Genomic DNA, 112,993 nt, shown 5'->3' on the forward strand with positions numbered 1-112,993 from the left:
GCTGCGCCGCTGGGGAAACCAGCATCTGCGCCACCGTCACAACGCAAACAGCGGGAACCTTCACCTCAACCAACCTGAAACAGCACCAAGTTAGTGACATGAGGACTATCCGCTTGGGTTGGCGTTTCTGGGTCAAACCTGGATGGAAATACTGCGTGTCTGTAAGGGTGAGGAGTCCCCTCTCTGCCCGCCCGCTCCTCCAGCCCAGCGTGCCCGTTTGGCTCCTGTGAAGTCTTAACCCAGTAAGTCGTTAGTGTAATTCTTCAGCACTCATTACAAAGGTGAAGGAAAATACCGTAGCGCAAGGAGAGGTGGAGAACTTGCTGTAAAGTGAAGGTTCACCAGCTCTTTGTATCCTCAAACCCCTGGACAGCCCTTTGCCTCCCGCTGAAGCTTGTTTCTAGCTGCTCTTGCACATTTTTTCCAGAGAGAAATATTTTTAGTAATAAAATATACCAAAAAAAGTCAATGGAGAGGATGTTCTTTACCTTAAACAAGACATTCCTGATTTACTTTGCCCCAAGAAATTCTAAACCAGGCAACAATAGCCTGAAATAAAAAGAAAATACCCTCATTTTTCAAAGCTATCCAGGGACAACATAAAGAGGAGTTTGAATTTAAGGGCAGTAAGACTTAGAAACTTAAATACTTCACTTAGAAGCTTTCATCTATTTTGACATCAAATGCTGGTCAAAATAAGCCTATTTATCAACAATATTTTAATTTTTTCAAGTGACACATGGTCAGTTTTAAAAAACGAGGCATTAAGAGTTTCTTTTAGGAAATCAGAGCTAAAGCACTTGATTGTTCTTCCTTTCTTCAACTGTTTCTTATTGAAATGAAGGTAAAATGAGAGATAAATGACGTACCCTGACACATACAGACTGAATCCCAGGCTCCCGCTCCAGGAGTGGAACCTTGGCTTCCATCCTTCCCTAAGGATCATATTTAAACAGGACATTGGAGAAACTGATTCTTCGATTAAATCTATTGGTCAGTCACCTGTATTTGTCATCCGTGGAGTTCAGCCAAGACAAAACACTCCTGCCTAAGGAAACAGGTTCACAGAAGATAAAACACCGAGATGGTTCAGTTAAATACCTTGATGGTCCATCAGTAGATGCTGCTGAACAATCAGTACTGTAAAATAAACATATTGTAAAGAATGTGAGGGGGAACCTCTGGGTTATCATATCAAGTGTGTTTTTACTTGAGCTGCTATTATCTATCCCAGTGATGTTTTAAAATCTATTCAGAATGTCATTTTCTGAGTTTTTCAAATCCAGATGTACATGTTAGAAAAATGGATGACTGCATTAAATGATGACATTGAATCTTACACCTAAAATTTAATTTATTTTATTAAAATAAGATAATCAGAGGAACCTTGGCTTACAATAAATGCATTTTTTCAGGAGCAATAAAAACAAAATTAAAACCCAAATCAGCAAGAAAAACTGTATACACTCAGTTTCCTCTGGCTAGTGCATCTCTCGGACGACAGCTTCCGGTGGGGCGAAGACTCCGCTCGTTCTTGCACGAGTATCCGGATCACGTTCACTCGCCTCGGCCCCAGGAGCCCGTGGTTCGCAGCTCCCGCCGCTCTGGGCCGCAAGGAACAAGTCACTAGTACCAAAATAAGCTGCTGAAGTTACTGCGGGTGGCCGTAGCGAGCCTGGCGTAGCTTCCTTCTCCGAGCAGTACAGCTCCAAACACACTCCTTTCTTTTGCAAGAGTTTTTCTTCTATGTGCAAAACTATTGCAAAACTATTTTGTGTTGAATTAGCATTTTAACTTATTTCATTGGCTTGATGAAAGCTCTTAGGCAGGAGCTGATTTCCAGAAAGTTGGGTTTTGTTTGTTTTTCCTCTTCCCTCAGTCGTGTTTGCGGTTCCCCACGTCAGGGCAAACTCTCCCACAACCATCATCTTGCCTCGACCACCTAGGCAAGTAAAAAACACCAATTCATCGCCAGATTCCAATCCAGAAACGCTGCCGAAGAACCATCCATCGCTTCTGTGTATGGGGAAAAATAAGGCTCAAGTGCATCTATTAAAAAAATAGTAATAGATCTCTTGAATTACGGTCTGTTAACTACCCCAGTAAAAGAGACGGTAGAAAAAGGCAAGGTGGAGCTGTGGCCCTGCAGGAGGAGAACTGCAGGAACCCTTAGCAGCTTGTTCAGCATGGGCCGCAGCTGATCTGCGGGCACTGATCCTGGACACGGAGGCATCACACGCACAACTTCTGTCCTGCTGCTCCTTCCCCGTCGCTGGCGAGAACAAGGGAAGGGATCGCCAGCCTAAAACACGGGCAGTCTCGTGGACGTTAACGTGCAGGAGTTGATGTCCTCTGTGTGGGCGGCGCGGTGCAGGGAGGGCTCCGAAGCACTCCGGTTGATTTTGGGTAAAGAATGTTGCAACAGTTCAATGGACGACAGTATCTGAGGGAAACGCACAAAGGGAAAAAGGTGGCTCGTTAGAGCTGCTTGTCTTTTTCAGTCTTAAACCTTCATTTATTCTGACATAGAATCCCAGAATGTCAGGGATGGGAAGGGCCCTGGAAAGCTCATCCAGTGCAATCCCCCCATGGAGCAGGAACACCCAGATGAGGTTACACAGGAAGGTGTCCAGGCGGGTTGGAATGTCTGCACAGAAGGAGACTCCACAACCCCCCTGGGCAGCCTGGGCCAGGCTCTGCCACCCTCACCAGAAAGATGTTTCTTCTCAAATTTAAGTGGAACCTCCTGTGTTCCAGTTTGCACCCATTGCCCCTTGTCCTGTCACTGGTTGTCACCAGAAGAGCCTGGCTCCATCCTCCTGACACTCCCCCTTTCCATCTTGATCCCCAGGAATGAGTCACAGAATCACACAGAATCACAGAATCGACGGGGTTGGAAAAGCCCTCAGAGATCATCAAGGCCAACCCTTGGTCCAACTCCAGTCCATTTATTAGATCATGGCACTAAGTGCCATGTCCAATCTGAGTTTAAAAACCTCCAGGGCCGGTGAGTCCAGCACCTCCCTGGGCAGCCATTCCAATGCCTGACCACTCTCTCTGTAAAGAATTTCTTTCTAATATCCAGCCTAAATTTCCCCTGGCAGAGTTGAAGCCCATGCCCCCTTGTCCTATTGCTGATGCCTGGGAGAAGAGACCAATCCCCACCTGGCTATAACTTGCCTTCAGGTAGTTACAGAGAGTGATGAGGTCACCTCTAAGCCTCCTCTTCTCTAGACTAAGCAACCCCAGCTCCCTCAGCCTCTCCCCATAGGTCTTATGTTCAAGTCCCTTCACCAGTCGTGTTGCTCTTCTCTGGACCCGCTCCAGCACTTCAATGTCTTTCCTGAACTGAGGGACCCAGAACTGAACACACCTCAGTGTCCTCTTGTCCAGCTCCAGAGCCCCAGCTCCCTCAGCCTTTCCTCACACGGGAGATGCTCCACTCCCTCCAGCATCTTGGTGGCTGCGCTGGACTCTCTCCAGCAGTTCCCTGTCCTGCTGGAACTGAGGGGCCACAACTGGACACAAGATTCCAGGTGTGGTCTCCCCAGGGCAGAGCAGAGGGGCAGGAGAACCTCTCTGACCTACTGACCACCCCCTTCTAACCCACCCCAGGTCCCATTGGCTTCCTGGCCACAAGGGCCCAGTGCTGGCTCATGGTCACCCTGCTGTCCCCAGGACCCCCAGGTCCCTTTCCCCTACACTGCTCTCCAACAGCTCGTTCCCCAACTTATACTGGAACCTGGGCTTGTTCCTGCCCAGAATCAAGACTCTTAAAAGCTCTTAAAAGCACTGAAGTACCGTTTGGAGGCTCTGAGAACAGCGCTCCAGAATATGCCAGGCAGTGCCACTGCTATAGGAGTCCGAGTTCCAGGGGATGGGGAGATACTTGTCCTTAGCTCACAATGAATTAACAAACATCTACGCAATTCTCCAACAGAGTAACCCAGCAAGAATTACATCTTCTAACAGTCCGTTTAGAAGCCATTTAGAAAACCTTCTAAACAACAGAAGTTGTACTTGATTCTAACTGCAAGAAGTTATTTTTCCGAAAGCTGCTGATATTTAATTCCAGCTATTTAGTGAATCCAAAAAAGCACCTTCACCATCCTCAAAGTGACAGGAAAAGGTAAAGCATCCTTTGTAAAAACACCAGAACCCGCTACATGAATTTGAATCCCCCGGTGGTTTTGTGTGATTGTTTGTAGTTGTGGGGAAGGTAAGAACAGCCTCTCACTTCCCCCAAACCTACACTCACATAAAATACCAATACAAAGATTTTATTGTGTTGGGGCTTTTTTTGCTTATCTCTAAAAATTGGTCAGCTGTTGAAAGCAAATTGCTCTAGTGTTGGTGTAAAAGTGCTTCAATCTGTGTGTGCATAAATTCTTTCGTGACCTTCACAGAACTACATACAGTCAGAACTCCAAAAGATGAGCATGTGAATAAAGACAAAAAGAGGAAGGCTCCACTTTACATAAACCAACACTTGTACCTGTGTGGAATGTTTGTGTGCTAATGGCTACTTATGAAATACTCTGAAACACCGCTTACTTGTGGAAACAGAGGTCGTTCTTCCCTGACTTTCTTCAAACAATCTGCTACGAGCCGCTTCATGGCCTTGGGGCAGTTCTTGTAGAGCTTGCTGAGGTCTGGGGACGCATACCCTCGGCCCACCATGAAAATGATCTGCAAAAAACCCAAGTTGGAAAAGCTGTTTCACCAGCCGACGGCTTCAGTAGCATTAAGGCGAGTACCAAAGGCACAGGCACCAGCACGGCCCTGGAGATTTGTCCAGATGAGTTCATGGAAACAACGGTGCTGCTTTTGGATTAAACCAGTGACGCTGGCCTGCACGGCTGAGCCCCTTCCTTCAATTGAAGGCTATAGCGACTAACGAGCCGCAACTTGGGCCGTTAGAGCAGCGGCCAATTTGGCAGCACAGCTCAGTCCGTCAGTAGCAATGAGGAGAGGTTAGTCGGTGTTCTTTTGTTATTTTGTTTTCTTTAGGGCAAAGAAAACAGGACCGTAATTACACACCTGAAATCAGACTGCATGCAACTGAACCCCCTTTTTTCACTCTGTCCTGCGTGTGTGTTTCACTTGCAATGTATACCGGGTTTCAAAAGACAGATAAGGATGATTTTTTAATGCATACTTGTGATTTTGAGAACGTATTTTCTAGACGTTTGAGCTCAGATTTTGCATGTACTTAAGCATGAGCTTAATTTATGCACATGAGTAGTCCCACTGAAATTAATACTGCAGACAACTGAGCATATGGGTAAGATAGGGTGGTATTTTTAAGCTAATTAGCTGCAGCTGTACTCCCAAAAAGTGACTATGAAATGGCACATTGAGATCCCACAGTTTAAAAGCCCTTAAAGGTTAAAATAAGTAAATCCATTTTGGAAGCTCATAACAGGATCTGAAAAGTCAGCTTAGGTTCTGTAACCAAGATTTTTGTCATAAAACCTAAAATAAGGAGAAGTTTCTTTACTTTGAGGAGAAACTTCTTTACTCGGAGGGTGACAGCACTGGAGCAGGCTGCCCAGGTCAACAGAACCGCTCACAGCTAATGCAGCAAAGAAAGACATGGGGTTGGTTTTGTTTCCAGACAAACAATAACATATTATTAGTGTCGGTAAATACATTTTCTGGTTTAGTCCAAGTCATCATTTTGGATTTTCATCAGACTTCAGTAACCTTAACAGTTGACTCTATCATGTTGGTAGGACTGTTACCTGGGCAAATGGTGGTTGGCTTGGTTGGGTGACAGGAGTTTGGTTGTTTGAGGGTTTTACTGGGGGCGGGAGGGGCAAAGAGAACTAATGGTGCTACTGGTTCAACTAGTGTTGTCTCAGAAAAAAGAACAGCTCAATATAATGTTGCTAAAATAAGGTCTTGGTGCTGTTCTCCAGGAAATATTCCATCCCTTCCTGGAAAACTTAGTTGAGAGGCAAGTGTCACGTGTTTTGCAACAGTGATGATTATTAAAGCCTGCATATCATTTCAATGTTCTGAACTGAACCACAGGCCAATATCCCAGTTTGTAAAGAAACTTAAAAATAAGAAAAAATCCGCCTTACCAGAGCTGGCCTGTCCTATTTGCAATACAGATTATATAACATAATAGACACTAAAATCTAGTAGTTTGTCCCCATACACTCATACTGTCCATTATAAGATCTTAATTAAAAACAACAACAAAGCCAAAAAAACCACCAAACCACAACTAAGGATCAGCAAAACAGAGATGGAAAAGATGCGAGAGTCTGAAGTTCATGCAAATACATAAGCCAAGATTTTCATGATGTAGCTCTAACAGGCCACTTAAAATGTTTATAAAAGAGATTTTTGTCTTTCCTTTTGACTGTCGCTATTTATTTAAGTAAACACACAATTACACAGACTTACCGCTGAAACAAATCGTGTTGTAAACAACATTTCAATTCTTGTTTTGCAAATATTTTACATTTCTGGAGGACGACACAACGCACTATGCCCAGAAACCAAACGCAGTGTTCAAAGGATCTCTCTTACCTGATCTCGGTTGTTAATGTGGGAGTACGGCAGCTCGCCCGTCATAAGTTCATATAATACTATTCCATAGGAGTAGACATCTGACTGGAAACTAAACGGGTTACTGTCCTGCATCCGAATCACTTCCGGTGCCTGGAAGAGGCAAAAAGAAACAAATTAGAAGCAATTTTAATAGAATTTAAAGACAGAAATGACAAGAGAAGGGGAAAATATTTGGAAAGCAGAGAGTGAGCGCAACTGAAAATTAGTGCACGAAGGACACCTCAAGCCTTCCATGAGCTGCACCTGAGGCTCTGGAAAATTTCAGGCAGTACTACTGGACATCTTATTAAAAAAAAAATAAATACAATTGTAAGTAAACAAAAAAGCAAGATTTTAATTCAACAAACATCTTACCATTAGCAAAATAATTACTCTGATTCACGGTATTTATTGACTTCTGTTGCATCTCATGTACAGCTCAGTCTGAGCCTCTCCCCGTCGGTTCTTAAACAAGTATTGATATTAAAGGGGAAAAATACAAAATTCTAATACAGGCTTAATCTCTTGTAAAACTGACACCAAAACACTTACATGAAATGTGAAAGCCAAATTCAAACCAGCATATATTGAAGATAGGGGAAGAAATGCAAGAACATCCTTGCATCTTTGCAAAAGAAAGCAAAATTATGAAGCTGAAGAACTTCAAAGAAACAACATAAAACAAGATATAAGCCATCAAAATATCTTTCCTGTTGACCAAAATATTTTTTCCCCCTCAGAATTAAGGAGCAAAGTACTAGTTAAAGTACAACAGCAAAAACTAAAGAGATGATATCAGCCTCCAAGGAAACAGAATGAACCTCCGCTTCTCCGTAATGACAACTCGGCAAAGATGGTCTAGAAATTATTACAATGAGAAAAACCGCAAAGAGCAAAAATGCAGGTGTTTTTCTAAGGTGTGTTTCATGTTTCCACACACACACTGTTAGGTAAGCTGGGTTTAAATCCGTCAGGGGAAGCTGTAAAAAGCCTTGGCTTGTAGTTTCGGGTTTGTAACTTTGTTTCAGGTGATTTGTGTATTTTATAGGTCACAAACAAACCTTGGCCAAGCATCCTGATGTTCCTAACCAACACTCTCTGGCTTTTCTCAAAATACAAATACCTCCATACCAGTGAAGGCTGCAAGACTAGTAATAATGATTTCTGAAAAGGAAAACCTGTTTCCAGTAACACTTTGAGGTCATTCAGTGATAAATATCAGAAGATTTAAAATGTACTAATATGCAGCATTCAGCATGTCACTTTTATTTGGTTCCACTCCCCTGAAGTACACACATCAAATGCCACGTGTGCTGCCCTGGAAAATATTGCTGCTCAGTGCCCGTGCTGAATGTAAATCTAATGCACAGCACGAGCAAAAATGGGTCGAGTGAAACTTCAACGAAGTATTTCCTTTGAGCGCCAAATAAGACATTCTTGCATCACTTTAATGATGTGGTAACAGGCACTGCTCCACTTTTTCCATTTACTTTATTGAAGCCCCACACTGAAAAGTTCCTAACTAGATTTTCTTCAGGTGATTTTTTCGTGGGAATATTGTGGAGCTGCCTTGCAAGTTCTGGCAGCAGTGAACCCTCAAGCCACTGTGGGGAATGTCCTCCGGGACAAGGAGGTGGCAAGAAGAGGACGCGGGGCGGCTGTCTGAGGGCTGTTCGCTCACCATCCACAGGATCGAGCCGGTTGGCTGCTCCACCTGCTGAGATCCGCTCCACCGCGACTTCACCGTCGCCAGCCCAAAGTCTCCTATTTTCACTGTGAGGCCTTCATGAAGAAATATATCTAAACGTTCATTAAGGAAATTCTGTAGAAAGCTTGAGTAAACAACTCGGAATTTTCTGACACGATCACAAAAAGACTGGTTAGGTTATCACAAATCCAAGCCAGCTGTCCAAGAATAATGCTGATTTGTTTTTTTAAAGCAGCTATGAGATGTGTGTTAAACAGAAGAAAAGTAATTTTATGGCATCCATATTTACAGAGTTAACATTTAAGACTAAACAAGCTGTGCTGCCATCCAGAGACCTGGACAGGCTGGAGAGCTGGCAAGGGAAAAATTTAATGAAATAGAACAAGGGCAAGTGTAGAGTCTTGAATCTGGGCAGGAACAACCCCAGGTTCCAGTATAAGTTGGGGAATGACCTATTAGAGAGCAGCGTAGGGGAAAGGGACCTGGGGGTCCTGGGGACAGCAGGGTGACCATGAGCCAGCACTGGGCCCTTGTGGCCAGGAAGCCAATGGTACCTGGGGTGGGTTAGAAGGGGGTGGTCAGTAGGTCAGAGAGGTTCTCCTGCCCCTCTGCTCTGCCCTGGGGAGACCACACCTGGAATCTTGTGTCCAGTTGTGGCCCCTCAGTTCCAGCAGGACAGGGAACTGCTGCAGAGAGTCCAGCGCAGCCACCAAGATGCTGAAGGGAGTGGAGCATCTCCCGTGTGAGGAAAGGCTGAGGGAGCTGGGGCTCTGGAGCTGGACAAGGGGAGACTGAGGGGGGACTCATTCCTGGGGATCAATATGGAAAGGGGGAGTGTCAGGAGGATGGAGCCAGGCTCTTCTGGTGACAACCAGTGACAGGACAAGGGGCAATGGGTGCAAACTGGAACACAGGAGGTTCCACTGAAAGAGGAGAAGAAACTTGTTCATGGTGAGGGTGGCAGAGCCTGGCCCAGGCTGCCCAGGGGGGTTGTGGAGTCTCCTTCTGTGCAGACATTCCAACCCGCCTGGACACCTTCCTGTGTAACCTCATCTGGGTGTTCCTGCTCCATGGGGGGATTGCACTGGAGGAGCTTCCCAGGGCCCTTCCCATCCCTGACACTCTGGGATTGTGCGATTCTGTGAAGAACAGATGTTTTATTATTATTGATGCATTTATCTTCAATGTGAGTTAGGATAGAAATCAACCATGTTAATTAACATCCATGACTGCAGGTATGTAAATAACTGGTGTCAAGAGACACATGGGGAAACAGCGTAGAAGTCATCACAACTCAAAAAAAAAAAAAGAAAACTAAGAGAAAACAATTACAAGCAGAAACAAGTATCACAATAAAATCTGTTTCCATGAAGTTCTCTGGCAGATCTCCTGAGATTTAACTAGGATTTAACTATTTCAACTGGAAATACAAATGTCTGTACTAATTGTAATCTATCTACTTAATTGACTTGTGTGTTCAGATTGATAGGTAACACTTTCTTTGTTGGGCTTATTTTAAGATATTTTACAATTTCATTTAAGAATGTTTCAAGTTGAAAAAGATGCTTCAGAAATACAAACATGACAGACTCCCTTCTCATTTCCATGTCAGGTGAAGAGTTCACTTATTCACAGAGCAGTTGTAATTACAAGGAACCACAAACTCCTGACGTCCTATACACTAAAACTCTTCTTTTTCTAGCTTAACTGAAAATGGGAATCCCCTTACATTATGAACTACTGGATTTGGTGTGGGTTTTATGATGACATTTGCAAAACACTCTGTGCACATTTTATGGAAGAAGTTACAATTTGCATTGCTAGCTCAATGGGCAATTCCAAAAACAGGCACTTGCAAAGGCCAAGGACAGCAGTTCAAAACATTTTAACCCCAAATGCATTACTAAATCTCTGCTTTTCCAAGAAATACAGCAGGGTAAAAGGTTGTCCTGTCTCGAGCTGAAAGTAAGATTTTTGGGTTAGTTTCTGCCAGTCATGTGAAGGTGTTTGACATTTATTAAAAATATATAAGAAACAGTAAAATAAAGCCCGTGTGTGCTCACACATCACTCAGCATGCACACGCACCCATCTTCTGTCAAGTAAAGAGTGCAGCTTCTCACCAGGACACTGTTTGGATAACAGAGAATGACAGAAACACATTTTCAGTAAAATAAGACACTTTTGGAGCACAACCGTTGCACATCCTTTTTCATCTTTATCACAATGCACATATGTTCTCTGAAAGTCTTTGCTAAAAAGTAACTTCTTACTCATAGGAACGACTCGTTATTAGTTATATACACTGGAAACTGAAGTTAGGAAAGGATACTATTGGATTTCATGTCTCTGTGGATGATGTTCTTTGCATGTAAATAGCTGTGAAAGCAAAAGAAAATCGCTGTTATGAGGGGTGTTCACAGAAACAGAGCCGTGCAATTTACTGATAGCAGCGCAAAAAATACATCTCAAGAAGAGAAAGAGGAGCGTCAGGGCTGGGGAACTGCACCATGCCCTAGAAAACCAGTGCTGTACTCATACACTTGAAGTTTGTATGCTATCTAAGGTTTACATTTTACAAACTGCTTTATTTTGCAGTCACAATATATGTTCCTTGTTTTCTGGGTGGGTGACTGGAAACATGGGTCTTGATCTGCAAAATGGGTGAGCACTGACAGCACCAGCATCTTCTGCGCTGTGAACATTGTACCATGTTCTGAAAAGCGGTGAGGTGGTTCCTGATCAAGTGGGACACCTGGAGAAAGGTTCCAAAATACAGCAGCTGTAGGAGAGGAACAATCATCCTCCCATCTCCCCAGAGCACCGTGAGTATGACTGAGTGTTTGCCAAACACTACGGTGTCAGAGTAACATAAGGAGGAAAAAAAAGGCAAAAGTAATTCTGTGTTTAGAAGAGGATCTCACCTAGAGCATTACAGTAAGATCTCCAGCTACAAAAGAGCAGAAAACGTTCAGTGACTACTGGTTTAACGTGAACTAAAGCAAGAATCCATGGAAAAAGAAGCACCAAATGAAAGTAAGAATGTATACAACAGTGCTGAATTAAGGCTGCACAAACACACTTGGTGTATTTTTGACCCGTTTTTCACCCAGTAACTCCACGTGAGTTTGGGGAGGAGAAGGAAAACATCCACCATCGCATCTCCTACTCACTCCATGCCCTGTGCCGTCTGCCGAGCGATGTCAATGAGCTGGAACATCTGGAACTTGGTCTCCTGGACGTGCAGGTGTTTATACAAACTGCTTCCTTCGCACCACTGCGTGACGATGGCCAGGTTGTCTTTAGTCATGTAGCCCATGAAAAGCAAAATATTAACATGCCGAGTCTTCCTAATAGAAAGCAGAAGAGAGAGAAATTAGTATCTTAACAAAAAAAGTTTTCGAGTTCTTTTACTCAAGGCTCAAGGAACATATTTGAGCTTTTGAGTCCAAAAACACGTTTCCTGCAAAATTTTTGCTAAGTGGGTGTGATTGTACAGTTTGTCTTTAAAAATAATAATCATATGCCACAGTTGCCAATTTATTATTTGTAAATAAAATCAGCCATTTTTCTGCTTTTTAGTTAAAATACTCCCTTTTAGTTCCAAAGAAGGTATTTAAAATCGACCTTCAAGAAAAAGGTGTCGTGACAATGCAAGCGTTTTGAAATTAGTGGCCAACATTCTCGCTTGCAAGTGGCATTAGATAAAGTTATTGGAATACAGAAATCACCCTGGAAGCTGTGAAAGAGCGACAGCTTTAGATAGAAGCCTGAATCCCAACAGGGAAATAAAGGGTCGTCATGAACTGTGAGGAATTAACAGCTGGGAGGATAGTCATGATGTACTCAAACCGCTTCAGTTACAGGATTAATATTACAGACAGTTAATTGGATGCTACAGAAACAGTATTTGAAAGTAAAAAACATGTAGATCAGAGCATACATTTGAAAAAACAAAGAAAAAAGGAATGATGCTGCAATTGTAAAAGGTACAGTTCAAGTGTTCTGTCCAGTGGTGAAAATTATGGCAGAATTGGTTAATCCTCACCTTTTATTGTATGTCAACCGTGACCTGAACAATTATGGCTGTTAGTATTATTTATCTGAAGAGGTGACTTTCAGAAACAGTGAAGAAGCACGGGGACCTATGTCTGTACGTGCTCTTCCTCTTCCATATAGAAGCACTTCCTTCCATCACTTTGCCTGCCTGTGTGTCCAGGGAGTGTGATGGACTTTCTAGTGGAGCTGTTCTGGAGGAGCTAAAACAGGCACCAATGTCCCTGGACTCTTGCAGGTTGGGGTAAGACATCAGATTTTGTAAACCAAACCGGACCTTACCGGAGATTCAGAATTTGCATACTTTTCAGTAGGTTTCTTCCATGGAAGAAACATACTTTGACTGTTGTCATCAGCAGGTATGTGGTTTCTCAGCTCCTTTAGCTTTATTGGGGACTATTCACAAAGGGAGGGGGCTCTTTCAAATCAGAGAGACAACTTCCCTGGCAGCCAGCATGGAGGCCAGCAAGGACTAAGCACCATTGCAAGACTTTCCACAAAGAGCAAAGCTTGCATCTTTACCCTGACACAAAGAGCATCATGTACAGGAAGAAAACAAAAACACTTCTTCCCTTCTAAAAACTGTGATAGAATCCCTTACAACAGATGTGAACAGACCGGCATGATACAAGACAGTCTACTGCACATACTTCTTGAAAAAAAGATGAGATGAGGGAATGCCCTGAAGTACAACAATATTTACAAGTATCACTATACAGTCTGGTTTTACTCTTTTTCTCCAGAGAGCTGCTTTTTATCTATCAAACATGGGATACTGAGCAAGACAGCTTAAAGGAGGGGGGAGCAGCAAAATGCAGTGCCCTGGAATAACAGAACTTAGCGACAAAACTCCCAACTCACCTTAATACAGCCACTTCATTTCTGAAAGCCTGGAACTGTTCTGGGGTTGGATCGACAACCTTTAGTATCTTCACTGCTACATCCCCTGAAAATACATTTACCATAAAAAGTTACTAAAAATGCAGCTTTTTTTTTCAAAATATCATTAATATACAGTATACTTAGAATTCCTAATTTGTGCACAGTTTGCCTCTACTAATTCATACATGGGTCAAGACTTTTCTGTAGACGTACAAACTTTCATACCATCAAGCAATTAATTTATCTGAACTTCAGTCTAACAAACCTTCTATTTTTTGAACAGACATGGCTGGCTAGAATTACATGTATACATGTAGGATATGAACTATTAAAATCACCACTAGTTGTTGCAAATGAAGGCATTCTAGTGTAGCTGCATTCTCAGCACGTTATTTCAAGCGCACTCACATCAAAGTCTCTCCAAACAGTATCCAATTTCATCATTTTCCTTCTTCTATCCAGCTTCAGCACGCTTATTATATACACCTTTGTATTTTTATATAATTAAGTTTATACACTAAAGTTTATACAGATACATAAAACATACGTATGCATACACAGCCTTTATAATATAAAGCTTATTTAAAAAAAAAAAAACAAAACCTTTCTATATTTAAATACTACTTTTTCAGGAATGGGAGGGATAAATCTGTCCAGGAATAGGAGAAAAATCATGACTGATACAACTGGTTTTAATATTTCAATAACAAATTTGGGGACTATAGAAAGCAGAATATCTTACTGCTCTTTAAGCTGACACATTATAAAATTTGACTTAAAGCTTCATTTGAATTGTTTTTAGTGTCAGCACTTGCTTTAAATTTCAGTATCTGTTAAAGGGCAATACAGAGAGGAATAAATGATGATCCAGTGCTATCTGTTTAGAGACTGTTTCCAGAGAATAAAGCTGTAAAAACCTTTACAGTGTACATCTAGAAAACAGTAGAACAGAACTGATTCTAAAAAGGTACAATAGTGGAACCGTTCTAACAAAAGGAAAAGCACCAACAGCAAGACCCACCGACTTCTCCACGAACGAAGTAAACACCATGTTCATTTGAACTACCGATGGACAGCACTTTAGAATTCAAGAGGGGGATCAATTTGCTCTGAGACTGTCACAGGAAGGAAAAAACAGCTCAGGAAAACTGAAACTTCCACCTCAGTCCACATGCAGTAAAAAGATTTGAGAGATACTATACTCAAACTTATCCCAAGGTTTAAAGGGCTGCCGCCACTTCACATCACTTAAAAAATATCCCTAGAGTGAAAGATGGCTCTGCTGCCACAATCACTAATTATTTTCTTCTTAATACAGCCTCTTTTTCAAGATATATTTGAAAAATACGTTAGCATGTCTCTAGACATGTCAACAAAGTAGGAGAAGGATTTGGATTTGCAAACTGGTACTTGAAAGTTTCGGAGCACCCTGAGTGAACTCCGGGATCTCCCGCTGCAGTCACCAGGTGCTTAGTTTGCCATGTGATTTGAAGTCACAAAGACACACACATATTGAACATATTATTATATGTGTGTATATTCTTTGTTTAACTTCAGTAAATGCAACATGCTTCCTATTTCATCCTCTAGCATCTTCAGAAAGAGAACCATCTCGATTTGTAGCCTGCCTGGTGTTCTAGAACTTAGAGATCTCTCTGCTTGCAGAGCAGAAGAGAAGATAACTAGTAGAAAAAGGGCATTTTCACAGGACCACCAAAAACACAGGCTTTGAAACAGCCAGTTCCCACTGCAAGTCCTGCTGATGTACAACGCCAGACCAACACCTGCAGTATATCGCTATGAGCTACACCAAGACAAGGCGAGGATGCGGCAGGTCAAACAATTTCAGATCATTTTTCAGTTATGATCCTTGCTCCGTGGATGAAAAGATGCTTTTAACCTTACGCTGTTCTTACTGAATCAGGTGCCACACTTTTTTTAGGCTCAATGGCATTTCCTGAGCGGTTTTCTCTACAGAAACAAATACACAACAGCACTTGAGTTTTTTCAGCAGCAACCTGAAGACAAATCGGCTTCTGCCACCCCCCAACCCCCAACCCCCTAGAACTGATTACCAGGGTCAAAGGGAAATGTGTTTATGACAGGTAGTCTTCCAACCCATTTAAACTGCCTTGCTTCTCTTTCCGCCTTTTAAATTTAGAAGCATGCTACAGGACACTATGGATCCACATGGGGTCTGTAACAGAAGTGGTGCAAAGGCGAAAATTAGTACTTAACCATCAGAACAAGCTGGAAAAATACGGAAGTGCTGTTCAACGAGACACACACTCCTCAGAGCAAGACTCCTTTATTTTTACTTTGGAAGACTAAATCAGGGGAGCTTGTTGGGAACCTACTATGGTGCAGAGTCTTCCATGGGTGATCTCCAGAAGTACACTGCAAGCAGCTCTTCGTAGTTGAGCATGGTAGGAAACCCCCTAATTCAACCTGGAATTTCTACGTAAGCTTGCAGCAACCTGCCCACTTCAATTCATTTCCTTCAGCTTCACCAAGACATTTTTATTGCTGCATTTGCACTATTAGAATAGGTTACAACAAAAAAAGTCTGCAGTTTCACTCATTTGTGCATTGTGAGCTCCCAGTTCCTTAAACTCCAAACAGAAAGGACTTGCAAGAAATAGAAATCCTTTAAGACCACACCGCGAATGACGGTGTACTTTAACTTTGAATTTCCTGAAAATCAGGACAACTATAAACTGTTACCACAAATAAGATATTGAATCTGATCAATATCAAGTTGGGTGACAGCGACACAACCATCTTGTGCACACAGCTGAAGGCTCTTCCTAAATATGTAGCTCAATGTATTTCCTGTTTAGCGCAGGAAGAACCAAAGTTCCCAATACACAAAGAATATTTATTAACATAAAATTCAAATATAACGACAAGGAATTCACCTTTATTACCCTTAGGGAAATCTTACTTTTTCTTTTTTCCTTAGAAAAACACAACTGTAAATATAATTTATGAGTTTTCCTTTCTCTGCCACACTGGCTATCAGTATGCTAATTAAACCACAGAGGTATTTAAAAAGAAAGGTAAATGTAATTTAACATCAGGCTGTGAAATTTCCCAGCTGATTCTAATTCCATCCTGCTAATGGAAAGCAAAACCTTTTCAGAAAACAAGCTGGTGTAGAACATGGTAGCAAAGAAAACAACGTTCGCTCCAATATAACGAACACGTAAGATTCAGATTTTGACGCCTCTTCTTTGCCTTAATTCCCCCACTGCTAATATCAGGAAATCAGTATTCCTCACCTAGTGCCTTTGGTGGTAGATAAGGACATGGCACCACTACAAGGATTTTACCTTTTCCTGGCTTGCCGTCCTACAGCATCAACATTTTGAGAAGACACTAACAATGGGCAAGACCTTACCATGCCATTTGCCTTTGTAAACCGTTCCGAAGGAACCCGACCCTATTCTGGTGGAGAGCATAACTTCACTTGCTTCTATTTCCCAGTAATAACTGGAATCTCTCTGTCCACGAGGCCTCTGGAACAAAAATGGATATGGTTTTACCCCAAGTATTTAATCACATATATTATATATACACAAGAATGAAAGAGCTTCCTTCGTACAAATTTAGGGTGCGCTGAAACATTGAGGGTTTTGTCCTGCATTATGGACTTCTGTTTTTCTCCTCAATTTGTCAGAGTTGGTGGGTTTTGTTACCCCCCCCAAAAAAGAGTACATTAGATCTTAAGAGGAACAAGTATTTTATCATCAACTGTTTAAAGACTCACTGACTTTTACAAAATTACAATACTAAAATTCAGGAATTCATTTGCATATTTAGAAGGAATAAACCAAAAAGGTGAGAGCAGAATTCTCATATGTTTAAGTGGTTAACAAGTGTAATGCAAGGCAATAGTGCTACCTTCCCCAGATTAGTCAGAATTATATCGTTACTACGTACACACAGGGCAGGGAAATCCAAGATTACCATCATCTTGTACTGGTTTTTGTGTATAGAAATTTATCCCAACACACCACTGTCCCAGCCTAGTTTAATATCTATAAAAAAAATACATTTAAAAAATATTACCATACTTACGATTTTGTTTTTTTCTTGTGTATTGGATCCAGGGGCTCTCTCTCTTTGGGCTGGGACCGGGGTTTTGGGCTGAGACCAGCCAGTGGGGCTCATATTGTTAGGACTTCCAGACAGAGCAGAGGGTGAAGCTTAAATATAAAAAGAAATAATCATTTAAAAAAATTAACAACTAGAAAATAAACACAAAATAATATTATATATTATTTCATTTTTTAAAACCATACCTGATTCACTATGGCTTCGAATTGCATCCTAAAACAGAGGAGACAGATAAAGTTAATAAATATATGAGAGCATACAAAGGAACAAGCAGGAATAGCATTGACATAGTTCCTGGCAGTTTTGGTCAAGTGTGCTACAATATTGACCAACCCCCTCCAAAAGATGACAGCTTGGTTATTTTCTAGTTACAAGAATCCTATATGCTAAAAACCATGCAATTTGTGAATACTTACAAAACATTACAAATATTCACAACATATTAAATGGCATTACTACCAAAAAAAAAAAAGAGAAAAAAAGAAAAGAAGACATGGAACAAGATGAAACACTAGAAATACTGTCTGCATTCCCACCGCTGGAGTTTTGTACATGCTTGTGTATCAGATGTGAACACAGCTCCTGTATCTCTAGAGTACACGTTCTCAAAAAGATTTTGGCTTACAAGCAGGAAACTTTTTAAAGCCCCTAAAATACCCCAAGTCAATGTACATTTTTTGAAATATCTCTACTGTACTATTTCAACCCCCCCCAAAAAAGGCTACATCTAGTGGCCTAATGCAAACACAGCTAATTTCCCCAGCGTTTTTCCACGGATTAAAGTGTGATGTTCATACACGGTTCACTAGTTGGCACAGTGCGACAACTCTCACCTCATGCCACAGGCACGTTACGACACAATTCTACAGCCATGCACAAGATCAACTAAGCTCTGACAAACAGGACTCCACGGCTTTTCTCACCTGCTATGTATTATCCCAAAGTACATACGGGAAAGGTAAAATATCCAGGTACTGTATAAGTACAAAGCAAGAACATGCACTACAGAAATGTTAAACACCGTCAAAGTTAATAGAAGGCAATTCAAACTTTTGAACTAGTTAGTAGCATCATAAATGTAAGATTTCATAGGAGGACAGAACAGGCCTGCATTCCACCAGTTTTCAAATTAACTCAGATAATCCTTAGTAGAGAGTCATTTATAAAATACATGGGTTTAGCTAGTTAGTTGCATTCTCCCAGGCTTGACTCTATACCCCGTGTTCTTGCAGAGAATCTCTACGGCTGAGTGGATTAAAATCTGCATTCACTGCCCATTAAGAACTCTCGCAAGTTGCTACTTTTGTCTGTTTTGAGGACAATACAAATCTTTAAGAACCTGAATTAATAATGAGTGATGGGTTTGTACATCAGCCTGAGAATGTAACTGCTTTCAAGTAAGCTGGCAAAGGATGACTAAATCATTTAAAATTGTTCTCATACTTATGTATATACAATTCTTATTTAAGAAAAAAGTATTTTTGAACTTCAGTCCTGATGTATTTTCTTTTTTACTTATGAATCCTACAGCAAATGAACCAAAGCCGGTGTTCCTTGGAGTTGTTCTTACAACATAAATAATACCATACACAGTGCTGTAGTCTGTCACCTTTACTTCGATGTGAAATACAAGCAGCACATCATGTTCTTAATCTAAGGGGTTTGTAGAGCTCTATTCAACAAAATAGTTCCAGAGCAAAACAGCCACACAATAGGTGTGTATGAGAGGGTTTTACTTTAAAAACTGTGTGACCAAATGCATCTCTAATCCAAGACTATAGAAATTCATGCCAAATTTAACAGTGGTGTGGATTCACCCAACTAAACTAAAAATGAAGCCCTTCTATCAATTTGCCTCTTCCAGTTAGCATCCTCAATATTTAAGTATAAACATGCTATGAAGGTTTTCATCAAATCAGCTCCAGATTAAACATTTCATGTGAATACTGCCATGGCTTGCAAGTTATAGCAATCCTGTTAATCACGAGAAAACAAAAGGCACCAAGAAAATACCTACTCTTCCCCTCAAACAAAATCGTCTGCACCAGGAACTGGGAGAAGCATTCAGGCTGTTATTCTAGGCCAACACGGTAAGAGATAAAAGAACAGAGGAAGTATAAAAAATATATATTAAATGTTAGGATAAATGAAAGAAAAAGTAACCTAATTTGTTTGCTCTATGATAATTAAGTGCAGTAAAACTTTGAAGAAAGTATTCCTGTTCAAATGCAAAAGTCAGTAGCATCCATCCTTTGCTAAACACTTTATAAAGGTGATCTGCCTCATGTCATATTAGAAGGTCTCTACTACGGGATTTTGTGGTGTGGGGTTTTTTTAAACATTTTTTAAAGCTATTGCCTGTAAGATATGACAGCTACTTTTCTTCAGTCCCTATGATATTATGAAGAGCCAGACTAGAAATCATTTCTGTCTTTACTGCTGTGCATAAAGGTTAAAGAAAGCAACGTCAATGAAAAGGCTCATCACGCTACAAAGTTCAATAATTCATCCTCTCTTTCTTGAGCGCTTCATTATCTTTCATGCCATAAAAGATGGTCAGCCAGGCTTCTGACGCAGTAAAAAAGGCTGTAAGCCTAAGAAACCCAAAGAGAAAGGTGACGTATGTTTCCCCATAAAACCCAGCTGACACAAAGCTTCAAACCATAAAAGCTTCATGGGACTGCTGGGCACTACTCTTCAGTTCCACCAAAGGCCCAGAGAACTTCTTGGGCATTTTCAGAGGCTTCATGTTTCATATAAGCCTATAAACTACCAGCTGAAGATGCAAGTAAACTCGATAGTCAAAGGCTTCTGCTTAGCCTGAAGAGTTTTTAAACCATTACAGAGAAAACAAACAAAATTAACATAAACCAAAAAAAGAAGAAAACACCCAAACCCACCGCACCATAGTGCTCTCTCTAAAGCCCTGCAGTTCCTTCTGCAAGCCTTTGCTTCACACCACTCCTTTATTTTGCTAAGGTTATCACAAAACAAACAAAAAACCCCACTTTAGGCCTGAGTTCAATGAGTTGTCTCTCACTACTGCCAGTCTAAGGTAGGGAAAATAAAAGAAGGTGCTTGAAAGGAAGTAACAGCAGAAATATTCTCAGATACAGACGGCTTTAGTGCACAAGCCCAGAATTGCTGTTAATTCTGTACAGGTGTAACACAAAATCTATTGCCAGTAAGCTTTGAGTAGTCCAAAAACTACCTCCAGATTAACAGTACCTGAAGTCTGACTCCAGCCCCTCCAACAAATCTGGATTTGTAAGTTTAAAAGAACATTTTTAGACATGCCTAATAACTCTTTCTTCAGCAAAAATGAGCTTCTTTTCTTTTCAGATCTGCAAAACTTGATAGTTAAACTCTTCCACATGTTTACAGACACCAAGAACCTATCTAGAGCTTCAGCAAAGTCGACAGGCTGCAAGAACGAGCTATAACTTTCTGTGCAAATGTGTCCCCTATATTCTTCATCGCTCAGCCAGCTGAGGCAAACAGCAAGCAAATGACAGAAAGCAAAGAAGAAAAACCAACCAGCGACTATTAGGTAGCCAGTCCCACTTTTAATTTAACTTTACGCTATTCCCTCCCTTCCCCATGTTACCTCGATTATCCGGTTGTCTACAGGCATCGTAGTGCTGACCATGTGGACATTTGGTGTGGACGTAGATCGCTGTCTTTGGGAAAGGGAGCCCTCAGAGGAAGGGTTTGATGTGTTGAATGTGAAGGCATGAGGTGTGGAATACCTGTGCTGGGAACTGAGAAGGAAGAGAGAGAAAGGGAAAGTTACGGATATTTTTTTCTCCTCTAGCAGTTGAAAAATACTCTGCAATGTAACCTGTTCAAAAGCAATTCACACATAACTCCAAACAGAAAAAGTTGGGACTTATATGCTAACTAGTTGAGTCAGTTGAATCATTACCAGTTTAACTTGGGAAATAAATTTAAAACTTCAAGTATGATATTACCAGTTCACACACTTATTGAGCGTGTTTAATGCAAGTCTGTTTCTGCCATTACAAAATTTACCTCAATCCTCATCAAATCACATTTAATATACTGATAAAATCCTGGCTCTGCTGGATTAATTCAGGTCTGTGAAATGTAAACAAAGCGATCATTTCAAGCCTGTGATGCAGAGCTTAAAAGCTGCTTTCACTGCTAAGCTCTGAATTTGTAAAAGTTTGCAAGACTGTTCAATGGGTGGCACAGAACAGCCAGCAAGGAAGTCATGAAACCCAATACCAGTTAAAAGGAGGCCAACCCTAAACTCCAATTGAACAAAGACTTATAAATCACAGCCAAGGCCACTCAAACCCTATTTATCCCAAATCACACAAGAATCTTAACTGAAATCAGTCCACCTTAACAAAAAACTTGGAAAAACCTGTCAAGTTAATGCGTCATTGTTCAACCACGCTGGAAATAAGAGGGCAAAGAGAACATACGGTCAATTCCTGACGCAGTTCCTACTAAAATCAATCAATTGATAGATACACAGAACCATTTGCAAGTCAGCTATGTGCTCTGTGCCTCACTCCTCAATAGGCCAACAATTTTCAAAGGGATGCAGAAAAACCAAAAGATGGCCTGCCCTCCTCAGCCTCTCGAGTTTCAGGCATGAATGCGGCTCAGAAAACAGGCCTCTTTGAAAGTAAAGCCATTTTTATTCCAGCATTTAAAACTACAGGAGTGTTCTCTTTAGGTCACAGAATTTTCTTTAAGAGGAACATATTTTCAGTTTCCACTGTTCTCTCTTTAAACTCTTACCTGTCATCATAACATTAGAACATTACTTTAGTTTCTGTATGCAAGTCATGCAAAACAAGTCATGAACCCTTACAAGTACACTACCTGATCAGGTGAAACCAAATTAATTCACAAAAATACCAAAGGGAGCCATGAATTTTCTTAAGCAGGTGAATAAAGGTCTCCAGAAAACCTTTAATACCCTCCCTTAAAATCTTAAGACTAAGAATTAAAAATATAAAATCCCAAATAAAACTTTTGCTTGAATCTAAGAACAAGAAAGGACACTATATATTATCTGTGATGAGGTGGTGTTGCCTTCTTGCACATTTATCCCAACCTTCTATACGATTGTTTAATTTTTGACAAGTTGGGGTAGTTTCGTTTTTGTTTGTCGATTTTTTTTCTTTTCTTTTGTTTTGTTTTTGTTTGTTTAAACAACTGTATTTCCCAAAATAGAAATGACAGGAAATACCAGCTTACCTAACAGGTATCCGGGAGACAGACTCCCGCATCCGTCTCATTGTCAAGGGAGGTAGTGCAGGGACACCACTGTCACTGATATTTGAATTTGGGAACAATCTGAAATATCAACAAAAACAATTACAAATTCAACTGCTACACTACCTCCTGTACAATGCTCTTGAAAGCTGAAAATTGAAAGGGCTGTTTCTTTTCAGCATAATTACCTTCATGAATGCATTCCTATCTTTACATAATCATTTTCCTCTGTGTATGATACAACTAAAAACGTCTTCAGACTCCCAAAAAAAATTCTCATGAGTTCTCTCATGAGATACAAATCTCTCAAAAGATACAAATCTTTTTACATCAGACTTCAGATCTTCCTCAAAGAGTATCTGAGCCCAGATTTTTAAAGTTCTATTAAATCCAGGTAAGCACCAAGTGGCACTAGACACTCTACACTCTAACGACTTGTCAGTATAAGAAAATGCATAACTGTATGACCCAGTTTAGTTATAAAAACATACAATCGCTACGTAAGACACGTAAGATCAGTTACAGGTTTTAACACTTCTACATAAAAGGACTACTCCTAACATAATGATTTGCAACTTTTTCTAATCAATATTAGGAAAGCCTTATCCCCTATCAGTTTTCTCACCCTTCCATGCATTTTCAACAGGGTGACAGATTTGTGGTAGTTCTGAACACTCACGCATCCAACAGCTAAAACACAACTAAATCGTGACCTGCCTTCCTTCTAACAAAGTGCTATATGAGAAGAATTACTGTGCCTTCCCACGTTGAAGCAGAGGGCATTATAGCACCTGCCTGGTCATTCACGATCTCTGTTTGCTTGTCCCAGAATATTAAAATATACAGCAAGAACAAAATGCATTTAATGGAAATGGCCTTCACCTGGGAACAGACAATCTTTGCTGGCTGTTTTATGAAATCAACACACACATTCCGTATATTGATCAAAGTTATGACACTTCCCAACAATCCACATTTATCTATACCACAAGAGATTAAAAAAAGATGCTCGTCTGTCACAAAGAATCACTGTTGCTATTGAAAAGGAACAATCCTTACAAGAGTTGCCTGATATTGCTCCAGTCGACACACATGGTTGGAACTTTGGTGCTGCAGTGTTCGTGGAATTTATAACCGCATGTCTGACACCGAAACCCATTTAGCAGGAACTTCTGACAGATGTCACAGAAAGCAAGCTTTAGAAACGTCTTCCGAGCCTAGAAAACACATTAAATTATTAATCCAAGCAACTAGCTTCTCTTCACTAGCTCAGACGAACATCTCCAGAGCCTGACATAAAGAAATACCAGGTTAAAATGTTATCAGTGCCCCCAAAGTGCTGCTGAACTTAAAACCACACTTGGCTATTCCTGCATATATTTCCAGTTTGGCTGGAAACCTGGAAAGCTGACAAACATTTAGGACTTTGTGCACCTGATTATTAGAAAGAAAGAAAGGAAAAATGTTTTGTCAAATTCAAAAGCACTGTTTTGTGTTCAGTAAGGTGACAAGAGTTGGGTGAGCCAAGAATTGGGGGTTTTGTTTGATTTTAGTATCATCAAAACTCAAGAAGGATCAGATTGTAAGAACTACCTCATTATTTTTATTAGTCAAAATGTTTGTTTTGTGTTTGAATAACCAACACCCCTTATGCAAGAAATAAATTCCTTAGTAAACGAAATAGTTCAAGGAATTTCTACTTTATTTAAATGGTATCTAACATTTTTTTACAGCTTCTCAAATACCAAAGAAAAGATTAAAATGAACCAAAGGGTTCCTTCCTCCAGAACACATTGTGGAGGAAGCTCAAAGTCTGAGCTTCTTCCAGATCTGGAGAAAAACACTTGAAACACTTGTTTTCTGCTGACCGAATGTAGAAAATTTTATTTCTGGTTTTCTAAAAATGTAAAGTAGAAGCAAAGCTATTGTCATGGGTTTTTTTATATTAATCCTAACCTTTCTGACGGATATAAATGATAATCCCTTGCTTTTGTTACTTGGTACAATATATTTCTAGGACAAAATAGAGGGAGCAGGGGTGAAGGAATCAAATCATCACTTCTAAAATGCACCCCCTCTGTTTAGAAAGCCAAAAGGTAATTAATGCCTAAAACATTCTTTGACTGAATATGTCAAAATCCAGCTGAGGACAAGCTTACAAAATTGTGTGTGGTGAGCGGAACATGATCAAGAAAATCCACTTGCAGTTCCTCTCCAATCAAGGAGGCAGCATCTGTATTCCAATCCAAACGCACTTTTTTTCTGAAAAAGAGAGAAAATGGGGACAACAACATTACTTAGGAGGTAAGAAGTCTGGCCTAATCAATGAACTATGTTTTGTGAGTTTTCTTGAGTAAACTGAAAACATACCAAAAAGTGTGGCTAACCTCTCATAGTGAGCTACATTTCAGTGCCTTTCACTTAAGCAACTTTGAAACCACAGCAATTCACCTCTTTTTCTGTTTATTTTTTAACATGTAAGTCATTTAGATACATAGATTATTTGAAGTAAGATACCTAGAAGCTGTAATGGAGTCAAAGAAACACCCTGATAAACAAACCAGAAGAAATTATGAATGGCAGACTTAGTGACATGAAAGTCATATTACGTGCTTCAGCACTGAAGTTACTGGTGACCCCAGAATGGACTCAGTTACACGGAGACGTAAACCCACAAATGGCTGCCTCATGACTGAAGCTTAAAAGAGCATTAAGTCCAAGCCTTATGAGGTGTGAAGTTAAATGTATTAACTCCATGAGATACCTTCACTCCCTCAGCTTGTAAAAGAATCATTTGGTATTTAATAGCAGCATCCCCGGTCCTACAAAAAATAAGGAATATCTGAAGTGAGATTTCAATCCAAACATTGAAAAGTTGTAGAGGAAAGTAGAGCCTTAAAACTGAGTGCACAGAGGAGACGTTCATTTAAGTTGGCTAAGAATCACTAGTGCTGAAGTTTACCAACTACAAATTGTGAATAGAAACGCACCTCAAATATGAAGGCATATCACATCATTTCATCTCGAGTATGACAAAAACCTCTGTAAGATACTACACGTGCTTGAGTGTACCACTTAATTTTGAGCATTTTTTATACTTAGCTTTAAAACAATAAAATTTTTAATACCCAGGAAGCAACAAGACTGGTGAAGGGGCTTGAAGACAAAACCTATAGGGAGAGGCTGAGGGAGCTGGGGTTGTTTAGTCTGGAGAAGAGGAGGCTTAGAGCTGAGCTCAGCACTCTCTAGAACTACCTGAAGGGCAGTTCTAGCCAGGGGGGGATTGGTCTCTTCTCCCAGGCATCAGCAATAGGACAAGGGGCCATGGGCTTCAACTCTGCCAGGGGAAATTGAGGCTGGAGATTAGAAAGCAATTCTGTGCAGAGAGAGTGGTCAGGATTGGAATGGCTGCCCAGGGAGGTGCTGGACTCACCAGCCCTGGAGGTTTTTAAACTGAGATTGGACATGGCACTTAGTGCCATGATCTAGTCAGTGGACTGGAGTTGGACTAAGGGTTGGCCTTGATGATCTCTGAGGGCTTTTCCAACCCAGTCAACTCTGTGGATTCTGTGAAGGAGTTGACCTAGAGGAGAGTAAAGAAGGCAACGCGGAAGCCTTCGCAACCAAACCGCCCTTTTAAAAGAAACTAGCCAGGGAGAGAGGAAGAAAGTATTATTGCCGCTAATCTAAACCCAAGATGTTTACATTCTCTAGTTGAAAGTTTCACATATAACATCACAGGCTCTTACCCTTTTGGTTCCGTAAGAAGTCGAAAAACCGCACAGCATTCTGGCTGCAGACCTCTTACTTTAAGTGCCTTCATAAGACAGTCATGTAAGGTCATCCCATTCCGCACATTCACCTGCGGCCAAAGGAAAAAAAATGAGTCAGTAATTGCCATTTTTTCCTCTCTTTTTCTTTAGAAGTTCAAGTAAAAGTAAACAGCTGTTCCCTTTTGAAGTTAATAAATAGGTAAATAAAAATTATTTGTGTGAAGTAACAACAGACTGCTGTGTCTTCCGATTTAACCCACTGCCCAAGCGATCAGGCAGGCGTGTTTTCTGCCATATACATTAACTATTTTGTACTTATGCAAAGGAAGCTTTGAAGTTGTTTTATAACTTTTTAATTTCTTACAATTACTAAGTTTCTGTGCAACAGGATTTCATACAGCACTCACACAAGTAGGTAGCTTGTAAAGTAACAGAAACGGAGACAAATGCAGTTAACTTAGGTACAGAAAAAGGCTTAATTTAGGTTTCAGGGAACTTTGCTTGAGACTATTATTAGTAAGCTCAGCTCCAAGAAATCTAATAAAAGTGATCCCTCAAGTTTCACTTCAGCTTTAACCACCATGCTTCACTGTGGGTGCCCAAGTGAAGAAAATGGTGACAGAAATGACTACACGTTTTGTTTCATGCAGGCATCATTGCTTAGGTGGGTCAACTGGAGTCTTTTAATGTTAAATTTGTAAGAAAAGCATCTTGCTCATGTGTATTGGAAAAATACAGCACTGAGGTAAATACGGGTTCTCAAAATACAGATGTGTTGTTTTCAAAATATGTCCTCTAGAATTACCAAACTGATGACAACACACTTAACCACAATCAGACCTTTTGTGAAGCCTGGCATTTCTCTTGGCAGATCCACGTCCCAGTGTTAGCACTGGGAACAGCGTGACATTTCTTACAGAAGCTGATCTAGACTTACCACCGTGCGCTGCTTGTTGGGCAAGAAAACACGAATAGTGTTACTAGTTTTGGAAGTATCTGATATTTTGCCATCATCAGATGCTCGGCGTTGGTAACCAAACTGCTGGACGATAGTAGGTGAGATACAGTTTGGGCCATCAAAGACAGAATCCTTGAGTCCAAAACCATTACTGATAGTCTTCCAAGCTCCCTGAATGTGCTCCATTGACGCGGTCTACGAAACAAAAATTGAGAGAGTCAGGGAAAATTACAGTATCCTTCCTTATAAAGCGGTATTCTCTCTTCCTGACACAACAGACCTCACAGCCTCTTTTGAGAGCCTTTGAGAACTGCCGCCTCTTCCTTTTGACATGATCAACCTACACGAACATGGCAGTTCACCCACCTCTGCAAAACCAGCCTAAGTCCTGAAAGCATTTGACTTGCGACACATGCACAGATTGTGGCTAATGTACGTATAACCCCTCTCACTGCATCTCTGGTGTCACAGGAGCGTCACCATCATGTACATAACAGTGCCCGAGGGGCCTGCAGAGAGGTGGCGAGATGCTGGCTGCGGGCCAGAGGAACAGTCCTGCAAGCATTAGAACAGCCTATGCTGTTGAGAAAAAGCAGCAAGACAGGAATTATAATAAAAGACATTAATTGAAGAAATTCTACTTTTTATCAGTGATTTTGGGGAAGGGATTTTTTTTCTGTTGGTTGCTTTTTTTAAAGAGTAACAAGTTTAGTACTGTTAGTATCCAAATAACCACATAGCATTTAATAGTATCACAATTTATGTAGTACGAAACAGAAAAAACAAACAAACCACACTATGCTGTTACATTTCAATATAAACCTCTCGCAGCACAGGGACATGAGCAACCCCCTGCATACTCCCAAATCAGCACACAGTATTATTTTTGTACACTCATGGACAAAGATGAAGGTATCTGTGTATTTTTTCCCCAGCTATCACAACTCCAATGCAGCTTGAAGTCCAAATTATACTCCAAAGCAGAAACGAAGCTTGAAACAGTTTGAACAGTGAAATGTATTCCTTGTTAAATTTCGGAGCACCCAGATTCATTCCCAAGCTTTCAAAATGAACAGAAATAATCAAAAAGGAACAGTGAAAATAAGCACAGTAGTTTACTTCCCCCATAAAACAACATCCTTCTTTAAAAATCTGAGAAACTGATGTTCAATAGTACAGGGTGCGAGTGCAATTCTTTTGCCACCAGTCTGCAGTGGCTGTGCACACCACCGATACTCCCGATCACCTCTACAAAAGGGAAAGAAAGTCATCTTGAAGCTGCAACGTCAAAAAGCAGCCAGGAAATGCCAAAACAAAGGGCTTCCAAGCAATCCTAATTTCACCCCTTTACGGTAGAGGAAAGACTTACATTGAAAGACCTACATTGTTCCCCTGAAACCACTAACAACTTAATTCAGTATATAATACCAAACACTCCTTTACTGAACATCTATGAGTATCTCTTAACGTTTTATTCCATACATGGTCCCATGCCTCCTTTGTTGCAAATATTCAGCCATCCGATTCATTTTTTCCTGCTCTTTTGTGCAGCACCCAGAGCGAGCGTGAGCACTTCCCTTATCCCAAACACACGCTTCTGTCAGAGAAAAGACATCTCCACTACTGTACAGTGTCCATTTGGGGAGGCCCAGAAGGATAAACTTCGAATTTCAGAGCACAACACCAAAAAGCCTCGGCTAGATCCCTCAGTACTCACCATGGCTACAGACCCCAACCCAGATCTGACTGCTATAACATCTAGAAAGGAAACATGTAACAATGAAATCAAGGAAAAGGTTTGGTTTATATGAAGGACCCACTTTTACACACAAACTCTACAAATAAAGAGCTCCAGGCCTCTTATACTCTCTGCTACAAAGGGATCTTCTCAGTCAGTTCACAGCCATTTCTTTCACTGACACCAATATACAATGACAACATACACATCCTCTCCTTTCCTGATCATTCATGCATCCAGTTGTTCAAGGGTTCAAAATATTTAAATGTCATTAAGATTTCAAACTCAACACCCAACTGAAATCTAATGAGGTTGAGATACTTGGTATTATTTTCTTTTTTAAATCCACAGCACATAAACGACAACAGTCGTACGCTTGATTTAAAAAGGGAACATGGAAGACACAAAGACATTCTGAAAGGAAGGGGCAGGAGCAAAGATAAAACTGAGGAACAGAATCAAGTTCAGCACGCACAAGCATCTACAAGTATGACAATCTCACAATTCATATGCACTACCCTACTGTCAGCAACCAAAAAGGTGGAAAAAAAAAAGTTACATACAGTTGCAACAACCTTATTATGCACATAGACAGCTAAAAGAGTAGCTAGTTATATGGTAACAATAAAAAGAGTGGAGATAAACTGTTAAATAAGAGAAATAAGATGAAACCCAACCAGTTTATACGTTTTCCTCCTGCCCCACTGCGGGGAACGCTCCTTTACTTCACCCCTCTAGGGAACACACGAGATAACACAAGAAGCTCAACTGGGTTTCTCTACTGAGCAAGCTGAGATAAGGAATAGCAGGGCAACCATCAAAACCTCCTTGTTGTCACTGCTCACGTAACTGGACAACACCCTAACGTTACAGTATTTGTATTTATTATTTTGACAGGCTGATGTTTCCTGAAAAAAATCAAGAAAAAACAGGAAATGACCAAAAAGTCAAACTTGCCAAAAGCTAAGTTTCATACCAAAAAAAAGGTACTTCTCTGCTCTAGAGGTGCTCTTTTCTTCAAATCTGAAAGGCCAGCTGCATATTGCAGAAAAGCTGTCTAGAGGTGGTGGTACGCACAGTCAGAAGAACACAAACACAGCAACCGCTATCAGGCTCTGTACCGTACAGATGTCAGCTGTGTCTCTGATGATGCATTTGGATCCTTCCCTTTCCCAGGATCTTCACCTCAAGTCAGTGCTGGATATTCTCAGGACCGTGTAGGTTTGGCACAATCCTCTCGTCCAGAGATGCCCTGCTCTCTCTTGCCATCACGCTTCACCAGTGCTGCTTTTTTCCCATCTTTTTGGCTGCAGCGGATGACTGCGTCCCTGGCAGCTTGGGTTCACTCTGGGTTCTTCTTTTTCTAGAAAAATTAAAGTACTTGCTTCCTCACCTCAGCAGGCAAATTTAAACCATGCCATCTTTGGCTCTACCTCCTGCCTAAACTGAAGGCTACGGCTCCTACTCACACGCCTCAAGAAGCCACCAGTGAAGGGAGATGAGAACCTGGCTCAGGTCTGGCCTGCAGTGGACAAAAACCTGCGAGTGGCCCGAGGGTGGAGGAGCAGGAGAGAAGAAAGAGAGGTTTAAAAGATATTTGCAGTCTCCTGGGGAGAGACAGGGAATCGATCATGAGAAGTTGCTAAACCTGCTCTTGGCTCCCGTGACACAAGGACATGCAGTTGGGAAGGTGGAGCTTGCTAACGAAACAGCAGTAACCCATTGTCCTGCTGCTGACCTCTCCAACTCCTGAGGTGACCCTCGTGTGGGATGACAGGAGGCTCCAGGTCCTCAGAAATAGTTCTCAGCTCAGGCCAAGAACAGTCTAATCAAGAGCACCTCAACTGTGATCCCGCATGGGTAGCTGCTGGACACATTCACTCCTCAAACCTAGTCACTATTCTTATTCCAAATCATTACCATGGAAGAATGGAGACAGTCATAAAAGCCGCTTCTTAAGAAGTCATTTTACAGATGAATTACACTCCTCCCCTGCCCTCTAGCGTAAGGAAAGCTAGCTTAAAAAAATTATATGAATATATACAAACACATCCAAACAGCTCACTGTATTCATAGATATGGGGTAAGAGAATTAGCCCAGCAACTACTTGACCAGCTTTGAACTGACAAAGAAAATATATATATAAACAACACAGCATAATATTGCACATACACACATGATTTCTAGCTGGTACACTGAACCCAGGACTGAACACGGCAGCAGAAGCCAACAGATGTGCTGGTTCCCAGGACAGCGTGTCCCCCTTCTGGCCACCTTACCAGATACGACACGTGCACAGCACAGTTCACCTTTCTATTCATTTGGGGTCTTTTGCTCCAACCAGTAATTGATGGAAGCCCTTTTTACTGAAATTCATTTTCTCCAGCTCTCCCAAGATCCACATCAATCCATTCCAGTGAAAAGATGTCCAATATGTTTGAAAGAGAAACTTGAAGTAAAAAATGAAAGGTTTTACAATAATGACTTCATAAATATATAATTCTTAGTTTGCCTATTCCAGAAAAATTAGCTTTTCTCCTTTAAATGAGTTATGTTTCCGAAACATAACCATTACCAGATACCAGACTTATATTTATGCCATGCTCAAATAATCCATTGCCAACTGAATGTTTTCACACATCTAAAATTTTTCTTTGTGCAAATCTTCATTTTCATGAAAATGACTTCAAACAGCTTGTCTACAACTTATAAACAACAACAGCAGCACAGAATATTTTAAGCTACTAAAGTATATCAGTCCCCTTGTGGATCCAGTACTGCCAGGAAACTGATACTGATTCATTTCATATTAACCATCCAATCTGAACGGAAAAAAAAAAAAAAAAAAAAAAAATCACACTATCCCTCCACCTGCCACAAGTAAACTGTACACTGGGACCAAGATTGCACTTTTTCATTAGTCCTTTTTGCATAATTACAGATTTTGATAGTCATTTGAACACGCATTCAAACGAGATGCACACAATGTCTAGGCAATGTGCACATCTAACAGTAACGAATTTCTGGAGATCATTCGCTCACATCCGCTCAGATTGTACACTTGTATCACTGATTCATATCCAAAAGACACTTTAAGTTGCTTTAACTTTTTCTATGACTAGCAAAAAGTGTTTAGTCTGAACTGCTAAGAATTTCAGTCTGCCTCCCTAAAGAATGCTGGAACTGGTGATGAAGCAGCCTCGGAGTTCACGGGATACAAAGCTGAACTCGTCTGGGTATCGAGTTTAGGTGCCTCACCTTCTTTATTTCTGAAACAAACACCAAAAGCTTTCAAAGCAAATGTAAATACAGTTGCCCCTCCCAACACACACATGCTACCATTTCTAACCACACAAACCATCAGAAGTCACACTCATGTTTAATGAAATGCATATACAAAAGCAAAACGCCACAGAACAAAACCCAGAATCCATTTCAAAACAAACACTTCTGTTAGAAAATATAAGCTTTAAAAGTTGCTTACAAGAAAAGTTTTCATCTCTGACACAAAAAAGATCAAGAATACTCTTAACTGCGGTCTTTTCTCAGTTCCCTTGCCATGCAATAATTCTCAATTGATTGATATTGCATGAGTGACCATCTGTCTGGTGAAAAAAAGAAACATTAAACAAGTATCTATTGTGATGTACAGCAGTGTTTTTTAAAAGCAGATTTTCATAGCAGTAGAAGATAAATATGGATGCACTTCCATATTAATAAATAAAGCTGTGATCCACGTAAACATAAATGCAGGGCAAGAGTTAGGATCAGTCTAACAACCCGAGCAGATCTCTTACACACCTACAGGGTTGGCATTTTTTCTTCAAATGTCCTTCATTTTAAGAGATTGACACCAAAAAGCAAGCGCCCCCCTAATAGAAGTGACCAAAAAAATATTAAAAATTAACAGGAGGAAGTGTCATTATTCAGGAGAAAAACAAACAAACCCCAACCAATACTGAAAAATTACACGTCATTTCTGCCTCAGATGTTGTGATCTTGGAAGTATCTTGTCTCATCTTTTTCTCCATTTCTCTGAACACTGCATTTCTTAGTCACTACTTCAGCCATTATGCTGCTAATGTAACTTTGAAATATTTAAGAAAAAAAATAACATTGGTCTTCCAACAACGGGGCTCTACAATAAGGTGGGCACAAGCAATGCAACTCTCAGGATGATGTGCTTCCAGATCCATTAATCCTTTGCAAGACTAACACCTTTCAGTATATAAGAGTAACTTCCAGAGTAAAACTTAGGTTAGTAAGCATCAAACAAGTCATACAATAATAGTTGGCTGTAGCAGGCTGTACTTTGGGCTTTGGTTAGTAGGGATTTGTCACCCAAACCACCTGCACCTTTGGCTGCTTTGTTGACTGCGACAGCTCCAGGCTACTTTTCCGAAACAATTTTTATGAAGACCTGTCATTCCCATGTCAGTCACCCATTTCTTCCCACGTTCAATTTGTATTAAGTTCAAATGCGGGGCTCTATTAAGTTGCCCTACAAAACCTGACTGACTTCATTAAAGAAACAGGAGCACTGAACACTCCGCTTGTGTCTAAAAGAGCACCAAGGGCTATCAAATCCAAATACTTCCCTTTTCCAAATGAAAAAAGGCATCCCAGGTAAAAAGAAAAAAGCAGCATGTGTTTCCAAGCACTCAACCAGAACTTTTTAAAAGTTTTAGTTAAGTACTGCTGCTGAGTCTATAAAGATTGACAAAAAAGCTCATAAAATCACTATTAAAACAGCTACAAAAGGAAGGCAAGTGAAGTACACAAATTTTGCATATATGTTTTGTACAAGTCTTGCTAAAAAAGCACTGGAACTCTATGTCACGGAGTAAAACCTCCACTTTTTTTAGTATGATAATTTATCATTTTTATCTTATAATAAAAATTGCTAATTATTGAGAGGTGGTCACTCCATGTTTTAACTGTGTTAACATTATAAAGACTATGAAAGCTGAAGGGATGTTTCAGACATTCTCCTTTTTTAACTTGGTAAATTTGAATGCATTACTAGAAATCAAAGCATACTGAACACTGCTTTCTTATATCTGATTGTATCACCATCACATTATATCACATTCCTCTCACGCCTAGACTTCTTGTTTCTTCACCATAATGTTAAATTCTTCACAGCAGAATCCTCCAAAGAAAGATTTTGAAAGACAGCACTTTAAAGCAGACCTTGCATTGCAGGACTGTGAATTTACATGTGTGTTGGCATTACACAGACAAGTAATTTTTCCCCCAAGTCCTTCAATCAACTGTTCATACATTCTCAGACACGTGCCTATTTGCATTCTGAACTTGCTCACACTTGAATTGTTTCAAGTAGGGATGAAAGCCCCAAACTGTGTTTACAGTTGCCTGGAACTCATCCACTTTACAGCAAGGATGAAAAAGTTACTCACATGTCAGCAATCCACCAAATACCCTTCCCACACAAGTTCTCAAGGATTAAACAAAAGCGACTGAGAATCTCAGCGCAAAGAATTCCTGGCTCGGTCCTCCCTCAGTTGCACGCAATGCTGAGGACATACCAGTCTTCAAACCCACCTCAGTTTTGCTGAGAAGGAGCGCAGCCTGAGATGAGGTTATTCAAGGAGCTGCTAGCGATGCAGGTGAACTGTACAGCACAGACATACCCCAGGTACTGTTCAAATACTGCTGCAAAATACCAGACACGCGTGATTATCTGTACTAGGATGCAGTGATCCAGCTAATTCAAGAGTGAGGTGATCTCTGCATTCACTCAGGGGAGCTTTAAAGTAATAAACTGAGTTTATCAAATGTCATCTTTGTGCAGGCAGTTGTGCCACCAGGTCACTGCTACAGTTCTAAAAGCCGGGGCAGGGGGGAGTGCGTGCAGGGAACAGGGACAATAGCACCAAGGTCTGCAATGGGCCTTGAGTTATTTTTCTGTGAGAAGACAGGGCAAATGTTTCTCCCTTACATTTTATAATTAAGTGTTCCTAGAAATAGCTGAACATACCCTTCTGCAATATGAACTACATCTAACATGATACTACTTGAGCATTTCAGTTACAAACTGCCTGGAGTGCTCTCCTAACTTTATTTTATTGTCTCCTACACACCACTATTTGCACAGAAGACTGCACGAAATGGTAAATAAAGACTGAACGTAATTAGAAATTACGGATTGTATACAATCAAAATTACTTAGACTATGTCAGACATTTACTGGTCTGAGTGCCTCCAGAAAGAAATTATGCTCCATTTTAACTCTATCTTATGTTATTTTACTAAATATATCCATTAAATTACAGTTCTGGTTTGGGTGGGTTTTTATTTATTTAACAAAGTGCCATAACAGACTTTTTATTTCAGAGGTACAATCTCAGAATAAAAATAAAATAAAATATAAGAGCACCAGTTGTAAGATAACTTCACAGACATGATTTACATTATGTCTGGATTATTCACAAGAGATCTGCTGTAGCTGTGTGGAAAGGCAAATGCTACCTGGAAAAGACAGGCAAATATCAAGATATAAGGTTCTAAACTGAGGAAGGGCTTTCCCCCTGCAAAGTAAATATCCATGGAGACTTACTAAAGTAAGAGTTTAAGTTAAACATACAGGATAAAGCAAACACTGTATCACACCAAAAATAAAGCCCAACTCTAGCAGCAGTGAAGAAATAGAAGCACAGAGCTTGGTTGTGGTAGGGTCCCCTTCCCCCAGGAAAGACCCAGGGACCTCAGAAGAAGGAATGGGGCAGAGTAAGGAGGAGAGGAAAGATAACCAGAGAAAGTTATTTATACCTTTAGTTTTTCTTTAAGCAGATGAAGTCCTACGACAAAAGGATGAAGTACATCATCTGTGGAAGGTAACATAAAACCAGAAGATATTTACTATTTTAATAGACAAACTTATACATAAGCACAACATAGCGAATTAATAACAAAATAATACTCTGTGAATTACATTGACAGTAGAGTTAACTTACCACCCTTCAACTCTTAAGAGTTTTTGGGCCTTCTAGCTTTTCCTTATTTTAGGCAACATTTTGGTATAATGAGATGCACTGTGTAAGGCCACACTGCATGACAATGCTACCCCAGTTCAATATTATGTCATTCGGAAACATCATACAAATCTTTTACAGCTAAAAACACACTAAAGTAAAAACTAAGCAGAAGTTGGATACTTTCTTCTCAAGACACCAGTTCCTCAGTCATACACAAAAACACCTTGCTGACTCACAAACATTATGACAAATCTTGGATCCAAAACAAACCAAAAAGTAATAAGCTAGGCCTCTGAAGGCTACCTGTATCTTGCCTATAAACATCAGCTGCAAGAGGAAGAATTTCTATGGAAGCTGAAGAAGTCTTGATTAAAAGACTGGAAGCTCAGATCAGTTAAAGAAAGAAGCATAAATCAAACATACAAAAATATTCACTGGACAGTAAAGGGTAAAATGCTTTCTTAGTCAAAGTTCCCATTCTAATTAGCAATTCCTAAAACAATGCTATGCAGAGATGACTAGAGAGGACAAGGATGCAACCCCGTCATGGAGCCATTGAGGCTGGAAGCCCCTGGGCTTTGAGCAGCTCCACAAATACACACTCCACAGCGCGATTTGCTGCAGTGTTTGACCACCCTCAAAGTAAAAGAAGGTTTTTCTCATGTTCAGATGGAGATTCATGTGTTTTAATTTGTGCTCATTGCACATTGTGCTGTCACTGGGCACTCGTGAGAAGAGCCCGGTGTCCTCTTCGTTCCCTCCCAGCAGTGTATTGATACACATTGATATCATCCTCCACAAAGCTTTCTCTTCTCCAGGTTGAACAGCCCCGTCCTTCTTTAGATGAAATACAAGAAAATACACATAAAAAAATCTAGAAGAGATCTTATACTGCAAGCTTGCATTTGGTCAGAAGAATCATCTCTCCTGGGCAGCGCACATACATGAAAAAAACCAGCTGCAATCACTGTACCCAAGACAGCAAACTTGCAAAGACTACACCAAGAAACCAGAAGAATGCTCCGCGATCTCCACCTTGAGTTGCTTAGTAATTTTAAAATTAAAACCTATTTACAGTCTGAACTTTACATTTACCCAGCTTACTAACTTGCATGCCTCTCTACAGCAAATGTTTAGGAACATGACCTACAAAATATTGTGAATACGGTTTCTGTCGTGGAAAATGATAAGCAGGAGGACTGGGGAGAAGGGAGGAAGGAATTCTTTCACACACCTGAGGAAAAGCTGAGATCTTTAGTTCTACCAGAAGACAACCAGTCAGCAATATGATATATTTAGGAAATAATCCACAGTGAATCAAGGGGGAGGAGGAGTTTGTTTGTTTATTTTTAACAGATTACTGAGGAATAAGGTGTGGGAAGTGATGGGACCAGAAAGTATGTGGGGGCCAGAAGCAGAGAGAAACGGCGAAGATCAAAAACACCTCAAGAATCATAAGAATAAGCAGAGGACCAGAAAAAGACACAGGAACCAGTACAGGCATAGGGGGAGAAGGGGGAAGCGTTGTTTTTTTGTTTTTTAAAAGTAGCTTGGTTGACAACTAGCAAACTGATCAAAACAAGGATACAGTTGTGATCCTCACATTCAGCTCAGAGGTCAAGAGATTTGCGATGAATGGTTCCTCGGGAAAACAAGAGCTAAAAACTGAGCTGAAAACAGTCCGGGACAAACTTTGAGAAAACTAATCCAGTCAGTATGATGGATAATGCTGGATGAAAAAGAGGAGAGAAAACTGATGGAGAGTGGTAGAGGTTTTACAGATTGAAAACCCAAAGCATTTCTATCAAAGAATATATACACCAATCAAGAAGGGAAGGCATAGCATAAAATGTGATTGATAGGTTAAAGAAGGAGCAGGTACAATATTTCTACCTGCAACCAAAGTAACAGCTGTAAGGGAGTAAAAATCATATCTTCTCCTTGACAGATACGTTGTACATAAAAACCAAAAATCAGCAAGAACATTTGCTAACAGAACTGGCAACAACGAGGATTTACAAAGCAAAAGAGTTGACAAAATACCAGCTGTTATTGCAGATGTAGACTCAATTAAACACGAGAAGTAGAATTGTTCACCTAAGACAATGGCAAAGCCAAGGGAGAAGAAAATGACTCTGTACCGGAGGAAGTTTGCCAGTTTGCAGGATTTCCACCCGGGATACCCCACAGCGCAAGAGAAGGAGCAAGGGAAGCAGGTGTTCTGCAAGGGGAACGCTCAACTTGCACGAGCTGATCGCTGATCATACGTAACTGTCAAACCATTGCTTCGGAAAAATTCAAAATTCTGCTGCAAATATACACCTAATTGCACAAACAGCCAGAGCAAGAGTTTGAAACGAACAGTTTTAAAATCACAGGTTAGTGTTTCAGTCTTGTCAAGTTACTTCTGAACTAGACGCTGACAGTTTTAGAAAATATACCTGGACAATATTGTATTTAAGATTAGGTAATCACAAATGTTAGCCACTTCAGCGCTGTGATTCGGATGGTCATACACCTGCATGTGTGACATCCTATACGTGCTATTTCTCCAACCGCACCCCAGCATTACCCTCTTCTTGCAGTTTCCTCCACTTTTCACTGCAACCAGTTTGGTAGATACAGCGCTTGGTCACTGGCAGCACTGAAAATCTATTCCCAGATAAACATCAATTTCATTTTCTATTGTGCGAGAGAACCATCAACTTAAAATTTAAGCAAAATCAGATAGACTTTTAGGAGTAATGACAAAAACCTCCTACTAATTCCTGGGCTACACTGTTAATTCCCTGTCTCTAAAATTCATATTGCCTATTTAAAGTCTCCACACAAGAACCTGAGAAAGACAAAATGCTCAATATAAAAAGGAAATCAAAATTTTTAAAAAGCCAGACATAAAATATGCAAGCAAAAGGGAAAGAATCTCTTACAGTTACAGCAGCAGTATTATTTGTGGTGACAGAAGAAAAACTATTTTCCAATGTAAGACAATTTTAGTCTCAATCTGCCTGACAACTTTATTGATATCTTTCTTCAGAGCATACAGCACTTCTGTAAAACAAAATAATTCCAGGTACTGTCCTGTAATTTAACATTACACAGGCAGATCTTACTGGAATAGGTAAAAATAGCACTAGTGAACATGCCAAAGGAGAGTCTTTCCACTATATGGCCAGTGCTTAGATTGCAACATCAGCTGGCTCTCTTTTTATAACCTCTTGATTGTCAGTGAACAAGTTACACAGTCAACTTAAAAGCTTTGAGAAATCCAAGAGTAAGCTCTGGAACTCACTTTCAGCTGAAATCAATCCACTATATCACTCTGACACGACCACTTTGTTTCAGTTGCCATTATTGCCTGCGTAAGCTTTATCCTTGCTTCTAAAGCATTTAACACAGATGAATGACGTAATTCAGAACATGGTTTATTTTTTTGTTAAATGTCAGCATAAAATTAGAGGCTTGCACACTTTGTTGTTTCTTTTGGCTGCAACACACTCTGGAAGCTGCTTCACTCACAGGCGCTCTTGCAGCCGTGCATGCCATCCTGCAATGAACCCGTTTGGGCTCGGTTCTGCAAAGGCAGCCCCTCAACCCCAACCACCCCTTGCACCTCAACTCCACATGGGTTTTCTGCCATGTTTTCTCAGAATGATAACAACTGTCACCATAGGAATGTTTAAAACTGTTAGAATGGTGATCAGATGGAGACAGAAATGTTGCTCTGCTGGAAGAAATTCATGTTTCTCAGCCAGCAGCTTGGCTTAGAGATGACTGAGATTGCTCCGCTTTCTAATGAGGTACAAGGGAAACCAGGATCCTCCCACCTCCAACACCACCGGGTTTCTGCCCACTCGTGACCGTGGATCGGTATTGTTTGCACACAGCTTTCAGAAGTTGTCAGAGAGGGACATAGGGAGGGAAAAGGCAGACAGAAAAATCAGGATGCCACCTAGCTTGCATAGTTACTAGTATAATTTTTCCCTTGTTCTAGGAAACACTGAGTGATCACAAACATCTGTAAGTCTCCTTAAGTCTGAAAACACTGCCAAGATCAAAAATGTTTCATATTTACACACAATGGCACCAGTAGTATCATGGGTATATATGAAGAAATACACATATGTTTCATGCAAATTCAAAAGCAGAAAGAGCTTAGACACATTTGCCATACTCAATGTGTGTGGTTTACAATACAGGTTTTACAAAAATCCCCATAAAATTGCCACAAGAAGGGCACAAAGAAAGAACTGATTAAACTAATTCTTTCAGTGGGCTCATGAAACAGATTAGATCTGAAGGAATTCAAATTCTATCCCAAATTATCAAAATAAGGAAAATATTTACCTGAGAGTAATATTGGAATTAATGGTTGCTAGATAAATTCTGAACTTCTGGAATTCTAAGAAAATGGGTATATAGAATCTGAAGCTGAAGTCACATCCTTTGTCATAAATATGATCACCTTTCAGTGAAACTTAGAACACAGTTTCTAAAACAAAGTTAAAAAAACCTAAGTGTCATATATCAAAATGCACCTTTTCAACTGGAAGCTAGAGAGGTAATTATAGGATCTTTCATCTCCATATTAAGTGGAATTAAAATAAACTTATAAAAATATTCTACTGTCTATGATAATCCTTTGGGAATAACATAACTAGCACTTTTTGGGTAGCAATAAATTAGGAATTAAAAAAAAAGTTAAAATATTATTAACTAGTATTTCTTCTTCCCAGCAGCATTGCCACCACTGGAGCTCCAGTCTAATGGTCCTCCCCCCATTTTTATTACTTTGAGGACTATTCCTCTGTGTTCCTACATTTCTATAACAATTCCATGCGAAGACGAGGGAGTACACGTTTCTCCACGTTTCACTATGCTTCCTCCAATTGCACCAAGAAACTCTGAGGTAAAATCTCATAGTTTCTTCTACACTGGAAAAAAATAGAAGAAAGCAAAAAAGACGATAATTTACTTGTTCGTCCAACAAGGAGTCACAGTGGGGGGGCAGTGCCTTTTATGGTATACCAACAGACTTTAAAGACCATGCTAGGAAGCACTGAAAGTATGATGAGACTTTGAGCGAACACTGTTAGATGTTTGAGAATGGAACAAGAAAGTGGAATACGCAAAAATTAGCACAGACTACTGACAAATTTGAGAAGGATATATACTGGAAGCAAATGACTAGCAAAATAAGACATTACAGAAAAATAAAAAGGAAGATTAGTTGCATATTAAAGTTTCTCAATATATACCTAAATGTTAGCCCTGCAGAGGTACAAAGGCATTAAAGACACCTTTCTTCTAGCCGCGCACTACCTTGCATTCCCTCTTCTCTTGCTAGTCTTCTCCAGCTTGGGGCTCCTCAAACTCTCATTTTCAAATCTCTAGCTCGCTCTACAGTGAAAAGAATTATCTAACAGCAGACTATAATGGGGGCTCTGAGCCATTTTTTAAAAAACCTCTGAGCCAGGTTTAATTAATATGGTTAACCCCACGACACACCCAGCTGCGAGTTAGTGAAGCAACCTCCCTCTAGCTTGTGAACTAAAAATATACACGGTGTCTCAACTGCTCTTAACCGATACTACGTATTTCAATTGGAATGCAATATTAATTAACAGCCTTTTGTCAGCTGTTTGTCAGAAATGAAATATTCTAGGGTCGAACCAATAGCAAGTATGCGACGTAAGCTGAAACCTGAAATGAAGCCATGTAGTGCAGCACTAAGAGAAAACTGGCAGCACCATCGCAATCAACATCTGCAGGGAGCCACAACACAGCAAGTGAAACGATTCCACGGAGCAACGAAACTGAGAACAACAACAACATAAAAAGGGGCTCATATCAGAAGAGCTGGAGATACAGGTCCCGTGTGCAGATCTTCAGATGAGTGTAAAGAAAACAAGACAGAGTCGCTTACATATTCACCACGGGCACAGATGATTTGCAAGGCAATGCAAAAAACTCTTTTGCCTGAAGTTAAAACCAATCGGCTTTGATGTAACTGTGCTCCTGCTCCGCTCCGTTTCTGCAAGCGTGCAGGATCCATTTGGAACATGCAGGAGAAACAGCAGAACAGACACACCTGCAACTGCAAACCAACGCAGCGACCTGCATTTGCCACCCTGGCGTCCTACACAAATCCAGTTCTTCTGCACTCCAATCTTAGCTCGAAAAAGCCTGTTGTTCCCCATAAGCAAGCAAAAGCCTCTGTAAAATATATAATTCAACCATACTGACTCTGTCACTAAAAACCCTGAAAAAGGGATACTCACTTATGTAAACATTCTGTTCCTTAATGATCAGTTATAATTCTTAGCTCTGAAGTCTACCAAGAAAATGCTTTACTCGTTTACAAATGACTCAAGAAGAGTGCTTTGTTTATCCTCATCTACTGCATGCACTGCAGAATTTCAGTACACAAGATGACCATATTCTATCAAACTGCAAAAGGTCAGTACACACTGCTGCAATAAAATCAGCTCCGTGTGAAACAGATGACATTTATTGTACAAACACAATATTGAAGTCACTAAAGGAATAAACGTGCACCAGCTGCTTTTCAAAGCAAAATTGTTTTTTTACAAAAAAATAGTGTACACAGCGAGAGGCAACAGAGCACTGAGAATTATTCACAGAACTTTGTCCAAAACAGACTTTCTTTTCAGAAAAACTAGGAACATCACTAAATATATATTTGGATTACCCACACACAATACCATACAGGGTAAGTTGTACCTGCTGGATGCTGTCTCAAAACCCATGCACTAATGCATCCGCATTGCTAAAATACCTCGTTCATTTGTCAGAAAGTATTTTTACCTGATCTCCTAGTGCTGCATCAACTCATCTTTCCATTAATTTCTAGAGCTGACAAAATATTTCCACCACTTTATTCAATGCATAGTGGATCTATTTCATACTAGAAAATACTGAAGGCTTTTGCATAAGCAGTTATGCAAAACCAATCAAAATTAGTACAATGCAGATGTAAACATGTCAGCTCACTCACAAATTAAACTTATGTAAAACTTACTGAAATTGTGTTTCTACTACCGTGCTTGAAATTATAGATAGATCACAAGTTCTAATCTTGCTTTGACTACTTTTGCCACTTCCTCAAATAAACAGAATTTTGACTTATGCAATTTGATGTTTTTATGAGAAACAGAACATTCACTCCTATTTCTCTTCACAGCTACACAGTCTATCGTTACTGCATCTTTAAGTTAAAAGATGGTCCAGGAACTTCCTTCTTAGAATACAATAATCCTTATCAATTATTCACCTGTTTCAATATGAATTAGCATTTTGGAAATTCAATTGCACAAATCAATAAAATAAGTTACCCTTGTTTCTTAGGCAACTGGTCTTATGTGATCCTGCCACCCAGCTGTCCTGCTGCTGCTCCTCCAGCAACTCTCATTTCAACTAAACAGTTCAGGAGGGGCATCGAGGATACAAATTTCCCACAAGCTATGGCAATATGGAAATAGGGAGGCAGAATAGGGAAGAATCCTTCGCTCTGCTCATCCTCCTCACTGGAACCGCAGCAGAAACCTCTGGTGTGAGGCTAAAGCCCCTCTTGCCTGGCTGAGAGGCCAAGAGGCAGACAATCAACACACAAATGGAGGGAGAGGAGAAAAAGAAAACAATTGGAAGGTGTTTAAGTATGACAACATCAAAATGAGGAAGCAGGAGGTGCTGGAGGTATCGCAAAAGGGTGGCAAAGGGAACGGCTGAAGGTGAGAACGACAGTATATTTGCAGCAGAGATGATCGGAGATCAACACAAATCTGTGTTGAACTAGACTTGGTTAGTTCATGTGCTCTTATAACTTTCTTTGGAATACAAAAATAATTTAAACCTTCTGCATCCATAACAGAAAAGTGAATTTGTCAGCACCACTTCAGCACTTCAAACTAACTGATTTTTAGACTTAGTCATACATAGCTATTTGAACTGACAGCTTTTGGTTCCCATCTCCTCAAAAAGTTTTAGAATCAACTGCTCTCAGCATCTCCACTTAATTTGCTTTCAGGGGCAAACAGAATCTGTTTTTTCCTCAACTCCTGGTTTCCCAGCAGTGAAGGAGCCAAATAAACTGGGGGGAGGAGGGGATTACACATCCCAGAAGAAACTAGTGCTGATTTAGCATACCAAGAAGTGCTGACCAATGATTTTTGTGGGTCATGTTTGTGGTTTATAAAGTATGCGTTATTTTAATAAGCTCCAGTAACTTCAACCCCTGATACAGCAGTAACTTCATATGTAATTTGAATAGACTTTGTTGTTGTTAAGGAAAAAAAAAAAAAAAAGGAAAATTTTATGTACACACCAAAGGCATTCAACTGAAAAAAATAAGGTTTATATCTTCTTTGGAAAAAAATATCCAGATTTTCATTCAAAGCAGGTTAGTCAGCAGTGTTGCACAATAAGTTGTCCAGTCCTGAAGATATTAAATATGGCAACAAACCATATGAAAAACACATTCCAGATTTCTGAAAGCACCACTGCTCCAACCCAAATAAGCTAGTTCACATCTGATTTAATAATCTGAGATTAAATTGCTTACCATATTAATCAGTCATCCATTGCATGAATATACATACAGCTCCATACCGTTTTTATGATTAATTGTAGCCTTAGGGTTTACCTACAGAAAATATTCATGAAGACAAACTAAATTAAAGCCACTTCCATTCTGAATAAGTGTCCACAGAACAGATTTGACTGAACTGTCTGAAATTAACTCTCACATTCACCAACTCTGTCTTTTCTTCTGCACCAACACTGTAGACATGTCCTAAAGGATAAGCACGTGTGTTCAAATTACATCCTAGTTTTAGCTAATGCAGTGATCCTTTAGGCAACATACGGAGCTGAGTTTTTCAGAAGCATTAAAATAAAAGACATTTTAAAAGTCTTTCATACAAAACTATTTTCAGATATGTTAAGCTGGCTTCAGTGTTTGAAGAATATTAGTTTTACTCCATTACAGACCCTTCTCATCTTGCATTCCTATGACAACCTACAATTGCATCTGGAATGCACACTGTGCTGCAGCAATTCCACTACAACTGGTTTTGAGGCCTCACTGTCCCAGGTAAGGTCCCTGTATTTATGGATGTCACTGAAAGGCTAAGAAGGAAAATAAATTCTATACCGATAATTTAGCCTGACGTAGGCCAGATGAACAATGGGCAAGAGCCGTGCTGCTGTTAGCACAGGCAGGTTATTTGTGTGTACATTTAAAGTGTAGATAAAAAGAGCCCAGAAACAGCAATCTTCGAGCCCTGGCTCTGGAGTAACACCATTCATACATGTAAAAGCTGAAACAAGTTAGAACAACTTGGGAAATGAAACCATCTTACTCCAGTTTTCAAATGTCTTTTTTTCAAACTGAATCTAGGCCAACAAAAAAAAAAAAGCAGCTCAAACTGAAGAATGCCCAAGCAGAGTGCATTCAGTTATGCTAATACAACTTAAACGCGTATTCCGTTCTGGGTTCGGCCAACAGGGCTTTCAGAAAGGTGCGGGAGCCCCCACTGGAAGGGGACACGGAGCCGCCAGCCCCGAGCAGGCCGGGCCAGCGGAGCCACCGCGGGGCACCCCCCTCCGCGGCCGGGGCCCGCGCCAGCGGCTGCTCCGGGGCGGCCGCGGCCCCGGGGGTGCGGAGCCCCAGCCCGGACACCCCCGCACCCCCGGGCTCCGCGCTGGCACTGACAGGCGGCCACGGACACCTGCCCTCGCCTCCCCTGAGCCGCCGCGGCCGCCACGGGCCCCAGACCCCCTCACAGCCCCCGCGCCGGGGCTGCGGCACCTTCCCCAGGCCCGGCGCACGGGGCGGCCCGCGGCTGGGACGCCGGCCCAGCGCTACACACCATCCGACCGCAAAGAGCTCGGCGATGAGCCGCGACCCGCAGGGACGGAGGCGGCCGATCGCACCTCCCGCCTCCCCCGGGCCCGTCAGGGGCGAGCGGCCGCCCCCCCGCGCTGCCTCCCCTCAGGGCCGCGGCGGCGGCCGGTCAGCGCGCCCGGGGCTGAGCCCCGCGGGGAGCAGCCGGCGCCGCTCCAGGCGCCAGCAGCGAGGAAGGGAGCGCCGAGCTTGTCTCCCCCGTTCCCTGCCTTGTCCTCTGCCGCTCCTCAGCCCACCGCCGCTCCTACCGATGTCACTCCCTCCCGGCGGCTCCCCCCAGGCTCTTGTGCCACTCGGCGCCGTTCCTTTCGTTCCTCATCTAAAATGGCGGCCTCACACTCAGCGAGACATTTATCCTCCGCCCATCGACCCGTCGGCACTCGGCTCCTTCTCTTTCGCCTGCCTCGCCTCCTCTTCCCGTCCCGCTCCGCCCCGCCTCTCGGCCTGAGCGCGGAGCGCCGAGCTGCCGATGGAGCCTCCTCCTCCCCGCGCCCCCCGGGCCGCCATTCGGGAGCGGCGGCAGCGGCCGAGGTGCTGCGGGGGGACCGGAGCCTCTCTCCTCCTCCAGCCCCTCGGGAACCGAGCTGGGTGTGAGGGATGAGCTCTGCCGCTGCGCCGGGGCAGCTGGAGCGGGGCCTGGCGGGGCGACCCCGCCGCCGCCCCTCCTCCCCTCAGCGGCGCCCTCAGCCCGGCGGTCCCGCCGCTCCCGCCCAGCTCCCTCCCGCTTGCTGGACAGTTAAGCTGTGTAGCTGGGCAGATAGAATATTCAGCTGCTGTCAAGTACCTTGTTATTTTCTGGGGCTTGAAATATCTGGCCTGTTTGACTCTGTGGAATCTGAGTCAGGAGCAGTCTCTTGAGCCCTCAAACATTTAGAACATCTAGTCAGGTAAGAAGGGATCACTGCTGAGGTCTGTCTGCAGCATACTGCCACAGCATGCTACCAGCACTCTTCTGTAGAGGATTAGTATTTTGAAATTCATTAAATCTCTTACTTCTTGGGAAAAAAAACCACATATGCCTTAAATCGTATGATATCTGTGATACACAGAGAGGAGAATGTGCTGGAGCACATGATGCTGAGGCATTTGAAACAACTTTCAGCACCTGCTAAATAATTCAAGTTACTTGGATTAATACAGTTTTGGTTTTGAAACTGATCATCTTATTAATTCTACCTCACCTACTGTCTTTAAACATGAATTAAATTTTAAGAGGCTCATCGGCTCCAGGCATGTTGAACTTGGAGGGTCTGTTTTGCGCTGCATGCTCAACTTTAGCATTATTCTGCCTGCTAGCAATTGCTTCAGATCAACATAAACTGTTTTTCTACCTCTGAAATAATTTTTGAAACAGTTTTTGAAGTGGAACACACCATTGGGTGGTTCCTGGTACTTCTGTGGCAGAATAGAATAGGTGATGGGCTGTTGTGTATAGAGAACTAGGGAACAGTATAGGGATATTCTGAGGTCGTTCAAGTTACATGATAATATCTGTTCCAAAGGGTCTTTTAAAAGAAAAGCTTTTATAACTACACTTCAGTTACACAGGCAGAGGATCTCTGAGGTGAAAAAAAAAGTCCTTTAAAGTGCTTTCACTTGCTTCATCGTAACATTAACTATTTTGACTTCGTTATTGAATGAACCCAAGGATTTTCTTCTATAATGCCTTTTGTTACCACTTTGATATTGGGTACTTCCACATATGAAAGTTGTACAACATACTATTTTTTCCCAAACAATCAATGTTATGCAAGACACTTCAGCAGAATGGATATTTTAGGCTGGGATGTAAGTTTTAGGAAATGGTGATGTCTATGATTAAAAAACTTAAGTCTGCGAGTCTGTCCCTCCCCGGCCCCACTGCAGGACCGGCCGTGAGTTCCACCTGCTCCACAGCAACCCCGGGCTGGGCACCGGGCAGGAATCCCTAAGGGACGGTACATGCTGAGCGGGGTGGGCTGTGAACTGAGAGGTATTTGGGGAGAAAGTATTAAAAAAAATAATAAATAAAAAAAAAAATATATATATATAGCATGCAACCTCTTTTGCTGGAGGAGAAAGGGAGCAGCTGTCAGCCAGCAGCCCCTGTGTGAACTCAGCCTCCCACAGACACTGAGGGACTCAAAGCACCACAAACTAGCCGGGTTTAGGTCAGGCTTCAAAAACGTGCAGCACTGCGCATTCGACGGTAAACAATTCATTTATCGCCCCAAACCAAAACTTCTAAGGATAGCCATTGCAAAGTAGAACACTTCTCCTGGCTTAAAGAGCATACACGTTTACAGTTGCAGTCATGTTACATTAATTGTTAATTAAAGAAGCACTCCTCTAAAAAGAGCCTCCAGCAAAATTATCTCAGCCTTATGTGGGATTTCTCTACAGAAGGTTTATTCTGATATAAACCAAGGCTTCAGTTCAGCTGAAGTCACATTAACCTCCGAGGCAGAGCAAGGGCAAGAAAGAGCAGCACTGTTGGGCTTGGCCCTCCTAAGGCAAAGTAAAAAGGACCAAAAAACCACCATACAAAGTCTTTAGCTACTGGTGCCTCTAGGAAGAAGTGTGGTTGCCAAGTAATGGGAGATTGAAATGGGGATGGCAACCAGAGCTCTAGAAGGCTGCAGTAGAAATGTCCATGCCTAGAACACTGTGGTTCAGTACCTTATTGCCATGTTTCTAGAAGTTACCTGCATGCCAGTGTAATAATGCCTTCAATTTAGAGGACATTGCTAAAACAAAGATTTAACTAAACTTTTGCAGCACCAGACAAACCACATGGATATATCAGCCTTCTGTTAGGAAAAGTGCTTATTTTCTTCCCCATTACCATGGGCTCAGACATACAAAAAAAAAATAGAAAAACAAATCCAGACCAACAAGGTATCTGCTTAAGACAAAATTTATGAATCTGAATTGTTCTTTTCAAATTCTTATACAGTAACTTTTCTCTTAAGTGTCACATTTGAACTGCAGGAGTCCTCTGATGCACATACACAGTGTGCCTGACTTTAACAAGAGTCATATCCATGTATCTGACTGCGGGAGTTGGCCCAGAAGAAACAAATAAACTCAAAGCAGTGCGTAAAATAAATATTCACATGGCTTAAGACTAAGCATATCCATGTAAATGGTAGACAGTAGTACAGATTTTGGCAAAACATGCAAAAGGAGCTTGAAATATTGTAATATAAAATATGATTAAAAATATGCCATAAGAAGCTTAAAAAAAAAAAAAGGAAAGAAAAGAGGGGTAACCACAAGAACTGATGTTTTTTAGAGAAGACCATTCATAAAGTCTCAAACTTCTTTTAAAAGAGTAGGAGGATCAAGGATTGTAGTCATGGAACAAATGAACACAGATATGGAGGAAGCCAAGCCAGATTTCAGATAGTTAAACAATGTAGCACATGTAAAGAAACACAATAATTACAAGAAAGAACAACAAAAGCAAACAAGGAAACCCAGCAAAGAAACTCAAACATTACAGCATTAAAGTAGAAGGGAAACAAAAATTGAATGAACTTTCCAAAATAAACTGAATGTTATTAGCATTCTTACTGAGGCTGATCTGGTTTGTGTTTAGTGGTTGGGTTTGCAATATGTTTAACATGTGAGTGTCCAGGGGTTGGACTTTTTGTTTGTCCAGGCATAGAATAAAATCTTGTGTTGTCATCATCTGAAGTACTTTCTACATCTCTAGAAAGCAGCGTGAGAAGTGATGAGGAAGGGGATGAGAACCAGTGCTGCTGGGTTACGAGCGGGCTGGTGCCTGTAACTTAACTCTGATTATCTGGGGAGTCTCAAAATTGTATATTAAATGTTTTAAGTGGCATTGTATCTTTAGTACATAAAACGGAGGCTCAGAAGAATGAGTAGCAATAATGAAGAGTGTTATTCAGCCTGAGCCACACTCAAAGCATCATGCTTCTGCACGTTCTTTTGATATATGCTATAAATAATCCTCTTATTGCCCCATAAGATTTTTTCTGAGTAAGAGAAAAATTTGAGTCAAGTTAGATACAAAAGAAGTCCAATGTACAGAGGGCATGAAAGTGGCCTTGAACAAATCAAGCAATAGCAACCCAAAGGAGCGGTACTCCAAATAAGGAATATCTTATTTGTATGATGGTGCATAAACCATTTATATTTTATAGTTCAGCTGAAAGACTTTATTTCTCCATGTTACTGAAGTGACCAAAGGAGAGGTGTGGGAACATAATTCATGGTTTGTTTGGGTTTTTTTCATGCCTGGTAGAATTTAAATTGCAGACATTACAACAATAGGACACCTTATACATGAAGCTGTTAACTAGGCAGTAAACTTGTTTGGCTGGAATGGAAACCGTAGCACAGTCTGTTCACATTATTTGTGTTGTTTTATCCTGAACAAACTCTCCTTATTTTATCCATGTCCAGCTAACTGTGGTTGATATTGTGCTGGCTACAGTGTGTGTGTTTCTCCACTCTGCTCAGCAACTCTTCAGCCAAACAGTGAGGCTGAATCCCAGGAGTTTTTCTTTTCCTTCTGAAAATAGCACCTGATTTCCCATGGGTGCAATGCAAAAAGACATCTCCTTCTGAAAGCTTCAGTCTTTAGCATCATAGATAAAGTGGGGACTTCACTGCTTCCCTGGAAGGGCTGGATTGTGGGAGCAGATCCATTTGCCTGTGCTTGGAGAACTCGGGGGAGTCACTTGGGCTGTGAAACGGACTCACAGAGGCTTGTGGCTCTGCAGGGTTTAACCCCCGAGGATTCCTGCAGTAAATCTTCATCTCACTGTCAAGTCATGTACCTTATGATACAGAATGGACTGTCTGATACAAGCCTCCTCTACACTTCATGGTCAGTAGCTTATTTTTAACTTCACTTCAGTTTATTTGCTTGCAGGGTCAATATAAGTGCTTTAGGACAGTTACAAAGAGCTGTCATGCAAAGTTTCTTTTGTTGTGTGACACACATGGGGACACACACGTGCACACCCCGTGAGACACTGCCTGGGGGAAGTACATTGTGCCATAGTTGCCTCCACAGTACTGCAAACAAATTTTGCCTTATCTGTTGACCGCGTAGTTCTGTATATAAATTTAAGTTATTCTTTATTTTTTCCTTCCTTCCTTTCTTTTTTTTTTTACTGCTTTAACACTTCCATTTAAGAAACAGGTTTATCTAAAAAACGTGCTATTGCTTGTAATGTCAACGACTGTGATCCTCTACAGATTTGTATATTCTTCCAGAATCCATCCTATCTCAAACACTAGAATTCACCTATTAGGTAGTCATCTTTATATGGTTCTTGGGTTGTCCTTGTATAAATTTAACAATAAAAATATTTGATGAAAATGTCAATTGCAATAGCTTTTCAGTACAAGTTTGTGAGGGAATGCTTCAGAGTAAAATTGAAACAGATTTGCATTAAGCCTTACAGTAATAAATAAGTTATTCTGAGAGCAACTCTATAAACAGAAAGCTGTATTCTCTTACTGAAGAAAAAAGTAATATATTACCCTTTCTTCACTGATACTCTTACATGAAGCATTCTTAAAATTTTCAACAAACTCTCTACCAGTTTTCAGTCCTCCATATGCTCCTACTGTAATTTATGGTATTATAGATATCCAGTGTCTCTGGGCTTGTTCTCTGCAGTGCAGCGGGGAATTTCTGCTTCTCCTATTTCAGTGCAATGCTGTTTGCTTCTAGGAAAAGTCAGAGGCGCTGCACCACCCCAGCCAGGTCCCTCACACCTTCTCCACACAGGAGCAGCTCAGTTGCTCTCCTGAATTTCAGATTCTCATTTGCAGTACTTATTACCAAGATTTCACTTTCTTCCAGCGTGAACAGAAGTCGTGACACAGAAGAACACTGGTCATAGCTTTGAAACCTGAGCTGTACATCGCGGGTCCTGCTTACAGGCAATTGTCCCCGCTGCACAGTGTTGACTCATTAGCTGTTGTGGACCTTGGCTGCCCATTTGTTTGCAAATGCCGTATAAGCTGACTGAAAAAAATAAGAAAACAAAAAATACTAAAGCCACATTGTTTCAAAATGAACTCTTAAATTGTGTCTGCTGGGTATATCTGTTTTATCAGGGGTGTTTTTGCCCTGTCTCTGGGAGTGCGGTGCAGGGACAGCAGTCAGGCTCCCAACAGCAGGATGGAGAACCTGGGTAACGTGCCTTTTGTCACAGACAGAGCCTAGGAAGCTCCAAAGAGGAGCGTAAGACAAACACGGCAAGTGAATTGGTATATCACCTCTACTGAGAATATCAAAGCGTGAAAATAATTTTAGAATAATGTTTTATGAAATTAATCTGCTGAACTGATGGGTGACACCTGCACAGTGAATAAATACTCAGTCTGAATAAACATTATTGGATCTCTAAGAGCAGGAAAAATAATCTAGGCTTTAATTTGTTGCTATTTGAACAGTCATTCCTACTTCAGAGACAATAAATAGAGCACTTTGATTTATACATGCGTTCTATTTTTGAAACCTTACCAGACTGGTTTATTTGGTTTATTTTGAATTTCTGAAGAAGTCTAACCACAATAAAATCTATTCAGAGCTAGGTACTGCATAAAAAAACATGAAAGCATAAATAGCTCTTTCCTGACAACCATCCTTAAAACCTAGCCTGAATATATAATTGCTCAGCTGCAGAATATTTTGTATTATACCTGATACAGAGCTACATAAAGAGACTGATCATCTGGTTTGGCATGACCTCAAGCTATGCATTATTTTTTTGTGGCATGGACAATTTCTAGTGTGTGGTCACTGAACTGTATTCAATACTTAGTTTCTCTACAAGTTATTCATTGTAATAATGTACATTAGGATGACAGGAATATTTCAGGGGTTGATGAAGAATCACAAGTATTGAATCAGGAGTGATATGGTAAAATAGGAGGATATGTATACATGCATATATGTTTAACTATATATGTTCAAAACATGTGGAGAGATGCTAGGCAACAAAAAGAAAAACAGTAAACTTCCCTTTATCTTTTAATAAATCCTAATTATTGTGATTCTTCATTTTAAAAAGCCAAACTTTTTTCTTAATAATTTTGAGGAGGAACCTGTTCTTGGTGTGGTGTTTGTGTTGTGTACAGAAACACTCACTTCTGTTCTTTTTGATGTCACACGCTGCTTTTATCAAAGGGAGATTCTAAGAGACAAGGAACTCTGAAGCAGCCGAGCCAGCGCTTCTATCCAAGCTGCTCTCCCGCTGCTGTTCCAGAGAAAGCCAGACTCATTAGAATATAGCTACACAGTTACAAATGCTGAAGTTTGATATATCTAGAAAGAACACACATTAAAAGTCCATTTTAGCCATGTGCATATGTCCATATACTAGAAGAAACTGAACTCTCATTTACGAGATTCTGTTCTGAAGAGCTATGAAAAGTAATGAAAAATAAAGTATTTGGCTTTCAGTACAAGCCTATTTATCCGTTGTCTTTCAAGTTCATCTCCAAGATTCAGATAACCAAAGATAGCTGATCAAAGGCGTACATTCCCTCCGGCAGCCGTACCCATGCTTCAGCTGGCCTTTGATAATTTGTGCCTCAATGTCGTGTACAGCAAATTGTGCTTAGAAGGGTATGACAATTAAAAATTACATTGTAAGCACATAACTTGAGAAACAGTATACTAGTGAAAATATGACAGTGGTGAAAGATCTTTATGATGAAGCTGTTTCAGCTTGGTAGCTGTGCAAGTCTAAGTTCGTAAGGGATCTGTGTGAAGCGTGTTGCTGTGTGGCATTGCACACTAAGGTGCGTTGGTGAAAATGTCGCTGTATGCTCACGGCCCACGTCTCCGTTACAGGTACCAGCGTCGTGCTTGTCAGCAGCAGAATGCAGCACTTTTCCCCACGTGAAGCTCCGGAAGGGTGATACACCGGTGTGGGTATGCTATTTTCTTTGAAAAAATTGCATGTGTATATGGCTAATTTAGTCTCCAATTATAAAGATGGAAAATGTTTTTGTCAGATAGTTCATGTCATTTGTTAAGGCTTTTTTTGTTGTTAAGAATTCATTTCTCTTAGACTGGACAGTGGTAATCAGATTGATCTCGTGCATCAGAATATGCTTTTTCTCCAATGGAAACGTCAATTTAATTTTATTTCAAGCGGTTCCACTTAAATTTGAGAAGAAACTTCTTCTCAGTAAGGGTATCAGAACACTAGAACAGGCTGCCCAGGGGGGTTGTAGAGTCTTCTCTGCAGACATTCCAACCCGCCTGGACACCTTCCTGTGTAACCTCATCTGGGTGTTCCTGCTCCATGGGGGGATTGCACTGGATGAGCTTTCCAGGGCCCTTCCAACCCCTGACATTCTGGGATTCTAATACAAGATAATGTTCATTTTGGGCTTATTTTTGTAAGAGCTTTTTTTCTTTTTGCAAGATTAAAAAAAACAAAACAAAACAAAACAATGCTGTGAGCAAAACAACTAAATTACCCAAACGCTAATTAGCAAAGACATCAGGTCAAAGGAATGCAAACATACAAGTCTATTGCTATGCCGCACTGCACAGCTCTGGTGTGCTGCGTTAGTAGGTTTGTTAAATCTTTCAGCAACTGCAGAGAAATGAGTATCGACATGTCTGGTTTTACCTGAGTATTTTTAATACTTTTGAGATGTATATCTAATACTCAAATGTATTCAGATTAATTGATTCAGACATTCCTTAACCTCAAACTTATTTCTGGTGGAGACAGAAGCTTTGCATTAGCAACAAATTATGTAAGCCTCTCTTCTGCATTGCACCTGAGCAGAGCAGTGACATAAGAACTTAAGTAACTACTAAAAGATTCTTGCTGAGACATCAGTTTATTTGATACTAAAGCCAAATAATAAAAGGCAAAATCTTTTCAGGAGACTAAAGACCTGTTTTCCATAAAGTAAGTGTTGCTGACATCTTTGTGAGTTGGAGTAACCTGTTTCTATATTCACATGCTATCCTTCAGACATTAAATGAAAAAAGTATTGGTTTTTTCCTCTAGTGTATGTAAAGTTGACAGAGGGAAAGGAACAGCAAATTCTTGTTGCCAGTATATAATGTATATTTTCTTACAATTCCAGCTTGGGGTTTGATTTCAACACACCACCATTTTAATTCTTCTGTATATGCCATGCTATTATCTTCATCCTAAGCAGAGGATTACTTGCAGTATTATAGGGTCAGTGGTGCTTTATGGTTCTGTAATTGAAGTGAAGTTAAATCTTTCCTGAGGCAACAGGGCAAAACTCAAAAGCATTATTTCTATCTGAGGAGAACTGATTGCTGAGACATCTCCCCAGGACATATTTGACAGATACACTTCTCTTACGACTGTCTTTGGAAAATAAACTCAGGTGAATTTTTTCCTCCTCTTGGGAAGGCCACACAGTGAATAAGAAAGAGCATGACCTAAGATACCTTCTGTTGGTGCATTCAGTCTTCAGCTATTTTCACCCAGCATTCTGGGTAAATTATCTGACTTTTTGTAGCTTTCAGGACCACAGACTTCAAAATCGGCAATTTTAACTAAAGATTTGGGGGAAACATTTGGTACAAAGCAACTAAGTTATTTCCCCAAGTAATGGATTTTGATTTATCAAGTTTTCAAGTTGGGTCATGCTCTTAGCTGACAAGAATGCAAGCAAGATTATTTGCCTTGCCTCCCGGCTCCGGCTTTGTTTAGCATTTGGTAACACACAGTCAACTACACTTATTCTTAAATATGTATGGGTTTGGTTTTTTGTTCAAAATAAATATTGCATATTTTTATAAGCATGTTTCCAGAATATTTGAAATATAGGATACCTTATGTATACTATTATAAATTAAATATATTCTAAATTAATATTTCACACCTGCTTTGCTTATATCTAGGAGAGTTCCGGATATTTCAGATTTTCAGTGCTGTCAGAGTAGAGCTTATTATGGAGATTGTTTGCTTTTGTAACCTTGTGCATAATCACTGTACTTCACTCTAACTTTTACCGTAGTGCTTTCTTACCCATCTTCACATAGTTCAGCGAGATATAGGAAGGCAAGATTTAACATAGAATTTTGAGATGGAGGTTAAAAAAGTAAATAACCAAACCACGCAACAAAACACCAAATGCAAACCAAACACAACCTTAGAACACATAAGGATTGAAAAAAGTCATTACCTGTCGGTATCAGAGGACAGGATTTACTAAATTTAGTAAATTCACTATTAGTGTTAAATATAGACTATAATAAAGAAAAATCTCTTCCAGATGTACCTGGCATTCTGCTTTGCTTCCAGATTCTCTCCAAGGTGGGCCATTACTTTTAAACACACAAACACGTAACGGTGTATGGCAAGCATTAGTGCAAATACTTGTTCATTTGAACACACCTTGGAGCAGTCCAGAGTATTTAAACATCACCAAGGCGAAGCTTCAGCATCATGTGCTACTCTAAGTGCAAGAGTTTGTCCTCCCAGTATTCGAAGTGGTGAAATCTGGTATTAGAATAGATCCCAGTTCCTCTGGATTCTGAAGGAGAGTGGTGAGCATTACTACAGCAAACTAAGTTAAAGACATTGAGTTATTGCACACATGTGTTACCCAGTGTTTTATATTTAAAACACTGGATTTAAGAAGCTTCCATTTATCAAAAAGAGTGAGAGATGGCAGCTAGTTCAGACGTTTGAAAAACACAATGAAATCTCACATCTAAATGGTGAAAAGATCAAACGGATCTATTCAAGAAGAATTTCTGTTTCTGTAGCAGTCCTAGGACATCTTTGGGTATGGGCAAGAAATAGCATCTGTTCTCATATTTAACACAATATAGTTCATAAAAAATAATAGATCATAGATTTATCTCGTTTATTACAGGCCATGTAATTCACTTGAGTATTTAACTTAACCATGTGGAAAGTCCTAATTTCTCTTAGGGATAGGAAAGAGACTCAAGTGATTAAAAATCTCCTGGTTACTTTTCCTGGTAGCTTTTTGTCACTTGTTTTTGTAGGAAGTTAAGAATTCTCCGAGGAAAGCTCCAAGAGCTTTGTGTGGCTTTGTGAGTAATGGAAAGAATTTACAACAAAATATGCTACTGCTGCATGGTGATACGGAACAATAACTAATAAAATAGACGCAAAGTAAGGATCGCTAAGACTCCCTTTCTATAAAATAGCTTTTCCTAGAGGAAAGTAAAACTGCTGTAGAAAAACTTATATGAAACATTGGGGCTGATGCTTGCCAAGGAAGCCTATTGTGGAATGTGGCAAAAAGCCAATATGTTCTAATTACCTTTACTTTGCAGTTGAAGTTCTTGGTAAGAAAGCACTGCTTGGATGTAGCTAATACTGTAGATTTTTATAATCCTGAGTCAGTTAAATTGCTCTGCTGGGCCAGAAACCTAAGCAGTCTTTCAAAACAACCAAGAATGTACTGAAAATAATGTTTTATAAAAGATGACAGGGATTTACAATGCTAGGTAACCAAAGCTAAGCAGTATTATAAATAATCATCTAGGTAGGTTATTAAAAATAACAGTCATTTTCTTATGAAAATAGATAGTTTTCACCTTGAATACTGCATTCCTCATTCAAGAAAAAGAAAGAAGTTTCAGGATAACTTATTACAGAAGGAGAGAATATAGAATTATTCTTTCATGATGACTTAATGCAGTAGAAAACTTTCAAAGCAATAAGCCATATAAATACTGTTCTTACCTCAACTATTTACTACAAGGCATAACACCCTTGGTTGTCATTAGCGTGTCAGAATAAATGAATGTCATTATGTCATCCTGAGGCAGCTGTTGATACACTATACAGTTGCTTTCAGTTAATTAGCAACTATCTTCAAGCTATCTAAACTGTTTTATTTTTAAGCTTAACCTGAACTTCTTATTCTGATTTCCTGCTGATATCACAAGAGCCTTTATTGCTCTCTGCCTTCACAGGTTTCTCTCTCCCCTACTCCACCATTGCCCCCGGTTCCAAAGCTTCTGCACCGCCTGCGCTGTGTTAGATGTGTGCCACCCAGCGTGCTTTCCCACCTGAATGCCAGCGGCATGGATCTATTTATACTTAAAGAGATTGCTTTTTGATTCATAGAAGTTAGGCTACAAAAGTCTTGTAAGTTACTCTTACTAGAATTAGACACTGTCAGATTTAACCAAGTCAGGCTTTCTATTTCATTGGAGAACTTTTCATTTTTTTGGCTTAATCTCCTGACACCAGCTTTCATGTGCAGCATAAACAGTATGAGTGGTAACCTGAGGAACAATGACAGATGGACTCAAAGCAAGTCACGGGTCTGATCACATGGACAGCAGTTCCACGGGTTTTGTCTAGGGCTAAAGCATCACACCACGTCAGAGTGTTTGGGCTACGTTCCTGCTGCCGCATGGAGAGAAACTGTGGGTTTGGTTCAGTTCTCCTCTAAAGCAAAAGTGGGAACACTGCTGTGCTTTAAGGCTTGGGTGCAATGTCCCAATCCATGTCCTGACTATATACTGCTGCCCAAGGGACGGTCCTTTTTCCCCTCTCGGCCCCAGCCAAACGTTTATGCCCCTTCTCTCACCTTACATCTAGCAGTCATGACGCTGCCTGGCGAGTCAGATTTTGTATGTTTTCATGACTAATCTCACAATCCCAGCACTTCTTGATCAAAGCACGGGAAGGAATGAAGGCCCAGCTGGTGGGTGAGGGGTGCAGAGACTGGAGTTGCCCCATTTGGCAACAGCCCACAGATCCAATTATTTGGTTTGTGAAACCGCAGCCTAAGTAGTCAGAAACTCTGTGATCCCAGAAAAAGTAGCTTTGTGCATATGCAAAGTGTATCTCAAAGGCTCTACCTTCTTACTCATCTGTTTATCACACTGACATAAGCAGCAATATTATTATATACACTCAGAGCTGAAGTTGCTAAGTTAGTCTATTGTTCAGAAGATCCACATGTTATAATTAATTTGCCTCTTACACTATAGGTATTGTCTGGTTTGAAAAAAGCCCATATGACTTCTTCAAAAGGTTATTTAGAAAAAAGAACAATAGGAATAACTAGAAAGGCAAGAAAGTTTGCTGATAAAGATAATTTTTCAATATAGTTGAGACTAAAACACAAACATTGAAAGAGCACAATATTAGATTATGAAATAGTAGATTAAATCTTGTGCAAGTGAATGCAAAGCAACAGTCTAGGAAAAGGCAGCCTGCATCGTATGTGAACCGCAAGGGGTTCTGGTTTAGCTCTTGTCAACCAGATAAAGAGATGTGGGATTTACTGTGAAGAGCTCTCTAAAAACGCCAGCTCTGCACCCAGCAATGGTCAAAATGAGATACAATGTGAGGAATCTGGGATGAGAAGAGAAGATTTATCGCACTGTATAACTCAAAGGTGCACCCACATATTGAAATACAGCGTGGAGATGTGTTCCTGTGCCACAATAGATGTTTAACTAAATTAAATGAAGAGCAAAAAAGGGCAGCAGCAATTTTTAGAAATATAAATCAGTTTCTGTGTGATAAGCAACTGACTAGATTAGGACTCTTCAGCTGGGAAAATAGAAGGATGACACAGAAAAAGTAAAGTTATTTTTATAAGAAAAGTACCTCTCACATGCCTATGCAGTCATCTCATAGGGTCTAAAGAGATTTGAATAAGACTTAGGCTAACTCAGAAAGCAGGTGCTCTGGTGTGTGTTCGTAGACATTTCCTACCCAGGTTCTCACAGCGCTTCACAAACCACAGTGAATACAGTGATAGATTATTAGGAAGAGTGCTGGAAACATACAAAAATGAAAGATTTTCCTCTGTTGGGTCCTCCCGTGTTCTAGCAATCAATGTCAGAAAATCAGCCTCTAATTCAGGAATTCTGTGCATTTGAAAGTCTTTGATAGTTTTATACTTTCTGCAAGTTGCCTTTTGGGTTTTGTGTTCACCTTACTATGATTTTATATTTAAGATACCAGAGCCAAGGGCTTTTAAATTCTCGTTTAGAAACAACTTAGACTTTTGGACAAATTACTTCTTGAAGCTCATAGTGCTCTCTTGTTCTGCGGTTTAGCCTTCTCAGGTTAGGAGGGAAAGATCCTTTCAGCCTTTTTTATTGGTAAATAATTAAAGTCAGGAGATTGTGTTGAGTCTCTAGAATAGCATCTTTAAACTCTGAACCACCTGCAGGTGTTTTATTCTTTTAGCTGTTACTTCAAAATGAAAACAAGGATTGATTTGCCTAAGGGCACATGGTAATGAGGGAGATGGGGAACAAAATTGAGGAGCAAAGGCTGGCAATCTGTTGTTTGAATATCCAACTATACAACTTTCCCCCAAAATTCTTATTGTATAACAAAAATGTTCACTCCTTAGCAACAGTTATCCTGTTTCACTAAACTGCCAAACACAGCTACAGGAGATACATGAGACCGCTAGAGCTGAACAGTATTGAAATATTCTTACACATCGAGATTTTGGGGTTGTTTTCTCTCAGGACAGACCACAATTACAGCAGAACATGTATTGACAGGGCACAACTGGGCAGTTCTAGAACCAATTCCGCATTTCCAGATTTCACCTTACATGTATCTCTGAAGTCATGATACACAGATCTTCATGTTTGCCTACATGTAGCAAGTGCATGAAGTGTGATAAAATTGCACAATTTCCCAACAAAAGGTGTGCATACGGCTGTTTTGAAATTAATTTCTACTGTTGCAAAATGCAGCCAATATTATAAAATTATCACAGCTTGTCACCTTTAAGTGACAGCATCTCAGTTAAGTAATTGGAAGACATTTTCATCCCTTTCCTATTTGTGAGCTGTGCTGATGTGATTTTGCTGGATTTCCATCCTGAATGGCTAGTCGGTTACTTTTGTCATAGTCCAATTACTGAAATACCAAATAGGCAGATTTTCTTTGTCTCCAAAATGTGCCTGAAGCACGGGGCTCTGATTAATCCCAGTTTGACCCACGGGAATAAGCGATCTATCTATTGATATTTAGTTTAAATCATGCACATATCCTAATTCAAAAAGAATTTAGGCCATGAGATTTAGATGTAGATCTGTTCACCAAACACTCTGTAGTTGTTGAAATCTTGATCATCCAGGACTGCCTAAGCTTTTTAGGAAAACTATGGCTCAGACTTATTGATGCTTTTGTTCCTCCACAAAACCCTCACAAAATTCTGGAGAGTTCGTGTTTTGCCTTGCTTGACCTTTGTTTAATTAAATAGAATAAATACACTGTTCTTTCCCCAACACCTAGAAACTGCAGGGAAAAAAATAGCACCATGACATAAAAATACTTAGAAAAATTTTTGCAGTTAAGCAGAAATATCATCTAGTTTAATTTTAAGGGTTAAAAAACTGTTTGCTGTTCACAAAAATTTTGCAAATAACCTGAAAATCCTTGACAGGTGTATCCTAAGGAAATATCTGGGGTGTTAGCCTCTGGAATACAGACACACAGAGCATATGAAAAGATGGTGGGCTCAGAGATTTTGTTTGTATGTAGCACTTTTCGTGGCAACACTAAGCAGCATTAAAGCGTGCAGCGTGTTTTTGACAAGTAAGTAAGAAGCACACAGGATTGTCATCCCAGACGGCTCGCAAAAGGAGACAAAAAAGACAAAAAGGGGTGGGAAGAAGAAAGAGGACATGCAGGTATTCTGGAAAGTATAGCAGACTCCACCCAACATAGTAAACGGACACTTTACAGAAAAGCCGGGCTAAAAAGAGAAGTAAAATGAGGAACCCTGCAGTCAGAAAATACAGAAGTTCGCTAACTAAATAGACGTTCGGTGTTAAAATTTATCATCCTGATTCTAGGAACTAAGTGATATGAACACAGGCTACAAAAATAGCCACAGGAGGAGTCACATGGAGTGATGTAATGTGAACATGGAATAAATCCTTGCTTTTTTTAAACTGAAAGATTTATATTCAGCGAAACTCTAGGAAAAACACAAACCAACAGAAAGGTTATTCCTAGTGCACTGAATCAGGTCAAGGGCAGCATGCGTATGTACGCATTTGATGCTTACATCAGTGTCCCATGGCAGAAAAATCTTATATTAACGTTGGCGTAACAGTGCCAAGCACTGCACAGAAGTAATGGATGAGACCTTCATTTCTGGAAGAGTTACTCTGCATTTAAATCCAACATCATATAGCGCTTCACTTCTGCTGTCCAAGGACAGAAATAGATACAGGAGCACTGAGCAGCCCCATTGTGAGGATCCGTCCTCATGAAGGAGGTTCATGACTTTTTGAACATGAAGGATTTTTGGTGTGTTGCTTTTCTCACATGTTCTTTTATATAAAGGTACCCAGGAAATCTGAGACATAGCAGACAGTAGTGGATTGCATTTCAGTTTTACCAGCCTGCACTCCTACTCCTGTAGGAATATGCTCCAGGATAAGGATTTCCAGAGTCTGAAGCATTTTGAAGAGACCTTCTTAAAAATGTAATACTAAAACATTTCTAAGGAAGCCAGAAAAAGAAAATAAAACAGCTTTCAAAATTTCCGTGAGAGTATATTGGAAAACACACACCACAGTGCTGAGCTGTGAACGGTTAAAGAAAATTACTAGCTGGACGCAGCGCACTAATACAGTAATGCAAGCAAAGAGCATCATTCTGTATGCCCTGGTGCACGAGATCATTGGCCAAGTGGCTGGATATTTCAAACCACGTGAGAGGAGCATTGCTCCTTCCAGCATGGAATATGGCCAGGAATAAAAAGCTTTAGAATCTCCTTTAAGAAAAAAAACAAACCAAAAACATGGCCCTGCTGTGGAGCTGCACATGGCTTGCCAGGTCTGTCTCTTAGAACTGCTCCTGATTTCAGGTTAGCTCATAAATACACTCTGTGTTATCTTCTCTTTCTACCACATCATTGAGTAGTTTTGCAACATGCTCCTTTGGCTTTGGAGCCCGCCACAGCTCCTGGTTATTGAAGTTACTCTTATTATCCAGCTCCATTAATTCCAGTTTTCTTCTAGAGTACTTGAATATTCAAGAGTGATGCTTTATGCCATTTAATTCTCTTCATAGAAGTAGGTGTTAATGAGGAAATAATGTGGGTTTAAGATAAAATACACAATGAAAACGTATAAAACCATATTACAGCAAATTTTGGATTGTAATGAGCAACAGCTACAAAGGCATTGGATTTCAAGCAGTGAAATGCTCAAATTATGGCTCTATGAGAAACTACTTAGTCAAGTCACCTAGGTGAGTAATTTAAATGTGCTTAAGCTGGTGTTAAATGCTTTACTGGCTCCGAGACCAAGTTAAATGCAAGAGAGAGATTTTTCAAGAATGCCAAAATTACTTTCTTCGTGCAAGTGCATCAGTTGGGAAAAATTGTACAGTAGCAAGGCAGTAACAGGGAATATCTATCTATAGCCACACCTGCAGCTTCCAAGTAATTGAATCAAAACTCATATTACACACACACACACAAATCCTGTTTAAGGACTGGATCTGACCCTTGGGGAGGGTGGTTTGTTTCTATTCCCTCAGCTGTCCCCATAAGATAAGGGGATAGCACATGTGATATTATTGCCATCATTCTCAGGTTTACTTGACCTCGAATTGAAAAGCTCTTTCACACCCCCACAAGTGGGTTAGTTCTGCTTCCTCTCCCAGCCTGACTGTTGCCGCTGCTTCTAGCGGTACCAAAAGAAGGAAAGCAGCTTTTCAGAAGAGCTGTGTCCCGTGGGGCGCTGAAATCCACAGCGGGGCTGGAACGTCTCACATCCTCACAAGACTGACACCAGTCCTCACCAGACTCGCATGATTCAGAGGAGTCACAGGACATGACAACACTCAACTAGAAAGACTGAGGTGAAACATCAGCCCTGCTGCGAGTTTTGCACATGTCCGTGTACTTGGGCTTTGTCTAAAGGGCTCTGAAAGAGGCATCTCCAGAGCAGCTCTAAGCACAAAGCACCTGAGCACCTGTACCTACTGAACGTTGACCAGAACCTGCGCCAGCTACACCCAAAGCTGTTCCACGAGGTTTGGATGAGTCGCACTGCAAAGTCAAGCTCAGAGCTTGGCTCTGGGAGTCGTCAGAGACAGTTTTAGTCTCCAGTTTTCAGTCTTGCTCTTTGTTCATACTTTACACATCCATACCTGAGCGAGGAAGGATGAAGCAAAGAGAAGCTAACCATCACAAGACTCCTGGGTATTGCTGTAGCAAGGACTCAGTTCTAATGTTACGGAAGGTATTTGGAAAATGTTTTGTAAGTAAGGGTCCATAGCCTCCTGATGCCTCAATTTTTTTAATCCTTGAAATGGAAACAGGAATACTTCCCTTGTTCTTTCAACACTTTCAACTGTTTATGAGGCATCAACATTGGTTATATGAGGGGCATACTCATTCTTAAGCCAGAATTCCTTCCAGCGTTGGACATAACTGGAATATCGACAAGAAAAATAGCTCCAGTGCCTACTAACACTGGAAAGGCACAAAAACCAAACCAAAGCAAACTGTATTAATGAAGAGTGAGGCACTGGGAAACAACAACAAAACCTTTAGCACTTAGAAGAGGGGGCATTAAAGAGCATACTAGACTAGAAATCAGAACCATTTACTACATAAAGTTCCCACTTCAGCCGTGAATCAGCTAAGCGTTATTTCATTTCGTACCATGGAAGTCAGGCAGGAGTAAACCTCACTGACCTTCCTGGGCCAAGCACATGTAGGTGTCCATGCCTGGTAAACTTCACACCTCTGAGAGAAAGTCCCACCTGCAAATACCATCCTCATTCTCCTCCTTCATGAGGCGCCTGCCTCCCTTCTTTGCCATGGGGAACACAGAGAAAAGGGCTCTCAGTAACCAGCAGAAAAGCTCATAGAAGCGCATGCTTTCCAAAAGCGGATCCTTTCCCACTTGGAAAAACTGGTTCTGATTTCATTTTTTTTTTCATTCTCACCACTTACAGCATTTGTATATTTGTTCCAGACATCTGCAAAATCTCATATGTCTACCTAGGAAGAGTTCTGCCAGCATCCTTGCAGCACAAACAGTCTGCTTTTGCTGTCCAAAACATAAACAGAATCAAAATTAAGAGTTACTCACTTCTCAGCATACTGAGATTACATTATAATATTAAGAACATGGCACTTTTCTGGCTAGCAACCCTGTTTGCCCTACCTCCTGTGAAAGAAGGAAGAAAATTAACACTCAGCTCACATCGTGGTAGTTGCAGAGATCATCATTTGCTCCTCTGATGTTATTTTATAGATGTTATTGTGTCCAAAATTGTGTCTGAGAAGTATCAAATGCAAATGCTGTCATAAATCAGCAAGTTTCCTAAAGAATAAAGCTGATTACCACTTTGTTTCCAAGCTGGCTTGTGAGATGCGGTTCTCTTACTTTGACTCATCTTTAATGGGAAGGACAATTAAACACTGTTGAGATATGAGATTCCAGGAGTTCTGGGGAATAGCAAGTAGTGTTGCTTACAAACCTCGTTTGAAATGTACGCAGACTCCCAGTGCGAAGTTTAAAATAAAAAGTTACGTGGCAACAACTTATCTGGAATTCTCTGGCCACATACAAGTTCTTGTTTGCGTTAAGCTCTGATCTGCTGAAGTCGGTCGTGTAACAACAACTCAGTGTTTAATCCTGCAAAGGGGAATTCTTACACGTATCATTAGTAGTATGGCTCATCCGTGATATAATCATAGGAACAGACCGGAGTCCCTGACCAGTTCCTTTGAACTTGGAGAGTACAGCGTTATTAATTCTCATGTTTCTTCCAAGAGCAGAAAGATTCTGTCCTGTGAACCAGCCAGTCTGCTGGAAACGCAGCGACTCCAGCTCCCACCGCATCTCCAGCCCTGTCCGTGGAAACCTCCTTTGCCTGTCTGCTACTCCCACCTCCTGGGGTCCAGCATCCAGGTCATTCCCTCACAGGACAGATGGACCTTTCTTTTTCTCCTTCAGTATCCAATATGATTTTTTGCAGCTGAGGTTAAATGAGAAGCAGAATCATTAATGCAGCCCTCATAGGGAGAAGCAGAAAGTGTCCAGAGGTCCAAGCCAGCCCTCATTCCTTCTCCTGCCGTTCCTGCAAGCAAAGCTGGGCTTTGCTGTCCCTCTCATTGTGGAGGTGGCCTGAACAACACCGGCCTTTCCTCAGTTTGACTTGAACACCCCAGTCTAGAAGCTGTCTCAAGCCTGTGGTCAAAGCAAGAGCACACCGCAAGCCACAAGGAAGAGAAATGTCATTAAGGGCATCATCTAAACAAGGGCAACAAAACTGATTAAATACAAGCTGGCTGCCGTAAGTATTGATTGATGAGGGATGTTGTTGTCAGGGAGATCACTAACTGATGTCAGCAGAGAGGATAGTGGAACAGAATGTGGGGCGTTACTGGCAGCCTTTATCAAGCAGTTTAAACCATTCCTGGATCCCAAAGGCAAATCACATTCTATATATTTTGGAGAACTGGCAACATTACGGAGTCAAGTTCAGAGTGCTTGGGATAATCAGATAAATAACTATAAACACACACTCTCTCTATATGCTTTTCTTGGTCTATATGCTTTTTCTTGTTGCTGTTGCAGGAATTTTCTTCCTCGGGATATTTTGGCATCCATCCTATGCTTTTTGAGGTTAATTCTGCAATACCAGCACTAAACGTATAGCTGAAGATATTCTCCAGCCATTCGACACCAAGAGCCTCTGCACAGCCAGTCCAAAGAGTGCTAGCTGAAGATTACGTAATTGAAATACAGAAAGTGGTATGAAGTCATAGACATAGAACTCGGTCATTAAGATATAACAAAATAATTCAGGAAACTATATACATGTTTGGTTTGGTTTTTCTTCTTTCCCTGCATCCCCAAAAAAGAAAGGTTTAATCTCTCCTTTATAGTGATGTTTCCAAGACTAGACCATGAGGGGAAAAGAGAAAATTAGTTACAATCCATTTGTTTTCCCATCACAAAGCATACCACAGAGGGGGGAATCTGGTCTTTTAGATTCCACTTGGTGTGAACGGGGATGGTGCTGGGGAGAAAGAGTTAACTGGAAACCCTTGAAAAATGAGGATTGCTGTGATACTCTGTACAAAAGGCACAAGTAGGATGCTTCTGCTTTAAAGAAAATTCTCAGCTACTCACTGAATAAATCAACTACATAAACCTACTTAAATTTTGAGCTGCAAGTTCCACAGATGCGTATATTGGCTTTCTTCAGATTTCACTTTTAAAAAACTTTTATCTGAAGGGAGGAATCCAGGCTTATTTAAGCTGTAATGATTGCAGATCTATTTTCCAGCTTGTGTCCCATGACAGTGCAACTGTATTTGGAACTGCAGAACAATTCTCCCTGGATTAGGAGTTACTTAACCACGGGGTGGAAGTCTTCCAGGAAGAGCCCCCTAAGAAGTTTTAGGGGGTAAAGCCAAGACTATTTTTGAAGCTTGTCAATAAAACAAAACAAACATTAAGGGGGAAGTCTCTTGTTTACATGCTAGGTCATCAGATTCTGCCATAACCAAGTCGGATGTCCAAACCCAGCACTGGCGGCCGGTTTTTAGTAAGTCTTCCAGTCTCTCCTGATGGAACTGGTTTATTTTGTATAGGCACACATGAAGAGGAGCAAAATCTAGGAACTCACTTTGTCCCAAGCAATTGGCCTACATTATTTGATAATTTGGAATGATGTCTCATCTAAACCAGAAATTTTGTCCTGGAACACCGAAACCTCACCTAAGAAAAGCTTCACCAAAATAAATTCATGTCCATGCAAAACTTTTGGGCTTTGAATCTCATTTTCCAGTGAAAAAGCATTTTGTTGAAAGACTCTTGATGACTGAACAGAAGCGTTTTGAGTAATCAGTGTGTAAGACAAGGAAATGTTTGAAAATCATGAGCTTCATCAGTGTCATCCAACAGATGGATTTTTGCATAAGTAATTAACCTGAAAGATACGTACATAAGCATTCTGTACCGGTTTGCAGTTATTTTCAGGGTATAGCGAGTAAGCTAACACTGCATCTGACAGCAGCTGCAATTTATAGATGAGTAATCTTCGCATATGAATAGATTTTGATCTGTGTATGACTAATTTCTGCTGCTTCTGAAACAGATTAAACATGTTTTGCTTCCTGCTAGAAAGAAATTACAATTTATGTGGACAATTGCCTTTTTTTTTTTTCTTTAAAGAAATATTGCCTTTGTCAGTATTGAACACTACAGTTAAGATTGGAAGCTGTATTTCATTCTTAACTTGTTCAGACGCTTTCGATATCACCCAGCAAATTCCACTGGAGCAGAATCTGAAGGCACATCAAGTGATAATTTATGGGACTCTAAGCAGTTACATTATATGAATGCAAGAGAATCCGAATGTTTTAAATTATCTTTGTACTTCAAACCAGATACATAATAAGTCTTTTTTCAGTCAAGTACTTACAATATATGCTACATTGCAAGAACAGCTCACAATGTATCCATGCCCATTTTAGTATAGGTAGAACAAGCGAAAATAACAGTGAAGATAAGTTATTATGGATGTCAACCTAGAAAGCAACTTTAATATATACATATTCCCTGGGGGCTACTGTGAGTATTTATGCTTAAGATTACTCCAGTCAGTTTTATTGACCTTTAGACATGTAACAATCTTAAAGAAAGAAATGCCTACGAGTGTCAGTACACCCTCTGTAGGGAACTCAAGTGCAACATCTGGAGAGGTTTGATGATAAAGAAACGGTTCAATAAGTTACTGCTAAGAGAATTTATTGGATATTTCAATATCTGAGCACAGTTACTGGCACTAAAATTTCTGAAATACGTTTTTCCTGGATACAAAAGTTCCTGTAAACAAGACAAGCATCACTCAATACCCAGTTTCTCAATACATTTTCCCTCTCCTAGTGGAAGACTGACTTGAATATTCTACATCTGATTACTACAGCATAGAAGAGGAACCTCCAGAGCTTTGCTAATGTGGCCAGTATGTTTTTGTTTCCTGTCTGGCCTTTTTAAAAAACAGCACAACATCACTATAAAAGCTACCAATATTGTATGAAGATTTCTGCAGCTGTGTTGAAAAGAGCTGTGAAATCCTGCGTTTTGCTTGTTGAGCAAGAAAAATCATGTTGATCTGCTCATAGTTGGAGACACAAGCAATGAGATCATGTCTTTTTAGAATCTGAGGATTTAGTGTGTAGTTGAAACCAGGAGAATAAAAACCTGTCTTTTGAAGGCAAAATGTTTCTATTGAGTATACAGCAACTCACATTTGGAGGTACAGGATATAGAAAGGTGGGACTTGGTGCAGTTTGTCACTATAAAAGGGGCACAGCGCAATATCATGTGATATTTTGCATATAAATCGATTGTTAATAATATAAAGGTGTGGTGGGTGTGGAAAATAGAAAGAAAGACAAGCACTGAGTAAGAAGTATTAGCATGAAGGCTACACAGGTGGCACAAAGCATTCCCCAAACTCTGTGTCAAAGAATGACGGTCCTACCGACTCCACGGTTCATCTCTAGTATCTTTGTCCGTAAGCAAACAAATCCCTTGCATTTACAGTGATCCTGATCAGAATATGCATGCTTATGATGTCCCATGGCATCTATTCAGACTTCAAAGTGGTATAACAACCAAATTTGAATCTAGACAATTACATCAACAAATTGCACAAGTTTCTGGGTAAGACCTAAATGTGTGAAACTTGACTCTGGTTTCTGTAACAGTTCTTCCTCATTGACCCTCACTCAACAGTTTGAGTAATTCTTTCATGAAGTAATAAATTTTCCACAAGCCCTGGTTAGCAAATGAACTTTGACTACAAGTAGCATATGCTCATGTGAGTTAGAAATCCACAGATTCATCAGCTCTTTAAACAATATTAATTGCTTGCATGCTGCTGAAGGGAATGAGGTTGTCAGAGCATTCTTTTAGCTTTGTGTCTGTAGGGAGAATTGCATCCAAGAAAGAATCAGAAAAAGGTAAGCAAAGCATTTCCCTTGGGATTTGAGACTTTGAGGAAAGCACTGCGAGCTTTTGGCAATACGTGAAGGAATCTGAATGTAACGCCTGGGAGAGAAACCAGATTCAGAAAGGTGCTGGAGAACCCTTTGTGGGAGGCACTCGCTCGCGGGATCCAGACAGCAATGAAATCCAGGACCTGGCAGGGAGGAATTGAATCAGCTTTGGGTTGTTTTTCACAGCATCACACAGAGCTTGTTCTTACAGCTTCATTCTGGCCAGTGGATATGTCATTAATCAGCAAGACAGGGTGCTATGAACTTGATTTTGAAGTGAAGGGCTGCCTATCTGCGAAGAGGTGGCAGCTGTCATCCCTCACTGCTGCAGCCGGAGGAAACGGCTCCTTCACGTTGCAGCCACGTTCTACAACAGGTGCTCAAGTCACATCTCACTCAGCTGCGCTCGTACATCCCTCGGCTACTCTTCTGTACCAGAGAAAGTAGCAGCAGCGTGGAAAACAACATAGGGGCAGGATACTTTTAATGAACCTAATGCGATCTCAGGGATTTGTGGATTAGAACGTGCTCAGAGAAAGATTTGTATTGATAGAATAGAGAAGCGATAGGGAAGTGATTTCCCTTGCGTTCACTCACATACACAAAACTACACTAATCTGGGTTCTAGACAGATTTGAACTCCTCTTAAGTAATCTAATCTCGTGTAAATCTAAAAATAATAATGATAAAGTAGCATATAATTAATCTGAGTGTTCTTACTAGTCTTTCAGATACAGGTTTCTTCAATTACATCAGGAGAAAGGCATGACTATCAAATCTGTATTCCTTTTCATCGCAGTCCATAGGACCATTTAGTTCTGTAAGGAAATCTAGTAGTATTTTCTCAGGAATACAATTCCTACACGAATCCCCTCCTCCACATGCCCACACACCCCGAAGCATCACCTCCTGTTCACAGCACAGGGCTGGGAACTTCCACAGGAGCAGAGGAAGATAAAATACCCAGTTGGGCTGCACATCCACTGTTTTGTAAAGTAACTGCAGAGATTGTGTAAATGCCTGAGTTCTGGTTGCCATGTAGGCTTCAAGATCTGCATAACCATAAAGTATTTCTAAACAGTACTTATTTGATGTATAAGCTGAATATATTCAAACGGGGCACAAAGCTGTCACAAAGGACCTTCTGGAAACAAAAAATTAAAGCTGTCTCCAGTCCACCTATAAAATTAGTTACACTATTTAAATGCTTTTCACAACTAACATAGTACCAATTTTTCATACATTAAATGCATAGTTTTCTCAGGATAGTAAACATGTATTTTTGTACTTAGTGAGCAATATATGATACACTTTTCAAAGCAAAACCATATCCACAATTTGAAACCCTTGCTCACGACAACACAAGATTTAGATACGTATAGCCAACTTTAATATACAATTTGAAGACCAGAGCTGCTTCTGCACCTTCAAAACATTATCTTTGATTAAATAGTGATTGCAATCTTCCCTCAGATAAAAAAAAATAATATATATGTGTATATATATTTATGTATATAATTTCAAAATCAAAGCCTTGTACTTACTGCATCTTCTTCTGCATGTCATCTGATGGCACTGGGAACGGATCCCAGCATCCCAGAATGCAGCTTGGCAGGTATTTAGTCTCCTGCTTATAATTGGCTCTCTAATTGCAATGCATTTTTTTCCCTTTTGAACTAGCTAACTAACCTGTAATTTTTCTTGGTATCTGCCCAAAGGTAAATGAAGTATCTGATACACCCAAGGAATTCCTCATCTGCTACAGGTGACTTCAGATGGGGAGCTGCCATCACCAAATAAGAATGAATCTACATGTAACCAGGTTTCAATAATATCCCCAGGCAAGACAGATCGCTCATGCTTCCATTTTTATACTGTTTATTAGTTCTTATAAGAAGAAGCCCACATGCAAGTCTCCTCCCCTGAGCTCCTGCACAAGATTGAAGCTGAGAGAGATTCTGATCATTGAGCAAGTATTGACTTGATTTAATAAGGCAAGAAGAACCTCAACGAGCAATTACAATTGCTGCTGCTACCCACTAGCTTCAGGTGCTTAGCAATTCAGCAGATCAGCAATGAGTATGCTTAAGTTTGACCCACTTTTTCTTCTTCATTTTGCAAAATCAGGGTTACTCTTGTTATTTTGCATGTGGCACTTTGCACTTAGGCAAACACATCACAGTAAAGTATCTTGCACTGTCACAATTTGAAAAGATTCTGTTGTTATTATGTCGAGCTGTTAAAAGTCGATGCATATGTGAAAGTGGGGAGGAGGCTGCAGAATTAAATGCAAATTAGCATGAAATGATAATGGGCCTGCAGCAAGAAAAAAACATAAAGGAGCAGGTGCTTTAACTAAAATACTAAGTCTTCCCTTTTCTTCATTTTGAGAAGCACTGAATTTGTCCTGCTTTCTGTTCCTTCACTCTGCCTGTAGCCTCTTCTTCCTGCTGGTGTCCGAGTAGCAGCCGAGGGACGTTCTGTCCTTACCAGCTGTCTCTGTTGTCCAGGTGAAGCTGGTGGGTGCTGGTGCCCTGCTCGTCTGTCAGGGGCCAAAGTCTGTCCTCTCCCTCAGAGCATAAACAAGGAGCGGAGCTGCTCCCAGCAGGAGTGCGCTTGTTCTCCAGCTCTTTCCTCTCTTGCAGATCTATGTTCTGCAGTGCAGCAACTTGCTGGACTTTGCCTTTCTGCAAGAATGTATTATTCTCATGCCCATTCTTTCCTTGTGGCCTCTGCCTCATTGCATGTGAAGGAAAGTAGATGAGAATCCAGAAAATAGTATAGGACAAAGACTACTAGGCTTTTCACTCAACATACATGAGCTTTGGGTAAAAAGAAAGTCAATTCTCTTCTGGGAAGATGAAATGTTTTCCTAAAATATTGCCTTTCTGGTCTATTGGACAAGAAATGCACAGCCTTCCCCAGTAAAGCATTTCCGTCTGTTTGTAGTCAGTCACTGCCGGAATGGCCATGGACAATCCTTTTGTTGTGCTCCTAGCCAGTCTCCGTTTCTCACTGCAGGTGTATATCCATGCACATTCAAATTACAAATAACACATTGCACGGCAACCAGATGCAAAACCCCGCAGCAAAGAAAGTAGACTCAGAAATCAGGCGCACGGTCTATACGATGCAGAAGGAATGTTGTAAATCATGCTAAGACAGCAGCTGCTGATAACACTCGCTGCCTTTCTCCAACGCACAAAGCCATTTCAGTGCACAGGGAAATAGGGAATAGTTATAGCCAGGTAGGGATTGGTCTCTTCTTCCCAGGCAGTCAGCAATAGGACAAGGGGCCATGGGCTTCAACTCTGCCAGGGGAAATTGAGGCTGGAGATTAGAAAGCAATTCTGTGCAGAGAGAGTGGTCAGGCATTGGAATGGCTGCCCAGGGAGGTGCTGGACTCACCGGCCCTGGAGGTTTTTAAACTGAGATTAGACATGGCACTTAGTGCCATGATCTAGTCAATGGACTGGAGTTGGACCAGCAAAATTATCAATCCCAAGTACTTGAAGTTTGGCTTTTGAAGGCACAGAGAGTACAGGATTTAGAACAGAAAGCCTGGGATAGCGTTTACTCCAGATAGCAGCGCTGCTTTCTCCGCCTGGAAGTTGAAGCTTCTGTGTCCAAAACTGTCTCGTATCATTTAGTTTTCATGATAAGGTTTGTTTCAAATCCACTCCAGATTTCCTAACAAAAAAAGGTTGGATAATTTTGTGTATGAAAGTTGGAGAAAGATACTCAGTTTTAGGCAGCTTTTTTAGGTGGCACTGAATTGGTAGGCAAACAGATTAAATTCTGGTGTCCTAGGAAAAATAGTTAAATTTTTCCCATGTATGTGATGATGAGAAGTGAAGTAACCCAAGTAAAAGTAAGAAAAAATAAGCTACTGGTTGGAAGACTTAATTTTGAAATAAAATATTGTCCTGGTATCCATAAATTCATGCTTTTAGTTCAAGCAATTTTTCTCCATTTCCGTTCCCACTGATTATAAATGATAAAGCACGCGCGAGCGGCGGGAAGCAGATGTGCTCAGTGAGTCTCTGAATAACAGGCTGGGCTCAGAAGAGCTTTCAGCACTCATTGACATGTTTGGGACTCTGCTTAGGAACAGCTTAAGTCCAGCATTGTCCACTTGCAGGTTCCCTGTTTTTCAAAAGAGGAAAGTACATTGGAAATCCTGTGGATGTTGCAAAGCAGAATCTCGTGTTGCAGCTAGCTTGTTGGCAAGGATCTCTGTGAGATGGTTCTTTATGTGTCTGCTGCTGCTCTGATCGGTGTGTAGATGCAGTGGGCAAGTTTAAAAGATTGGTAGGTATGTGTGTAGATATTTTACAAAAGCAAAACCTGTCTACAGGTGTAGCTGAAAACACCTCTGAATAAAATTCAGGCAGCTAGTTCAAAATGCTGGTAAAATCCCAGTGTCAGAGGGTGTGAATGTCATCATTTAGCAAAATGATTTGTCCTATATTTTCCTTGAATGCAATTACTTTAAACTAATCGCTATTTCAGTAATGTCATACTGTACAAGATGGAGATTTGGGGCTCAGCTTCTGTAGTGTGGTTCAACTTTTAGGTTCTTTTTCTCCAGACTTCTGTGTGCACAGTTTTATTTGTATCCAAACAATATTTGTGCAGGTGTCTACCTGGTGTTTGGGGCGTGCAAAAGCAGGGCTTGCCAAAACTTTGATATACATTTATGTATTTATGTATTTATTTATTTATTCCTACCCAAACAATGATTGCATACCAGAGTGTCTGGGCAACAGAGATATGTGTTCTTCCATTTCAATGAAAGTCCACATTCTTTATGGAATTATTTATGCTTTCTTCTTGTACTGCAAATGAATAAGGGTACAAGACAGAGTAGAAGAAAACCTTGAGACAGAATTCTGGAATCTTTCTCTGCTGCTTCCAAAGTAAGAAGGTTTCTGATTTAACCCACTGACACTCACTGCTACCTGATACATTCCAGGGTAATAAAAGCTGATTCTCACCAAATTTGAGGCAGCAGAAAAGAGTGATCCCTGACTGGCAATATTCTAAGGAGGGAACAAGCTAAAAATCCACAGACATGAGGTTCTTTGAGCACTTCTGCACACCTTGTGGAGTCAGAATGAGCAAGTATTAAATTTGAGCATCAAAGTGAATCTTCTTGTATTCGATTGATTGCAAAAGTTAATGTAATTCTGAAATTAGCAGATATTCAATTAAAGTTCTAGTGCGGTATGATTAAAAATGGAATAAAGCCGAACACATCTTTTGTGGGAGAACTGCATAAATATAATAGGGTTCTGTGCACGGATCAGTTGAGTGGCAAAGGGAACACTGTTCATTTTGTTGCACATGCTGGTCCATCCTTCGGCTTTGCATGCGGCCGCTGCTCCTGTTTGTAGGTACGGCACCACTACCTATGTCTGGCTTTCCCAGTAAGAGTGATATAGTATCTTTGCTCTTAGGAGGGAAAATACAGTCAATATTCTCATGTTCCCCCACCTAGACAGAGGTACTGGAAGGAGCACAGGGCACGCCAGCAAATGGCTCCATCCATACTATGGGAATATGCAAAAAAACAGAAAAAAAGATAGCACTTGGGCTAACCACAACTATGACAGCAGAATCCAGACTCGCTGCCGATGAGGGAGGGCTGATGGAATCGTGGGATGCAGATTAGGGAGCCAACTGTTTGTCTAACATACTATGGATGCCCAGAATACTCATCCCAATCTTTTTACTTCAGATTTTGAAGAAGTACGGCATATCTGCCAATGAAATGACGTACAGTATAGCTTTGGAGCTTAGAGGGTAAAAGTCCGGTGACCTAGCACTCTGGAAAAAAATCTGACTACATTTCCATTTTGTTATTCTTCTCCAGCCTGATTAATGGTAATTATCAACAATTTGGATTCAACTGAATTGAAGCTGGGAGTATAACTAGACATCACTACTATTAACTTGTGAACTCTTCTTCAAAGCAGCTGACAAACAATCTGTGTTTCGTTGTCAAACCCAAGCGTGCGTCACTGCCAAGAGCAAGGAGGCTGCGCACAGGGCTTTGAATGGCTCACCGTCTGACCGGGCACCCTTTACCTACAGCCGAATTAGCCACACTATGGCGGTAACACTGAAATGAGAAACACCGTTACGATATCCTTTTTATTATAGTGGGGAGCAAAGGTGCCTGAGGGATGAGACCTTATAAATCTGTAGTGAAACTGCTTTAGTTTTGCTGCTCGTAGAGCAATGTTGTTGCTTTTTATTCTTGAAATGCACTCAAACATTCAAAACCCAATAAGCATGGTCTTTTCATTCCGAAAGCAGTGTGGTCCCATACTCAGCAAACCGTGCCCTAGCTGAGGCACCAAATCAGTAAAATACTGGGTGGAAGTATACACAACATTTTTGTCCTTGGCTAGACGACCATAGGTTATTTCACCTATGAATGGGAAAGCGTAGGTAATAACTTCTGATCTGTCCCTCTAAGATCATTTGGATTTACCCAGTTTGCCAGAGAATGAGAATCTGAATGGTGGCAGCATGTTGACTCAGATTTTTCTAAGGAATAAAAGCAATGCGGTCATATAACTGTGCGGGAAACTTTGCCCAAAATCGTAAAATGCTTAGCTCTTTTTCCTTATAGCACAGCCCTATCTGTGTCATTCCTTTTTCATTTGTTGTTCTCAGCCTGAATTCCTTAGATAATAGAGTCTTGACTTTTATTGTAGATATGGAAAACGGCCCAGACGTTTTGCTCCTTGGTTGTTCTGGCTGCTTTCCTGCCTCAGTAATACCCGCAGCACATTCAACTTGCTCCTGCAATCATTCTTCAAAATCAGGCAAAAAAATAAAGGACACCATTAAAGATTAACTCGCTGCTACCTTAGTTAATGACTTCAGAAACCAGCAAAAGTGAGTTGTGAGCTGGATTTTTGGAGAGCTAGTCCTGACTCCGCTATACTGGTTACGTGCGCCTAAAATATAGCAAGAGGTAGAGGTGGCGGGGTTAGTGTAGAGGTCAATAAACACTATTCAGCGCTGCAGGTCTTGAATTACTAATGTTTCTATGACCGCACAACAACCAAGGAATTTTGGGAGCACATTGCAGCCTGCGCACATGTTTCAATTGTTCTCAGTGCCAGTCCAGCTTGCACCTGCCGCTGACAATAGGGAACATGCACGCGGAGACACCTGCCTTGTATTAGAAACCCTGTCAACACAAACTTCGCTGACTTCTGCGAAACTTTTCTGGCTACAGGCAACCAGAAGGAAAAGTATGGAATAACAGATGGAGTTACATGAAGCATATAAAGACAGTAAGCTAGATTTTAAAGCTGAGAACATGACACATAATATACACCATACATCCAAGTGGTATAGATAACCCTGCCCACTTGACATTTCCAAACATAAAATCCTGATTTCTGTTGCTTAGTAGATTGCCAGCATACTATTCGGGCTGTAAATTTTCATGCTGGGTCTCTGCCCTAAGGTCATATTTTGTGTGTGTCCGTATGGATAAAACAGCAACGACCAGTTCCTCAAGCAGGAAAAATAGTAAGCTTTGCTCTGTTAAGCATTTTACAACTATTTCTTTGAATCTGTAGTGTGCCCAGGCTCTGGCGAGTGAATTGCTTTGGTTAAGGATGTGTCTGTCGGCATCCTGTAGACTGAAAGAGTTTGCATTTCCCCGCAGCGAGCCCTGTGATCCCTCTTTGTGCCTTCAGAGATGCACAATAAAGGCAGAACATGACACACAGACTTTGCGTGAGACTTGTAACACATTTACCCTTCACTTGGAAGGTACTTCATGTATTTGATGTCCCCTACCTATCGTGTTGCCCCCTGTTTCAGTTATAAGACAAGGTAGGGTCTCATACAACACACATAGTAACTTATTTGTATTGAGCGGTGAGAGAAGGGATTTCACAAGAACGTGGACGCACAGAGGAGAGAACCAGAGAACCTGGATATCCACAAGACTGAGGGAATTAAAGAGAAGTTACGATTCTGAGGCAGCTGAAGAATTTAAGAGTCGGGCAGAAACTCCAGAGCTTCCTGTGTGCTGAACGTCCTGGCTGACACAGGCTTTGATAAAGGAGGATATTATTGCTTTTCTTGCAACTGCTGACCAGCTGCCAGATATTGTTCAGCTGAGGACAGCCATCAAAAAGCTTGTGGGTTTTTCTTCTATCAGAGGATATGAATGACTGTTATTTCCTTCAAATGAATTCCAAATAAATAGCTGAAATGTATTAAACCTCAGACCATCTAGGAAAAAATGTAAAACCTGAATCTTAAGGGGTGAGATTGACAGTTCTAATGAGGAATTCAGTTTGTTCACTCATCTTTATTAAATCAAGGGTTCAAAGGCAGTATTCTCTGGGTGAAGCTACAGTCAGACGAGGTGTCAGGGGAGAAGACAAGATCACAGAATGGCAGAATCACACAGAACCCCAGAATGTCAGGGGTTGGAAGGGCCCTGGAAAGCTCATCCAGTGCAATCCCCCCACGGAGCAGGAACACCCAGATGAGGTTAGAAAGATGAACCTCTGCTGTACGGGTGTCCTGGCGCAGCGGGACCAGGTCCTCCAGGGCTGAGAGTCCTCACGCCAGCTCCGCCTGGAGCTGCGCTAAAGCCGACCCAGCGAGCTGGTGAGTTGTGTAGGACAACAGAGCAATGTGTTCAGTTCCTTCGTACTCCTAGAACCTCTCCCTGTGATCTGCACTTAATCAGCTGTGAAGTTGCACACCTGATGTGCTGCAAAACTATAAAGGCACCTGCCACATTAATATACATAAGTAACGAGCATTTTGCATATATATTTTTAGGTGTTTTTTTGTTTTGAACACATGCACACCTGAAACATGGTGATACATCTTCAAATGCTTGCCTGATGATTCCGTTAGCTTCTTCCCTGCTGTAAATTAAAATACGTGGGTCCAAATTTCTTCTATGGAGTTAATGAGGAAATGAAGAAATGTAATTTAGCAGTATAGTTTTAAAAATATTTAGATTATGTCTCTTAAATTGTTATATCTTATTGTAACATTTCGTTTTACCTGTACTATTAAAAAACAATTAGCTTGCATGAAATGCTGCATGTGAAGTACTTTCAAGGTCACACCCTTGGGACAACAGAGGTTTGGTCTTAGAGTATTAGAAGGAACCCCAACAGAAATACCCACGCAGTTTTAAACACCCACGTAATGCCCATTCTAGGTTTCTTTGGAAAGCACCATGCGAACCACTGTACTGAAGATCAAGAACCAAAGCAAATCTCAGAATTGCATAACACAGACGGCCCGGGAGATATCGAGCCCTATTGCCTCATCCACTGCAACAGACCCCGTTGCAGCAACGCATTAAGAAACTGAAGTCGGGGGTAAGATGAGACGTCGCAATATCTCAGCATTGTGACACGGGGCCGGGGCAGGTCCACAGACCCGGACTGACCGTGGAGCGAGGAGCAGAACTTCACAGCTCTCACGAATGCTCACGAGTCCCGTGCCTAACCTATAGCACACTTGGAAAATGCAATCCAGAATACACATCATCGCAATCATCGTTTGGAAACTTCCGACCTACATGCAGGCTCGCTACCCCTGCAGATACACTATCGCTGCAATTACAGGTAGCCATGGAGCTCCGGGATTGTGTGTATATAATACATTGTTATGCAAACACACATCGACTTTTAACCTCAGTTTCACAGTCATCGTGGTTTTCATTTCAAAGGAGGAAAAAGGAGGCAGAAATAAAGTCTCCTGCAAATAGACCTTGATTAAATCTAGAAAGAATTTTTGCAAACAACTCAAACGCAGGCAGGCTGAAACCCTAAAATGGCACCGTGCTGGCCAGAAAAGGACAGTTACAAGAAACATTGCACTTGAAAATTCAACTTTGTACTTGGTAAGACTTCTTTCTTGTCCTGGTTTAATATTTAAATAGGGAAAGACGATTTCAAAGATTATTAGAGTTTCCCTCAGAAAATGAGGACATTCCCACCAAATTCTTTATAGGAGATCCATAAAATGCCCTTTAGAAATAGCACTTGGGCTTTTCTATCTGATCTCAGACTAATAAATTTAACCTTGAGCAGCAGTCCCAAGGAAGTACTTAATCCTGACCATTTAGCCTGGATTCCCAGATTCACTGACCTGCCGTATGTCACTGACCATTAAAAGTGCCACAAAAGCTGTGAAAATCATATTGCCCCCCACCTGTCCCCCCAAGACTCACCAGAGCCGGGGGCTGCTCCCCACGCCTGGCCAGCCCGCGGGCACCATGGGGAGTGCGCTGGATCCGAAGGAGAAATCCAAATGCTGATCCAGAGGAGAAATCCAGCGGCTGGGTTGGGGTCTGGCTGGGAAGATGCAGCAGATATCCCGGGGTTAACGGCTCTCAGGGAGAGCAAAGGCAAGAAGCCGAGCCAGTCCGGACGATTCGCCTTTCCATGGGGCTCTGGGGCGTTTTTGCATTTGCAGAAATACCTGGACCACAGGCTGAGCTTTGGAGCGTCACATGGGTGACAGAGCTAAAAAAGGTGAACCCACAGGCTTGATTTCAACCCACCCAGTAAATCAGTGTTTTCCCCCGAGACTGCTTATGTGCCCCTTCCAAACTTCTCTCCAGTCCTCCTGGAATTTCAATATCCTGCTCTCTTTGGTTTCGTACTTTTTCACTCTTTTATTTTTAGATTCAGTATCTCACAGTGGTCTGCAGAGTCTGCTTGACGCCAGCAAATGTAACTGGATCCCGGGTCCCCGCGAGCCAGGAATTGCAGCCATGATCAGCCTGCTGCCGAGAGCGCAGACCTTGGCACTGCTCGAAACCAAGTAGTCTGAATCCTCTATTTATCTTATGGCAGGGCTTGGGAAAGGAGGCTCGAAGAGTTCATCAAAATGTAAAGGATAGCTGGGAAAGGTTAGGGGTAAGTAAACAGAAATCAAAGGTGCAAATGGGTCTGTTCTACAACAGATCTCTGTGACCAGATTTCCAAAAGCGAGAGCAGGGATTTACTAAAAAACAGCGATATTTCATTCTCTAGTAACCTAGTAACGCAACAGGCATGCACAGAGCAGATTGCCTTTTAAAAAGGCTTGTGTCAGCAAGGTTGACTTCAGTGGAATAAATAAGAATAGGCTGCTTGGCAGCAGGTCAGTGCTGACAATAATCTCACAGGTCAGATTTTCCGAGTTACGATGGCTCGTTTAGCACACACGTAACTGCAGCTACCAGTTCTGTTTAGGATTAATTGGGCTGCCATCTTCCACCCATTCTTTGGTGCGCAGGTGTCAGGTTTTCACCCGGTCTCTGATACTAAGGAGCTGAATCACCTCGCTTGAACTTACTTTTCTGTTTTCTATCACTTCTGGCCTTTTCTTCCTGTAGCAGAGAACAAAATGACAGATTGCCAGTTTGTCTGGTTGAGAAATTGTTCATCCTAACTGTTCTAGGATCTGTAACTATGGTAACTAGTGTCTACAACGGAGTGTGACCACTTCACGGAAGGAAAACCAAGCGTATCACAGCAGTTATTTCCCAGAGGTGACGTGGTGAGTCAGCAGAGCACGGATTAGAATTCAGCGTTCAGCCTGCCCGTCCCAGCCACCGCTCCTCCTCCAGCCTCCAGGGAACAAAGTTCATTTAGGTGGTAAATGCTCAGCTCCTGCCCTCACGCTTCACCTTGTTATTTATCGAAGTTTTGGCAGCCTGGATTGTTTGTTGCCAAGAAGGAGGACAAATCAAGAAAAACAGAGAAAGCTTTGGTCTTATCATGGGGCAAAGGGCACCTTGACACCAGAACTGCACTTGGAGGGAAGAGGAGCACTTGTCTGCCAACACACTAAATGTATAGATTGTGTGTAACACTGAAATTGCTTGAAAAGGAATGTTTTGCAAGGCAGCTTCTCTGTCTCTTCGTAAGTAACAAATGCAGAGTAAAAGAACTGTAAAGCAGAGATCTTGAGCAGAGCAGCTAATGTTACCGGTCAGTTTTCTATCTATTTTTTAAATTTATTTTTATTCCTGGCATATTTAAAACTGGTTTAGGCAAATTCTGTAACATGAGCATGTTTCCTTGGCACAGATGGTATTTGATATTCGTGTTTCCTCAACCATATTTGCTGGTATCATTTACCTCTGACACTGAATATCACGGTATAGGAGCTGCCATTGCCACTGTGATGCTTCAGTGTCTCATCATGTCAAGCACAGCTGAAGTGCAAAACCTTCTAGTCTCCCTTATTGATGCAACTTTTCTGTAGAGTTGTTCTTCTCAGGGAGATTTTTCCTTAAATGACCCAAAGCCTCAGCTTTCTCGTCCTGGTGCTGGCAGCCTGAGACACCGACATGAAAGTGCTTCAGATCATGGATTCGTGAGGCATCAAAGATTGGGATGAGTCAAACACTCATCTGTTGCAATTTGCCCACTGGCAATTTGCCTGTTGACTTTTTTTTTCTTATATTGGTAAAACAGTAATATTGATTTATTAAGGGAGTTCCTGATCTGCTAATTATTTTTGTTCTGTTTTCTAACATTTAGGATGTAGACAGCTGATGTCAGATGGTGTGAGGTGACACAACAGTTGTCAGGAGCTCAGAATTCAGACTGTCTCTCTCTGCTTGGTCCACAGGGCTCGGAGAAGGTGCCCAGGGCAGAAATCATGGAATCCCAGAATCCCAGGATGTCAGGGGTTGAAGGGCCCTGGAAAGCTCATCCAGTGCAATCCCCCCATGGAGCAGGAACACCCAGATGAGGTTACACAGGAAGGTGTCCAGGCGGGTTGGAATGTCTGCAGAGAAGGAGACTCCACAACCCCCCTGGGCAGCCTGGGCCAGGCTCTGCCACCCTCACCGGGAACAAGTTTCTTCTCAAATTTAAGTGGAACCTCCTGTGTCCCAGTTTGCACCCATTGCCCCTTGTCCTGTCACTGGTTGTCACCAGAAGAGCCTGGCTCCATCCTCCTGACACTCCCCCTTTCCATATTGATCCCCAGGAATGAGTCCCCCCTCAGTCTCCTCTTGTCCAGCTCCAGAGCCCCAGCTCCCTCAGCCTTTCCTCACACGGGAGATGCTCCACTCCCTTCAGCATCTTGGTGGCTGCGCTGGACTCTCTCCAGCAGTTCCCTGTCCTGCTGGAACTGAGGGGCCACAACTGGACACAATATTCCAGGTGTGGTCTCCCCAGGGCAGAGCAGAGGGGCAGGAGAACCTCTCTGACCTACTGACCACCCCCTTCTAACCCACCCCAGGTCCCATTGGCTTCCTGGCCACAAGGGCCCAGTGCTGGCTCATGGTCACCCTGCTGTCCCCAGGACCCCCAGGTCCCTTTCTCCTACACTGCTCGCCAACAGCTCGTTCCCCAACTTACACTGGAACCTGGGGTTGTTCCTGCCCAGATTCAAGACTCTACACTTGCCCTTGTTATATTTCATTACAACTCTCAGCCTGTCCAGGTCTCTGATGGCAGCACAGCTTCCAGTGTCAGCCACTCCTCCCAGCTTGGTGTCATCAGCAAACTTGCTGACAGTCACTCTGTTCCCAAGCTGGTCTCTGGGGAACTGGAAGCAGCCATGGACTGTCTGCCACCAAGGAGCCACAACCCACAAGGTAATTAGTGTTAAAAAGCAGGTGTGGCCACCAGGACAGAAAATGTGACACCACACTGGGCTCTGCCCTGCTGGGGAAGCATCCTCCATGAGAAAGCATGGATGGCCACAGTACAAGCCCTTACAGTGTTGAGACCCAAAGCATAACTTTGGAGCGTATATTACATCCTATTTCATAAGTTACCTCACTAAAAGTGATTTTAAGTGTGGTATGTGTTTTTATACAGCTTTGAATGTACGTGGCAGTGCTTTTTCTATGATAGGTGGTGCAGAAATGTTTGTGCTGGGCAGAAAATGCAGCCAGATATTCTAGGGAGCCCGCAGGGCAGCCTAAGGCTATAGAAAGTTATAAAAAGAAAATGGGGTACTGCTTGGATGAGTTAAACAGTAGGGACTGACTTACCACTGCGGGTCATGATTCATCGACTTTTTGCATTTCTGTCACCAAGAAATATAGAGGAGCGAGTTCATGAGAGCAGGACACACAAGAAGCCTTAAGCTCTTAGCGTGTAAATATTTGTAAAGCAGAGTGAGTCCTGTCCATGAGAGTAAACATCAATTCTTCTGTTTTATTCTCAAACGCAAGTGTATTTTATTCAAACCCTAATCTGTGTGCAGTGTAGCTGCCACTAATAAACAGTTTCTCCAAATAATCTCTAGAGAAAGATGGTGTTCAACCTACCCTGACGTGTTTCTTGCAGGTGTTTTGCTCTTTCCTTCATTGACTTATTCTCTCTTTTTTTTTTGAACATGATAAAATGTTAGTCTAGGCATCTGTATTGTGGAGAAGACAGATTTTAGAACCAGTTATACGGAGATAATTGTGGAAGGCATGGAAAATTTCAGATCAAATCCCAGTCCTGGAACTTTAAGGAGAACAACCTGAGTCTTGTTTTTGAGAAGTGATGGGAGGATCCACATGGTCTAACACACAGTGTTGAACTTTGGGGTCTCTGAGGAGAGAAACGGACTCTCATTTTTATTTGAGTTACTTTCTGGAAGATCCTGCCTCTCTTTTTTGAGTATGAAGTGTGCCAGGATGAGCAGAGCCAAACCATTTTACATTAATTCCTTCAATGTGAGGCTTTGGCTTTAGTTTGAGAACGATGTGATTTTCTCTCTCTCTTGTTTCAGTCGGAATTAAAAATTACACATATGTCAAATGTTAACCAGATTCAGATCCCTGAGCTAGACTCACATTTTGCTCAATATGTGGTTCTCATTGACACATTTTTTAAATGCAGTTCCAAAACATAGCTGACAATGTGCCTGGCGTTTGTGCCATCAGCCAAAAAGCTTAAATATCTACTTTCGTAAGTACTTCCCTCATATAGGGAAAAAAGTATATTCCTTATAAGTATATCCCTCATTTCTTCTGTATCATGATCTGAACTTATCAATAGACTGCACATTCACTTATGCTTTGTACTTCCTTTGAACTAATCGTTCACATGCAGGGAAATTATCTGAATTAGCTCTAGCAGGTTTGGTGATAAAAACCATCATAGATGCAAAGAATATTTTCAAGGAGCTCAGTTTCCTAGCAATACCGTTCTGTTATTGGCTTGGACTTGCTTCTTGAGTCTTGTTACAGTATTTTTCTTGTTTTCTTTTGCATTGTTTTTGGGTATGATTTATGGTTGCTTATCCAGGTTAGAAACCCAAGCCCGAAGGAGGCAAGTGCTTTCAAAACCAGGGCTAAACAGACTTGGGCAAGGTGGGCAGGCAGATGCCTGGATTTCTGTAGCAAATAAGAATCCTGGTTACAATTAAACATGTCACTACTAAAATGAGCAAATATGCTATTCCAAACAAAATCAGTTTTAGACGATACAATTTATTACAGCGCTTAAAGAATTCCCCCTATCGACCAAAATATGCCTTATGCCCTCACTCTTGTGGGTTAATACTCAAATTAAAACCAAAATAACATTAATAAAATCCTGGGTTTCTTAGAGAAATTTCTCTACCTGTCCATTTCGATATTCAAAGGTCATGTTAACAATAGTTAACATTTTGTTTGCCCCTCTTATACAGGCTCTCAACACCCTTGAAATGTCCATATAATATATACTGCTTTATAGGCGGAGACACTGAAAACCAGGATCCAAATCTGAGCAGAGGACTGAACTCCCATATGACTATTACACCATTTAGAAGTGTCACCAGCCTCTCTCTTTCTTAGAACAGTCACACCTTGTTACTAAATAGCAAACTAAATTTTTTGGTATGTCTGGGACAAGGCTGAGTCTAAAAATGCTAGCCCTAAACAATGCAGGAGTAATATCATTTGGAGAGAAAGAACTCTTTTTACCTCGTAAAGCTGATGACCAGAATAATTCTGATGATTCTGATAATTCTGAGTGAGCTGGGGTGTCCTGGGTTCATTTGTGAGTGCAGCAAGAAGCGATAAATTGTTGGGCCTCATAAACTGCCCTAATAGCACATCAGCATCTCAACAGAGGCAGAACCGGGCAGAGACTGCCCGAGTCATCAGTTCCAACGGAGTTGTTATAAGGACTTGGGGGACAGAATTCTGGGTTTCAGTCTCAGACCTGCCACCATCATGTAACCGTGGATAGATTTTGCGTGTTGCCATTAATAACATAATCAAATAATATAGTATTGGATGCTGTACAATCAGCATGGTCGGCATACCGTCCAAACTGCTCGGAGCAGCAGTAAAGATGCATAATTAGGATTCTGAAAAATGTGTACTTGCTGTGTATGTATGGTAGCTGTAAAATATTACCATTGTAGGTCCTTTTAAATAAGCAGAAGCTCTAGTAAAGACAATGTTGCATGGAGAGCGGCATACATTCTTAGATCTTAGATCTCATTCATTGACCTCATTAATGTTTACAGATATATAAAGGGGGAGTGTCAGGAGGATGGAGCCAGGCTCTTCTGGTGACAACCAGTGACAGGACAAGGGGCAATGGGTGCAAACTGGAACACAGGAGGTTCCACTGAAAGGTGAGAAGAAACTTGTTCCCGGTGAGGGTGGCAGAGCCTGGCCCAGGCTGCCCAGGGAGGTTGTGGAGTCTCCTTCTGTGCAGACATTCCAACCCGCCTGGACACCTTCCTGTGTAACCTCATCTGGGTGTTCCTGCTCCATGGGGGGATTGACCTGGATGAGCTTTCCAGGGCCCTTCCAACCCCTGACACTCTGGGATTCTGTGATCAGGCCAGGATTTCAACAGCGATTTTTGGAACAAGGTCTTTACACTTTCTCGGCTGTTCGTTCTTGCTTATCCCATGCAATAAGACATACACTGGAAAAGCAAGCGTAAAGCGTATTTATTCATGATACAGGTCAAGAGCCGGGATAAGAACAAAGACACTCGGTGCTGATAACGGCAGCTTTGTGGTTGAAACCGGATCCTTGATGTTCAGAGCCGCGTTTCATGTGGTGGGGCGGGAGAAGCCCCTGTGCTCCATGTTCTCCTGTTATCAGCTGGGAGCCAGCGCGGGAGTTTCTCTCCAAGTGCAGCCTGACTCTCTAATTTGTGCAGGAGGCTAAAAGAGCTTTTGGAGCAAGTTTGCTTTGTGAAGGAGTTTGGATTCAGTGTCCTAATTTAAAGAAGAAGGAGAAAGAACTACAAAAATCAAGCCAATGAAAACAGCTTTTTGTTTTATACATACATACATGTCCTATATTGTTTGCAAAACAAACAGAACCGTGCAAAGGTATCAGTAGATCCAAGTTCTGTTAATCGATCTAGTTTCCCTCTCTAGAAAGAAAGTGAGATTGCAGAAACTCTAGTCCAAAGGAAAATAGCAGTTAAATTTCAGATCTAATCATTCAACTACTCAGTAACAGTAAGAACTTTATTTTTTTGAATCCTCTATTTAATTACACAACCACAGACAGACTTTCATTTGCATAAGGAGACAATCAGGGCCACACCGGCCCTGCAGCACGGTGCCTCTTGCCCAGCTTCACAGCCAGAGAATTTGACACAAAGCCACAGAGCCTTCATTTTTTCAGTATGACTTTAACAAAGGTCTGTGTCTTGCCCAATACTTTACTTAAAGACTCCCGAAGGTGGGAAGTAAAGCCTTTCAAGGATGAAAAATTGTGGGGTGGGTGGGTTTTGCAGCCACTGCAAGAGCAGTATACAGATGAGAAAATGAACATTTTGCAGCTTTTGAGTTCAGATGAGCATCAGCCTGAAATTTTTTTGGTCATTCCTTGCGATTTACTACACAAAAAATAGAAGATCCTGGAAAATAATAGAAGAAATACTAATCAGAGTGAGTTTTCTCTAAGCTCAAAGAAGAACAGAGCAGAAAAACAACTTGCGATAGGAAAAGCCTCTGATCATTTTTAATGTTTAGGTTATGTCATGTGTGGTATTTCTAACGTTGACTGTAACTGTTAGTGGCTTCTGGTCTAATTGTGACGCTTGGAATCTCGCTTGGTTTCAGTTAAGTCACCTCAAACCGTTCCTAAGTTCTCCAGACAGACGGCGGGTACGTGGGAAACAGCTGCCTGTGTGCTCAGCCGTGCCGGGGGCTTTCTAGTAAGAAAAGCACAGCTGAGCGAATAGTTTCCGTCGCGGGGAGGGTTAAATGAGTTTCACTTGCACATCCTCAGTTGCTGTCTATGAAACATGAGTCAGGAGAACCCTGCTTGACTTCAGCATCTCTGGGGAACAGGCAGACTTGGCAGTTCAAGGAAAAACTTGTTTATAAAACGAACAAACGGCCGACAGATTGAAGGAGTCCTCCACAATGTCACTTTTGGAGTCACTTTGAAGATCAGAAACGCATGTAGGCTGAGCCTGTCACCTGCTCTCGCGCCTGTTGACTGTACACATCCCCATGTGCCGTCACTCCTGCTCACTCTCTTTCTCGGATCTGCGTGTACCTTTCCAAAAGACCTGACGGCAAATGCCTAATGTAAACCTAGCTCGCTCCTCGGCCAGTCTGTCAGCTTTCTGCGCATTGTTCCGCAGAGCAGGGGTTATCTGACACTGCGTGCCGGGGAGGTTAAGCGAATGTCAGCGCCTTGAGAGGCGCCCGTACCTGGAGCAGCGAGGACCGAGTCTGCCCTTCGCCTGTGGTTACACGGGGGCTTTTCAAAGTGACTCATTATATTGCCTAAACAGTTGGGGCTATTTCAGACTGGGTCTAGATTCCAAATGACACCAGCCCCTGAGGCTTTTTATATAAGGGTAACTGGGCTCTTGCATATATGGTAAAACATGCTGATCTGCTTTGCATATTTTTCTGCTCTGGAGCCAGCCTGTCTCCCAAGGCCAAGGGCACGCTGCTGACTCAGGCCCAGCGCCGTGGACACTTTGGAGGAGTTCTGTGTCCTCAGCCAAGTATCCAGAGGAGACACAGAGTAATCCATTGGTGAACGAGGCACTGTGAAGCGCTGAGCGCAACTGCTAAGCCAGAAGTGAAATTTTAGCTCTAGTTCAGGATTAAATCAGAAAAGTCTTTAACTTAGAGGTGTTCCTGCAGCTCTGAATCTTCCACATTGCATGTCCTGGATACTTTATGGTATATGCAAAGAGCAAAGAACGGTAGCAGTTGAGGTTCACCTGGCAAAGGGAAATGCATAGAAAGAGCCAAGTTAGCATGAGAGCAATATGACCCTTAAAATTCACCAATTTTTGCATGCTCAGTCTGTCTGGTTTAGGGGGCATTCATATTTCTCCCATATCTTCTTCACACAACTGTGGAGATACTCAGATGGGAGAGCTTTTGCACCATCTTGAGGAAGGAGCTATTTGGTTTATATCTCCAGATTCTCTTCTGTGCAGATAAGCTCTCTGCAGGAGTGCTGACTGTGCAAAACCTGATCCCTGGCTCTGCGGGGCACATCGTGCAGACCCCAATGACGCTGGGAGAACCTCTGAAAAGAACGACTCCCAAAGCAACCCTACCCAGTCTCGGCGAACCGAGAGTCACTGCGGTTCTCCTCAGTCCAGATAGACTTTTGAAAAGATGCCTGAAGTTGATTAGAAGTTTTCAGTAACCAGAGAGCAACATTTTTTTTATCACAACATTAAAGTCTCTTTCCTTTCTGCTCCCACTTATTGAATAATTCGCAGCTGAAAACCCATTTCATTTGGTCTTTCACACATGAAAGTTGGCCTTTGATCTAGAACGAAGCATGGGGAGCTTTGACCCAAGAGGAATGTATTTATTAAAGCCAGAAACAATAGAAGCAAGGGTGTTAAACTGACTACCAACACTGTGCTTTTAAAGGCTACTGCCTGAGTTTGCTAAGGTTGTCTATAAAGCTTCAACTTATGGATAAAGTATAAAATATTGTATTGGTTGGAGCTATCGCTTCTGCACAGTTCTTCCCAAAATAAAGAGTTAGGCATTCTAATAGTTTTAATGTATTGACAGCTTTTGAGCCCCTTTGCTCCCCTTGCCTGTGGGAGTTCTGTGGCTGGCTAAGAAGTGTCCCAGGACATGGGCAGCCAAGGGCTGACACGGAGGGAGCTTCCAGCCCTGCATTGTGTTAGTCGCCTTTGAACTCTTTCCCAGAACATAGGGGACCCTGTACAGAGGGAGATGCTGAAAAGCTTCAAGAGAACAGTTTGAGATACAAATACGCAGATCATCCTTCCTACATCATTAAACTCCACTGAAGATTCAGTGGTTTGAATGTACAGGCTCAATGTGGCTTAACTGCTGTTTCATCCTAGGGCCCCAGTCAGGTTAGTTCACTTCTGGATTTCTTTATAGAATGGAAAGGAAATCAGGGGACATTTTCAGCCTTGAGAGGTGGATGTGAACCATGCCGCATTTATTCTGATTCTGCTCTAGTAGTTCTTACACCTTCAGATGCCTAAAGGCAGGAGATCCATGCGTTGCAGCTGTGGTAGGCTGCAACAGACACTATGATTTCATGCATTTCCAGCTGAGGGAAAAAAGAAACAACAATCACAGTAATCTCAGGACAACCACACAGGGCCCAGGGCTATGCAATGCAGACTCGAGCCAGTCTGGACCGTCTGGTCAGGGAACCAGGGTTATTTTCCAGGTATGGTACAAAAGGCAGCATCTCCACCCGCTGGGAGCAGCCTGGCACGATGAGCCCAATTTTCTGTGCGACCATCACAGCCGTTCCCATCTTCCTGCCGAGAACGCGGAGCGGCACAGCACACACACAGAACCCTGGGTTTGGGACAACTGTTCTGTACTCAGCAGGAATTTGCTTTAGACAGTTGCTCAGTTTTACAGTCCCATGTGAAACTGATGCCTTGGTATTAGTCCTTTTTTATCAATTGGCTGCTCTTAATGGGATTTGTGTCCATCACTGATGCTGTCTGGACACACATGGAGTCAGAAACTCAGTAGCAGACTCCCTGAAGCTGTAGTCTCCATTCTGCAAACAGTCTGCCATCCCACGATTCATAATGTTACATAGAATATCATAAACAGTCGCCAAGTGTAGGACAGTGCTGCACAGAATGAGATAAAATTAAACTGTCTGACTTATAAAGCTGTACTAGTTTAGCCTTAGAATTTCACTGGAAGTATTTTCTGGCTAAGGAGTTAATATCTGGTCTAGAAAGAGCTTCCAGTTCTCTGACTGTGAATCCTGACCTGTGGCCAAACTCAGAGCCTCAAATATCAAGCTTCTTGAGATTTAAGTCAAAGAATCCTCCTATGTAGGCAGGACTCTGATGAAGCACTGGAAACGCTGTTTTTCTGAAGTTTGCAAGGAAGATTACAAAGGAGACGGCTTGTGGCAAGGCCAGGACGCTCAGGAGACAAGGCTGCTGAGCCTGTGGGGTGTACCTGCACCTCCCCACCGCCGCCAAGCGCCCCCCGGCATGCGATGGCAGCTCTGCTGAGCACTTTCCCCAATGAAACAGGATGAGTGACGTACAAATACGGCGTGTGGGGCGTGAGAATCCTGCCCAGCCACAGGTGGCTCATGGGGTGTCCCAAGAAAACGGAGGAGCCACTCTGAGATGGGCTGGGGCCAGAGACTCAGCGACAATAATACGGGAATTCGCTTTCAGCTTCCTTCTTACTTTGCCCGTTGGCTGTAATAAAACAATCAAATATCTCTAGCAGATAAATTATGCATTTGGGGACATGGGCCTACTTGCATCTACATAGGGGGGTGAGAGCTTTTTATTATTCTTTGTTGTTTCATAAAGGTTTGAAGCCTGTGTATGGTAAAGTGCTTAGCAGTGATTGGGTACTTTTAATACTCAGAATGAGAATTAGAAATCAGAAATGGTAACTGAAAAAGACCTTCTAATCACAAGGATCCAATAAACTTGAGATTTTTTTAGAGAGTCGTTGCTGAGACAGAGAAACACGCATCTGTGTAAGCCCAGATGACTTTAATGAGGCTGCACAGCTAATAATAGATTGCCTTCTACTAATTGCAAAGCTATAATAAAGCTAAAATACAACTGTTCCAATTTTCTTGTCCAACAAAAGACACAAGATGCTGTACTGATATGTCAGTACCACCCAGTACACTCAAATTTCTTCCAAGATTATTTTTATAGATGTTTCTGTGACTCCCTGGTGAACAGACCCTGAAAGTTTTTCTCCCTTGGGAAGCCTGAACAAGGCTTTAATTTCTGCTGAAGACAGAACAAGTCTGGCTGGAATCTTGCATCATACTCTCATTGTTGCCATATTTACTTTCTTATTCACATCATCAGCAATCTGAAAATATTAAAGTGTCCAGAGCTTGAACGGGGAAAGCTGTGTTGCACGTACAGCCTCACGGGACAGGACGTGGGTCCCTTGAGGCTCTGGTAGCTGTGATCTGAGGGACCTGGTCCCAGCACAGCGGATCTGGGAGGCAGCAGAGGCCAGTGACCACATGGATGGAGACAATGTGCTCTCCTGAGCACACGCTGCATCATTTGGGGGATTGTATTTATTGCCTGATTTAAAACATGCACTCTGCATGGACTTACCTTTTTTTCCAGTGGCATAGTTTCAGATTTGATCTCAACAAGAGGACCAGCGAAGGTAAATCCTGCCCTCTCTCTTCATGACTCAAAGCAAGTGAGAATGTCCCATGGAACGCTCTGAATGCCAAGAGCCTTGACTGATGCTCTAGGCCAACAATGGGATTTGGATTGTCTGGAGCTCCTAAACAAAGCACTGACTTTTCTGGCTCATTTTTAGATTACAGGCTGCCCTGGAAAGAGTTAACAATGATTTTCCTGCAGCAAGCCTGTTCTCCTGCAAAATACTTGCAGGCAGGTAGAAATGAATACCCACCTGGATACAGGAGCATGGGGGCTTCCGAAAACCTCTCCTGCCACTGGCGGGCAAGCAGCAACAGGGGTCTCTTCTGATGGAAAATGTCGAGTTAATAATGGTTGTGATGGTGTTAGGTGGACTAAAAGCGTGAAGGCATTGAAAACCTGAAGCCCCTCTTTCACAGGATTTCACAGCCTGTTTGGGTTGCAGGAGCTCTGTAGATCCCCACTCCAACCCCTGCTCACGCAGGGTCACCGAGCAGATCACACAGGTGGGTCCAGGGGGTTTGAATGTCTCAGAGCAGGAGACTCCACACCCGCTCTGGGCAGCCTGGGCCAGGCTCTGGCACCTCCCAGCAAACAAGTTTCTCCTCATGTTCAGATGGACCCTCCTGTGTTTCAGCCTGTGCCCGTTGCCCCTCACCCTGGCGTTGGGCACCACTGAACAGAGTCTGGTCCATCCTCTGACTCCCACCCTGAGATACTGATCCCATTGATCAGATCCCTCTCAGCTTCTCTTCTCCAGCTCTCTCAGTGTCTCCTCATCGCAAAGATGCTCCAGACCCCTCAGCATCTTTGGAGACTCTGCAGTAATTCCTTGTCCTTCTTTAACTGGGGAGCCCAGATCACTTTATTCTAATCCCATGTCACAAAGATTTGGTAACACTTAAGTCGTTCTCAGATCATTTTAAAAAAAAGTGAACTAATAGAGTCTGGGTGCTGTGCTCACTGGTAGGATGGGAGCGCTGGAGCTGGAATGTCATGGCTCTGGACTGAAAAATTCCAGCGACAGGGATATGAAGAACATGTGGAAGCCTCTGCAGCCAAGTGCTTGCAAGCCATAAACCACGGGCTGTATCTGGGCTTGTGCAGACGCAGAGCACTGCGATTCATTAGCAAGCACAGCCGCACACGTAGACAACAGGACTCTCAATGTGAAGATGGTTTTGGAGCCTGTGTCACTGTATCACGGGCCATTGCTGTGGTACAACTGGCTGAGCTGTTCTGAGGGACATCGATGCTGTCCAGCATTGTCATAGATGTGCTTATTGAGCACAAAGTCTGTGTGTTTGTAACGAACAGCGAGACGAAGCCTGAGAAACAAGCACAAAGTTTTACACCTTATACCTATTCCTCAGCCAGTGTAAAGAAGTAGAAAAATAAGTCCCTATGAAAAATCAAGCTGCATTTCATATTTTGCTTCTCAGCTGTAGAGACTCAAGCCTGACAGAGCAGCCAGACAGCTGGACAAAATAAATACCCGGTCAAAACAAAAGTACTACCAGTAAGTGGTTAACGTCTAATTCTAAATTAGAGCTTCAGTTCTTGGAAGTCATGTGTGAAGTGTCCCCTGGGCAGAAGGTTACGGTGTGCCTGCCCGTGGGGTTGTTGTGCGGGCACCAACAACCTGCTGTGAACTAACTCCGCTGGGATTATTCCATTCACAATAACCGAGTTACTGAGTTAATCTGTACTGGTGTCCAAATTAGGGCATAGAATTAGAAAGCAATTCCTTGAACCTCAGGTCCATTCCTCCTCTCTCCATTGGGTGATGACCTGCCATCTCAAAATTCATTCTTTTCCAAATCCTGCCTGACTCGGTGGGGAAGCCTGAAGGATAACCTAGGACTAGTTGTATGAACAGAACTATCATGGTTTTCTCTGTGTCAGCTGATAAAAGATATGTTTGTTCATGAATATTACCCAGTTGAAAACATAAAATTTGACTCATTTTTTTTTTTTTGCTTTTTAGGCTCTCCTCTTCAATATTCAGGTGGAAATATGTTCATTCAGCTGGCAATGTGTAAAACAGAAGACAGTGAATCTGCAGAGCACAACCAACTTGTAGTGAATTGCACAAGTAATGGTAACTATTTCAAACCAAAATGTTAATGTATTTTTGTAATGGGAGCCACCATGAAGTATATGCTGAATTGAATAATTCTAATACCTAAATCTCTGAGTTCTGGCCATTTACATTTTCTGTCATTTGGTCTGTTCCAATGAGACACACAGTATAATCATAATATCAAACTCAAAAAGCCAGCAATCATGAGAACTTGGTATTTATAGAATGGAGAAGTGATAACTAGTACTTCCAATGTAATGATTTAAGCTTGCTGAAACTTTTCCCACCATGACAGTTTTCCATCAGAAGATGTTGATTCAGTGGAAACTTATTGGGCTGTTTCTGGTCAATTCTTAATCTTAGCATCTCTCATTATACTGATGTTGAAATGTATCCTGCTTAATTGATGTGAATGACTCCTTCTTGCTCATTTTCTCCTTCAGCTCAGACTCATAAAACCGTAGCTTCATCTTTGGCACTCCAGTGCTGTGCTGCTAAACATGGAGGTACCGCTATTTTTTATTTAACTGTAGTTTTAAGTATTGAAGTTCTTTTTTCACTCAAAAGAAACTTACAGATACGAACATGTGGTTGTCACTGCCACATCCCTTCTCTGTCTGGGTTATTTTCCTCCATTTGCTGTCAGCTGACATGACCCATGGTGTAGAAATTTGATTATTGCCGCTTATATCACTGGAGCCTCCCACTGTCAAGTGACCCCTGTGCATCTGAGGAATATCAATATCCATCCTGCCACTGCCAGGGCAACCGCTCTCCGGATTTGGTGTATTTAAGGGGAACTCCCCACCACGTGGAATGCTGCTGCCTGGCTTCTTGTGAGTCTGAGCAAGGTCGTGTCACCCTTGTCTTCAGACTTCGCCGACTTCTCTGTCTGTGTAATATTGTAGTCGAAACTTCCCTTCTTGCTTTTAAAATTATCCATTTTCTTCAGATTGTCTCAGACTTTGCCCTCCTACTTCTGCAGCGCTAGTTGCTTCTGTCTCTATAATAACGTATATATACATATATATATAAAATATATAGCTACATGTAATTCTATATCTATCCAATAACGTATTGGATGCAATTGCTGCCTCCTGTGCAGCTTCCCTGGGCCTCATTAACTCATGCTGAAGTTTCATATTTCAGATGCCAGTTTAAGGCTTTGGTCATAATCTTCAAAGTAGTTAATAGATCAAGCCTAAGCTACATTAAAGGCTGAATTTTGATCTGTGAACCATCATGACAGCTGCATTTCCTTGGGGCAATGTAGATTAGGAAGCCCAGGAGGAAGCGTATGAAAGGGAGGAACAAGGCAATCTTAACTGAGAGACGCAAGTGATGGAAAAATATCAAGAAGATATTCTGAGTGATTTCAAAACTGAATCACTCCAAACGTTGATTTCCCCCTCTATCCTAACAAACAAGAAACCAAACCAACCAAACAAAACCCAAACAGCAACAGCTCACCACCATCGTTAATACAAATTCTGAGTATTTTTTTCTAGAGAGCTACCATAAAGTCAGCTACAAATTGTGATTTAGATGCAAAGTTCTCAAATACCCAAGTGCTAGAACATCTTTTCTCCCTCATCGTCAGTTGTGCCGCTGCATTCACAGAATGTCCCAGTGTTGAGATTGTTCATATGAAGCACAATCATCAACAAAAACTAACACAAAATATTCAAATAGAAACAATCAAATAGAGAAGAGTAGCCTCTTCTTCAGGAGGGACTTTTTGGGAAGCTGGTGATGAATATAGTGCACAGTTTACTTTTGAAGTTAAACCAGACTTTTTCACTCCTATTCTAAGCTAAGGCAATGTATTTCAGGCTTAGGGTTTATCCAAACACAAAAGTCCTGCTGGTTAATCTTCCACGGAGGTTTCAAGCCATTCAGTTACACTGGTATAAACAGCTCCGTAAAGACTCTTAGCTTAGTTTATGTCAATTTGGAATCTGTTTATGGCAACCCAAAACAAGTTATTCTTGTGCTTGACTACAAATGTCAGCCAGCTTCTTGCACCGAATTTGACTGAACTGATTTAAAATAGAATCCTAACGTAAACTAGCATGACTTTGCTGTAAACTGGAAACTTCTTGGGTAAGCGGGGATCTTCAGTACCGCGTGTCATGTCCTCCCTCTGGTGGCTGAAGATCCGCAGTGTTGGGGAACGCGCATCGAAGCCCTAAAATGGGTTAGGCTGTCCCTAGCCATGGCCTGGGGACAGGGATGGCAAACTGGCAGTTGTTTTGGTACGCAAAGAGACACAAACACAGCTTTATAAAAGGACAATAACAAAATACTTGAAGTTGTTAATCTGAAAAACAGAATTTGTCATTATTTTGGAACAAACTCCTAAATTATCAGTAAGCATTTCTGTTAAAATTACTATACTAGTAGTAATGTCCTACGCTATCAGTGTAGTTTACCAATATATTATATTACTGTTAGTAACCTACCAATGCTCGTATAGCTTGTGCTGTGGGAGGGCGCTAGAAAAGGAAAGTTGTGTGGGATGGATAACCAGGAACCAGGGGGGTTGTTTGAGGTTGGGACAAAGGGAGAAGCTCCAGAGGGAAAGTTTTGCAAATTCAAGAGGTGGTCTGGAAACCGCATTTCTGAACTGAGGTCCCTTGGGCTCCTCTGGTGACAGACAGGTGGGTGACAAGTGGGATGACGGGAGACATGAGCACCGCGGGGCTGCAGATGCGCCGTGGGGCCTCCCGACCCGCTCTGCCCCCGGAGCCTGGAGCTGGGGACACAAACCAGTGTGACCGGTGGGTGCGGTGAGCTCTGCTGCTCACAAATCAGAAACAGCTGCCTCAGGCTTCAGTACAAAAAATGCTAAATTATATAAAATAGATTCCTGCATTCATTTAGTCCTTGCCTGATTGATTGCCTGACAGAGCCAAGCAACCATTAGGTGATTTTCAACATGCTTAAGGGAGACTCAAAGTTGCCCTAAGGATCTCAGTCCTACATTCCCAGATTAATGTAATTGTTGTGATTACTTTACTGACACTATTATGAGGTTTTCTCATGTGAAATTTTGCCTGAAAAGGCTTGGTGCCAGATGAGTCCTCTGTTCTCTTGCTCCACCCTGCCAGGGTAAAGCTGATCTTCCAGCAGCTGACAGAATTCGCTGCACTGGGCAAGCTGGGCATTGCGTAGGTTAGTGCAAAATAATCAGCACCAGATAAATTGTTTCTGGTTTGCAGCAGGACTGCTGGGATAAGCAGAGTTCTGCAATCATTATTACTCGAGATTTTTTTTCCAAGTCTATCTTCAGTTATGTTGTCACCAAATTTTGTGTTTTCTGAACTGCGGGGGATCCATAAACAACTTAAGCCTGACGAGGCTGTGCCCATTGCCTGCTGCTCCCCAAGGGACAGGGAGCCAGAACACAGTGACGCAGCCCAGGACCAGCGCCGTGGTCACCAGCGCCATGGTCACCAGCCCTGGCGAGCAGGCCAGACCCACAGGTAGCAGCGAGGTTCAGCCACAATCCCAGATTATCCCACAAATTCACCAACAGGTCAGGACCAGGATCAAGTCCAGTGATTGCTGGGCAGGTCCACAGCTCAGAGACAGGTCCAAGGTCCAGCTGGGAGCTTAGTCCAGCAGTTGGGATCAGTAGAGAATAATAAAGAATCCAGGTGGGGAAGATAACTGGCTGGGACCCCAAGGACTCTGAAAAGATAAAGTGTGTATCAGCAAAACTTTTTGTGGCCCATGTTGGACAGGCATGGTCAGGAGAGAGAGATTCTGCTTGTTAAATACGTAAGGAGCCAGTCTGGCTGCAATCTGCTCAGGTTTATGAAAACATTGGGCTTCTATTCCCCAGAACCAGCATGAGCCTGGTCACCCGGTGGTGACTCATTATAGGACTCAGCCCTGAGAGGAGGAGAGAGGGACACTGAATTCAAAGCGATCCTGAGTTCCCTTTGTCACAGTTACTCCCATTGCTTATGAAATTGAAATGTAGGGTGGGAAAGGACTTCAAGAGAACAGCCAAGCAAAGGATGAAGCATCTCTTCCAGACTGAAGGCCAAATAGGTCTTTGATGACCCATAGTAACCAATTCTTACTGTCATGCAGTAACAAGATGGAAAAAAAAAAAAGATAATATGGCTGTTTAGCTTTATGCTGGAGTTTGTATGTCTGGCTTCATAGTTCGGGCTCCTCCTGTCTGATCTTGGTTATTCCTCTGTGTTCAGGAGCAGTAAAGTGACAAGTGCCAGGCCAGGGAAGGTAACAGTGCAGAAGTTATCTGTGCTGAACAGCAAGGGTATAGGGTATTAATTGACTGGACATAATGAAAACTGGACAAAACTGTTGCAAAGTTCATCTTTTTTACGTGTATTAATGCAACCCACTGACACAGACATTTTTAACATCCTGCTCACATGGTTTGCATTAAAGCATTATGAAATCCCAAATTCTGGTGCCAGATGGTTTTGGATTACTTTGCTTGTATAAAGGGTTTAATTTGGGCGCGTGGAAAAAGTAAACTATTCTGGTAATAGCTTTAGCAGGACTACATAGTCTGCATTTGCTTTATTCATCAACTGTGCTATCTGCCTTCTGCACATCAGATTCCGAGTCACAATAAAACTTCAAAACTAATTCAAATGTACTGACTTCCCAGAACAGACTATGCTCTGTAAAACACTTCAAGGCTTTGACGTGAAAGGAAATATTCCTGAAGACCGGCTATGCTGAGAAACCACACAGTGAATAAAAATAGCCCTCTTTTTCCGAATACACGGCTCCGAAGAACGCACTGAGCCTGGCCTGAATGTGAAGTGAGAAAAGCGAGAATGGGTAAAGGTCAAGCACACAGCTGTTGTTCCTGCCAGCGAGCATTTTCCGTGCTTTACTTGGTGAGCCGAATGAGCTTTTTAGCTACTATTAACAGGGATCACATTTTTTTCAGATGATCTTTTCTTGGTGCAACAGATGAGCACCAGGAGTATAAATATGGAGTTAACTTGAAAGGGGATCTGTTGGAATTCACCCATCCTGTTCTACGCGGCATGAGCGGGGTGAAACGGCCCCCGAGCTCTCTGGGTTTCGTCCTGCACAGACCAACGTCACATCACGTACTGTGTGGCTTCTGCCTTGTCATTATTCAAATATAGAATCACTTCCCTGAGCCAGTCGCACTCCCAAGTGCAAGTGGACGTGGTGACCTGGTTAAACCAGTAGCTTTCTAGGATATAGTAATAAAAAGAAGCTGGGTTGTATTTTAGGAGAACACTTTAAAGTTACTTCTTTAGCTGGATTTCATTTTAGTGTATTAGTCTGAACTCTAGATGGGGAAGCCACTGACTAGTTGGCGACGGTCTCTCTCTGAATCCTTTTTCCTAGTTTTCAGAAATAAATCCCTTATTTTCAGGGGCAGCACAAAAGTAAGGGATGACATACAAACAGTGATGGTGTTCTCACAGACACAAAGGGAATTCGGCTGGTTTTACAGGGGGATTCCCCTGGCTCTGCTCAACCACTTCTAGCAGTTTGCACTCCCTCATTTTCCATAGGTGTTGTTTTCCCAAGTTTCAGTGTAAAGCCCAGAACGAGGTGTCATAGAAAAACAAACCAGGACTTTCAGATTTGATTTTGACAGGTTTAGTTTTGCCAGAGTCTGTGTTTGCAAAAAAAAACAAAACCTAAACAACAGACAGAAAATCATTGACTTGCATTACATTTGATCAGTCTCCAAGTACTCCAGCTTTAATTACTTGGGAGTAATTTGTCTATCAGGTTATTCTCTTAAAAGAAAGTGAAGCAAAGCAAAACTTACGAGTCTTGCGAGCTGCCCCCCAAACCTGTGAGCCCCACGTGAGACCTACGTGGACCAGCGGACAATTACAGGATTATAGAGGAATCGTGACTCTGTGAACACTCCGCGCTGTCACATATTCTCAGCTGAGTTTCCTCAGCCTCACCGATGCGACGGAAAGGACCTGCTGACATCAGCTAAGACTCTGCTCAGACCTAGAGTTGCTACTGGAGGTGGAGGTGGGGAGAGGCAGGAATAACATCAGCAGGGACATCAGGCAGTGACGAGGTGCGGGATGTCACAGCCCAGGTCACGCTGGCTGTGGGGAACTCACTCAGAACCCGGATGCGCCGCCAGGTTTGCACAGCTCCTGTCTGGGCTGTGGGGTGGGGACAATTCATAGAATCCCAGAATCCCAGCATGTCAGGGGTCGGAAGGGACCTGGAAAGCTCATCCAGTGCAATCCCCCCATGGAGCAGGAACACCCAGATGAGGTTACACAGGAAGGTGTCCAGGCGGGTTGGAATGTCTGCACAGAAGGAGACTCCACAACCCCCCTGGGCAGCCTGGGCCAGGCTCTGCCACCCTCACCGGGAAGAACTTTCTTCTCAAATTTAAGTGGAACCTCCTGTGTTCCAGTTTGCACCCATTGCCCCTTGTCCTGTCACTGGTTGTCACCAGAAGAGCCTGGCTCCATCCTGCTGACACTCCCCCTTTCCATATTGATCCCCAGGAATGAGTCCCCCCTCAGTCTCCTCTTGTCCAGCTCCAGAGCCCCAGCTCCCTCAGCCTTTCCTCACACGGGAGATGCTCCACTCCCTGCAGCATCTTGGTGGCTGCGCTGGACTCTCTCCAGCAGTTCCCTGTCCTGCTGGAACTGAATATTTCAGAAAGGGCTTTTCAGAATTAAAGAAGCTACAGACTTGGATATAACGGAAGGAAGCAGATACAAAGCTTAACATTGCCTTTAGCTGCAGGCAATGCCTCTAAACATTTATTAGGATCTGCGTTAGAAAGCGTGCGTGAGCAACCTGTGTTTCAAATGAATGACTAGCGGGGAGACACTTGTGTGAGTGGTTTTGTACGCTCTTTAAAACCTTGTTGTTTAGCCTGCGTTGTACCAATGATACACTTTTTATAACTGGAAAGACAGAAATTCCCCTGTCTTCCTCACTTTGTCACCTCTCCCACTGGCTCCCCTATCTATCTAGAGATAGTCCGAAGAGGGATAAAGTACCATGGATTATTTACCAGTGTTTTCCTCTGGAAGACTCTGTGGTGGGTTCCTTGTGACTCTACCAAATCTTAATCATTTTCATACAATTTTCAGCATGGATGTCGTCCCTCACCTGGTTAGACACACACTCAGTTTAACTCAGGACAGCTTAATAAAACTAATTCAACGATTTCCAGGGATGACCCTTGGCTTAGAAGAAGTTCCTGTGACCTATTTTCTGGTAACTCCGGCGCTCCCATCCTTCGGCGTTAGGACTTGCCTACAGCAGTGGTCATTCCTGACTTCTGAGCGCCTCAAATATACAGCCTTTGAAAATTACACATATACATTTAGCCACCACCTCTGACAAGTTTAGTTTGTGTGACCTGTCTGGTATCACACAGGTGACCTGTGACACAAACATGGACAGAACCCAGTTACCCAGGACAAGTGCTCGGAGCCGTGAAATTGTCCTTTCCCTTTCCTGTGGTCTCCTGTCTCATTGTGCATCATTCCATCAGCGTGCAACCCCAACCGCTCCAAGGAGGCTGGGAAAAAATAGCATTGATTATTTCACTGAAGGCTATTGGAATTCTGTCCACAAGATTCCTAAATTAAGGTTGTATAAGCAAACTTATAATAACTCTAGCATGTCTCCATTTTGGAGTGCCTGGTCTACAACCATTTGCATGTGTTCTAATAACTGGGTTTCTTTTCTGGAGGAGTTTTGTCTAGAAATTCACGTGCATCATCAACACTCGCAGTTACTGTTTCTAGCGGCCTCAGTGCTCAGGTATGTGGGCCTGAAGATTTAACAATTATATTCACCAGCACTAATGCCCTGGCCAAAAAGTGCTTTCCTGTCTCAGTAGAGGGAAGTTTCATTTCACTGAATGAAATTTTAATGGAAGAGCGCAGAAAATGTACAAGGGGAAGAGATTTCTGTGTCCACCAGACAAGGAACGAGGAGCTGTTTGATTCACGTGCCTCTCTGTTCTCCCTTCAAATGGAAAGCCTGTCCAGACCTGCAGGAATCACCCGTTGCCTTGAGGCAGCACAGACTCCCAGCTCCATCCAGAAACAGTCGGGCTGTCAGTCGCGGTGTCGCAAAGAGATTTCAGCCGTCAGGACCATCTACAACACAACTTGCAGATGTACACGGAATAAGTTACAGTCGGCAATAGTCAGTCCAGTCAGAGGTCCTGCATTTGGGGTCTCTACTGCAAACCAAACGCATGGAGCTGTTAATTCCTCACGGAGGCTGGCAGGAGTTTCACAGCAACAAACCTGTTCATCAAGTTGCCTAATTAACGTATTTGTTTCTGAATGTTCCGGTGTCAATGTTAGTCACTGTATGAATGTTCGTAACAACAGAAGGATCAGGCAACACCCAAGGTCATTCCCAACTCAAAATATGAAAGAACATTCTTGATGTACTTTGCTGTTGCTATCACTTTTGCCACTTTTCCCACTTTGGAGCTGACTCAGAGCTGCTCCTGGGAAAACGACCGTGACCCTGGCAGATAACATGTTCCATCCTGGTACACACGAGTGACAAAAACATGTCATCATTTTTGAAAAAGAATGTCTTCTTTTTTCAAAGGCGGAATTCTATTTATTCTTCAGTTTTCAGGGGTATCTGATTTTTCTCTTAATTTCACATACAACCTCCTTTTCCTGTCTTTTGCTAAATGTTGTATTGTGCCATTTTCAGGCTCACAGGGGTAAAACTTCCTTTGAGATGACTCATTTTATTAGTATGACCAGCCTTGGAGATGGATGTTTATGATGTAATTATGCCTAGACTTTCAGTTGCCTGAATCTTAAAAGAAGATCTTTTTTAAAGATGACTTATAGAATAATGAATGCTGTAAACAAATACAATTTCTGCGTCATTTTCTTCACTGACTATTTTTTATAGGGTTTCTATAAATTATGAATCATTCATCATATATGGTATATGTTGTATCATGAACTTGAAATTAGAGATGACTTGGAAACCAAGCGCCTGCAGTTCTGAAGTCCATGTGCACAATTTGATGTAATTTGCCAAATAGGCACCTGATGCTTAAATCACTCAGGTAGTTGATTGGGAACCCCCTTTTGGAATATAAATAAACACTTTATTCCACCCACCTGTATCTGACACTGAAAAAGAAACTGGAGGCAGGAAGAAAATTACGTTCTAGGTGATGTACTCCTGCATGTTACTGTTCTTGTAAACTCTTTCTAAAAGAACTAGAATGAAAATACTTGCCAAACCGAATTAAGAGAGTTTTTAAGCAGATCCTGTTTTACTTCAGCGGTGATCCAGTTTATGTTCTTCCATTCCCAAGACGCTCTGAAGTTGGGCTGATGGTTGTGAACCGCTGGGGAAAAAAAGCCTTGAAAGTGTGAAGTCTCACTGCTCATGCACTGGGGTAAGAAACTGAAGCAACATTTCCACATGTTCTGTAAGACTGGGATTTATTCTGACTCCTCCACCGAAATAACATCTTCAAAAAATCACTTATTATTTTGCATTAAAATGTCATCTAGTATTTAACCCATACTTCAGGCAGACTTGTTGCAGTTCTCTTCCAAACAGGTATCCCTTTTTAATTGTTTGGGAAATAACAGTATTTTTCTATCATGAGCCATGTAAGCCACTTTTCTGAAGGAAAAGACTAGGGATACATTGTCCTGTTGTGGCATTTGACAACACAAGAAAGGAGTGTAGTTATAGTTTGCAACCCACGTGCAATACTTGGGACAAGAATCTTCTGCACTTTCCAGCCACTCCAGAGAGGCCACAGGAGAAGAGAAAACATCAGGGAAAACAAAATGTCACTGCATACAACATTACAAAATAGAAATAACCAGCTTCACTATAGGCCTGATGCGTGGAAACCTTCCTCAGTTCCCACGGATACAGGTTTAAGGAATTCCAGTGTTAGCTGGGCATATAGTGGAGGCTTTTGAGCTAAACCTGTGAAAATCCAGGACTGACCTTCTCCATGTGCTGTGTTGACACAGCCCCTGGTGTAGAAAACACCCTGTGGGCTACACTACGAGTCTCTTAGTGCCACACGTGCAGACACCCTGTTCAGAGATGTCCCAACACCCAAAGTGACGGCAGTGTGTGTATCACAGGAACAGAGGTTCTGAACCATCTCACCAAGTTTCATTTTACCCCACAGACCTGGCCACGCTGGAGAGGTGGCTGGGGAAAAATTTAATGGAATAGAACAAGGGCAAGTGTAGAGTCTTGAATCTGGGCAGGAACAACCCCAGGTTCCAGTGTAAGTTGGGGAATGACCTATTAGAGAGCAGCGTAGGGGAAAGGGACCTGGGGGTCCTGGGGACAGCAGGGTGACCATGAGCCAGCACTGGGCCCTTGTGGCCAGGAAGCCAATGGGACCTGGGGTGGGTTAGAAGGGGGTGGTCAGTAGGTCAGAGAGGTTCTCCTGCCCCTCTGCTCTGCCCTGGGGAGACCACACCTGGAATATTGTGTCCAGTTGTGGCCCCTCAGTTCCAGCAGGACAGGGAACTGCTGCAGAGAGTCCAGCGCAGCCACCAAGATGCTGCAGGGAGTGGAGCATCTCCCGTGTGAGGAAAGGCTGAGGGAGCTGGGGCTCTGGAGCTGGACAAGAGGAGACTGAGGGGGGACTCATTCATGGGGATCAATATGGAAAGGGGGAGTGTCAGGAGGATGGAGCCAGGCTCTTCTGGTGACAACCAGTGACAGGACAAGGGGCAATGGGTGCAAACTGGAACACAGGAGGTTCCACTGAAAGATGAGAAGAAACTTGTTCCCGGTGAGGGTGGCAGAGCCTGGCCCAGGCTGCCCAGGGAGGTTGTGGAGTCTCCTTCTGTGCAGACATTCCAACCCGCCTGGACACCTTCCTGTGTAACCTCATCTGGGTGTTCCTGCTCCATGGGGGGACTGCACTGGATGAGCTTCCCAGGGCCCTTCCCATCCCTGACATTCTGGGATTCTGTGAACCCCGACTTACCCCCACACACCATAAGGTCAATGCGTGTTGTGCAACATCTGGCTCTCTCAGGACTGTGTGTGCTGTACGTGAGCACACCTCCAGCAGCCCTTCCGCACCATGTCCCCGCACACACACAGTGCCCGGCTGACACTCCAAGCAGTTTTCACGTTGAGTAGCAGAGCTGAATCTATTTAGTGTGAGAAGGAAGATCTTGTAAGAAGAAAGTGCACTGGCAAACATATTTTGAAAGGTCAAATGTAAATGGAAGGCCTTTCTGCGTTCATTACCAGGGATGAGTTTACATAAAAGTATTGAGGTAAACTGTATGTTCCAGAGAGAGCCATTCCTAGACTCCGTAAGACTAATTCACCACAAGATTTTATGGATAATCAATTCAAAAAGGTGGAAAATAGAAGAAAGTTATTTATTTATACAGAGCGGATCACACCTATTGTGAATTATGGACAACGAGTTTATATAGCAGAACATATGTGCCTAAGTCCTTTTTTGAAACTCAAGACCTGGGTAGCTATCCACCGAGTTACATTTTACACATGATAATGAGGAGAAGCCTAAGAAATGAAGGTAGTTCCTTGCTAAGTAAAACTCGTGCTTAATTTTTACCCATAAATCCTCACCTTTCCGATTCCAAACACCAACTGTTTGCACTGCTGGTGAACCCCACGGTATCTGGGCTTCCCCTGACCTTTAACACCACCTCACCTGTGCTATTGCTCTAACTTGTAGCCTATCATGTAATTAAAGCAACTCTATTAACTCAGCCCTGCAGAATATCTAACACACACACACACACACACACATCTTTAGCATAACTTCTAATTCTGATATGTCTGCTCTGATGCTTTTTTTCTACCTTCAAGCCAAGCACCTTTTGATGACCTTTTACTCATCCTCAGCTTGCAGTTTCTCATGCAATTCAAGTGAGACATGCCTATTTTTAGCACATAAAAACATTCTAGGCACTACAGAACCGTTTGTCATCTCTGCTGGTAGAGCCTGATGGTTTTCATTTGTTAGGTGGTTGAAATCACCGTGGAATTCAGTTATCTTTTTGTTGTTGATAATGTTTACATGTTTTAGATAATTTCTGCCTAGTAATTCCTGCTGCTCCTTCCAGGCAGCCATGCCCATTAACCTGGCTCCGCACAGCGCTAACTGAACATCTTTTAACCATCTTTTGGTTAGCAAGAATATTTGTGATAATTATGTTTGTACTTCTACGTAATAGTTCATGAAGCTGAAATCGTGCTGTCATTTTTTGGTTCACATTTCAATAAGAGGTGGGATTACTTCACTTAGCTCGCTCTTATATACGCTCTCCACTATTTCAGGTAAAACACCACACTGGAAAATAACCAACAATAAAGCAGACAAATCTCTGTAATATGCACACAAACTTTTTCCCATTAGATGTCTATCTTTCTACATAGAATTTATGTGTGAAAGGAATGTGGCTATAATATTTTCCATTAAATTATCATTCTGCTAAATCTTCCTTGGCAAAGACTGTGATAAGGTGAAACAACTCAATTGCTTGACAGATTATTCCAGTAATAATGTAGAGGCGAAAAAAAAGTTCCACTCATTATGTCAGTAATGAGATGGTGTGTGGGGGGGGACACGTTTTAATCCCTTTTGCCTTGGCAGGCTGCAAACAGGACACCAAATGGAATACATTTAACAAATAAACACTGCAAGGGCTCTGATGCACCTGCAGCCAAGTCCTTACTCAGCCCGCTCTTACTGAAATGGTTTGGAGTCCAGTCAAGTGCAGATCAAGAGCTCATTTCGGTTTTGGATCCAAGCTGAGCATTGCTGCATGCAGACGAGCTTGGGAACCTGATCCTGGGGAGCGCTGGAGTGCGGGAGGACAAAGGACCTTTGCTTTTGTATTCCTCTGCTGGGCTGTCCCGCGGTCCGGCCCGCTTGGAACAGTCTGTTTTCTCTCCTTACGTTGCCTCTTGAAAACTTAAAGAAGCTGTTCAAGCATCTGGACATCTCTGGGCTGCTGCTGCGCTCTGACATATTGTTTTTTCCTGAGAATCTCTTTCTTCCCCACAGTTCACTGAAACAGCCATGTGGGGATGCCCTCCAAGCAAGGTACCGTCTCTGGTGCCCGGTTACCGTTGCTTGACAGCAAACATGTGCTGGTACAAGATGGGCTGATTGCGAATCTGAAATGTAGACCTCGTAATCTATTCTACACAATTCAGTGCAGTTGCCCAGCAAAGAGAAGTTCAAGCTCTTGGATCTGAACCTGCTCTGGAGTCCCGGCTGGGGAGGCCCCTGGGGAAGTGAACAGAATTGCACCAGCAGTCAACGAGCACGTACATCATGGAAGGCTCGGGCCCAATCATCTTAAATTCATAATTAACATTTTTAGTTGTATTTGGAATAAAACGCTAGATAGAGATCTTCCCTCACTGGTTCCTAGTCAGCAATACTTAAATTTTGGAATCGCTTGTGTAAATCACTGGGAGAAGTGAGAAAAGCATTTGCAAGCCAGCAAGCAGACACCCGGGGCTGCAGATTGATGGCAGCAGATGCTGGGGGACGGGACAGCTGATAACACACGGTCCTGCAGTTCCCCGCGTCCCCTCTGCCACCACCGGCACCTCCCGACCTTGGCTTTATGCTGGTATGTTTGAACCCTGGGGTGCTGCGCAAAAATAGAAGCGGCAGCCCCACAAAAGCTGAGCCTCTGGTCGAATATCCCATTGTAGAGGGAGAGCAGAGCTCCATCCAGACTGCGTCCACATAAACACCCACTATTATTGTCATGGTATAGCGTCTAAGCTGCTTTAACTTCAGGTTATACAGGTTATTCCTCGCTATTCTTTACGCGTGTGGACAGCTCCATCCTGCGCTGTACAGTTCTTTGAAGCATCATACAGACCATCAAATATTAGTGTAATTTTTAACGCTCTAGTCAGCTCAACAGACATAAGAATTGTCTCAATGGTAGGATTGCCGGTGTGATAAAAGGAAATGATAGCTTGAAGACGGACACAGCGCAAAATATTAATGTATACTGAGCAGCTGGGACGCAATGGGTTCTTCCATAGCTTCTTGTAAAAATAAGAGAACAGGAAAAAGAGGGTTGGGTATTTTTTTCATGTCTAAGAACACGCTTTGAAGAATCCTTTATTGAAATAGACATTTTCTAACTGTATCTCAGTCTGGTCCACTTTGGTTATGTTGAGTGTGAGCTCATGGTGCCTTCACATGCAGGCTGTGTCTTCCCATCTTCATGTGACCCCCGTCTGCTGCTTCAGGCATTTGCTGTAGCTGGGTCCTGAAGACTCCCGCTCTCCTTCGTACCACGCAAGCTCTTGCTTCATATTCCACAGGACATTCTGAATAACCGATTTCAGGTAATTTATAAACTGCATTGCACACTTAGAAAACCTGTCAGTAAAAAATCAATGTAGTAAGTTACTTAAAATATATTAAATCTTAAAGACACAGCAGAGTCACTAAGCGCATTTAATAATGTCAGAGCCATGAGTGTACTAATAGACTTTTAATCGCTTTGACCGGCTTTTCCTGGTGCTTCCAGCCACCCAGCCCAGACCTGGGCCCAGGCCTAAGCCACGCTGTGGGGTGTGGGTCTGAGCCCCATATCCAGCTGTGGTACAGCTGGGTCTGTGCCTGGCCATGGGCCTCCCTGAGCTGAACCCAGCCTTGAGCTAAGCCCAGCCTTCCAGCCTTGTGCTGAGCCTGGCCTTCCTGGCTTGACCTGAACCTTGTCTTCCTGGCTTGATCTGAACCTCGTCTTCCTGGCTTGACCTGAACCTCATCTTCCTGGCTTGATCTGAGCTCAGTCTTCCAGGCTTGACCTGAGCCCAGCCTTCCTGCCTTGATCTGAGCCTGGCCTTCCTGGCTTGATCTGAACCTCATCTTCCTGGCTTGATCTGAGCTCAGTCTTCCAGGCTTGATCTGAGCCTGGCCTTCCTGCCTTGATCTGAGCCTGGCCTTCCTGGCTTGATCTGAACCTCGTCTTCCAGGCTTGATCTGAGCCCAGCCTTCCTGTCTTGATCTGAGCTCAGCCTTCCTGGCTTAATCTGAACCTCATCTTCTTGCCTTGATCTGAGCCCAGCCTTCCTGGCTTAATCTGAACCTCATCTTCTTGCCTTGATCTGAGCTCAGCCTTCCTGGCTTGATCTGAACCTCGTCTTCCTGGCTTGATCTGACCCCAGGCTTCCTGGCTTGATCTGAGCTCAGTCTTGCAGGCTTGATCTGAGCCGAGCCTTCCTGGCTTAATCTGAACCTCATCTTCCTGGCTTGATCTGAGCCCGGCCTTCCTGCCTTGATCTGAGCTCAGCCTTCCTGCCTTGATCTGAGCTTAGTCTTCAAGGCTTGATTTGAGCCTGGCCTTCCAGACTTAATCTGAGCCCAGCCTTCCTGGCTGGATCTCAGCCCTGCCTTGGCACCAGGGGCTTCCATGGCATCACCAGCTGCATCTCACCCTGTTCGCCGCCGCTGGACCTGACCCTGAGCTGCAGGTTGGTTTCCTGCATCACCCAGACCCGCCTCCTCGTTAAGATCTCGTCTGATGATCCAGCCTATATGTAGCTGGACAACTTCGTTAGCAAAGGAGGTTCTTTTTGCCTGACTCTGAGTGTGGATATCTGTGTAACAGTCATGAGTAACTAATCATTATTGTAGTATTATATACATTAAGCAAGTGATTATTTGAAATCTCATAATCTAATTATAATGAATCAAAATGAACTAAGCATCTGGAATCAGTCAGTATGATCGCTTCTCTTCAACTAGAATAATTTTACCCTAGAAGATGAATTTAGCATAGACATACTCTCAAAAAAAAAAAGGATATTTAAGCCTATGAAATAATTCAACCATGAAGCTTGAATATAAATATGAATATTCTACAGAAAGGCAGGCCAATCTTTCCTGTTATCTGTTGCATCTTCCAGGGATTATGCCTTCTGTGCTTCCAAAGACTCTGAATCACCCCACTGAGGCTTCCTGCCCTGTCCTTTCTTCAGACGGGCACGAACCAGCCGCAGTCTCTCAATACACCCGCTGACTTCACCGCATGTTTTATCCGGCCGCTTTTCAACAGCCGCTTGACTGTGGCTTCCTTAAAGAAATAAATATACAGAGCTGACTAAAGACTCGCTCCATTTCTTTCAGCAACGGATGATTCCCTGTTTTGCAAAAGGTGGCTGTTGCTGATCCACTGGGCTTAAACCAGGTAAAATAGGATTCTCTTCTATAATACGGAATGTCACAAGCAATCTATTGATCCTAGAGGGATAACGTCACTTGCCAATCTTTAAAAACGGCTGGGGACCAGGGAGGGAATGGGCCACAGGTACCACTTGTTCCGAAACCACTGCTGACAAGTTGTTTTCAACCAAACCGTACTCCAAAAGCAGCTTCTCTACTTATGATCCGTAGCAATTATTTTAGGTCTCCTTAGTTTTGAAAAATCCCACATACAAGATTGAGTAAGATCTACTTGAACAATAAAATGATGTGGCTGAGAAGCGCTGACAATTGCCCAGCAACTGAAACAGTTTTCTGCTCACACGTCCAACTACTCAGAGGAAAACAATGCAGGAACATTGGCTGCAAAGTGCGATTGGGTGTTTTATTGGGTCTTAAAGTGATTTGGCTCCTCAGCGCTTCTAAGAACCGTGCGCGAGGGAAGATGCGTTGCTGAAACTATAGATCACCTTCGGCTGTCACGGTACTTGAGCTCCTTTGAGCAGTTATTCATGAAGTGTTCTGAGGCTTGGAGTTTTCAGGGCAGAGCTAAGGCAATGGAGAAGTCTGGAATGGACATTAAATTGTTGGTTCCTTGTCCATAAGCAATTTAAAGACTTTCTGCTTCTACCTTGTTTTCCGTCTACTTTGTTTTCTATAGGAAGTACTAACCAAGCCAGGAGCAGATGGCGTGCCTCTCACTTTTGTTCTTTAACGGCAAGGCTATCCTTTGCCTAAATATCCAAGAGGAACCTGCAGAACCAGAATTGCAAGCTTTGTTAAGATACAGCAAGCCAAATTAATTCTTGAGCTAAGGACACAAACCAAATGCTGTTAGGAGACTCTCATTATCTGCTGGCGAAAAATGTCATCCCTTATAATGAAACATATATCCTATATTATAGGAACACTGAACTGTATTTGAGGCAGTACGCTTAGAGAGGATGATTAATTGGTTTGTCGTTAGCAGTAACACTTCTTGAGTAATGCATTCTTGCTCACAGTTGCACCCTATTTCCATTTCAGCGAAGGGAGCGTCCAGGATACGATCTGAAGTTCCTTAAATGAACAGTTTTGATTTGCCCAGGGTAATTCACTGGCTGCACCAGTCACAAAAGCTTCTGATGACAATTAGCCCTATGGATTGCCACCAAGATGAAGCTTGGCGTTCCCAGCCGCAGCCAGAAGTACAGCCAGCAAAACACAAGGAAAAGTCCTTTAAAAACAGTAAGGATGTGATGAAAAAATGGAGGATTTCTTATTTTCTCCCTGCATTCTTTCTCAGTGATATGGATCTGTCGTTTAGTTGTATTTGTAGACACACTCATGATTTAGAAGCTCTGAGCAGTTCCTTAGCTACACGCATTATTTTTCTTCCCTTTATCACCTGAAAAGAGTAGTAATTAAAAGTACAGCTGCTTATGAACGGGATTGTAATGTATCCAAGGCAACCAAAGGCCATGAAAATTATGCTGAGCTATAACAGTAGAGATGAAAAATGTAATTAATGGGGAAAATGTTGTTACAAGTTCAAAGCTTGTTGGCAATGTCAATGTTTTTACATCGCTTCAAAAAAAAAAAAAAAGAAAAAAAGAAAAACACAACAAACCAAGAGAATAAGAGTTGGCAAAAGTTTTATTAAGACATGACAGCGTAACATGCAGAGTTGGGCCTGAAAGGCTCATCCCGTTATCAAACCTCGATGCTGATGCCTGGTTTAGGTCTGTAGAAAATAATGCACGTTATAAACCACACGACACAGACATGAAAACACAGCACACAAAATACAGATAAGACCAAATGAAGTCCATCTGGAGCGAACTGCACTTAACACGGAGAAGGCACGTTGTTACTCATACTCTAATAAACGCAACTCCAGTGCTGTATCATTAGATGTACAGCTTGAGGAAGGGTCAGTCCCCAGTGTCTCCACGCCGGCCTTGCGCTGACCCCGAGACCCAGGGCCCGGCGGGGACTCATTGCCCTTGTCACCATTCTGAACAGAACGATGACGATGGGCTGGCCGGAGCAATGGGGGGTGTCTGCACGGGCAGGACGCGGACACGAGTGTGTTCGGTGCAATACTTAGTTGCCAGGTCATTTACAAAGT

The 112,993-nt window shown here is 42.0% G+C and overlaps 1 protein-coding gene and 1 long non-coding RNA gene across 10 annotated transcripts; one reads left to right on the top strand and one right to left on the bottom strand.

The window, feature by feature from the left end:
• Positions 1 to 1,343: 1,343 nt before the first annotated feature.
• RAF1 (Raf-1 proto-oncogene, serine/threonine kinase) lies at positions 1,344 to 80,353 on the bottom strand. Of its 8 annotated transcripts, none has more exons than XM_082059747.1 (19): positions 80,218 to 80,298; positions 35,844 to 35,899; positions 27,292 to 27,507; positions 26,331 to 26,443; positions 24,741 to 24,843; positions 23,641 to 23,798; positions 22,564 to 22,662; positions 20,936 to 21,089; positions 19,346 to 19,405; positions 17,514 to 17,541; positions 17,290 to 17,417; positions 16,610 to 16,727; positions 13,189 to 13,273; positions 11,445 to 11,621; positions 10,604 to 10,650; positions 8,246 to 8,364; positions 6,544 to 6,675; positions 4,555 to 4,689; positions 1,344 to 2,443 (listed from the first exon to the last, which is right to left on the bottom strand). In XM_082059747.1, exons 3-19 carry the CDS (start codon positions 27,496 to 27,498, stop codon positions 2,303 to 2,305), a joined length of 2,004 nt encoding a protein of 667 aa, XP_081915873.1. In that variant the 5' UTR covers positions 27,499 to 27,507; positions 35,844 to 35,899; positions 80,218 to 80,298; the 3' UTR covers positions 1,344 to 2,302. The 8 variants fall into 8 exon arrangements, with proteins under 8 accessions (XP_081915873.1, XP_081915872.1, XP_081915871.1 ...); XM_082059746.1 differs by lacking the exon at positions 80,218 to 80,298 and adding an exon at positions 46,223 to 46,324; XM_082059745.1 differs by lacking the exon at positions 35,844 to 35,899 and having other exon boundaries at positions 80,218 to 80,353.
• LOC309443111 lies at positions 46,475 to 69,102 on the top strand. 2 transcript variants are annotated; one of them, XR_014184737.1, is made up of 3 exons: positions 46,475 to 46,861; positions 53,803 to 53,883; positions 68,860 to 69,102. It is a non-coding gene; the product is annotated as an uncharacterized lncRNA (long non-coding RNA). The 2 variants fall into 2 exon arrangements; XR_014184738.1 differs by lacking the exon at positions 68,860 to 69,102 and adding an exon at positions 66,541 to 66,875.
• Positions 80,354 to 112,993: the final 32,640 nt, after the last annotated feature.

This window comes from Streptopelia decaocto (genome assembly GCF_964273445.1).
Source record: "Streptopelia decaocto genome assembly, chromosome: 8".
In the NCBI taxonomy this organism is placed as follows: Eukaryota; Metazoa; Chordata; class Aves; order Columbiformes; family Columbidae; genus Streptopelia; species Streptopelia decaocto.

What these genes read in the sequence shown, in the direction of transcription:
- RAF1 (XM_082059745.1), bottom strand. Translation starts at nt 27,498, where the DNA reads ATGGAGCACATTCAGGGAGCTTGGAAGACTATCAGTAATGGTTTTGGA. An exon ending in TAGACAACCGGATAATCGAG is followed by an intron (nt 19,406 to 20,935) that starts GTAACATGGGGA and finishes GTGTTGGCCTAG; the next exon opens with AATAACAGCCTGAATGCTTC. An exon ending in TCGAAGCCATAGTGAATCAG is followed by an intron (nt 17,418 to 17,513) that starts GTATGGTTTTAA and finishes TTTATATTTAAG; the next exon opens with CTTCACCCTCTGCTCTGTCT.